Source organism: Heterocephalus glaber, unplaced genomic scaffold (genome assembly GCF_053883595.1).
Source record: "Heterocephalus glaber isolate CG9 unplaced genomic scaffold, H.glaber_assembly_v1.0 deba00001613, whole genome shotgun sequence".
Lineage (NCBI taxonomy): Eukaryota > Metazoa > Chordata > Mammalia > Rodentia > Bathyergidae > Heterocephalus > Heterocephalus glaber.
In genome coordinates this window covers 14,019,893-14,164,071 of record NW_028258384.1, presented here as the reverse complement: position 1 = coordinate 14,164,071, position 144,179 = coordinate 14,019,893, and the positions used below count along the sequence as shown (strand labels likewise).

Sequence of the window (144,179 nt, the reverse complement as noted above, 5' to 3'; positions counted from 1 at the left end):
ATGAAGAAGTCCAATTGTCATGATTTGCAGATGACATGATACTCTATATAGAAGACCCCAAGAACTCCACCAAAAGTCTTCTAGACTTAATAACCAAATTCAGTCAAGTAGCTGGTTACAAGGTCAACACACAAAAATCAATAGCTTTCCTCTACACCAATGACAGACTCACTGAGACAGAAATAGGGGAAATAATTCCTTTCACAATAGCATCCAAACAACTGAAATACCTAGGAATTATCCTAATGAAAGAAATCAAAGAACTCTTCTCTGAAAACTATGGCACTCTGAAAAGAGAGATTGAAGATGATACCAGAAAATGGACAGACATCCCCTGCTCCTGGGTAGGAAGGATTAATATATTGAAAATGGCCATACTTTCAAAACTGCTATATAGATTTAATGCAATTCCAATTGAGATCCCTGCAGCATACTTCATAGACCTCGAGAAAACAATCCAAAAATTCATTTGGAGCAAGAAGAGACCCAGAATAGCAAAAGCAATTCTAGGTAACAGAGACATGGCAGGGGTTATCACAATCCCCAACCTGCAACTATACTATGAAACCACTGTGATCCAAACAGCATGGTACTGGCAAAGAAACAGACCTGAGGACCAGTGGAACAGATTAGAAGATGCAGAAACAACGCCAGACACATTCAGCCATCTCATCTTGGATAAAGGAGCCAAACACCCTCACTGGAGGAAAGATAGCCTCTTTAATAAATGGTGCTGGAAAAATTGGGCTTCAACTTGCCAAAGATTAAAACTAGACCTGTATCTCTCACCATGCACTAAACTAAAATCAAAATGGATTAAAGATCTAAATATTAAAATAGAAACTGTGAACCAGTTGGAACAGAGGTTAGGTAGAACCCTTGAAGACATCAGTGTAAGAAAAGATTTTAATGAACAAAACCTCAGTTGCCCGTGAACTAGCAGAAACAATCAACAAATGGGATCTCTTCTTATTAAAAGGCTTCTCATTTGATTTTTTAATGAAGCTTATCATAAAGCCTGAAATATAGATTCATATTTTTGCCAATTAGGACTTTTGGTAAGTGCTCCATTATCTTAGATTTTCATTTGAATTTCTCTTGATGGAATAATAGTTTCATGTATTATTCATACTCATGTTGAAATATCCTTTCTAGTCATTTTCCCTATTCCTTCTTTCAGTTGGTGCCAACCTTCAAGTATCTTGCCATAGCTTAATTGTTTTTCTTTCATGAATCTTTCACCAATCATCGAAGCTAAAGTTACTACTCCTCATAATTTTCTATAATGACATCCTATTTATTCTGTGTTACTTACTGTAGCCTGTAGCTGTTTTTTCAAAATTATTTATTTACTATCTTTCTTTAGTAGAATTTAAGCAGATAAGATCAGGGTATATGTCTGAGTTACTTACTGGTGACTCCTTAATGTTTGTTCCATTATTTGGTACATGTAGACAACTAACATTTATTGAATGAAAGAAATCTTGTGACTCATTTCGGGTCTTTGAATTTACCTAAACCATCTCCTTAAGCTTGTTTTGAGAAGACTGACTATACTGGAATTAAAAAGAAGTACTTTGTAGATAGAAGTGAACAGCTACAAACAAATTGCATGAATTTCAAAGACATGAGATTTACCAATAGTCTAAAAAAATTTATTTAGGGGGATGACCTTGTATTAAAAGCTATACTAATATCCTACCAAAATTTATGGAAGTGGCTTTAAAGCTTTAAATGACATTATCTTCTAATTGGTTAGTGCTTGATGATACACTTCTCCTATTTAAAACCCTTAGGTCATATCTTTGTACATCACAGATGTCCAATATTACTGATCATTTGTCACCCCCTGCAATGAACTTTCACATAAGTTATCTCAAAATGGTGTCATGGACAGAAGAAGGGCTTTGGATACACTTGACCTGGATCCCTGTGAGTTACTAATGTTATCTGCACATTGCAGATGAAGAAACTGGACAAAACTGGAAAGTAAGTTGTACAAGGTTACATCACTTGTAAATGGTCAGTCAAGATATTAATCAAGAAGTATGACTGTGGAGTCTATGGCATAAAATAACATGCTGCACTTCCTCCAACTAGTTGCTGTTATGATGACCTCTGATAGGCCATGAAGTAAGTAGCTCTTGTCTAATGCCACATACCATCTCAGAAAACAAAATCATGGCATGACCTATTTTTGTCAAGTATATGATCCCTGGTCAAGTATTTACTTCACAATATCAATATATTCCTATGGTAGTAGAAATACAAGTATGTTAAAAAGTTTGCTTAAAAGTTTAGAATAAAAAAATTACATTAAACTGTCAAACCACTAGATTGTGATAGGAGAAACTTTGACCCTTGAAGCTGAATAACTTGGCAGATTTAATTGCTCATTAGATTGCCTGAGAACAAGAATACCAAAACCAAGCTTTTACACCAGCACTCATCATGGTCAGTTTGTCATAAAGGGGCATGAAACATCATCAAGGTGGTAATGGAATAGGATAGAGAACTGAGAATGAAACATGAAATAATGTCTGGGTACAAACCTTCAGTTTGGAAAAGAGCTCTACATTATCAAACTTATATGAAATCTCTCACCCTGTATTCAGGAACACAGTTACATTTCTTCTTGGGTCCTAACAAGAAAAGAAGAGTAACTGAATATGTATCTTTATCTTGCCCCAAGCACATTTACACATAATTGCTCACACAGACTTTATGAATGTTGAGGGAGATGTATATTCCTCCTGGAAGTCTGTTCTAGATGAAAATCCCCACATAAACAGAACTTTCTAAAAGTTTCAATAGTTCTCATACATGTGATTTGAATAGTTTCAAAGTTTATTCCTACTTTCCTTCACACATCCTACAAAAATCTTAGCTTCTGATAAACAACACAAAAATTAATGTGATACATATCAAAATGAAAGATATTCAAAATAATAAAAGCCAAAAATAAAGTTTCCATAAACTATATTACTTGATACCTCAAAGTTAGGAATGTCTGAGTCTTTAACTTCTCTTTTCAATTATTGATTAATTTGTGTGTTAGGAAAGCATTATGTCTAAAAATATTATTTACCTTCACCTATATACCTCAACTATCAGTCCTAATCATGGTACCATTATTCAACTATTTTTATAATTAATGACTGTTGTTTTTCTTGATTCTAAGATATACTGTTAATTCTTATACCAAAAATATTAAATCCTAGCCTGATAGTAAAAGATGATTTTCCTAATTTCTATCTGTATCACTCTGCCTAGGATGTGGGTGTGTGTCTGTATGTGTACCTTTGTGGGTGTGTTTATGTATTTAGAAGTTCTTAACTATTAGTTTACATTTTAAATACTCAGTTTTCAGCATTTAGTTATTTATAAAAGTATTTATAAAAACTCTCCCACATTCGGGAAAGTTATTGTACTGAAATGGAATGTGACTTAGATGCAAATGGAATCTTTGAAATAGTTGGAGTTGGAGTATCCAGTTGTTACTCTAGTCAAGTATTGTTATACTGTCAGGAAATTTAAAAAAACGTACTTTCAGACTTCATTTTATCTGAAAAATGAAAAATGAATATATTAAGAAACACAAAATGTACTATGCAAAAGAATGCATTGACAATATCTGGAAATCCCAGTGTACCTAGAAAATGCTTCATTTCAATTTTCTTTAAGAATATATGTCAATAAATTTTTCAGATATACCATTCTGATTAGGTGAATGCCCACAGCCTAAATCTATATCTGTAACACAAAATACATATATCTCATAGAATTTTAGATCATATTATGGGACACATTTCTCCTGTGAAAATATATTTTGAACACTACTAAATATGATTTTACTTTATTAAATTTAAAGTTGTACAATTTGATAGCTCTATATATTCTATGAATTACAAATGACCAACCCCTTTTATTCCTTCCTTTATTTAACTTGCTACATTTGATAATGAGTTTATTGTTTTATTGCATATCACTATACCAAAAAAGAAAGTCAAAAAGTATTAAATCCTATGTTGTTACAAGCCAGAAACCATTTGTGCATACACTAAATAGGGAGTTACCACAGGCAAAATGTTTTATTGGTGCATTTATTAATTACAATTTTTGAGAATGATTTAAAGTTCAGATAATATCTGGAAGACATTCATGACATTACTTTTTAGAATTTCAGTGTTTCTATCTGTAAAATGAGGCCAGGTGTCAGAAATGGTGTAAGGTCCAAATGCATTGAAACTAAGTGGTAATTCTAAGATACCAATATAAGAGCCTAAACCCTTCAACTTATAATACTAGGAAATATTACCACAAAATGAATATGAAGATAGAAGGGGGTCTTAAAATGGCAAAAAATAGGACAAAGATGGATGAACTCCTTGTCCATTATCAATTTAAATTAAGAATAAACAGTATCATACTTTCTGTAGGTGTTTATTTAGTAGATAATTTGTTTACAGTTCTATGCCTTTTCATTGGAGGTAGAGTAACACACTACTTGCTGTATTATTTTATACCTTTGATGTTTGTTAAGCTCAGAAATTATAAACTGATCAAAATTTTGAGAAAATAATGACTACAATAATGGCATATGATTTTACATTAATTTATATACTACAATTATAAAGTTTTCTGAATCACATGGGCTAGTGGCATCACGGCAAAGACCCCAATCTTGGTACCAAAATCTGTCTTAGTTACTTTTTCATTGATGGAAAAAATATCAGTGTTTTTAGATGTTTCAGTCCATAGTTTGCTGGCTCCAAGGAAGAGCAGCATGGAAGAGTTATACTGCAGAGGCAAAATAGTTCACAACAGAGTAGGAAGGAAGCAGCAAGCCTTCTTTCCCATTTTATCCCATTCAGGCTACATGCCTATTGGTTGGTGCCACTCACACCCAGGGTGAGTCTTTGGTTTTCAGTAAATCTACTCAGCCACACCCAGAATTATGCTAAACCAATCAGTGGAGTAATCCTGTTATAGTACTGTTAATTTAGTACCACACACCCATGATCCAAATACTTTCAAAAGACCCACCTATGAGCACATGAGGCTTGGGGGGGGGGATCTGAATATAAACCATAACAAATATTTGCAGTGGGAAACTTTTTTTGTGTTTGCAATGATTTTATCTCAAACTGAAATTTGTCTTTTGCCTTGAATCATGTCTTTTGCCATAGATATTTATGAAGTTAACTTTATTTTTGACTCTTGTGTTCCTTGTCCTGCATAAGAAAGACTAAGAATTTCACGAAATCACCTTATAGTTCCTTTGAATATTTTATTTTAATGTCTTTAAGTTACTTGTAATGTATGAATGGTATGAACTTATGGTTTATTTTTATTTTCTGTTAATATATAGCCAGTAGCCCCCAAAACTTATCTGAATACTCCATAATCTGCTATATTTTCTTTTAAAGGATATGTAACTCTCACTTTTCTTTTTCACATATTCACTGAAAATTCTGGTATGTTATTGCCCACCCAGTCCCACCCAGCATGTGGTTGAATATTAAATTTTTAATGTAGTGGAAACATAATGTTATATCTGTAACAAGTGTAATGGATAATGAGTAGCAAAAACTACCTTTAGGTCCAGAGATTACATTACCTCTTTTTTAGCCACAAAACAAGTTCTTTCTCATCTCCATTTTCTTAAAATGCCAAGCTTACAATTAAATGGATCAATGGGAGGTTCATTTTGATGACACCCTAATGCCAAAAGAATATAGGAAATCTTCCTTAAAATCATAAGAACCATACAATATGTCTCTTAATTTACTAAATCTCCTGAAATTTCTATATATTTATGGTATAAAATCTCAAAAATACATGGTTTCTAAGTAAGGAAGACTTGTTTACCAGGATTAATTAAAATAGAAGGGAAATATTTCACCTTTGATGGTAAAATATTTCAACTTTGATGGTAAATTTCTCACATTGTATAGTCTAAAGCAGTGATAACAAGTTTCTTCACACTATGCCATCTGAAAGTCAGCTACATTTGTTTGTAATTTTACTCTGTTTTATGTCCCTTTGTCAGCCATAAAAAATAGCAATTTTTAGTGCTTGTGTTTCTTATGGTATATTGCCTTAGGAAAAGTGAAAATCTTTAAATCAGTTTATGTCTTAAATATATTTTATATGTATCACTAAAGAGAAAAACAAACCACAACATTTATTAGGGAGAAATTTTTCCAATAGAAGCTCACATATTGATTAGAGAATTTTCTTAAGAATTTTCTTCTTTTGCCTGATTTTGTGTTAATGTTTGGATAAAGAAATTAAATGTAAATTCTATCTTCTAATGAATCAAATTGCTTCACTCTATATAAGGAGAGTCTTACAATAGTATAATTTTCTATAATTACAGGAAAAATTTATGAAGATCTAAGTGGTATTCAGTCACCTGCTGAAATGACCTGGACAGGGAAAAAAAAATGAACAAACAAACAAATAAAAACTTCTGTATAGGTCAAGGATTTTTAAAAATTAATTTTATTAAGACATTTTAGGTATAAAATATAATGACATTCATCATCGGAAATTTGTACCTTTACATAATATATCTCAGTTCTTATTTTTTTTCCCCATTCCCCTGCCCTCCTTTCAAGCCCTCCACCCCTCCCTATTTACGTAGACTTTGTTTCCATTTTTTCATTTTCTCATATTAATTCCATTCCTTTCTTTCCTTTCCCTTACCTCTCCCACTTCCCCTTCCCCTCTGCCCCATTTCTTGCACTTCACATTTTCTGTTATAACCTTTTAGTCCTTATTTCCACTTTCAGTTTTTCACACCAGAGAAAATATTTTGTATTTACACATGTGTGTCCTATTTATACCACTTAAGAGTATTGCCTCAATGTGCATCTGTTTAGCTATAAATGTCTCTAATTTCTCATTCTTTATGGCTGAGTACTACTTGATTTTATTTTTTTAAAAAACACATTTTCTTTCATCATTCTCCAGTTGATGGGCATTTGGGCTGCTTCCAAGTTTTGGCTATTACAAACTGCTTCTATGAACATGGGTGCACATATATCACTGTGGTATGATTCTTTTAATTCTTTGGGGAAGATACCCAGCAGGGAAATAGCTGGGTCAAATGGGATTTCCAGTCCTAGTTCTTTGAGGTATCTCCATACTGATTTCCACAGTGGTTGCACCAGTCTACACTCCCACCAGCAGTGGAGCAGGGTTCCTCTTTCCCCACAGCCCCACCAGTATATGTTATTGGTTGATTTCATGATGGCAGCCATTCTTTCTGGGGTGAGGTGGAATCTTAGTGTTGTTTTCATCTGTACCTCTTGAATGACCAGTGATATTGAACATTTTTTCATATGTTTATTTGCTATTTCTACTTCTTTGTCTGAGAAATGTCTGTTCACTTCAGATGTCCATTTTTGGATTGGGTCTTTACATTTAGGAGGTCTTTTTTTAAGTTCTTTATATATTCTAGATAGCAGACCTTCGTTTGAGGAAAAGCTGGCAAATTTTTTTTCCCACATTGTGGGTTGTCTCTTCACTCTGTTCATGATTTCTCTTGTTGTGCAGAAGCTTTTTAGTAAGAAGAGATCCCACTTGTTGATACTTTGTGGTTGTTCACTTTCAACTGAGGGTTTGTTCGTAAAATCTTTTACTAAGCTAATGTTTTCAAGAGTTCTACCTAACCTCTCTTCTGGCTGGTTTAGTGTTTCTGTTTTAATATTTATATCTTTAATCCATTTCAATTTTAGTTTAGTGAATGGTGTAAGATATAGGTCTAGTTTTAATCTGTGGTAGGTTGAAATCCAGTTTTTCAGCACCATTTATTAAATAGGCTATCTTTCCTCTAGTGAGGATGTTTGACTCCTTTGTTGAAAATGAGGTGGCTGAGTGTGTCTGGAGTTTTTTCTGCATCTTCTAATCTGTGCCACTGGTCCTCAGTTCTCTTTCTTTGGCAATATCTTGCTGTTTTTATCACAGTAGCTTTGGAGATCAATCTTTTGCATAAGAAAAGGGGACCAAGAGGTAGAGGGAAGTTGAAAATTGAAGAGGGGGAGAGAATGAAAAATATAAAGAAAGGTAATATGCTATGTACATTACCAACTCCCTATAATAATTGTAATCTTTATACACTGTAAATGTATACTAAAAATTAAAATAAAAATTTTTAAATGTAATAATATTTAGTCTCTGTGGCTCCAAATACTTTCACCTCATTTACCTTCTCCTTTATATGTTTTTGTTCATATTAAGAAAAATTTCTTGTCTTACTGTGTGATTCATTTTCTGGACTGACTGGATCTTAATGCAATATAATATGAGCTTTTTAAAAAATCAATTATTTAATTGTGAATACTGTTTATCGACAAGAATAACATATAAATTTTAGAATCTTTGTAATTCTTGATTGATCATTCACACAAAAAAAATAATGTTATGTTTACACTTGTGTGTCTGATATATTTCACTTAAAATTATTGTCTCACTGTGCATCCATTTACCTAATAATCTCAAGTTTATCCTTCTTTATGGGAGAGTAGTACTACACTGTATATAAAAACCACATTTTCTTTACCCATTTTTCTGTTGATGGGCATATGGGGCTGTTTCAAATATTTAGCTATTATAAATTGTGCTGCTATAAACATGGGTATGCTTGTATCAATGTGGTACAATACTTTTAGGTATTTCAGGAAGATCCCTAGAAGGGAAATAGCTAGGTCAAATGGAACCATTGGTTTGATTTTTGAGGTCTCTCCATAGTGATTTCCACAGTGGTTGTACCACTTACACTCCCAGCAATAAGGGAGAAGTGTTTCCTTTCCACCTCGTAACCTCTTGAGCATTCGTTATTGATTGATTTGTTGATGGTAGGTATATTTTCTGGAGTGAGATGTTGTTTTAATTTGCATTTGTCAAATGACAAATGATGTTGAACTTTTTTTTTCATATATTCATTTCCTATTGTACTTCTTGATCTGAGAATAGTCTTTTCATTTCAGATGCCCATTTTTTGGTTGGGTTTTAAAGTTGGGTGACTAATTTTTTTGAGTTCTTTATGTATTCTAGGCACTAGTTTTTGTCAGAGGAGCAGCTGGTAAAAGTTTTTCCATTATGTAGGTTTTCTCTTCAGTCTATTGATGGTTTCCTTTGCTGTTCAAGAGCTTTTGAATTTGCTGTGATGCTGTTTTTTGATTCTTTGCGGTATTTTCTGTTCAATCAGGGTTTCACACATAAATCCTTTGCCTACACCTATATCTTCAAGAGTTTTACTTGGTCTATCTGTCAGCAGATCAAGTATTTATGAGTTGATATTTAGATCTTTGATCTGTTTCCATTTTATTTTATTGCATGGTGAGTGATATTTGTCTAGGTTCAATCTTTGGCCTGTCAAAAGCCAATTTTCCCAGAACTATTTATTAAAAAGGCCATATTTCTTCCAGTAAAATTGTTTGGCCCCTTTTTCAAAGATAATGTAGCAGAGTGTGCTTGGAATTGTTTTTGCATCTGCCACTCTGTTCCATTGTTCCTCAAACCTCTTTGTGTGTGTTTGTGTGTGTGTGTGTGTGTGCCATTACCATGCTGTTTTTAATCACTGTAGCTTTGTAGTATAACTTCAAATCAAGGATTGTGATGCTCCCTACCTTCTCTTCATTACCACAGATTTGCTTTTGCTATTCTAGGTCTCTTCTGGAATGTATTAATTTTAGGATTGTTTTCTCTAGGTTTTTGAGGATTGCTATTGTTATTTTTATTGGAACTGCATTAAATATATATAATATTTGGGCAGTATGGTCATTTTCATTATATTGATTGTGCCTATCCAAGAACAAGGGACATCTTTCCAATTTCTGATATCCTCTTCAATCTGTTTGTTTTTAAATTACTGTAGTTTTCAATGTAGAGTTCTTTCACTTCCTTCAATAGATTTATTCACATTTACATATTAACTTTCCTTGATGTCATTTTTAAAGGTATTGTTTCCCTAATTTCTCTCTCAGTGAGTTTGTTATTAGAGGACAGAACTTGTTATTAGAGGATAGAACTAAAGTAGGAATAACTTGTTGAAATAGGAATGGAAATAGAGAGGGAGAAGAGGGAAGAGAAGGAAGGGAAAGGGATTTTAAACAAAGAGAGAATTAAAGGAACAAGTTGAAACAGAACTTTTGTAAATCAGAAGAGGAAAAGGGTTTAAAGAAGGAGAGGGAAATAGGAAAAATAATTAAGATATATTATGTACATGTACAAATTCCCTATGATAAATACAATCATTAAGTATGACAAACATGTATTATTAAAAAATGTTGGGACATAAACACATAGGCCAAAGAGTAGTCTTGTGAGGAAAAAGGAAGTACTCATGTGTAAGATAATGAGAGATTGCTCAGAAGAAAATAAATCTGTTCAACACCTTGGTCTTGGATTTTAAGCTCCAAAATTTTGAGAAAATAAATTTATGTTGTTTAAGCCACCCATCCAGTCTGTGGTATTTTATTATGATGTGTCAGCATACTAAAAAGATGAGTTAAGTGTGGATAAATAAATAAATGAAGCATAGGAGATTTTAAGGCAGTGTTTTTTTTGTTACACTAGCTAATAGATACATGACATTGTGCATGTATCCAAACCCATAGACCTGTAGAAGAGTGAACTCTAATGTAAATTATGGACTTTTTATTAATAATACATTTTCAAATTTGGCTAATAGAAATAATGAAAGACCACAAATACCTGCTAGAAGTCTCAAAATCCAAAACACCAAAAACTTCAAATATGATGAAGATGCAGAGAGGAGGAGGATATATAATACTCTTACAAGCCACGCATGTATTGACCCACCTCTTCCCACCAGGCTTTACCTCCCAATATCACCCTCAGCTATGAATCCATCAGTGGGCTAATCCAATGATGATTATCACAAATCCATGATTCAATATCTTCTCAAATGCCCTGGCTATGAATGCATGAGACTTTGGAGGGATGTTTAGATACATGCCATAACAATACTGAATACATATCATTATGCATTGGTCAAAATATATAGAATATGCAACACCAAGAGTAAACCTGAACATAAAGAATGAATTTTACTTGACATTGATATGTCAAGGTAGGTCCATCAATTATAATAAATGTACCACTCCTGTGCAAGACGTTGATATTTTTGAAAGCTGTGTGTGTTAAGGTAGAAGGTATATGAAAATTGTATGTTCAGTTTTGCTCTGAACCCAAAACTTCTCTGAAAAATAAAGCATGCTAAAAATCAGAATGATAAATTACAATAAATGGAGCTAGGTTGCAGCTCTGTGGGTAAGAACTTGCTTTGTACATATGAGGCCCTGAATTTCATCCCTGACACTACAAATTTGCAACATGTGTGCCACATTAATGAAAGAAACTAGTAGTGGGAAACTGTAGAGGAGAACAGCATATATGGAAAATCTTAGTACATGCTGCTCAATTATTTTTTCCCTTCAACTTTGTTTATTGAAGTACTGAACGTGAAAAACTACAAAGAATCTAAACACAAAAGAAAACATGTACAGCCTCTTAAATACTCAACAGAATATATTTTTTATTCCAACAGATGTGAATTAAGTCATACTATACAACTTCAAATAAATACCAGCCTTACATTTTATTAAGTGCTCTGCTAAACACTGCAGAGTGAAGCACAGTTTGCATGCCCTCTCATCAATGCCTCAGTTTGCTACAGTAGTATAGGAAAGAAGCACATAGCTGCAGTTTTCCCCTGAGGGAAACCTTATTTTTTTAAGTATATACATGTATTTTATTTTTTATTTTTCTTTAAATGCAGAAGGTTAACTCTGCCAATCTAAATGAACCTAAGGATATGAGAAAGTGCTAAGCCAATTGATTTCTGAATAGCATTGAGTGGGTCAGCTTGAAAACTCATTTATTCACTTTAGCACGTGCCTCACAGTATGTGTACTGTACTATACTGAAAATTTTTAACTACAGTTTTAAATAATAAAAATAAAAGCAACCACAAGGATAATGTACAACTATATTATCCATAGCACATTGCCTGTTCTAAGAGGAAGCATGTGGCCATCTCAGTTTATACAAAAATCAGAACATAACTATATAGTTCTCAGTGCATCCTGGTGAAGGCAATTTTTACCTTCAGCTTTTTTGAAAATGTATTACAAGCTAGATGCTAATCAGAAAATATTTTGTACTTTAAAAATTTCTTTCATACATGGTAAAGACATTTTATTATTTCCCCAAATGGTTTATCTGCTCAAATTTTTTGAAAACCTAAAATTGCTATAGAATTTTAGTCTATTAGTTATAGGTGTGTATATATGATCATTCACTTATGAAGCTATTTCGCTCAAGGTCAGACTACATATATGATGCTCATTGCCTAAGACTATAATGAAGATAAAAAATTTCCATTGCTTTATGATGTTCTAAACATGCATCAATAATATACTGTAACATGTTATTCATTGACAATGATAATTGACTACACTTTTGATTTATGTATTTACTGTACTATACATTTATCATGATTTTAAAGTACAATCTTATAAATAAAACATACTGTAAAAGTATGCCATTTATGCTGGAACAGCTTCACACATCTTATGATTATCACATTTCTTGATTATGTTGTTTACTTTGTGCTTGATTTAATCTTATGTTGTTTTGCTTACTTTGGCCCTAAGTGTACAAAATCCATTGTTATCAGTGCCAGTAAAAGGTCCTGTTGATTGATTAACCCAGGGACAAAACTTAAAATGTCTAAGGAATATGAGGTGGAAAACTGATTGTTATTGCTCACTAGTCAGTTATGTTCCATTCTACCATAGTCATGATCTCAAAGAACAAAAACATGATAACACAAACTGTTAAAGTCCTTATTTCACTGAAGACAACAAAACTAATAAAATTAGTAAAAGGCCTACATCCGATATGGAAAAACTTCTAATGATCTATAAAAACAAGATATAAAAGTGTATCTCTCTCAGCATCATGCTGATCACAACCAAAGCAAGAAGTTTGTTATGCTGAAAGAAAAGATTGCACCTGGCTTTTAGGTCTAATAATTTAATGAGAATCTACTGATTATTAGTTACACTTTTAATTATGTGTTTATCAAGAAAAATGTATTATTTCCTGTCAGCCTTAGAAAACAGAACTGACAATTCTCAAATATGGGTGCTAGTGATAGCTCAGTAGGACAATGAGCACTACAGTATATGTAATTGCTGTGCTATGGGAGTTTAAATTAAACAAACTTCTCACATGACTTTAAAGATTCTTCTCCCTTTATTTATTAAGATCTGAGCTCAGAATCACAAGAAGTGACCATAAATAGATTTTACCCCTTTGGGGCCTAGCAACTCTCACTTAAATTTTGTACTATATTCTGAATGTTTGTGCCACTCAAAAACTCTTGATTTAAGTGTATTCACCAACATATGGTGTTAGAATGTGGCACCTTAGGGAGGTGATTATGTCATGAGGGAAGAAATTTTATGAATTCATTTAGTGTATTCATAAAAAGAACTAGCGAAAGAGCCTTTACCCATTCTGCTCTGTGTAAACACAGCAAGGAAGTGCTTTTAATACATTGGAAATCAGATGCTCACAAAGTAACAAAACTGCTGATAATTTGGACTTTCCTTTCTTTAGAACTGATAGAAAAAATCTGTATTATTTATAAGCCACGAGGTATTTTATTTTATTTATGGTATTTTGCTGTAGCAACCTAAATACCAAAGTAATTGACTTAGATAGCCAAAATGACTGAAGGGAATTTCTTCTACATTCTAGCTTTAGAAATGGGGTTGATCTGTTACTTTCCCATACTAAAATTAACCTCTGAAAATAAAATAACTTAATTTGATTTAAAAATAAAAATGAAAAAATACTATCACCACTATATTTATTTATTTATTTATTTATTTATTTATATATATATATATATATATGTTTGCAATTTGTGCAGTTTATAATCACCTTGAGGAGAGGTTACATGTACATATTGCACCTTGTTTTTTTAATCCTCTACCAACCTTCCTCTAGTTCCCCTTTCATCTTTTGTATAATTGTTGAAATTATTTGTCTTAGCTCTTATTATGACATATAATGTTTCCACTTATTGGAGTTATTAGGATCCTGAACATTGCACTTTATTCCCCTTCACTTCTCCCTCACCCCTCTCCTTGCTCCTTTGGACAACTCCATTGGACAAGATCTGTTCCTTTGTTCCTTTCTAGCCATCCTTTATTATTTTCTTTGTTTATACTTCGACTCACTCAAATGAAAGATACCATACAGTATATAAGCTTGTTAGTCTGATTTCACTTATCGTTATATTTTCCATGTGCATCAATTTTCCTAAAAACACCTCAAATTTGTCATTCTTTGTAGTATTCATATATATATATATATATATATATATATATAATATATTATTTATCCAATCATCTGTTGATGGATATACAGGCTATATATGAATTATGCTGATGAATTATGATGTATGAATTATGCTGCTATAAACATTAGTATGCATGTATCACTATAGTATGTTGACTTAAGCTTTTTGGGGAAGATACACAACAGAGAGATAGCTGGGTTGTGTTTAATTTCTAGTGTCATTTCATTGAGAAATCTTCATACTGATTTCCATAATTGTATTAGTTTGCATTCCCATCAACAGTGGAGGAGGGTTCCTTTTTTGCCACAGCCACACTAGCATTTGTCATTGTTTGATTTCCTTGTGATTGCCATTCTTTCCAGAGTAAGATGAAATCTTAGTATTGTTTTAATTGCATATCTCTAAAGGCCAGTGATGTTGAACATTTTCTGTTTTTAAGAGTATGAAAAATCTATTGAGAGAAAAAAAGCATCTGTTTGAGAGAGACAGAAGGGGAACTGGAAAGTGAGTTGCCCACCCACCCCACTTTTCAAAGATGTTTTATACAGCAAAGCCATGTGGTGAGGGGGTACAAAGTGGGACAAAACTATAAGACCCAATGAAAATTTACAATGTGGGCATGAGGTGGGACAAAACCATGACCAAGCAATAAGATTACAAGTACAGTCACCAAGGTAATATTAATTAAATGGTGGTCAAATGCTAAGTCACTTAGCAAGCATGCAAGGATTTTCAGTAAGGGTGGGGGTCAGGGATATTTCCTGAAGAGGCTGGGTTAAGACCTTGACCCCCAACCCAGGTGATTGATACCTGTTTAGAATATCAATCATTGCTATTCATCCTACATAGTTGGGCTACTTTCTCTCCTTTTATGATGCTGGGCTTCAGTGAATGTCTTCACTCTCCTCCATGTTGGTTCCTTGTGGGCTGGCCTTGTCTAACTGCCTACAAGTTATCTAATTAACTTACAAATATGCAATATTTCCATCTCTGAAGAAGTACCCCTAACTGCTGTGAGGGGGCAGAGGGCAAAGACCATTCTGGCTACTTCCAGCTGAAGAGGGTTGTAGTTGTGAATAGCAGTCAAGAGTTACTCTACAGAAGGTCTATATAAAGGCCTTCAATAGGCACCAGGTATTTTCATCTTGGTAGCTATATAGCTTTGAGTCTGGAGGAGACAAAGCCAAAGAAACAGTTAAGAATACATGGGCCAAATTATAAGGTCAACAGGATTGCTATGAATATAGCCAACAAGTGTTTCCACTGGGAGGAACTAGTAATAGCCTCCCACCAAGAGGATAAGAAGGTCCAGAGGACTTCAGAATCCAACATAGAAATCACATTATATAGTTTAGCAGTTATAAACCTTTTACAAGTTCAATCTGATGGATCTTGGTGAAAGAAGTCTAACACATTTGTCACTGATTCCAGTTGTATGACTGCTTGGATTTTGGCAGCTTCTAGGCAAGACTAAACAAAACTTTTAAGAAATTATAGCATGATAAATCTAAGCATGAGCACACTAGAATGGAAGGGCAGGTTGGAAAGAAAGTCACTTAAATACTGGACTAGTGAGTGATTATAACCCGTTACCTCTTAGACTCTTTTATTGATGGAGGTTATGTATAAGTCTGATACTTTGTCATAAATCTCTCTAGTTTTAGCTGTAAGAAGACACAATTTGAAGAACAAATCTCCCTAAGAAATTTAAAACTTCAGCTGAGTTCATAGATTCTACTATAGTTTTTCCTAATGACCCCTAACCATGGTCAGCTACTAGTAGAGCTGGAAACTGCCAGAAGGGGTCAGTGACTGGAGCTCCTTTTTATATCTAGATTTATTATTATGGCATTTTACGACTCTTTTGGTTATTCTTTTGTGCTGGGTGTTTAAGACCAAGTTAAAGTGAGACCTGTGTCAATCAGTATGAACCTCTTGCTACCTATCAAGGTCAGTTAAGTCTCCTCAGGCATTACTTTGGAACCATGCATAGAGCCTCTCAGCTCCTCTGTCAGTGTCAGCAGTCAGGATGGGTCACGGCCTTGCCTGACCTCTTGGTGACCCTCCTTTGGCACATGGCACATTTGTCCTATGGTGTCCACCAATCTCCCTGCTTAGGAGGTTGAGTGACTTACAAAAGATGTAGGATCCTGTAGGAAAGGTTCTTTTGTGTCCTGGATCTTTTTTGACCTTGAGGAGCCAGGCCAAAATATTGGCTGTCCTCATAGCCCAGTTACCTTTCTAGTTTTGGTCTCCAAACTTTAGTTGTTGAACACCCAGAAGAGAAGATCAATGACATAATATTTCAGTAGGAGCAGTGAGCTTAACTATTATAATAGTTAAGACATCAAGCACTTTTGAAGTATAAAGCACAGTTAGAGGGCTATTATTTTTTACCAACCATGGTTTTAGTAGTTGAATCAATGCAGAATGTTAGCAGACAACAGTTCTATATTATTGAGAAACTTAAGATCAAGAGCTACACATAGTATTTTAGCATGACAATCATGATGACATTTTCTTTGTAACACATGTCCATTTTAGTATGGAACACTCTTTTAGTCAAACACCTCCATCTGATCATGACATTAAATGACATAAAGAAAACTCTTATTTGTTATCCTTTAGTAGGATGCCATCTAAAGAGAACAGACATATTGGCCTATAAATGTACCTTAGGAGTTCATAATGTCTAACCTCTAATTTTAGTGTGTGACATTGTTTCAACTGTTTGGCAACTGAACATCCCTATGTGTGGTGACACATAACATACATCACATAAGTTTTTAAGAAAACTATTATTTGACTGTTTTTCTCATGCTGGCTGGACATGTACCTCTTACCAGAAGTAGCTGGAGTGCAAGAGAAAGGCAGTTACCTGAGTCCAAAAAGATCATTACCATAAACAATATCTTAGAAGACTTATACACTCAGAAGACATGAAAATATATAACATGAAATAAAATAACAATGAATATCAGTTACATGAAACCCCTTGTTCCTACATTTTGTTTTGTACCAAGAACATTTTAAATAAAACCTTGTTTTCCCACAGAAAACCTAGACTATGACCAATGTATACATATCACAATAATGTTTAGCAATGTATTTTCCACAAGGCTATGGAAATTATTGGGGTCTCCTTTGTGAACAAAAGCTGGAATAAATTTTTCCAGGCAGCTGCTCCTTTATTTACCAAGGAGAGTCATGTCCATTAGTTTTCCTAAACCCAAGAGTCTTTATTTAATTATCTTAACAAATTTTTAGATGACCTATGAGGGCCAGATCACAACAATTAACAGATTAATTTGACCAATGAAAGATTCCCAAGTTATACATAAACAACAATATGTACTGTATTTGTTGACATTATTTGTATCATCTGACAACCTGGGAGGAGCATGTCTTTAGTGACATTTATCTATAGTTACAGGCAAACATCTTTAAAAAATCTAAAATGGAAAAAGAAAAAAGTTCAAACAAAACAGCTGTACATGTTGTAACAAATTGAACAGACAGACAGACACATAAGACAACCTGTTTATAAACCAGAGTGCACTCAGATATATTGGGCCAAGTTGAATTATATTAACCCTTTTATAATTTTTAGGTTTATAACTATAAAAAAGACTAGTCAAAACTTTGTAGGTCAAATAACAGAAATCCCTTGTAATAAGAATCAAAGGGAATAAAAATCTTTTACACCTGTGAAAGCAAAGACTATTTTAATATGGGCCCTAAGCTGACAGTTTTTCCCATTTTGAGAAAAAAAAACAAAGGAAAAGAAGGGATCCCTGGCTATCCCTCTTGTTCTGTGCCCAATCTAAGGTATCCTTGGACTACCTTGTCCAGTGGCAGCTGACTAGAAGTGCACGGAAATGGCCAGAGCCAGGTTAGCTTTTTTTTTTGTACCAGGGATCAAACTTGAGACCTTGCACTTGTGAAACAAGTGCAGGAACCACTGAGCTAAATCCCCAGCCCTAGGTTAGCTATTTTTATCATTTTCTAACTTTGTCTTAGGTGTGAAAGACAGATAAACCTGGACTAAAACTTTTATATTTATTTCTTGAGTTTCAGAATTAAACCCAGACCAGTTTTCTATATGGCCCAGAGCTAAATGAAGGTCAGCTTTACTCTGGAAGGATTTAAGGGAGGGGAAACTCACCATTCTGGAAGCTTTGTCTTGAAATCCAGCAACCACAGAAGAGGGAAGTGCCTTGAACCAAAGGATCTGCAATCCTTAGCCAAACATGTCTCCAGAGACAAAACTAAGATTGACTCCAACTGAATTGACAAGCAGAAAAATCAAATCAGTAATCAAAGAACCAGAATGGCTGTTTTTTGCCCCTTGAAAGAGAATAAAAGTGTTCTAACTATATTGTTTAGGGTTTTTCTTTTTAAATAAATTATTTTATTTTGAATCTATAATATTTAATTTATGACTTAAATACCCTACAGGCTATAGAGCAGGTCCCTGATCTTGTAGGAACACTCCCAAAGCCATGTCTCACCTTTTATTAACATACAAACTGAAATGGTGTCCTGTAGCAGGCACTTAGAAGTTATTATTTCAGCTTCTGGAATGCAGTCTGGGAATAAGTTTCCCGGGTGTCTGTCTCTTGGGTTTTTCTATAAGCTAATAGAGGGGTCACACAATCTCACTATATCCTGTTATCTGAAGGCCACAAACGCCTGTAATTTCTAGGAACGTCCTTAGCTGTTTTAGAGACTTGGGCTGTGGAAAGGTAAGAATTGGTTTAATTCTTTCTTCCTCCAGTCTTTGGGTTCCCTTAGATACAATAAGGCCTAAATATTTTACCTCAAGGCTGAAAAGTTGTGCCCTAGATCTAGAAACATTATAACCCCTGTCTGTTAGAAAATTCAGCAGAGCAGATGTCTTTGCTAGAAAGTTCTTCTGAGGGGGCACATAAGTGCATACCATCTACATATTACCAGACTGACTTGGAATATTTTCTTCTATCAAATTAAGATCCAGGTATGTTCTCAGCTTTTTTTCTGGTAAAATAGTTGACAATTTAAAACAATTGAAGGACTTAGTTCTCGTGTTTCTTAGACCTTCAAGAATACATGCCTGGGCTGGGAATTTAGCTCAGTGGTTCTGGCACCTGCCACGCAAGTGCAAGGTCCTGAGTTCAATCCCTGGTACAAAAGAAAAAAAAAAAGAATACATGCCTGAAAATGTTTTCTGTTTAATCTCGTATCTGATTGGCAGGGCAGTAGGGGTCTTGTATAGGAACAGCATGTGTTCCAGTAGGAACCAGTTGTTCTCCTAGCTGCCTGTCTTTTGCGCTTCTAAAATTAAGATAATATTTGTCTCTATATTTACTAGCAGCTTGTAATACTATTTGTCTCTCATTAGTATCAATGTTTGATTTAAGAGCAACATTACATCTTTCTAATCTAGTCCATAGGTCTGAGTAAGTCCTCTAAAAACCTCAATGTTCACATCAGGGTCATCTGAAAACTTTCTTAGGTCTCATTTGATTTGTCTTAGATAACTGAGAGAAAAAGACACATGAACACAGGCAGTCCCATATTTGTCATTTACTTCCTGCAAGCTATGCTTTCTTTGAGGGACCTGAACTTAGCTAAGGATGGATATAGCCTCATAGAGATTAATTATGGCTGGTGTAGAAAATTCCACCCTCAGCTCCTGGTGGTCAAGGCTTAAAGTTATCTTGGAAACTTTGTTTTCAGGTTCTAAATGGCGAGGAGTAGCCTCAGGGTTAGAGGAACTGAATGTCTTAAGGGCAAAGTGTCTCTCATTTCTCTATGGCCCATATTTGCATTTGAACACAAGCAAGAAATACTTCTTAATGTAAAGAAAATCTCAACATAAGATGATTTTGACCATTTTTTCTCTTACAGTATAGTTTTAATTGTGAGATAGCATCATAGTACTTTCCTCTGTGTACTTGGCTTTAGGAGGTAGGCACACCATGCTCAGGTGTAGAGAAATAATACATTCCAAAGGAGTATAAGGTTCAGATATGGAGTTTCTAATCTGAAATAAGAGAAACAAATATGGCATCCCATAAGTCTCTGCTTGATTCCTGTGCCCCCTAGGGTGTCCCCAGGTCATGCCCCAAGGTTTATACCACTCCAGGGTAGGTAGCTACCTTCTGGAGAGAGAACCAGAAAATAAAACCGGTCTGCACTATCTACCCTTTACCAGCGCATTACCTTATCTTCCTCAGGTAAGGCATATCCTTATTCCAGTAGGTACTCTTAAAGCGCAAGTTACAATTGACTTAAGCCCTAACAATCATGTTTAGAGAAGGAAGTATTGCTAGCAAACCAAGAGATTTAAACCACTGCTTTCTAGTTCCTTGAAAGAGAGAGGAAAATAGATCAACAGTCAAATTAGGGCACTTTTCCTGAAAAAGAGATCACCTCCAGAGATGGTAAATCAAAGATTCTTCCCTGGGACCTAGGGCAGAGAAAGCTCTGAGAAATTTCTGTTGTCCATCCAGTCATTTAGGCAACTTTTATTAGCAGCAATACAAGTCTACTTCTTTAAAGCCAATTGTAAATTTACTGAGTATTTGAAACTCAGGTCCTTCTAGCAGGTACAATCTACATAGCAAAGGCACATTTATCAACTTCCTACACATGCATGAATGAAAATAAAAGGCTGGCTAAAGTAGTCTCATATTCTAGTTAGTGAGTAAAAACACAAATGCAAGTTACCAATTGCTGTTTTCCCTAGTATAAGACAAAACAGTTGTTTCAAGTTGCTTTAGTCTGACTTTCTAGAAGGAGGAGCATTCTAACTACAAGGCATTCTCAAATGAACTCCCAGCAAGTTGCAGAAAAGTTTAAGGGGAGTTTTTAACTCACTAGCAGAGAGAAAAAGTCCAAATAAAGCTCAAGCTGGTTAAACATCCAAAATCACCATATAGCACTCTATAAGTACAAAATCTATCAGCAAATGGATTTTTTTCTACACACATAAATGATGAAGACCATACCTGAGGGAGAAAAGGTTCATTCAGGTAGCTTTTAATCTATCAAAGATTCTTTTTTTTTTTTACATTTGTCTAGAGGTGTGTCTTATTAGTAGTAGAGAAAGCAGTCCAAACCTGTAGCTCAACTCTTAATGGAGGCTTAAGAAAGGGCTCTGACAGCATCATTTCAGATTACTCTGAGACAGAAGATATCTGATGATCACTGACAGAGCTCCCCTTTCACCTCACTGAGGAGTCCAGATAGGGAAAAGATGTGGAGATTTTCTGCTGATTACCCAGACTAGCTGTTGGGAGCTAGATTCTTCTGAGAGACCTTTGGGTATCCATCAGAGAGTAGCCCTGGCCATGACCACTCAGTTTTCACCTCAGTTCCCACTAGTTCCATGAAATAAGATATCTGTCTCCAAAATGAACCCAATTGCCTGTCTGGTCAACATTCCACCCACCATTGGCATCAATAGGAGTGGGGATTCACCAGAGGGCAACTGGAGAAACCTGTCCTCTGCTTTGAGAGTGGGAACTGCCATAAAGGCAATTACTAGCTGGCAGAGTAACCACTATTTGGCATTCTATAAGGGACAGATAAAAGCCTGAACTGTCTTTATCTGAGATGATTTCATACCAGGCCAATTTTACATTTTTAAGCAACTAAGTCCAAATGCAACACATACAAAACAAGAATAAAAAGTAATTTTAACAAAAGACAATGCATAAGAAAAACAAGAAATGCAAACATTTAAAACACACAACTTAAAATTAAGACACTTTTGAAACAAAAGCCAAAACAAAGGCCAGAATTTATGAAACAAAAACCAGAATCTGTGAAACAAAAGTTACAATCTATAAAGCAAAAAGATCAAAGTTAGAACCTATGGAATGAAAGCAAACTCTTACCTCTGACCAGTAATCTTGGTGGAAAACCTCCAAAATGATATAGGGGGAAGAGATGCAACTCCAAAACCTGCTAATATCCAAAATGTGAGTTTGTGCTCTCTAGAATCAAAGAATGAACTCTAGAAACAAAGGAGGTGAAGAGCAAGAAAAATTTACAGAGAGAAAGAAAGCCTCTGTTCAAGAGAGAGAGAAGGGGAAGTGAGTTGCCCCTGAATATTTTCTTCATATATTTGGTAACCATTAGTATTTCTTCCTCTGTGAAGTGCCTGTTCATTTCTCTTGCCCATTTCTTGATTAGGTCTTTAATTTTAGTTGTCTTAATTTTTTTGAGTCCTTTGTACATTGTAGGTGTAACTCTAAAGAGTAGCTGGCAAAGTACTTCCTACTCTGTAGGTTGTCTCTTCACACTACTGATTGATTCTTCCACTGTACAGAAGGTTCTTAATCTGATATATCCCATTTTGTTGATTCTTGCTGCTGTATTTTGTGTGACTGAAATTCTGTTTATAAAATTCTTTCTGACATCTATGTCTTCAAATATTTTACCTATTTTATATTCCAGAAAGTTTACTGTTTCTGTTTTAATGTTTTGATCTTTGATCTATTTTGACTTTAATTTAGTATGTGGTGAGAGATAAGGGTCCAGTTTCATTCTTCTACAAACAGATAACCAGTTTTCCCAACACTGCTTGTTGAATAGGCTTCTTTCCTCCAATGTATATTTCTAGACTCTTTGTCAAATATTAAATAGTGGAGTATGTCTGGAGAGGTTCATGTATCCTCTATTCTGTTTCACTGATCTACATGTCTGTTTTTGTTCTGGTACTAGCGATAGCCATGACCATGGGCCTCAATCCTCTGCAAGGAAATATGACATAAGCTAAGAAGAACAAAGACACAGAAACAAGACTTAAAGAGAAAGTTAGGTCTTGGCTGGTCCAAGCTGCCCTGGAAAACAAAGACAAAAGGCACAGAAGATATCCAGCATTTACTTATTACAAATATGGGAAGAAGGAGAGCTGGGTATGCTTTCAGACATCTGGTGACAGAGTGTGAGGCATCTGGCAATAGTAGATATCACACATGGGACTGTAAAAGTGGAAGCACTGCTTGTCTTGCTGGAGAGAACAAATAGATACCAGGACTGGGTCATAACTAACTAGCAACTTATAAGGTCAGTAAGGGAAGCCATAATTCAAGGGAAACAAATTTAATTGTAGTCAAGCTGACTTTGGCTGGAAGTTAATTCAGCAGGGCCTTGCCACTTCACAGACCAGATTTTAGGTCTTCATAGCAGCCATTGGTGGAAGAGCTGTGCTCGCCCAACTCTGCTATCTGACATGCCAATATGAGGCACATAAGGCTTTGGTCAGACTCCTAATATAATACAGCCAAATTATGGGGAAGCAAGAAGCTTATGCAAACTTATAGCCTGGTAGTACTGGGTAGGGATGTTTGCTACATAGTACCATGCCATTTTATCACTGTTGTGTTGTAGTATAACTTGAAATCTGGTATTGCTATGCCACCTGCTTTGTTCTCATGCCCCAAATTTCTTTTGTTTTCTGGGTCTCATCTGGTTCCATATGACTTTTAGATTTTTTTCTCTAAATCTCTCAAGTACCCTGCTGGTATTTTGATTGGGACTTAAGTACATTATAAAAAAGATCATACACAACAATCAAGTAGGTTTCATGTCAGAGATGCAAGGATGGTTCAACATATACAAGTCCATAAATGTAATGCATCATTTAATAGGAGCAAGGTCAAAACCATTTGATCATATCAATAGATGTGGAAAAATCTTTCAACAAAATCCAACATCCCTTCTTGATAAAAACTCTGAAGAAATCAGTTATAGAATAACCATACCTGAATATGATAAAGCCTATTTATGACAAAGCAATAGCCAGCATCATACTAAATGGGGAGAAACTAAAACATTCCCCCTAAATCAGGAACAAGACAAAGATGTTTACTGTAGTACTTGAAACATAGTATTTGAAACATTAGCCAGAGCAATTAGGCAAGAGGAAGAAATAAAAGGGATACATACAGGAAAGGAAGAACTCAAATTATCATTATTTTCAGATGACATGATTCTCTACATAGAAGACCTCCCCCAAAACAACACCAAAAATCTCCTGAGAATTAATAACCAACTTCATTAAAGTAGCAGGCTACAAGATCAACACACAAAAACCATTAACATTTGTGTATACCAATGATGAATGGGAGAGAAGGAAATTATGGAACCAATACCATTCATAGTAACTTTAAGAGAAATTAAATACCTGGGAATGAACCTAACTAAGGAAGTGAAAGATATCTACAAAGAAAATTATAGTACTCTGAAGAAGGAGATTGAAGAGGACATCCAAAAATGAAAACATGTCTCTTATTCCTGGATAGGCAGAACCAATATTATCAAAAATGTTCATACTTCCAAAGCTGTTATGCAGATTAAATGCAATATTAATCAAAATATATATAAATATATGAGACATGCTTATTCTCTATTTTATCACAACTGGATTAATATAATTCTTGATTGGCTATACCATTAGCTCTATATTCATTAACCTAATATATTCCTATGCATCTGGTGAATGCTTAATACTTGATGAATATTTGAATAAATAAAATATTTGAGACACTGAGTGAAACATTAATATGTTTAATATCAACTTCACTTTCAACTTACTAAAAGTATAATTTGTTCTTGAATATCAATATATTACATAGAATGAAAATACTACTTTCACCTACTAGGTCATTTTATTCTCCTTGGGGATCTTTACTCATTTAAGATTTTGAAAAGTTTAATCTTCTATGAAGTAATTTTTTCCTCAAAGCTGTTATCACCATCACTGCACATGATATTACATTCATCTTAATGTTTCTCTGGATGGTGGACATGTTTCTCGGTACATATACAAAAACAAATCAAAGATATGTCAATAATAATAGATGTTTTCTTTAAATAAAAAAGCATTTGTCATAGATTGTGCTACATAGATGAGTTACATCACTACATGAAAACTACTGTTTTTCACTGATATACATAGTTACATGCTTAATTCCCTTTCTGTTTACATTAGTTGTGGACATTATTTTTAGACACAAATGGAAAACAGATTTGGAGATATATCCAATGATTATTGGGGAAGTGTAAATTGAATATTTAAATATTTTGTTTCCTTCCTCTAAAACTAAGTTATCAAACAATGTCTGTATTCAATGTTTTTCTTATATATAACAAATCACAATAACTTCCATTTATTTTAGATCCTCTCATAAACATTTTGTGTTTTATTTTCTTCTAATTACATTCATGTTGGCAAATACCTATGTATCTATCACATATTATTTATATTTACTCCCTCTTCCCTCACCTGCCCTTCTTTTTCCCTCTTTCCAAATAATAATTTATCATCCCACAGAGAATATAATTTTGTTTCTACCAATTCTTTTGTATTTTGTTCTTTAAATCATTTATATTTTCTGTCTCTCATACCAGAGAAATCATGTAATATTTGACATTCTGTCTGCTTTATTTCACTTAATATTATAGTCTCAAGATCCACCCATTCTCATCCAAATCACTCAAGTCTATCCTTCTTTATGGCTGAGTAGTACTCCAGTATGGGTATATATATTTTCTTCATTCATTTATTCACAGGCATGCAAGCTCCTTTCATAATATAGGCATTGTTATTTGTGTAGCTATAAACATAGATATTCAGTATCACTGTTAAGTCACCATTTAAAATCTTTTGTGAAGATAACCAGGAGAGGTCTACCTATATCAAATGAAATTTCTAGTTTAGTTTTTAGGAGGCATCTCTATAATTTTCCCAAAGTACTTCTACCAATTTTATTTTCTCACAAATAGTGTTGAAAGTTTCTTTTGCCACACAACATCATCAGCACTTGTTCTTTTTCCCCCCTCAATTATAGCCAGTCCTGAAGGGTATTGCCACCTAGCTGGCACTGTAACTCCATCTTCAAAGGACACTTCACTTTATGTTGATCCAGCTGCTTCTGGATGGTGAGAAACATAGTAAGGCCAGTGAATTCCATAAGCATGAGCCCATTACCTCAGTTCTTTGGCTGCAAAATATGTTCCTTGGTCAGAAGCAATGCTGTGTGGAATATCACAGGGGTGGATAAGGTATTCTGTGGTTCATCATCCAGACACAGCACATGCAAAACTATGCCTAACCAATCAGCTGGGTGTTTCTTATTCAAACTGACACTACAGTTAACTATCACCTACATGCAACATATCCTTGGTGGGTTCACAAATCTGTTTTTTAATGTATTAGTGAAAGGTACCCATCCCAGTGGGGAGGATTAAGGTTAACACAACTAATCCACTCTAGCATTCTTTTTTCAGTGAGCCTTTGAATCCTCTCATCAACAGTAAACCAAGGAACTTTAAGTCATTCAAAGTCAGCCATGTTTTGACCTATACTTTTACCAACTAGCTGAATAAACTTTTATCACATTTGGTTTTTTAAAAAAAATTCTTGTGTTTTGTTTTGTTTTTTGAGACAGGGTCTCATTCTGTAGTTAAAGCTGGCTTTTAACTTATTAATTAGTCCAAGCTGGTCTCAAATCATGGTGACCCTCTTGCCTTTGCCTCCCGAGTGCTGGGATTACAGATGTGTGCCACCACGCCTGGCTATCACATTTTTTTAAACTCTAGAAACTACAATATTAAATTGAGAATTACTATTTAATGTGCCCATACTTAAAAATTTAATGATCCAGGTGTATGTTTTTGCCAATACTCCACACTTTTAAAATATATTCAAATACTTGTTCATCAGACATCTGGTTATAAGGTTAGAAAAACTCAAGAAGTTATTTGGGTTTATAGCATACTTACACATGGGTCACACTGTGTACTTCACCTTTAAGGTGATTTGATTTGAGCCTGGTTATTGGCTTTGAGGTCAAGTGGGAAGTGAGGATGTGTACTGAGGAGTGTCAGCATGCATGATTGATAACTGCTTTAGGCAACACAGGTTTTATTTCCTCAGGTATAGGAGGAGCCAACAACAATGCAAATGTAGGGGTAGGGATGGGTGTTTGGGGAAATTGCTTCCTCTGGCAAAATAAATTCATTAAGATTTAGTAACTCAACATCCTCAGTCTCATCAGGATCTTTCCAAACATCTTCATCCCAATTTATGGAATTCAATTATTTTCTGAGTAGTGCCCTCACTTTTACTTCAGACACTCTTTGAGGTTGAGGGTTAAACTTATTCTATGTTTCAGCCAATTGAATTATGAGGGATTGCATTTGGATCTGCAATCTCAACTCTGCACCTAAAGGAGAGAAGATTCCTCCTTTGGGACATACATAGAAACTTTTAGATTCTTTTTGTACATCTGGAACTTGGAATTTGAATATTTGAACTCCTTATTCTTCTTTATTTGTTTGCCTTCACACTTAGATGACTTTAGATTGTTTATGCATATTTGTAGCTTATGATTTTCTTTTACTAGTTTCTCCAGAGATGCTAAGATAAATCAGCCAGTATCCTTATATTTCCTACTCTGACAAATGTATTCCAAAGTGTTATAGAGTCATTAGTTCCTTGCATCTCACAAGTGGTGAATTAAGATAATCAAATGGATCTATTACATTGAATTTTGAACAATTCACACAACCCACTGTCAGTACATCATGCATTATCAGACAGAGAGACTATGGCAGCTTTGGGTCTCATCAATTGAGAGTCAACTGCAAGGATGACTTAAGCTACTAGTGAAATTAATAGCTTACATTTCCATTTCTTTCGAGCCACTCCTGGTACAAATATCTATATCAATTAGGGTTCACTAAACAAATATATAAATATGCATAACATATATGTTATCATATACACATATGATAACAAGAGTTTACAAGATAGACTAGCAATGGCTGTCTGCAGAGTCAGGCATGGAAGAATGCAAAAGGACTGTTTTCATGCTGGAGAACTGAAGGATCTAGTAAAAATTTAAAGGTCTGGAGTTAACTTCAGAGTTCCATGCAAGTCAACATCAGGAAGGTGAAGGGTCTGTGCTGGTAGTCTGAAAAATCTGCACCAGAAGACACATGTGTACAGGTGATGGCAAAGATTAGAAGCCTATTGGTTGGTCCAAGCATCTTCCAAGATGAGTCTTCTTTCTTCATTAAGTCAATCATCCAGACACACTCAGAATTTGCTAAAACAATCTGCTTCTCATTACTTATTCAAGTTGACACCACAATTAACTATCAAAAGACTTTGAGGAGTATTGGTGTTATATCCTCCCTGAATGTCTTGTAGAACTCACCAGTGAATCTCTCAGGTTCTTGGTTTATCTTAGTTGGTAGGCTTATTATTACTGTGTCAATTTTATTACCTGTTATTGGACTATTCATTATTTTTATACCTTTTTAGTTCAGTTTTTGTAATTCATACATGTCTAGGAATTTATCCATTTCTTCAATTTATTGTAATATGATTTTTCATACTAGTTACTATTTACCTTCTGGATTCTGTGTTCCTTGTGATTTCAATTTTTTCATTTCTAATTGCATTTGTGTGTGTCCTTACTTTCCTTCACTTGGTAATTTTTGATAAGGGTTTGTCTATTTTGTTTATTCATTCAAAGAACCAGATAGTCTATTATGAATTCTTTGGATTATTTTTTAGTTTCACTTTCATTGATTTTCAGGCTGATTTTATGATTTCCCTCCTTGTACTAGGTTCGGGTTTGGACTATTGCTCTAGTTCCCCGAGGTGCATCATTAGGTTATTTATTTGAGTTTTCTGTTTTTCTAATGTAAGCATTCACAGCAACAAATTTCCCTTGTAGGACTGCTTTCATTTAAACCCATATGTTCTGGTGTTCTATTGGCATTATCATTTGATTTTAAGAAATATTTACTTTCTTCTGTGACACATTTAGTTTTCAGGAGGGTGTTATTTAATGTCCACTTGTCAATATTTTTTTTTCTTTTCTTGGTACGTGATTTCTAGTTTCAGTACTCTATGATCTGATAGAACATATGAATGATCTTGATTCTTTTGCATTTATTTAAGAAGGGTTCATGGACTAGAATGTGGTCTATTTTGGAAAAAGTTCTATATACTGCTGAGAAGAAAGTGTATTCTGTTGTAGGAGAGTGGAACACTGTAATTATATAGTCAGTCCCGTTGTTCAAAGCTGTGGATCAGGTCTAATATTTCTTTGCTAATTTTTTTGCTTAGTTAATCTCTTTCTTTTTGAGAGTAGACTATTGAGGTCACTCATTATAACTGTGTTTTTTATTTATCTTTTATATCCAGAGGAGTTTGTTTTATGATAAGTACTCTGAATTTTTGGTGTATGCATATTTACAATTGTTATCTCTTCCTGTTCCATTGTTCACTTAGCTAATATGTAGTGATTTTCTTTGTCTTTTCTAATCAGTTTTATTTTGAAGTTTAAACTCTCTAATAATGAAATTGGTACCCTTGTTTGCTTTCAGAGTTCAGGTGAATGAAATGTTTTTCCAATTTTTGATATTTAATTTATGAGTTTACTTTTGAATTAGATGAGTTTCTTGAAAGCAACAGAATGTTAGATTCCATTTGATTCAGTATACCAATCCGAGTCTTTTAATGGGAGAGCTGAGATCATTTACATTGAGAATTATTACTGAAATATTTTGACTTATTTCTGTCATTGCCTTCTTTTCTCTGTTAATGATCCCTTTGTTTTTCCATTTTTGTTTAACTACTTGCCTTGCTTGACGTATACATTTCACCTGAAGTTTTGGCTTTGTTAGCAATGTTGTCTATGTCTGGGATATTCTTGTGTATTTTTTGAACTGCTGGTTTTGTGTTCATTTATCTGTTTAAATGTTCTTTGTTTTGGAATGTTCCTAATTCTGCACCAATTTTAAAATACAATTTTTCAGGATATATTGGTCTGGATTGCAGGTCATTTGCTTTTAGGTCTTGAAACACTTTCCTCCAAGTTTTCCTGGCTTTAAAAATTTGTCTTGAGAAGTCTCATGTAATCCTAATGTGTTTTCCATTATATGTGTTTTTTTGCTTTCCTCTAATACCTTTTAAGATTCTATCTTTTTGTTCAACCTTTGAGATTTTGACTTGGATGTGTCATAGACAGCTACTTTTTTTCTATTTAGCTACAGTATTTTGTATTTTGCAAGTCTTGCTTGATTGTATTTTGAGTTCTTTATGCATACATGAAAAATTTTCTGTTATAATTTCTGTAAACAGATTTTTTTGTTTGGTTTTTTTTTGGTAACAGGGATCGAACTCGGGACCTTGCGGTTGCAAGGCAGGCACTGGAACCACGGAGCTAAATCCTCAGCCCAAGATTTTTTAATCTATTAGCTCTGTCTTCTAATTTCTAACTAACTCAAATTAGCCTTAGTTTATTATTTTTGACAGCATTTATTAAATGTCAGATGATTTTTCTTGTTCTCTTGTCATTTTTAAGGCTACCCAGAAAATGTCATGAATTTCCATTTTTTTCTCGATTTCTGAATCCCTGTCTTCTAATTGGTCATTTCATAAAATTCTACAAAATTATTTATTTCCAGAATTAATCTTTGGTTTTTTTTTTATGGAATGCGTATCTTTTATAAATTTGTCCTTTGTGTTTTGAAACATTTTGATCATCTCTTCCATTTTTTAATTTATTTCTTGTGAACTGCATTGATCAGTTTGTGCGTTAGTTCCACTAGTTTTTATAGTATGTCCTCTTTAAAATTGCCAAGTTTCTTTATTTTTTTAAACCATTTCATACATCTTGACAATAGTGATTGCTTTCCTCTACTTTGGAGCTCTTTGGATCTCTTTTAGGAGGGTTGGGAGTTTTTGGAAGCATTTTGTTGCCTTGGTTTTTTTCTTGATTTTTTCTTGATTCTCAGGATTAAAGTCAAATAGACTTAAGAGAGTTTGTTTTTGATGTGAAGATCTTATCAGTTATGTTTTATTTTCCAGTGTATTTTAAATTTATTTGTCCAGAAATATTTCTCCCTTTTAACCAATTAATTTTTATTGATTTGAACCCTGTCACACAAATGTCTGCCTATTAGAAAGTGCTTCTTTTAATGAGTTTCTTATTTTTCTGTGTCTCTTTGCATTTGTTATTCTCTTAACTATCCTGCATGACAGTTTCCCATTGTTATATGATTCCAGACCTAAAATCTCAGTATGAACATCTCAACACAATTTATCTTTAGTTTAGTAGTCATAATTGTGGGTATATCTGAAGAAATTGAGCTTCCTTCTCCTGGCGCCCAATCTTCCTTTGTTTAACTCTTTTAACTCTATAAGGGAGCAACAGGTAGGAAGAAGTCTGCATCTGCACATTTCCCTGTGAGATTGCCCTGCTCTTTCTCTCTTAGGATTATATCTCTATCATTCCTTAGTCCTTAAAAATAATATCAGCCCCAGTACCCAAATTTCCACCCCATGAAAGCAAGAAAAAGTGAAACTTCTAGTTTTCTTTTTCAGTTGAAGACTAGTCTGGTTTTGTTTTCGGGTTAACGCTAGCTTTAAAGAATGAGTTGACTCTATTGCTTATCTTACATTTGCATGGAAGTGTTTGATGAGTACTGTTGGTTCCTCCTTGAAATTCTAATAAAGCTTAGTGTATATTCATTGGGTCATGAGTTTTTCTTACTTTGTAAGGTTTTTATTTCTGATTCTATTTTATTGAATGTTATTGGTCTATCCAGAGATTTTATATCTTCTTGGTTCAGTATTAGTAATTCAAAAGTTTTCAGAAATTTTTTAATTTCTTCTTTAAATTTCTTCTGCAGTTCAATTTATTGAAATATTATTTTTCAAAATTTTTTTTATAATCCTCTTGATTTCAAAAATGTGTACTCGATTTCCTCTTTTCTTTCCATTTGTAGTTGCAATATATGAGTTCTTCTTTCCTTATTTTTGTAAGTCCAGCTACATGATATGAGCTCCAAGCACCCTTGAGTTTGTGGGCTAAATAGTGACACTTTATGGAGTATAGACAGAGAGTATTACATGGGCGTAAGGTTAGAGAGGAGCAGCATAACCAGAGGGGTTTGGATGGCTAGCTTAGTCAGAGCAGTGTAGAAAGAGCTGCCATAAGCAGTTGCAGGGATTATCACAGAAGAAGGTACAAATATCAAGAAGACCCCTTCAGAAATCAGAGGAAGACAGAGTGTGTGACCAGCCACACTTCGTCCTCTGGCTAGACACAATTGAAATTATACAATCATAATACAGGAAAAAAACCTCTGTCAAGACATGCTAACATGAAATCAAGCAGAGAACTCTCCATGGAGGTAATGAAGCAGTCTTACCAATATCTCCAGAAATACTCTAAATTCAAAGATTCTTCATTTGAGGACACAAGGACAAAAGTACACTAGTTGAGTTCTAACTGCAGTGTAAATAAGACTGAGAAGACTTTACTTTTGATTCTTTGTTTGTATGTGGTTTTTTTTTTCTTTCATTTCTTTTTTCCTTTCTTCTGGATATATATATTCTTGGTTCAGTATTAGTAATTCAAATATATATTTATATATATTTATATTTATATATATAAGAATTTACATATAAAGACTTAAGAAGAAGAATTAATTCATTCTTTAATTTAAATAATATCTTTCATTAGCATGTCTGGTTAATCCTTATTAAAATTTTGTATAGAGGATTCAAACAGCAGCTTTCTACCACTAGATTTATTAGTTCTGACATTCTTACAGCTCTCCTTGATTTCCAGTTATATTTCCTCGCCTCTTTGTACCTATTCCCACAACACAAATAAATTCTCTAACATGTGGTCCACCTGTCCTGGACTACATATATAAAAATAATATCAAAAAACTCCCATCTCACATGTTCTTTCATGTGCTGTTATGTCTTTTCTCTTTTCTCTTTTTCCCCGAGACAAGGCTTTATTGGGAAGGAGCTGCTGGGCTACCTCAAACAATGGTGAGAGAGAACGAGACTAACTGGGGATGAGATTTATATAGGGCGGTGAAGCAGGGAGAGTATCATGAAGAGTTGAGAAACGGGACACCGGGTGATTGGAAGGGGAGGATCACATGGGTAGCAGGGTGGAGCAAAAAGTTAGGTTTTGCCTCCCCAGAGGGAGTAGGTTTCACTTTTCTGAAGTGGCTCATTTCTGTATTTGGGAACCATTTTAGAAACGGGAGCCAGTTTAGAATGTAGGACCATTAGGGCCATTTTGTCTGGTAGAGAACTCTATCATTCCAGACTCTTGTTATTATGGAATAGGGGCGAAGGTCTCTTTTTCTGTAGCTGCTTCCTGCTGTCAAAGGGGCATTGTTGGGTGGGGGCTTTAGTCAGCCAAGGTGTGGTGTCATTAGGTGGAGCCAGAATCAGTAGTGAGGGGATCTTAGCCAGCCATGACAAATTCACTGACTGTCTGGTTGGTAAAGGCCAGCGTGCATTCCTGTAAGAAATTTTGAAAACAGCAAATCAGGCAGCATCGAAAAGCAGGATTATGCAGAGGATGGTGAGAGGTCCTGGGAAAGGAAGAAACCATTAGTCAAAGTATCCTGGCAGAGACTGTAGTCAGTCTAGGTCTCATGTATGTTTTTCTACGCACTCCCTGAGCTCCTTTACTTTGTCTCCAACAATGCCAGACTGGTTTACAAAGTAACAACACTCTTCTCCCAATAGGAGGCATGTCCCCTCTCTTTCTGCTGTTATTATATCCAGAGCTCATCTATTTTGAAGTGCCACAACTGCCAGCAAATTGATTTGGAACTGTAGGGTCACCAGAGAGTCAGCTACTTTTTCCATATCTTCATTTAGCTCTTAGGATAGGGAGTAATAGAAGTGTGTTGATGTTGAGATTCCTGGCACCCCAGTGCCAATTTCCACCAGAACTCCAGCTCCCATTAGGAAAGGGAGTACAGGAAGGCCACACTTGTTAAGACGGTGGGGAGAAACCTGTTGTAACATTTGGGTTTCAGTATAGATGGTGAGGGGAGGGCTAAGGAATCCCATGTAACATAGGGAGGAAGGGGTTCTTTTTACACAGCAGAAAGCTTGGGAATCACAGATGAAGAATATCCCCTTAGACAGGTTATAGAAGATTCAGGAATGTTGACAATGTGAGCACAAGGGGTGGATATGATTTGTTTAAGCTTGGATGAATTTGTACATATCTAATAGTCATGTTTGGAGGACTCCAGTTGGGATGTGAAAGGACCTAGAATTGTGGTGACATTTGTGAGGAATCAGGTTTTAATGGGGGATGGGGAGGGGTACAGGTATCAGGACATATGGCTGAAATCGGGCAATAGGCACATCCAACATTCATTTTGGTTTCCTGGCAGATTTAACAAGGTGGTGTTAAAGGGATGTTGGAGTTTCTGATGTGTTTGAACTGCCTTTTGAGGGACAATAAATCAATTCCTTTGTATGGAGGATGGGTTTTTAAAGCATTTTTTTAAGTCTAGCTACATAGATATGTATATTTAGTTATACTTTTCTACTGGGTGTTTAAAACCAAGTTTCATTGAGACCTACATTAAATAAAATTAACCTCTTGCTAAATATCAAGGTCAATTAGGTCTCTTCAGGCATTATTTTGGAACCATGCATAGAGCCTCTCAGCTCATCTGTCAGTGTCAGCCATCAGGATGGGTCAAGGCCTTGCTTAACCATGTCACTTTCAGTGAAAACATGGGAGATTTTTCCCTTTTTGTGACCCTCCTTTGGCACATGGTACATTTGTCCTCTGGTGTCCAGCAATCTCCCTGCTCAGCAAGTTGGGTGACTTACCAAAGATGTAGGATCCCATAGAAAAGGTTCCCTCATGCCCTGGATTCTCTGTTGACCTTGAGGGGCTAGGGGCAAAATATTGACTGTCCTCATGACCCAGTTACCTTTCTAGTTTTGGTCTTCAAACTTTAGTTGAACATTCAGAAGAGAAGATCAGTGACATTAGTAGTGCAACAGGAGCAGTGAGTTTAACTATTATAATTTTACCTGGATAGGAAGCATTTTACAATCTAAAATGTAGTTAGAGGATTATTTTATCAATCATGGTTGTTCTAGTAGTTGATTTCATGTGGAATATTAACAGAAAAACTTTGAATCAGGAGCCACACATAAAAAATAATAATACTTTTGCATGACAATCATGAGGACATTATCTTTGTAACAAACTTAGATATGTATCTTAGTATAAGATAGCCATTGTTAAATGCACTCACTACCCTTCAAAAACACATAAAATGGGTCCGGGAATTTAGCTCAGTGGTTCCCCCACCTGCCTCACAAGCGGAAGGACCTGAGTTCGATCCCTGGTACCAAAAAAAAAACAAAACATAAAAAACAGGAAACTCTTAAGTTATTACCTTTTGATAGGATGCCATCTAAGGAAAATGCATGGGCCTATAAATGTACCTGTTATCTGTATCTGTTAGCTGGAGCAGAAGAGAAGGGCAAGTACCTGCATCAAAAGGTCATTATTATAAACAATATATTAGAAAGCCTGTACAGTCAGAAAGCTTGAATACATTTTGTACACCTGAAAAGTAGCAATAATAATTATGACAACTGTATGAAACCCTATGTCCTGTAATGTAGCTTGGTATAAAAAGGATCTTTTAATAACACCTTGTTTTTCCCACCGAAAATTGTGTGTTTTGAAGATAACCAATATAAACATATTACAATAACACATTTAAGAAAAGTTAATTAGGGATGTGTCTTCCCACAAGGCTATGAAAATTGGGGCTACTAATAGTAAACAAAGACTAGAAATAACTGTTTTCTGAGCAGCTGCTTTTTTATACATCAAAGGGAGTCCCATCATCCAGCCATCTCCCCAAACCTAAAAGTTTTTACTTAATTATCTTGACAATTTGCTTTTTATATAACCTGTAAAAACCATATTATAACAATTAATAATTTATTTGCAACCAATAACAAATATATATATATATATATACTTTTTGAGTTAGAGAATTTAGACAGCAATATGCATTACATTCAACATTAATCTTTGATGTCATTTTGATCAACTAGCAACCTGGGAGAAAAGGAAAGCATGCCTTTAACAACGTTTATCAAAAATACAATTGGACAAGCACAACCAAACAATTAGACAGACACAGCCAAACATATGACAATTTATGTAACTAGAATGCACTCAAATATATTTGACCAATTGAATTATAACATCTCTTTTAATTAAGATTAGTCAAAACTTTTGTAGGTCAATTAACAGAGATCTCTTGTAATTAGAATCAGAAGGAATGGAAGTGCTTTATAACAGTAGCATAATCTTGTGTTATAGTTATGGTTCTGCCTCCTGCCTCGCAAGCACAAGGACCCAAGTTCGATCTCCGGTACCAAAAAAAAAAAAATTTTTTTTTTAGAAGTCTATAAGCAGAAAGTAGAAAGAAGGTCAAGTTAATCTTATAATTACAATTCAAGAATTGCAATGTAAAAGAAATGGAAAACAAACACCAGTTAAACATCAATTTAAATTGGAGATGAAAGGTAGGTTTGTCAGTTAGCCAAAATTTATAATCTGATTTTTTTTTTTTTTTCTTGCCTGGCAGGACATCACAGCTAATTTTAATATGGAGCAAGCAGTCTTTAGCAGGCACTGGGCTGGAACCTAGCATTTGGTCCATGAGCTCCAATCTTAAGCATTACGTTTTCTTTGAATTGTTTTAAAAACTTGTATTTTATTTTCCAATATTTATTTTTTAAAAAATAGGGCCAATGAAATTTTTTGGTAATGTAGCCTGCCAAACAAGTTTTTGATATGTAAATATGCAGGGCCAGGAGAGGATTTTACTTTCTTTTGTAGAGTCCTGCTTCCCTCTCTCCTCAGGGGAAGCTGAGGTGGTGAGTGCAGGCAGAGTAATGGGTGTAGGCATATTAAAAATCTCACCTACCTTTGGAGCCTTTTTTGTAACATGGCAATAGAGGGTAAGAGGAAACACAGAGGTAAAGGGTCACCTCTGCATCTGAGGATGCAGGGGTGTTAACTCACTGTCCTGTTTGGGAGGGGCTGGAGGAGCTCTGAGAGAGTGGGTGTGTGGTGGAGAAGTAGGGGGCCCTGGGTGGCTTTGGGTGTGGTCAGTGAGGTTGCTGTGGTGAGGGAGAGTACAAAGAGGGAGCATGGTGGTGAGAAAAAGGCGGAGTGAGAGGGGAGTGATCTGCAGGGTCTAAGGCAGACATGTCAGGCTCTGTGCAGGGATCAGGGGTCCTGGGTGACATGGCATGGGCAAGGAGAATCTGAGAGGTGGGGTAAGATTGACAGAGGGAGGGATGGGTAGGAAGGTAGGAGAAAGCCTGCACGTAGGGGACTTCAGGCCATTTGCCATTGTGTTGACAAAAGTTGTAAAATGTTCAGGTTGAATATTCCACTTTCTGTCCAGTGGTAGTCGTTGTTTAATTTATATTGGGGCCTGATTTCAGTAAAAAAAATAAGGCATTGGGGCTTTATGTGGACTGTGAGCCTGAAAGTTTTGAGATTAACTAGCAAACATTCCAGCAGTGTTGACTGGGGAGGTTTGGATTGTATAACTCCCATGTGGAGGGAGGGCCAGATGTGGAGGGTAAGTATCAGATAGCTCCAGAGGAGAAGGGCAAAAGGGAGGAGCACCCTCATTTGCAGATCTCCAGAGAGAGAATGAGAGGAGCCAGCTGACGGAGTGTCCCCCAGGGGCGGCTGTCCTGGCCACAGGCCAAGGAGTCCGCCTGACCTAGTGCTAGGATTTTCTGAGAGAGAGAGAGAGAGAGAGAGAGAGAGAGAGAGAGAGAGGCTGATCTGAGTACTCACCCAGAGATTAGGGACTGGTGTGGATGCGAGGTGTCAGCAATGGCAAAGGTGAAGGCCCCTGGTTGGGTGCTCATCTGGCAGGTCCATGAAAGAAGGTTGGGAGGCCAAACAACCCTGACCAGCGGGGGATTGTCACAAAATCCCGACCATTGCCTTCCCGAGTTTCAGCACCAGAATGAAAGAAAAGCCAAAACAGCAGCACCAGAGGCAAGGCTTTATTGGGAAGGAGGTGCCAGGCTACCTTGAACAATGGTGAGAGAGAGCTGTCTTTTTCCTCCTTTCTCTCTTTCTGAAATATTCTCCTTTCTTTATTCTGTTTCCTTCCCTCATCCTTAACATCCCTGTGTACTTGTGGTTTTTTTCCATTAAGTTTATTGGTACATTTTAGGTATACAATAAAGTTACATTAATCATTGGGATCTTCTACCTTTACATGATGTATCTGTATACTTGTTATTAGCTCTTTATCACAGTCTTTCTAGGATATTTTTTAAGTATTACATTTTTCAAACAACTTTTAAATTCCAAGATTAATATGTGGTTGGCTCTGTAGATACTCAGTAGTGGATCTCTCCTTGTAATGCCATGACCAAGCCTGATCCTAGCATGTTAAATAATTTGAGGGTGTATGAACACCAAAATAAAACCAAAGCCAATGTCACATCACAGAAAAATGTACTCTAACTACAAAATCTCTCACACTAGTAACATAATTTTTCTACCCTAACTTATTCTCTACTGTCAGCACAAAATAATAAAAACATGAGAGAAAAAGACAAGATGTCTGCAAATATTTAATTCTCCCAAAATGAAGTGGAGGAAGTAGAAAACAAAATTGTTAAAAAGTTTGGAGTTATCAAAAAACAGAGCAATAAATTCATAAGGTGTTCAGGAATTTAAAGATGATATAAACAGGAGAAAGATTTAATTAATAAGTACTCAATGAGTTTAGAGAAGACACAAAAGCTGATTGAATTAAACAACATGAAACAAAATGTGAATGACCATTTTAGTAAAGATTTAGAGGTTATAAAACTATATCAATGATAAAACCAACATATTAAAAGTTCAATTGAAAGTATGAGTAGCAGAAATAACCAATGTGAGGAGAATATCAAAATTGAAAGACAAGGTTGATATAGTAGATCATGTACACAATGATACTGCAAACAAAAGACATGTAAACTGTTTCCAACAGTTGCTAGATGACTAAATCAAGGTAAGAATTATAATATATAAGGAAACTTTAGAGTAAGACAGAAGAGGTATAAATATATATTCACCAAAATTGTAGCAGGTGTAGGGAAAGTACTCAAATTTCACATAAATGTGGCTTATAGAATCCAAAAATGCACAATCAGAAAATAAGTCCTCCATGACACATCATAGTCAGAACTACAAAAATTCAGCACAAAAGTAATACTAAAGGCTGTCAGACAAATATATGAACTAACCAGTAAGGGCATGCCTATCAGAATAGCAGCAGATTTTACAAATGAAACTTTAAAAGCCAATATAGCTTGGAATGAAATTTTTCATTCCCTAGAGAAAACAGTTTTCAAATAAGATTAATATTTTTTTGCAAAAATGCCTTTCAAAACTGATGGAGAAGTAAGACTTTCCATGGCAAAGACCATCTAAAACAATTCACGACCACCATATCATCATTGCAGAAAGTACTCAAAGGAATTCTTCACAGAGACAATGGTCCCAAAATCACCAAAAGTACAAAGAAAGAATACAGTCTAACTGGGTGAGTCACTAAACAAAAGAAAAGAAAAAGGAATCAGCAATAGAAAATTAATGCTGTGAGAGGACTCAGTAAATAGCTTTCAGTAACATCTCTCGATGTAAGTGATTTTTTTGTGTGTGTGGTACTGGGGATTAAACTCAGGACCTGGAACTTGTGAGGCAGGCACAGCACCACTGAGCTAAATCCCCAGCCCTCAATGTAAGTGATCTTAATACCTCAATCAAAAACACTGATTGGAGGTCAGTTCGGGCCACGTTGTTTATGGAGGATCTTGACATCAGACTACGGAGGTAGAGCTTTTGCCATTTTATTATAGAGAACTACTGAGAATTTCTAAATTAATATCTGTTGCTTTTATAATTTTTCAAAAGCAACATGTGACCAATGTGGAAAAATTGGAATCCAAGAAATACATAGAACTAAAAGACTATAACTCTAGGGCAAACCTACTTTCTGGTTCCCCTTTTGTGTCTCTTAGGCAGAAGCTTTCTCCCAATAAATTTTTCCTACTCTTAACCTCTATTGTTCCTAGAATTCATTCTTTGATTTTAGAAAACAGGAACTCTCATTTCAGATATCTAGTAGGTTCAGGAGTTACATCTCTTCGCCCTATATCATTTTGGAGGTCTTCCACCAAGATTACTGGACAGAAATGTGTGCTACCACAATGGATTATCTATCTCTTCTTGAAGAGGCTTGGCAGCTTATATCTGTTTTAAAGGCCTTCTGTTCCCAGGCTCAGGGCAAGCACCTGCAGGCTGCTTCTCTGGGCAAGGTCTCTTGAGCCAGCCACTCAAGGGCACCAAGCCAAGGAGCACAGCTGCCCACAAACAGAGGAGATGAACCTTCCAGGCTGCCAAACCATCACCCCAAGCGCTAAGGAGGTGAGCCCTGCTGGTGCCAGCAGTACACATCCCTCCCCCTACCCCCATTGAAATGAGAGGACATATAAACAAGTCTCAAAACCAGACTTCCAGATCACCTAAAGCAACTCCAAAGGGAAATGAGATGGAACAATCTGATACTCAACTACCTGGACTCGCTGAACTGGTAACAAAAAGGATTTGGAAAAAATGAAGTCAGAAATAATTTCTCAGATAACAGCAGAGATTGTGCCCATAGTGCAAGACATGATTAATAAATCTAGAGAGGCCACAGATAAAAAAAATAGAGGAGCTGAGGAACATGATGGAATCTCAACATAGGAAACAAATAGAATCCATAAAAGAGAAGTAAACATATTTCCAGGAGATTAAAAACTCCATTGAAAGTTTACTCAACAGAATGAGCCATTGGGAGGATTGAATTTCAGATATAGAAGATAAGATTGCAAATAGTGACCAGGAAAAGGAAAAATTATTTAAAATAGTAAGGAACCATGAGAAATCAATCCAGCAGGTGCTAGGCGATGCAAAGAAGAGTAACATAAGATTGATCAGAGTCAATGAAGAAACTGAAGAGAGAGCAGACAATAAAAAAAAAAACAAAAAAAAAACTTCTCACAGAAGTGATGGCAGAAAACGTCCCAAGCAGGGGAAAAGAACTTGACATACAGACAAGTGAGGCATAGAGGACTTCAAATAGCCTTGATCAAAAAATATCTACACATAGGTATATAATAGTTAAGAAGTCAGAAACCTTACAGAAGAACAAAATTCTACAAACAGTTAGGGAAAAGCAACAAATCACATACAAAGGAAAGCCCAACAGAATAACAGCAGACTTCTCAACTCAAACCCTCAAGGCAAGAAAAGTTTGGAGTGACATATTTCAACCCCTAAAGGAAAACAGCCTCCAACCCAGATTGATGTACTGTACAAAACTATCTTTCAAAATTGATGGAGAAATCAGATACTTTCATAACAAAGAGCACCTTAGCAATTGTATGAACACCAAACCAGAACTCCAAATAATTTAAAACTATATCCGAGGAAAAGACAATGAGGATCACAATCCCAAGAAGCCCAGCAGAATGAATCCATCAGGCACAACCAGAAATTAAATGCAAAGGGGGAGAATCCAACAAAAAGAAAAAGTCATGACAATGATAAGTCAATACATATCACTTATAACCACCATTGTTAGTGGTCTCAATTAACCAATCAAAAGAAATAGACAAGATCCAACAATATGCTACATACAATAAACACACTTAATTCAAAAAGAAACTCATAGACTGAAAGTTAAAGGGTGGAAAACAATACTCCATGAGACAGAAACCTGAAAAAAAGCAGGAGTAGCTATCCATCTTGTAGATCAAGTGGATTTCAAACCAACACTGATTAAGAGAGACAAAGAAGGACACTACGTCATTGTAAAGGGAACAATCCAAGAGGAAGAGATGACAATCATAAACATATATGCACCAAACACTAGTTCTCCCAACTATACAAAACAAATACTAACAGATATGAAAAATCAAATAAGCACTAATACAATAATAGTGGGGGATCTCAATACCTCACTGTTACAAATAGATCAACTAGACAAAAGATAAGTAATGAAATACAAAAACTCAATCAAACTCTTGAAGAAATGAACTTAACAGATGTTCACAGTGTGTTCCACCCCACAAATTCAGAACACACATTCTTTTCAGCTGCACACAGGTCATTCTCCAAAATAGACCACATACTCTCTCATAGAACATGTTTAATTAAGTGCAAAGCAATTGAAGTTATGCCCTGTAATTTATCAGAACATAGTGCGATGAAATTGGAGATCAATAGCAAAAGAAACCACAAGAATTTAAGTAACACATGGAGACTGCACAACACACCTCTGAATAGCAAATGGGCCACAGAGGAAATGAAAGAACAAATCAGACAGTTCCTTCAATTAAATGACAATGGCAATACAACATATTGGAATCTATGAGACACAATGAAAGCAGTCTTCCGAGGGAAATACACAGCAGTGATTAATCATATTAGGAAAACAGAGTGAGCCAAATTAAACAACCTGATGCTGAACCTCAAGCTTCTAGAAAGAGAAGAGCAGGATAAACCCAAAGCTCATAGAAGGGAGGAAATTATAAAGATCAGAGCAGAAATCAATGCAATGGAGACTAAGAGAATGATAAAAATAGCAATGAAGCCAAGAGTTTGTTCTTCAAAGAATAAAAAAAAAATTGACAAAGTGTTAGCTAACCTTATCATAAAAAGGAAAGAAAAGGCCCAAATCCATGCAATTAGGAATGAAAAGGATGAAATTACAATGGATCCAGCAAAAATCCAGAGGATCATCAATACCTACTTTGAGAACCTATATGCTAATAAGATGGAAAACAGAAAAAATGGACAGATTCCTAGATAAGTATCAATTACCAAAGTTGAATGAAGAAGACCTGAAAATTCTAAACAACCAAATATCAATCAAAGAAATTGAAAACATGATTAAAAACTTACCAACTAAGAAAAGCCTGGGTCCTGATGGCTTCACTGCTGAATCCTACAAGACATTTAGAGAGGAACTACTGCCACTACTGTTTAAACTCTTCAATGAAACTGAAAGGGAAGCTCCAGAATTCATTCCTGGAAGCAAGCATCACCTTAATCCCCAAAGCAGAGAAAGATCCAACTGAAAAAAAAGAACTATAGGACAATGTAACTAATGTACATATATGCAGAAATCATTAATAATATACTGGCAAATAGAATGCAGAAGATCATCTAAAAGATCATACACCCTGACCAAGTGGGACTCATCCCAGTGATGCGCGGATGGTTCAGCATAAGCCAGTGAATCAATGTAATACACTATATCAATAGAGCCAGGGACAAAAGGAATATGATCATCTCAATAGATGCAGAAGAAGTATTCAACAAAATCCATCATGCATTTGATGAAAATCCTTCAAAAATTGGAATAGACAGTATCTACCTCAATCTGATAAAAGTCATCTATGAAATACCAACATCCAATATCATACTAAATGGTCAAAAACTGAAATCCTTCACACTAAAATCAGAAACAAGACAAGGATGTCCACTCTCACCCCTCCTGTTCCATACAGTCTTGGAAACATTAGCCACAGCAATTAGAGAAGAGAAAGAAATAAAAGGAATAAAGATAGGAATTGAAGGATCAAAATGTCTTTATTTGCAGAAGACATGATACTCTATATGAAGACTCCGAGAATCCACCAACAGTCTTTTAGACTTAATAACCAAATTCAGTAAAGTAGCAGGATGCAAGATCAACACACAAAAATCAATAGATGTCCAGTACACAAGCAAGAGACTACTGAGAGAGAAATAGGGCAAATAATTCCTTTCACAATAGCATCCAAAAAATTGAAATACCTAGAAATCAACCTAACAAAAGAAATCAAAGACCTCTTCTCTGAAAACTATAGTGCTCTGAAAAGAGAGATTGAAGGGGGTATCAGAAAATGGAAAGACATCCTTTGCTCCTGGGTAGGAAGAATCAACATAGTGAAAATGGCCATACTTCCAAAAACTGCTACATAGATTCAAAGCAATCTCAATTGAAATTCCAGCAGTATACTTCACGGACCTTGAGTAAACAATCCTAAAATTTATTTGGAAACAGAAGAGACCTAGAATGGCAAAAGAAATTCTAGGCAACAGAGACAGGGCAGGGTGTATCAAAACCCCCAACTTGAAACTATACTACAAAGCTACTGTGATAAAAACAGCATGGTACTGGCAAAGAAACAGACCTGAGGACCAGTGGAATAGATTATAAGATGCAGAAACACCTCCAGACACAGTCAGCCACCTCATCTTCAACAAAGGAGCCAAACATCCTAACTGGAGGCAAGATAGCCTTTTTAATGAATGATGCTGGAAAAAATTAGGTTTCAGTTTGCCAAAGATTAAAACTAGAACTATATCACTCATCATGCAGTAAACTGAAATCAAAATGGATTAAAGTTCTAAATATTGAAACAGAAATGCTGAACTGGCTAGAGCAGAGGTTAGGTAGAACTCTTGAAGACATTGGTGTAGGAAAAGATTTATGAATAAAACTTCAGTTGCCTATAAACTAGCACAAACAATCAACAAGTGGGCTCTCTTCTTATTAAAAAGCCTCTGCACAGCAAGAGAAACCAGCAACAATAAAAAGAGACATGGCAAAATGTGGGAAAAAAATTCACCTGGTGTTCCTCAGACAAATGTCTGTTATTCAGAATCTGTAAAGAACTTAAACAAATCAGATCTCTCAAATTTAAAGACCCAGTCCAAAAATGGGCAACTGAAATGAACAGACATTTCTCAGACAAAGAAGTAGAAATAGCAAAGAAACCTATTAAAAAATGTTCAACATCACTGGTCATCTGACAGATGCAGAGGAAAACAATGCTGAGATTCTACCTCACCCCAGAAAGAATGGCTGCTATCATGAAATTAACCAATAACAAATGCTGGTGGTGCTGTGGGGGAAGAGGAACCTTGCCCCACTGCTGGTGGGAATGCAGACTGGTGCAACCACTGTGGAAATCAGTATGGAGATATCTCGAAGAACTAAGACTGGAAGTCCCATTTGACCCAGCTATTCCCCTGCTGGGTATCTTCCCCAAAGAATTAAAAGAATCATACCACAGTGATATATGTGCACCCATGTTCATAGCAGCATGATTTGTAATAGCTAAAACATGGAAGCAGCCTATTTGCTCTTCAACTGGAAACTAGATAAACAAAATGTATTTTTTTTTATAAAAGGGAGTACTACTCAGCTATAAAAAATGAGAAATTATAGCTAAATGGATGCACATTGAGGCAATATTTTTAAGTGAAATAAATAGGACACACGTGTAAATATGAAATAGTTTCTCTAATGTGAGAAACTGAAAGTTTAAGGGCTAAAAGTTATAATAGATAATGTGAAATAGGAAGAAAAAGGGCAAAGGGGAAGGGGAAGTGGGCAGGGTAGGGGAAAGAAAAGAAGGGAGTGCAATTAATATGAGCTAATGAGAAAATGGAAACTAAGTCTTTGTAAATAGGGCGGGATGGAAGTTTTGAAGGGAGGGCACGGGACTGGGCAAAAAATATGTACCAAGAGAGATTATGTAAAGGTGAAAATTTCCAAAGATGAATGTCATTATATTGTGTACCTTAAATGTACCAACAAAATTAGTTAAAAAAACACGGCTTGGAATATTGGATCATTCAACAAAATCCAAGTGCATGTTCCCTCCAGAAGACACACCTCTTCCACAAAGATACATACAGACTGAAAGTGAAGGCATGGAAAATAATACTATTTACATCACTAGTCTAAAAGCAAGAAGCAGTAGCTCTTCTATTTTTCAGACATAATGATGGCTAAGTCAAAACTGATTAGAAGAGATAAAGAAGGTGATTGTATACTCATAAAGGAAACAATCCAACAGTGATAGGAATTGTTAACAGATATACATCAAATGTGAGCACAACCAATTTCATAAAACAAATACTACTGGGCAAAAAGTTCAATTAAAAAATCAAAATAGTCATTATTGTGGACTTTAGTACTGCATTGCACACATTGACAGATCAACCAGTCAAAAAAATCAACAAAGAAATATTAGTAAAACCTCACCATCAAACAAATGGCTTTAACAGATATCTTCAGGGCATTTCAACCAACAACAACAGAATACAGCTTTGGCAGGTGAACTCTAACATAAAACATGTCTTGGGCCATGAAGAATGCTTAAATAAATATAAAAATAATTGAAGTGACCTGCCTATTATTGGATCATAGCAGAAGGTACCTAGAAATCAATGACAAAATAAACCACAGAAACTACACAAGCACATGAAGATTTAATAATGCACTCTAGAATAGTCAATGGGTCAAAGATGAAATTAAGGAAGAAAGTAAACTTTACTAGAACGAAATGACAAAATGGTAGCATAACATACTATATTTTGTGAGACACAAAGAAACTATAAAAGGGAATTTTATACCTGTGACTGGCCACATCTGAAAATGAGAGTGATCCCAAATAAGTAATCTAATGATGTTCAGTATTCTAGAAAACAAGAGGTATTGAAATCCAAAACTTGTACTTAGAAGGAAGTTAAAAGATCAGAATGAAAATTAATAAAATTGTGAATAAAAAAATCAATAGAGCAAAGCAAGGAATCAAAGACTTAGTTCTTTGAAAGGATAATCCAAATTGACAAACCCCTAACCAAAAGTTTATACACATGTTATCATCTCATTGCCAAACAAAATTTACATATAACTCTTATTATTCTGAGAAATTGATGTTGAATGTTAAGATTTTTCAAGTCACACAGCTAGTTGGTGACATAGAGAAGAATTTCAATGATTAGCTGCAAAGCTCACACTTTTTACAATATTGTATAATGCCTCATTTGTGTTTCAAGTTATCATCTTAAAATGTAATGAATAATTGTTTTATAAATAATTATTTTGGAATGACAATGAGGGTAGCTTTTTAATATAGAACTTTGATAATATTTTTGGGCAATTCAAACACATTCATATTCTCAAAGTGAAAATTACTCTTACAAGAATCATTATTACACAATAGATTTATTAGTATACCATTGATAATTTTATATAATTGATATTTCTCATAATTTCTCACTTTTTTGCTAGAGGTGTTCTAATTTAATTTAATTGTTTTCAATTTTTACTTTTATTGTCTGTGCCTTTGTGGTCATACGAAAAAAATTCATTACTTCGACCAGTGATGGAAAACCTTTTAGAGGCTTCCATAATAACAAACAAGTGGCTGTGGCACCCATAACATAAGTTCGTCACCACTGACCTAGAGTAATGCCATGGGAATTTTCTCCTATGTTTTCTTCTAGTATTTTCACCATTTCATGAATTATAGTTAAATCTTTAATCTATTTTGAGGGTTTGTGTGTGTGTGTGTGTGTGTGTATTTGTGTGTATTGTATGGTCTGCATGTGAATATCCAGGTTTCTAAGCACCATTTATTAAAGAGAATTTCCTTTCCCCATTGTGTTTTCTGGGTACTTTTATCAAAGACTAATCGACAATGAATTATAAAATCCATGTGCATTTAATTCTGGGCCCTCCATTCTTGTTTTCTCATTGTTGGAGATTCATATAGAATACTCAAAATGGAAAATAAAAACTTTTGGCAGAATTACAAGCATATCTCTAAGAGATGTAAAAATACATCAGTCTCTCCTTATCTGTAGTTTTCATATCAGCAGTTTTACTCAACTGTGCTCTTACAATGTTTTTAAGTTGTACAGTACTCTTAGTAGAATGATGTATTTCACTCCGTCTTACTTTGACCTACTTGAGATGTGAATCATCACTTTTTCCATAGTATCCATGCTGTATATGCTACATATTAGTCACTTAGTAGTTATATGGGTTATCAATTTGAGAGAGAAACCACATTGACATAGCTTTTAATGAAATATGTTATTATAATTATAGCATTTTATTGTTAGTTATTTTAAATAGCTTTAATGTGCTTAATTTATACATCAAAATTTATCATATGTATTTATAACAATAAAAGTATAGTATATGCAGTGTTTTATTCTATATATGATTTCAGAAATCTACCAGGGGATGAGTTGGAACATATCTTTTACAGATAAGGAGAGACTACTTTCAATAAAATCGGAGTTTAAAACTACAGAATACAGTTGACTTTGGTAGGAGATTGCTGCTGCTCTCTCTGCCATCAAGTTTGACCTCATTAACACCAAAATATTGTCACTCTAAAACATGCATTTGGATTCTGAAACTGCCTCTAGGTACAGCATATCACAGATCAAAAAGCATAAACAAGTAAAGATTCTTATTATTGCTTAAGACATTAAAATAAATATTTTTCACAAATATTTCTTGCACTTAAGCCAACATAAAGAGTATCTAATCATCAAATTGTTAATACAGGTAATTACTTTTCTCTAAATAATTTTCTCTGTAATTATTTCTTTTGTGAACACAATTTCACTAAGGGTTTTATTTCAATAAGCATTTTAGAAAACAGGGATACACAACCTTCAGTACAAAATGAAAGTGCTTGAAATAAAGAGTGCCTGACTTACATGGAAAATGTTCCTGGTCAGCTTCCTATTCAACTTCTTTATGCAAATGAGGTATAAAATCATGCTCTGTCCTGATTGGTTGATATTTAAATTTGACTGCAGTTCACTGAATCACCTGGTCAGATACAGGTGGCAAAAAGGAAAGGTATTTGTATCAACAAATACAATAGAAACATACCTGTGCTTTCAAATTCAGTTTTTTCTTCTTTTAGGAAAACAGAGTATGAGAGTGTTTATTTATTTATGTATTTATTTATTTATTTATTGGTACCAGGGATTGAACTCAGGTCCTTGCACTTGTGAGGCAAGCAGCAGAACCACTGAGCTAAATCCCTGACCCCTGAGAGTGTATATTTAAAATCAATTAGCCACTGGGGCCCTTCTTGGAGATTCACCTTTACTTAAAGTTCATAATTTAAATAATAATTAACTCAAAGGACTGTGAAAATCTAAACACAATGTATCAAAGACCTACATGTAAAAACAGAAACACTGAATTTGTTGAAAGCTAAAACTCTTGAGGATATAGGCATAGGGAAAAATTTCCTGAACAGAATACCAATTGCATAAGATATAATGCCAAGAATTAACTTAATTAATCATTACATAATAATCTTTTTTGTTTCATTTTACAACTTTTGATGTAAAGCCCATAGTTTGTTTTCCATTTGCAAAAAAATATATTTTTCTAGCTCTCCATTTTAGGTTTATGTGAATTTACTGGTAATGTATATCCACTGTAGGTAGCATATAGTTGGCCTTCTTCATCTTTTCAGTTACTCTACGTTTTCATGGGAGATTTTAATCTATTTATATTCAAGGTACTTACTAATATATAAGGACTTACCACTGCCATTTTGTTCATTGTTATTTATTGTTTTGTAGATCTTTTGTTTTATTATTCTTTTCTTGCTGCTCTTCCTTGTATTTAAGGGATATTTCTACTGATATTCTTTGATTCCTTACTTTTTATCTTCTGTTTATATCCTATAGGTTATTGCTTTGTGGTTACTACGACACTTACAAAAATGTCTTATATCAGGCAATTTTAAGCTGATAAAAACTTAATTTTGATCATACAGAAAATTTTTCATTTCTACTGTATGCAGTCCTACCATTACACTTTAAATGTTTAATGTCACAATTTACAACCTTTTTTATAGTGTATATATTAACAAATTGTCATACTTATCATTTTATTAGATTTGTCTTTTAAATATCATAATAAAGATATGATATTTGCACCCCAATTGTGTTAGTCAAATTTTTTGTTTCTGGGACAAAATATCTGACATACAACTTAAAGGAGAAATGGCTTGCTTTTGCTCATGATTTGAAAAGCTTTAGCCTATGATCAACTTGATTTAAGGCAGAAAATATCATGGAAGAAGAAATCTTCTGGATTTATTATAGCCAGAAGGCAGATAGTGTTGAAATAAGCCAGAAAGGAAGAGGAAAGTAACCAGATATAGTCCCAAAGATACACCCAGACATAGCCAAATATGGTATTTTCTAATTTCCTAGGACTCTTTTGAGTCAATCAAGTTGAAAATCTAAATTAACAAATATACCACTATTACAGCATTAGAATCTCTGTGAATTTAAACTTTAGGAATGACTAATAAATTTTTCTGCCATGTCGTCTCTGACACTGGATTTCGGTTCAGTGAGTTTCACCTTCCATTTCCCTACCCATATCTGGCTTTCTGTACTGCTCCCATTTCAATGCACCTACTTTCCTCCTATGCAGGTTTTTAAGCCTTCCTCCCTTGCTCTTCCACTTAGCTGGCTATGCTGGATCTGATTAACATTTTCTTATATATCATAATATGCAAGTATTATATGATCAAGCAATTGCACTTCAGGGTTTTTATATCAGAGAAATGAAAACTTATGCTCCCCAAAATTTCCATATATGAGTGTTTCTAAAAGTTGTATTTTAATGCCCTTTGACTGAAATAACAACCTTTATTTCCCTCAGTAGTTGATTGAATTAAAATCTGTATTATCCATGCCCAGAATACTACTGAGCAATATAAAGTTATAAACTTAGACAAATCTCCAAAAATTATACTGAGTAAAAAAAGTCAATTCCAAATTTTATATATGATGTGATTCAATATTTTTCAATAACGCAATTATGGAAATAAGATGTAGCATAGTGGTTACTATGTATCAGATCCAGGAAAGTGAGTGTTGCTGTAAAAAGAGAATAGAAGGAGTTTTGTGGTGATAGAAGTATTTTGAATCTTACCTGTCTCAATGTCAGTATGTGATTATGTTACCATTCTATAATTTTAGAAAATGTTAACATTTGTGAAACTGGGGAAAAGATGCATGTGATAATTCTGCATTTTTTTTACTCCTACATGTCATTCTATGATTATATCAAGTGAAGAGGTTTAATAAGAAGCCTCTCATGAAGTGATCATGAGTCTTAATTTGAATGATTATTCTCTTAATATTCCACATATTCTGCCTGGGCATCCATTTGAGAAGCCAATTGAAGAAGTGCTATAACTTCACAAATATTTTTTAAATATCTTATTTATATAACAGATAGAGTAACTGTTTTAACAATGGCTGAGAAAAGACACTATGTTGTGATTTTACATGGTCAACTAGGTTCTTATAAGAACTCAAATAAATTAAACTATAAATTCTTTGAAGACACAAGTTGTGTCATTTTTTCATGACTGTATACATACCTGCAACATAGTGTCTGTCTACTATATAGTAGATCCTCAATAACTGTTATGAAATAAATGAATGAGTTAACATAAGCATGCCTCAGCTGTCTATATTTAGTTTAAATGTAAAATTAAACAAGCTAAGAAGATCACAATTTAAAAATTATCTTTTCTAAAATTATGAAGCTAACTCACCATTTCAGCATATGCATTCACTATCTCAAGGCTTCTTTCTCAGATGTGTTGGTTCAGTGAAACAATAGTGAGAAATTCTGTCATCAGATAATGTTACACCAGAGTAGAAAATCTCATGATACTCTTTTGTTTCCATTGTCAATATTTCTCTGTACTTCCATTGTTTTTTGTAACTAGATTTGTTATTTCAAGGAACAGGCAACCAAAGGCTAGTTTCCAAACTTGTATCCTGTGGTAATAAATCTTGGTCTAAAATATAATTTATAGATTTGAAATTATTTTTCCCTTGGCTTTTTAAATGTTATCTAATTTTTAATTTTTCCAATGACTTCACCAGGAAGACATTAGAAACTGCTGATTATTTCATTTTTTTTAAATTGCCTTATTTCCTTTACTAACTCTAGGATTACAGTGGATCATAAATGTAGTGCCAGAAAGCATTCAGGTTTTGTGTGAATTCTATAAGAGTAAAAGTCTAGCTTTAACTCAGACTGGGTTTGCAAATAATTAATTTGAAAAAACAGTTATGTATATATCTCATTGGTTAACCAGGTGGAAAATACCTGGAATCTCTCTATTTCCACCCTTAAATTTCATAATTGAGAATTGTTCTATGGTGTTTTTCTAGCATTTTGTATAAAATTTCATGATATTATATATACAGATTTCAACAATTATACTAAAAGTCAATAATATCTAACAATAAAACTTTACAAGGAAAATAATTTCAGAAAGGTAAAAACAAGATTCTTAATTCGTGCTACTCTTCATAGGGCTCAACGTAAATAAGAATCTCATTTCTAAAATTGATTTTTAATTTACTAAATGGTACCTTTCTCTTACTCCTTTGCCCTATTTTATACTAAATACTAAATACTAAAACAACACCAATGTGGTATTTGCAGAGCAATGCATTTTACAGCTAATCTGTAAACACTGCCTTCATAGCTTGAGAGAAGAGAGAAAGTAGACATTGGAGAACTGAGAATTGAGGTAGTACATATGTCCTCTTCATCCTTTGATGTAAGGTACTGTCATCTTTTTTTCCTTAGATTCTTTTATTGGTAAATTTTAAGTGTACAACACATTTACATTTATCATTGGGTACTTGTACTTTTACATGATATATCTTGGTTGTTATTTTTTCCCCATTTCCTGTCCTCCCTTCACCTCCTCCACCCTTCCCTATTTACAAAGACTTTGTTTCCATTTTTTCCTATTGTCATAACTTTTCCTTTCCATTCTTTCCTTTCCCCTACCCCTCCCACCTCCCCTACCACTTTGGACCTTTGCTTCCTATTTCCCACTATCAATTATTCATTTCAATCATTATTTACACTTTCAGTTTCTCACACCAGAGAAACTATTCGGTATTTACATGTGTCCTATTTATTTCACTTAAAAGTATGGCCTCAATATGCATCCATTTAGGTACTGTCTTCTGATATAGTTTGTTTTTTGTTTCTGGCTTTCACATAAACTAGGCAAGAAGAATGAGGTACACAGTTGCACAGATTTAGTACTTTATAATGAGGAGCTTTGTTATAAAAGCAATCTTTCTCTCTGCTTTCTGGTTGTCCTAAAGTGAGCAGGTTTTCTTTGTCATGTGCTCTCTGAGATGATGTTCCACCCCAACACAGACTCACAGTGAAGAGCCCAAGTCACAATGGACTAAAACTTCTGAATCTGAGTCAAAACCAGTCTTTCTTTAATTTGAATTGTTTGTGTCAGTTATTTTGTCAATAAAAGCTCAATAATGCACCAAATAACTCAACTATTCTATTCCTACAGTTATGCCCTGGAGAACTGAAAACTTATGTCCATGTAAAATTGCACATGAGTGTTCATGGCAATATTACTCATAGCAGTTGTAATGGTAATGTTGAAGCAATATAAATATTCATCAATTTATGAATAAGTATAATTGAATATAAACTTCAAATGGAGTATTGACCAGTGAAAAGAAAACAAATGCTGCTATACAGTGCAACATGCATGAAGTATGAAAAAATGTGAAATAAAAGTAGACATAGAGCAAAGCTTACAAATTTTTGGATTTCATTAATTTGAAGTGTTTATAATGGATAAATTCATAAGAACAGGAAGTAAATTAGTGATTATATAAGACTGAGGAAAGTTGGAGACTAAGGAGTGAGTCCTAAAGGTATTTTTTTGAGGATGATGAAAATATTCTAGGTTAGATAGTAATAATGGTTGTCTAGATCTATGAATATGCTAACATCTGATGCATTGTGTATATTCAAAGGATATAACTTTATAACATGTAATTATATCATACTATATCTGTTACTTAAAAATATATTTTTATGACACTTCATGATAACTTTCCAAAATCAATGATAAAAGCTTGCAAGAACATACTGAAAAACTATGGATACTATGAAAAAATTATTGCTACACTGGTAAGAATTAATTATAATTAATTACAAAAGATCTTTATGAGGCAAAAAATAATGTCTATATTGAGTCTTAGTTTTCAGTGATTAAGAAAATATTATATTTAAAATCAACCCAAGTTTGGTTAACTTCCCAATTAAAATAGTTCAGAAGCACCAGGTCAAGGATGACATTGAAATCAACAAGGTTTACTAAGATATTTGAAGCTCCATTCTTAGGACCTCTGATTTCAGTACATGTGTAATAAATTCCAGTAATATATATTAAAAAGTCCCTCCAGGTGATTCTAATCCATAATTGAGATAGATAACTATTATTTTATTTTATTTTATTATTTTACTTTATTGGTACAAGTTTGCAGCATATAATGTTACATTCTGGGAAGTTCATACAACATAACACATCCTAATTCACTTTTTAGAGTAAGTGTTATGAAGTTTTTATTATAGTCTGGTATGCTCTGAAATTGGTGAATTGTAATTATTATCATTAAATATTCCTTGGTTTAGAGCAAATCATAAATCCCAAGTAGCTGTTATACTACAAATACTAACCCCAAGGCAAAAATAAAGCAAAACTTAAAAATAACTATGGTAGCTCCAAGTTATTGTTAGGACACAATATTCAAAGAGGCTGGTGACTGTATTTTAAAACATTTATTTATTTGTTTATTATTTATTTATTTTATTTTTTGAGATAGGGTCTCACTGTGTGTATATTTCAGCAGACCTTATGCAGCTCCAGGCTCTCACATGACGATCCTCCTTCCTAAGCCTTCTGAGTGCTACAATTAAAGGCATACTCAGCCATATCTAGATTTTTTTCCTTAAATTCTTTTATTGGTACATTTTAAGTACAAAATACATTTACATTTATCATTGGGAACTTGTACCTTTACATGATGTATCTTGGTTCTTATTTTTTCCCCATTCCCTGCCCTCCCTTCCCTATTTATAAAGACTTTGTTTCCTTTTTTCCATTTCTCATAATTTTTCCTTTCCCTTCTTTCCTTTTCCCTACCCCTCCCATTTCCCCACCCCTTTGGACCTTTTTTTCCCCCTATTTAGCATTATCAATTATTCGTTTTAATCATCGGTACATTTTAGGTATACAATATAATGACATTCATCATTGGAAATTTGCACCTTTACATAATCTATCTTGGTTCTTATTTTTCCCCATTCCCCTGCCCTCCTTTCAGCCCCTCCATTCTTCCCTATTTACAAAGACTTTGTTTCCATTTTTTCATTTTCTCATAGCAATTCCATTCCCTTCTTTCCTTTCCCCTATCCCTCTCCATATCCAGATTTTTAAAACACTTTAATAAAAAGGAATAGATAAGGGGTTGGGAAATTCCAGAACTGAGAATCATATTTCTCATATTATGCTTCTTCTAATCATTTGTGTTTCACTTATTTTAAATAAACTTGTTTTCTCTCATAATTTATGAACTTTTCCTAATTTTAAAATACTAAGTACTCCTAGATGAACTAAGTTAACGTCACCGTCCAAGTCAATTTCCTCATCACTGAGACAAAGCCTCTGACAACTACAACTTAAAGGAGAACAGGTTTATTTATGCGCATGTTTTCAGTTCATAGTCAACTGGTTCCAAGGCACAAAGGGTATGGTGCCTGGGTTTGGTAGAAGAAATCTACTCACATCATGGTGGCCAGAAAACTTTATGAATAAAGTAAATGTAGTATGAGGAATGTAATCATTATGTACTTCAAACGTGTCCTATTAAAAAATTAACACTTAAAAGAAAAGAAAAAAATTGTGAACTTACTTGATCTTATCAATAAAGAGAAGCATCTGCTGAAAGTAAAACAAAACAAAAATGGTCAATTTGGAGACTTGAGGAGTAGAATATAGTTGAACAGCTACTTGAAAAATGTAATGGGGAGTCAAAACTGACAAGTGAAAGGATTGCCAGCCAAACTGGATAGTTCATTTGAGATTAGGAAATATGAAATTGCAGTGGATCCAATTACCATAGTTTCATGAATAAATAATGATTACATAATGATTACATTACTCATGGGGAGTGTGCATAACACTTCTCAATACTTTTTTTATCCCCTTACCTTTCCTCCCCTCATCTCTGTCCTCTTCACTTTTGCAGAAGATCTATCTCTCTATTTCTTATCTATTTTTATTTTGCTATTTATTTATACTATGGGTTTTACATATAAAAGAAACCGTGCAATATTTAGTGTGTCTGATTTATTTCACCTAAAATTATGATCTAGGGAGCATCTATTTTCCTCCAAATGACTCAAGTTTAGCCTTCTTTATGGGCAAAGTAGTACTATACTATGTATAAATTCTACATTTACTTTATCTATTGATATTAATGGACATATAGGTTAATTCTAAGATTTAGCTACAGTATTATGAATGGCACTGCGATAAAAATGGACCTGCAGTTATTACTGTAATATGTCATCTTTAACTCTTTCAGGAAGATGCTTAGGGAATAGTCGGGTCAAATGAAATTTCTATTTTTAGGTTTTGAAGGAAACTTCATACTGATTTCCATATTCATTGTACTAGTTGACATTCCCGCAAAATGTCAAAATGGATCAAATGTTAAAACAGAAACAATTTGCGGGAAGATAAAATAGGTAAAACTCTTGAAGACATAGGTATAGGCAAGGATTTTCTGAACAGAATCCAAATTGCACAAGAAATAACATCAAGAATCAACAAATGGGATCACATGAAATTAAACAACTTCTATACAGAAAATGAAAGAACAAATAGAGTGAAGGGGCAACAAACAGAATGGGGAAAATTTTTCCAGTGATTCCTCAAATAGAATATACAAAGAACTAAAAAAATAGACCTCCTAGAATAAAAGGCCCAATCCAAACATGGGTAATTAAAATGAATAGTTATTTCTCAGAAGAAGCAAAAATGACCAATAAATACGTGAAAAAAATGTACATCTCTGGCCATTAGAGAAATGCAAAATAAAACAAAACAGGCATTCCATCTTACTCCAGAAAGAATGCTCATCATCATGTATCTAGATGTATCTAGATGTCCACTCAAAACCTCATGTGGCATAGGTGGGTTTTTTCAAAGGAGGCTGGATCTAGGGAGTGGTACTGGAATTATCTATGTGATGCTGGGATTAAGGATATGATGCTGGGATTAAGTGTGCCCCATGCTGGGTGTGAGTGGTACCCAACGGGGGGGGGGGTAGCCTGGATGGAATATAAGGGACAGAAATAGGGCTACTGCTGTTGCTTGCTGCTGCTGCTTCTGTTGATGCTGCTTGTCTTCTGCTGCTTCCTTCCTGCTCTGCAATGCCCTTCTGGCATGTCACTCTACCATGGAGCCAGAAGATAATAGACTGAAACCTCTATAAACTGTGAACCAAAATAAACCTTTCCTCCTTTAACTTTGGATGTTGGATATTTTGTCCCAGCAATGAAAAAAGTAACTAAGACTCATAAATCAAACAATAATAAATGCTGGAAAAGCCGTGGGGAAAAAGAACAAGTTCATTTTTTATTGCTATAATAATAATAATTTTCATTTTCAATATCTTTTTCTGTATTAAAGTAATAATATTCCCAGCTAAAACTCCTTCTTGTTCACTTTATGTTATTTTCTCTCTCTCTCTCTCTCTCTCTCTCTCTCTCTCTCTCTCTCTCTCTCTCTCTCTCTCTCTCCCCCCTACTCTCTATGAACCAAAGCACATTTATCTTCCATCACATTTTAAATATCTCTGAACTCATGACTTGGATCCTAGCTATGTACTTACTTCATCTCACCTGTTGCAAAGTTGTCTTGCCTGGATATATCCAACAATCTTCAGTGGTGATTCCATTCTGCTTCTCATTATTGCCCTCTCACATTCTAATTTCTTTAAGTATTTTTAAACCTACAAATAAGACCACTAGTAATAATCTCACATAAAATCCTTTGAGATTTCCTCAATCCTTTTCTCCAGGAAGCTGATGTTGCATGGAATTCCTTTGGTATTTTTTTTCTTCATTTGGTATAGGCTGACATCAAATCTATGTTCTCTCTTTGTATTCCCAATATTTATACCTAACCTTTCTAAATTTACTCACTGTACATTTTTCCCTTTGTCATTATATACACTCTTGTGGTGTTAATTTTTCCATTTATCCATAATTTCTAATTCCAAATCTCTAGTTTAAAATCAAACTTGTGAATAAATTCACATTTTGGACTACTTGCCTAGCATCCACATCTCTGTATGTAATACACATATGGAGGTGCTTTCAATGATTGGCAGTTAATGTTAGAGCCATGTAGAATGGCTTAAATGTTTAACTTACAGAATTAAATATATTATTTTATTTGAATGTTAAAAATAATAGAATTAGTACCACAAACTGGTGATTGATTTCATAATTTGAGGCTCTTCTAAGATAGCCTACCACTTTCTTCATCCTGCCATAAGCAAGGTGTTTGTGATTAAATTTAATAAATAATATGTATGGTCCACAGATACAATAAGTACTTTCATGGTAGTATGTAAATGGCTAATATTTTCTGAGTAAAACAGGTGTAATTGTGATGGTGGAATGATTGTGTTAACTTGAGAAGTTTGGTTAAGAGAAGCTTAGTTAATTTGCTCAGCAATTCCATGCCCTAAGACATGCGAGGTCAATCCCAGGGTGGCTCATTGTCTGATGTTATAAAGATGAAATGAGGAAGGATGCTGCTGCTTCTGTTCCTCTGGAGAAGCTCCCATATTCTCCCTGGACATCATCTCCTGCCTTGTAGCACAGACACTTTGGCTTCTGGTGCAGATCCTTCAGCCTTCCTTCCAGCATAGACACTTCAGTTTTCCATCACAGATGCATTGGTCTCCTGATACAGACTTACATGGAACACTGCAGTGAGTTGCAGACCTTCAACTAAATCCTTTGGTCTCTAGCATGCAGACAGACTGTCTGGACTCTTTCTCATCTATAAGCCAATCTTGCAAATTCTTGTATATTTACATATCTCATGTTATATCTGTTTCTCTAATAAATATTGACTGATACAGTAATTGAATGCTCAAGTTCTTTGAAGCAAACAGTTCCAACTTTTAATACAATATTAAATACAAGATATTTGCCAGATCATAAAAAATTACAGTTTCAGAACCTGTTTCCTCTTTATAAAGTAGGATTCATAAAACTTGTCCTGTAGAATTACTGTGAGAATTAGAAATAATGTATGCTGTGTTGAATTGACAGTATAGATATTCTTATTAATGTCATACATACATTGTTAAGAAAAGAAACACTTTAATTATATGGAAATATAGATACTGATCTTTTAGCAAGAGAAATCTGTTTTCGACCAAGTAAGAATTGGTCATATGAATAAAATTTGAAGTAGATAGTAATGGCCACGGAAAAAGTAGTATATCTTGAGATTTTTGGGTTCCCTAACATAGTAAATCTTTAATAAACTCAAGGAATATAAACATCATGTATCATAAACAGTAGCTAAGAACAATAATATCAACAAGAAGGAAAATGGAAAAGAGTAGGAGAGGAGAGAGGGGAGGAGAGAGGGAGTGGGAGACAAAGGGAAGGGGATTAAAAGAGAAACAAGCTGTATTATGTATATATATTCACTCCCTAAGATGACTGTAAACAGTGATGCAAACATGTCCTAATAAAAAATAAAAATAAAAAATTTTCTCATCAAAGTAAAAAGAAAATCTCCACTTTCTATTTCAGCATGTTCATTATCTTAAGTCAATGAATAACGTAGCACTATTTAACAGAAAGATAATTCAATAATTTAAGATTAATAGATGATGATTTTAATCTTGACTTTTTCTCCTAATCAATAAGTTAAAAAATGTTTAACATATTGTGAAACAGCATTACTAAAGCACGTATTTTTTAGAGTTTGCATGTGATTTAGACCTATCAAAATTTTTTGATTCCTCATTTAATCATAATATCTGGCAGAATATTTTCTGTACTTTATGATAATAGCTCAGAAATGTTTGATAAATTTTAATTTAAAATAGAGTACAATGCCCACCAGCCTAGAGTTTAGCCGTGCGCGGGGGCAGAGCAAGTGCGGGCTGAATGCACCCTGCTCAGTCAGGCTCACTCCACCCACTTGCGATCAGGAGACCCAACTGTTGAGGACCCCCGGGCATGTCCACCAGCCTCCAGCTTAGCCGTGTGCCTGGGGAGAGCAAGTGCGGGCTGAGGGCACTCTGCTCAGTCCTGCTTGCTCCACCCACTTGCGACTAGGAGACCGACCAGTGAGGACCCCCCCGGGCACGCCCACCAGCCTCCAGCTTAGCCACACGGGCACCTGCAACAACAGGCGCCCCCTCCACACACCCCGGGCCTCTTGGCTGTACAGCTACTTGGATCCACACCACAGAGGCACAAGGGGCCATAAAGGCCATTGTTCTGAGCTGCAGAAGTGAACAACAGAGAGAGGGCCTCTCTCAGGGTCCCTGATGAAAACTGAAGTCCACTGGAAAAGTGAGGAGAACCTTGGCAATAAAGGCACACCAGACCACCATGCTTGGTAAGTTGGAGGGATCGTCACCCCCCATTGGAACCTGGACTATCTTCACAGGAAAGACAGCTGGAACCTTCAGTAGAACCTGGCAGAGTTCAACCCTGCAGGAGGTCAGGGAGCTCAACTTGGGATTTACAGCCAGAAATCTTCCTGAATCTCATGAGTCTGTGACTACTAGCTTACTGAGACTCATTGACTTGTAACTGCACACTGCTGCCCACATTGTCTATTGTGACAGCAGAGACATACCCTGAAGGAGGCCCTTCATTTTTATCTTTTATTTATTTTCAAAATTACCATTATTTTTTTGCTCTTATTTTTAATTTTTTTCTTCTTTTTCTAGTCTTCTAAAATTTTTTATTTTCTCTTTTTTCTTTCTTTTCTCTTTTCTTTCTCTCCCTCACTCCCTTACTGTCCCACATTGTTCTTCATCTCCCTTTGTGTTCCTGTTCTGGCCCTCATTTGTATTTCTTCTTTATCTATCTTTTCTTCTCTTTCCTTCTCTTGCCATGCCCTCTGGCCTCACTTCTAACCTTCCTCTAGCCTTCTACATACTATTCCTCCCTCCCCAACACCTTCTAACTCCCCATCCTGAAGGGTAAATTTGCTATATTGAAGAGTTTATTCACTATAAACATATGTTGGTTTGGTCCTTGATTTTGATTTAATTCACACAGTTAAAGGTGATAGATTAATAACTGCCACAAACTGTCATTTTCTAAGAGGTACTTGATGCTATTGGGTTGCTGATTGTATCACTTGGGCTAAGGTGTTGTGATTGATCTAATCAGTGGTGCTTCCTGATATAATACAAATGAGACAGCCTCAGAACCATTGGAGACTCAAAACCTAAAGATTAGCTATATCTGGAAGACACCTCTGAGAAGCAACCATTCTATAAGTGTTCTAAATACATCAACAAAGATACTTACAATAAAAAACTTCAAAGTATCAACGCAGGAACTAAACCAAGGACAGTACCAAAAACAAAAGTGAGAAGATTTTCAAATAAGGCACAAACTCAGACTTCTTCCTGAAAAAAGGGAAATTCAGGGGGGAAAGAGGTGGAAAAGTCTGATAATCAGACTTTTCACCCTGAACTGATAGCACAGGAAGTAACAATACAGAAAGAGGCTCTAGAAGAATTCAACACAGAAATAATTTCCCAGATAAATACAGAGATGGTGAGCAGAGTGAAAGACATGATTAGAGGCTCTTGAACAGAAACAGATAAAAAAACAGATGAGCTCAGAAACATACTAGAAGCCATGAATCCCCAGCATAAGAAAGAAATGGAAACCATGATCACCCAACATAAGAAAGAAATGGAATTCATGAAACTTATTCAAACAGATATTCAGGAGATTAAAAATTCCATTGAAAGCATACAGAACAGATTAAAGGAATCTGAAGATAGAATATCAAATATGGAAGACAGGATTGTGGTTAAGGACATTGAAAACAGAGATCTCTTCAAAATAGTAAGGGACCCTGAGAAATCAATCCAGCAGCTGTGAGATGATGCAAACAATAATAACATAAGACTGATAGGAGTCCACGAAAAAGCAGGAGAATGTACAATTGACATAAAAAAAACTGCTCAGAGAAGTAATAGTAGAAAACACACCTAACTCAAAAAGAAATTCATAGACTGAAAGTAAAAGGATGGAAAACAGTTCTCCATGCCACAGGAACACAGAAAAAAGCAGGGGTAGTAACCTTATTTGCAGACAAAGAAGATTTCAAACCAAAACTAATTAAGAGAGACTAAGATGGTCACTACATACTTATGAAGGGAACAATCCAAGAGGAAGAGATGACAATCCTAAATATATATGCACCAAATATGAATGCCCCCAACTATACAAAAAAATACTAATGGACATGAAAAATCAAATAAGCACTAACACAATTATTGTGGGGGACCTCAATACCCCACTATCACAAATAGACAGATCATCTAGACAAAAAATTAACAACGAAATTCTAGAACTGAACCAAGCCACTGAACAAATAGACTTAATAGATGTTTACAGAGTGAACCACCCCACAAAAGCAGAATACACATTCTTTTCAGCTGCACACAGGTCATTCTCCAAAATAGACCACATGCTAGCTCATACGACATGTGTAAGTAAATGGAAAATAAATGAAGTTATCCCCTGTATATTATCAGACCATAGTACAATAAAATTGGAGATCAATAGCATAAGAAACTGCAAAAGTCACACAAACATATGGAAATTGAATAACACCCTCCTGAACAACCAATGGATCACAGAGGAATTAAAGAAGAAATTAGACAGTTTCTACAAGTAAATGTCAATGCCAGTACAACATACAGGAAGCTATAGGACACAATGAAAGCAGTTCTATGTGGGAAATTCATAGCAGTGAATGCTCATATTAGAAAAACAGAGAGAATGCAGATAAATAACATAATGCAGAAACACAAGCTCCTAGAAAAAGAAGAGCATAACAAACCCAAACCTCATACAAGAGAGGAAATTATAAAGATCAGGGCAGAAATCAATGCAATAGAGACTAAGAGAATGATAGAAAAAATTGATGAACCAAAGAGTTGGTTTTTCAAAAGAATAAATAAAATCGATAAATCTTCAGCCAAACTTATCAAAAAAAGGAAAGAACAGGCTCAAATCCATGCAATTAAGAACAAAAAACGTGAAGTCACAACAGACCCAGCATAAATCCAGAGGATCATCAATGCCTACTTAGAGAACCTGTACTCTAATAAAATGGAAAACCCTGAAGAAATGGACAGATTCCTAGACACATATGAATTGCCAACATTAAATGAAGAAGATATAGAAATAATAAACACCCCAATTATAATTAGTGAAATTGAAAATGTAATACAAAATTTACCAACAAAGAAAAGCCCAGGTCCTGATGGCTTCACTGCTGAATTCTACAAGACATTTAAAGAAGAACTATCACCATTACTCTTTAAATTCATGAAGGAAATTGAAAGGGGAGTAAGGCTTCCAAATTCATTCATGGAAGCAAGTGTTACTTTGATTCCAGAACCAGAGAAAGATCCAACCCAAAAAGAGAACTACATGCCAATCTCCATAATGAACATAGATGCAAAAATCCTCAACAAGATACTGGCCAACAGAATACAGAGAGTCATCAAGAAGATTATACACCCTGACCATGTCGAATTTATCCCAGGGATGCAAGGATGGTTCAACATTCGTAAATCAATAAATGTAATACACTATATAAACAGAGCCAAGGAAAAAAACCATTTGATCATCTCTATAGATGCAGAAAAGGCATTTGACAAAATCCAACACTCATTCATGATAAAAACCCCTCAGAAAATTGGAATTGAAGGTCTTTATCTCAACCTGATTAGGGCTATCTGTGAAAAACCAACAGCCAACATCATACTAAATGGTCAAAAACTGAAAACTTCCACTCTAAAGTCAGGAACAAGACAATGATGCCCATTCTCACCACTCCTGTTCAATATAGTTCTGGAAATATTAGTCACAACAATTAGAAAAGAGAAAGAAATAAAAGGAATAAAGATAGGAAAAGAAGAAGTTAAACTGTCATTATTTGCTGATGATACGGTACTTTACATAGAAGACCCCCCCCCAAAAAAAAAAACTCAGTCAAAAGTTTTCTAGACCTAATTGATGGATTCAGTAGAGTTTCTGGATATAAAGTCAACACTCAAAAAACAATAGCCTTACAAACAAATGGCAGACTCACTGAGAGAAATTAGGGAAACAATTCCTTTTAAAATAGCATTCAAAAAATAAAATATCTAGGAATCAGTCTCACAAGGGAAGCAAAAGAACTTTACACTGATGAAAACAACACTCCAAAAAAGGAGATCGAGGAGGGTATTAGAAAATGGAAAGTCATCCCTTGTTCCTGGATAGGAAGAACCAATATAGTGAAAATGGCCATACTTCCAAACTACTGTAGAGATTTAATGCAATGCCAATTGAAATTCAAACAATATACTTCATAGAACTAGAGAAAACAATCCAAAAATTCATTTGGAATCAGAAGAGACCTAGAATACCAAAACCATTTCTTGACAACAGAGGCATGGCTGGGGGTATAACAATCCCCAACTTGAAGCTATAGTACAAAGCTACTGTGAGAAAAACACCATGATACTGGCAAAGAAACAGACCCAAAGATCAGTGGAATAGAGTAAAAGATGCAGAAACAACTCCAGACATACTCAGCCACCTCATCTTTGAAGAAGGAGCCAACCACCCTCATTGGAGGAAAGATAGCCTATTTAATAAATGCTGTTAGAAAAACTGGATTTCAACCTGCAAAAGATTAAAACTAGACCCATACCTATCACCACACACTAAACTAAGATCCAAGTGGATTAAAGATCTAAATATTAAGGCCGAAACACTTACCTTGCTGGAAGATAAGTTAGGTAGAGCTCTTGAAGACATTGGCATAGGAAAAGACTTTATAAACAAAACCTCAGTAACATAGGAACTAGAACAAAGAATCAACTACTGGGATCTCATCCTATTAAAAAAGTTCTATACTTCAAGAGAAACCACCTACAGAGCTGAGAGACAACGTACAATGTGGGAAAAATGTTTTAGCAACTGTACCACAGGGAAAGGTCTACTATCTAGAATATAAAAAGAATTGAAAAACAATCAAACCTCCCAAATTAAAAGACCCAATTCAAAAATGGTCATCTGAAATACACAGATATTTCTCAGACAAAGAAGTAAAAGCAGCAAATAAGTATATGAAAAAATGCTCAACATCACTGGCCATTCCAGAAATGCAGATGAAAACAACACTGAGATTCCACCTCACGACAGCAAGAATGGCTGCTATCAAGAAATCAACCAATAACAAATGCTAGCTAAGATGTGGGGAGAAAGGAACCCTTTTCCATTGTTGGTGTGAGTGCAGACTGATGCAACCACCGTGGAAAACCCTATGGAGATACCTCAAAGAACTAGGGGTAGAGGTCCCATTTGACCCAGCTATTCCTCTGCTGGGTATCTTCCCCAAAGAATTAAAAGAATCATACCACAACCTATTTGTGCACCCATGTTTATAGTGGCACAGTTTGTAGTAGTGAAAGCTTGGAAACAGCCTAATTGGCCAACAAATGGAAACTAGATAAAGAAGATGTGGCTTTTTTTAATAAAATGGAGTACTACTCAGCCATAAAGAACAAGAAACTAGAGACATTTACAGCTAAGTGGATACATATTGAGGCAATACTCATTTTTTTTTGTTAAATTCTTTTATTGGTACATTTTAGGTATACAACACAATTACATTTCTCATGGGAATTGTACCTTTACATAATGCATCTTGGTTCTTATTTTTTCCCCATTCCTAGCCCTCCCTTCACACCCTCCACTCTTCCCTAATTACAAAGACTTTATTTCCATTTTTTTCCATGTCTCATCATATTTCCTTTCCCTTTTTTCCTTTCCCCTGCCCCTCCCACTACCCCTACCCCTTTGGAACTTTTCTTCTTATTTTGCATTATCGATTATTCATTCTAATCACTGGTACATTTTAGGTATACAATATAATGACATTCATCATTGGAAATTTGCACCTTTACATAATCTCTCTTGGTTCTTATTTTTCACCCTTGCCTGGCCCACCTTCAACCCCTCCAGCCCTCCCTATTTACAAAGATTTAGTTCCTAATTTTCCAATTTCTCATATTAATCCCATTCCCTTCTATCTTTTCCCCTAGCCCTCCCACTTCCTCCTTCTTTGACCCTTTTCTTCCTTTTTCACATTACCTATTATACATTTTAGTGCTTAATTATACTTTCAGTTTCTCACACCAGAGAAACTATTTGGTATTTATACATGTGTGTCCTATTTATTTCACTTAAGAGTATCACCTCAATGTGGATCCACTTAGCTATGAACGTCTCTAATTTCTCATTTTTTATGGCTGGGTAGTACTCCATTTTATTTAAGAAAAACATATTTTCTTTATCTAGTCTCCAGTTGATGGGCATTTGGGCTGTTTCCAAGGTTTAGCTATTACAAACTGTGCTGCTATGAACATGGACGCACATATATCACTGTGGTATGATTCTTTTAATTCTTTGGTGAAGATCCCCAGCATTGGAATAGCAGGATCAAATGGGACTTCCAGTCCTAGTTCTTTGAGGGACTTAGATACTGATTTCCTCAGTGGTCGCACCAGTCTACATTAGCACCAGCAGTGGATCAGGGGTCCTCTTTCCCCACAGCCCCTCCAGCATTTGTTATTGGTTGATTTCATGATAGCAGCCATTCTTTCAGGAGTGAGGTGGAATCTCAGCATTGTTTTCATTTGCATCTCTCAAATAACCAGTGAAGTTGAACATTTTTTCATGTATTTATTTACTATTTCTACTTCTTTGTCTGAGAAATGTCTGTTCATTTCAGATGCCCATTTTTGGATTGGGTCTTTAAATATGGGAGGTCTGATCTTTTTAAGCTCCTTATAGATTCCAGATAGTAGACCTTTGTCTGAGGAAGAGCAGGTGAAGATTTTTTCCCACATTGTGGGTTGTCTCTTCACACTGCTGGTGGTTTCTCCTGCTGTGCAGAAGCTTTTTAATAAGAAGAGATCCCACTTGTTGATTGTTTGTGCTAGTTCATGGGCAACTGAGATTTTGTTCATAAAATTTTTTCCTACATTGATGTCTTCAAGAGTTCTACCTAACCTTTGTTCCAACTGGTTCAGAGTTTCTATTTTAATATTTAGATCTTTAATCCATTTTGATTTTAGTTTAGTGCATGGCAAGAGATATAGGTCTAGTTTTAATCTTCAGCAAGTTGAAGCCCAATTTTTCTAGAACCACTTATTAAAGAGGCTATATGTTCTCCAGTGAGGGGGTTTGGCTCATTTATCAAAGATGAGATGGCTGAGTTTGTCTGGCGTTGTTTCTGCATCTTCTAATCTGTTCCACTGGTCCTCAAGTCTGTTTCTTTCCCAGTGTTGTGCTGTTTTTATCACAGTAGCTTTGTAGTATAGTTGCAGGTTGGGGATTGTGATACCCCCTGCCATGTCTCTGTTGCCTAGAATTGCTTTTGCTATTCTGGGTCTCTTCTTGTACCAAATGAATTTTTGGAATGTTTTCTCAAGATCCATGAGGTATGCTGCTGAGATCTCAATTGGACAGCAGGCAGCAAAATATCCTTCTTTTTTTTTTTTTTTTTTTGGTAACAGGGATCGAACTCGGGTCCTTGTGCTTGCACAGCAGGCAGCGAAACCACTGAGCTAAATCCCCGGCCCAAGGGATCTCAATTGAAATTGCATTAAATCTATATAGCAGTTTTAGAAGTATGGCCATTTTCACTATATTAATCCTTCCTACCCAGGAGCAGGGGATGTCTGTCCATTTTCTGATATCATCTTCAATCTCTCTTTCCAGAGTGCCATAGTTTTCAGAGAAGAGGTCTTTGATTTCTTTCTTTAGGATGATTCTGAGGTATTTCAGTTTTCTTGTTGCTATTGTGAAAGGAATTATTTGCCCTATTTTTCTCTCAGTGAGTCTGTCATTTGTGTAGAGGAAAGCTATTGATTTTTGTGTGTTGACCTTGTAACCAGCTACTGGACTGAATTTGGTTATTAAGTCTACAAGACTTTTGGTGGAGTTCTTGGGGTCTTCTATACAGAGTATCATGTCATCTGCAAATAATGACAATTTGACTTCTTCATTTGCTATCTTTATTCCTTTTATTTCTTTCTCTTGTCTAATTGCAGTGGATAATGTTTCCAGAACTATAATGAACAAGAGTGGTGATAGTGGATATCCTTGTCTTGTTCCTGATTTGAGTGTGAAGGATTTCCATTTTTGACCATTTAGTATGATATTGACTGTTGGTGTTTCATAGATGGCTTTTATCAGTTTGAGGTAGAGACCATCTATTCCAATATTTTGTAGGGTTTTATTGTAAATACATGTTGGATTTTGTCAAATGCTTTCTCTACATCTATGGAGATAATCATATGTCTTTTGTCCTTGGCTCTATTGATATAGTGTATTACATTGATTGATTTTTGTATATTGAACCATCCCTGCATCCCTGGGATGAATCCCACTTGATCAGGGTGTATGATCTTCTTGATGATCTTCTGCATTCTGTTTGCCAGTATCTTATTAAGGATTTTTGCATTTACGTTCATTAGTGAGATTGGCCTATAGTTCTCCTTTTTGGTTGGGTCTTTCTCTGCTTTGGGGATCACGGTGATGCTTGCTTCCAGGAATGAATTTGGGAATATTGTTTCCTTTCAATTTCATTGAAAAGTTTTAACAGTAGTGGCAGCAGTTCCTCTCCAAATGTCTTGTAGAATTCTGCAGTGAAGACATCAGGGCCCAGGCTTTTCTTAGTTGATAAGTTTTTAAATACATTTTCAATTTCATTGGTTGATATTGAGTTGTTCAGAATTTTTAGGTCTTCTTCATTCAACTTTGGTAATTCCTATGTATCTAGGAATCTGTCCATTTCTTCTGTGTTGTCCATCTTATTGGTGTATAGGTTCTGGAAGTAGGTATTGATGATCCTCTGGATTTCTGCTGGGTCTGTTTTAATTTCATCCTTTTCATTACTAATTGCATAGAGTTAGGCCTTTTCTTTCCTTTATCTGATAAGTTTAGCTAAGGGTTTGCCAATTTTGTTGATTCTTTCAAAGAACCAACACTTGGCTTCATTGATTTTTTGTATCATTCTCTTAGTCTCCATTGCATTGATTTCTCCTCTGATCTTTATAATTTCCTCCCTTGTATGAGCTCTGGGGTTGTCCTGCTCTTCTTTTTCTAGAAGCTTGAGGTTCAGCATCAGGTTGTTTAATTGGGCTCGTTCTGTTTTCCTAATATGCGTATTCACTGCTATGAATTTCCCTCGTAAGACTGCTTTCATCGTGTCCCAAAGATTCTGATATGTTGTATTGTCATTGTCATTTAATGGAAGAAACTGCCTGATTTCTTCTTTAATTTCCTCTGTGACCCATTGGTTATTCAGAAGTGTGTTGTTCAATTTCCACATGTTTATGAAATTTTTTGAGGTTTTTTTTGCTATGGATTTCCAATTTCATCACACTATGATCTGATAATATACAGGGGATAACTTCAATTCCTTTGCACTTAATTACACACGTTCTATGTGAGAGTATGTGGTCTATTTTGGAGAATGACCCACGTGCAGCTGAGGAGAATGTGTATTCTGATTTTGTGGGGTAGAAGACTCTGTAAACATCTGTTAAAATCATTTGTTCAAGAGTTCGATTGAGTTCTAGTATTTCATTACTTATTTTTTGTCTAGCTGACCTATCTATTTGAGACAGTGGGGTTTTGAGGTGCCCCACCTCAATTGTATTAGTGCATTTATGACTTTTCATTTCTGTTAGTATTTGTTTTATATAGTTGGGTGCACTAGTGTTTGGTGCATAAATATTTATGATTGTCATCTCTTCCTCTTGGATTGTTCCCTTTACAAGGATGTAGTGTCCTTCTTCATCTCTCTTAATCCGTGTTGGTTTGAAATCTACTTGATCTGCAAAGAGGATAGCTACTCCTGCTTTTTGGGGGGTTCCTGTTACATGCAGTATTGTTTTCCACCCTTTAACTTTCAGTCTATGAGTTTCCTTTTGAATGAAGTATGTTTCTTGTATGCAGAATATTATTGGATTTTGCTTCTTGACCCATTCTGCCAGTCTATTTCTTTTGATTGGTGAATTGAGACCATTAACGTTGATGGTTATAACTGAAAATTATTGAATTGTCATTGCCATGACTTTTCCTTTTTGTTGGCTTCTCCCCTTTACATTTAATTTCTTGTCATGCCAGATGGGTACATTCTGCTGTGCTTCCTGGGGTTGTGATCCTCAATGTCTGTTCCTAGGCTATTGTGTAAAATTCTTTGGAGTGCTGGTTTGGTATTCACGAAGTTCCTAAGGTGCTCTTTGTCATGAAAGTATCTTATTTCTCCATCCATTTTGAAAGATAGTTTTGCAGGGTACATCAATCTGGGTTGGAGGCTGTTTTCTTTTAGGGCTTGGAATATGTCACTCCAAGCTCTTCTTGCCTTGATGGTTTGTGTTGAGAAGTCTGCTATGATTCTGATGGGCTTTCCTTTGTATGTGATTTGTTTCTTGTCTCTAACTTCTTGTAGAATTTTGTTATTCTGTTGAGTTTCTGGAATCTTAACAATTATATGCCTATGTGTAGATATTTTTGTCAAGGCTATTTGGTGTGCTATATGCCTCACTTACCTGTATGTTAAGTTCTTTTCCCCTGCTTGGGAAGTTTTCTGCCATTATTTCTGTGAAGAGTGTTTTAATGTCATCTGCCCTCTCTCCTCTTTCTTCATTGACTCCAATCCGTCTTATGTTATTCTTATTTGCATCGTCTAGCAGCTGCTGGACTGATTTCTGATGTTCATTTATAATTTTGAAGCAATTTTTCTTTTCCTGGTCATTAATTGCAATCTTATCTTCTGTATCTGAAATTCTGTCCTCACATTGACTCATTCTGCTGTGTAGACTTTCAATGGAGTTTTTCATCTCCTGGAAATCTATTTCCATCTGTTTTATGGATTCCATTTGTTTCCTGTGTTGGGATTCCATCATGTTCCTCAGCTCCTCTCTAGATTTATTAATCATGTCTTGCACTAGGAGCACAGTTTCTCCTCTTACCTGAGAAATTATTTCTGATTTCATTTTTTCCAGATCCCCTTTTGTTGCCAGTTCAGTGGGTCCAGGTGGTTGAGTATCAGAGTGTTCCATCTCATTCCCCTTTTGGGGTTGCTGTAGGTGATCTGGAAGTCTGGTTTTGAGACCTATTTAGGTGTTTTCTCATTTCGACTGGGGTGGAGGCTGTTAAGGCCTGCACGTATTACCTCCTCTGAGCTGGGAGAGGTGGGACAGGGACTGGGAGCAGTGGTAGGGATGGTGGCCACAAACCCCTTCCCTCTGGGCTGGGAGGAGCAGGAGGGATGGTGGCTGAGAAGCCCCTTCCTCTGGACCAGGAGCAGTGGAAGGGTGGCTCAGAAGCCCCTACCTCTGGTCCAGGGGCTGCAGGACTCAGTACTGTGGTCTGGTGGTCTGGTGTCCTCTGCGTCTTTGTAGTGTGGAACCAGGTGGCTGTACAGAGGAGCAGGGGTGGGGGTGTCCAGTGGATTATTCCTGGGGCACAGGTTGATTCTGCATGTTCTGCATGACTCACGACCTGGGTAGGGTGTGCACATAGCTGCCTGTCTGCAGCAGGCTGATTCGGCGTGTTCCGCATGACTCTAAAAGTTAAACCAAGTATGAGCTACTTTGTTAATAAATAAAGTATTTTATTCAAAAAAGTTACAGTATTATTAGAAAAAGAGTTGCGAGATGGATTAGCAAATGAAAATATGTTATTCTAAAAGCATGATACACAATATATGTACCATTTTTATTCTCTAATTACCTTTGTTATGAAAAATTATTTTTTCATGGAATGGTTTTTATATTTTCTTTATTAATATCTACTTGTATTACATTAAAACAAAAATTTAAAAGTAATTTTTAAAAAAGGTATCAAATACTGACACTCATTGTTTAATGACCTAATTCTATTCTTGCCACTCTGTTGTTAAATGAATTGGTGCTAAATATCAAAGTGTATATAGTATGTATATCACAATATTGAGAACAAATAAATGGTCAAAGGAAACTCTAACTTTTTGAGTTTGCTTTTATTGCATAATTCTTGCAGTAGTGTAATGTACAACCAAATATAAAATTACAGTACTGGACTGTGGAGTATAGTTAGCAAAAATTACATTATTTTACAAACAAGGTGTACTGTGTGCATTGAAGCTCTATAGACAAGATGAATAGAATGGTATTAAAAAAGATGGGCTTTAAGTCAGAGTCGCAGCTCATAATTCCCAACAGTGTGCCTCTTTCATAAATCACTAAATACATGGGTTAATCAGCAAAGAATATCTGTAACAAATAGTTGCAAGTCTGTTTAAAAAGGAATACTTTTATGCTGTTAGTGGGAATGCCATATAGTACAACCACTATGAAAATTAGTATGGAGATTCCTCAAAAAACTAAAATAGAAATTCCATTGTACCCAACTATTCCTCTTCTAGTTACAATTCCAAAAGAGTTAAAGACATCATATTACAGTGATACATGCATAACCATGTTTATAGCAACACAACTCATAATAGCTAAGCATTAGATGGGGCCTATATGTTCATCCACAGATGAATGGATAAAGAAAATGTTGTTTATTTACAATGGAGTACTACTCTGTTGTGAAGAAGGATAAACAAGTTATTTGTAAGCAGATGGATGCACCTTGATAACATATTATTAAGGGAAGCTTAGATATTGTACTGTTTCTTTTATATGAGAAATCCTAAGTATACATAAATTAAGGAGCAAAATAAAAAATTTATAATAAGAACTAGGGAGATAGTTTTGTTTGTTTCTTGTTTTGTTTTCAAATAGAGTAGGGAAAAAGCAATGTAGAAAGGGGTAAGAATGGGATATACAAAGAAAAAAGTAAAAGTTAAATGTTGTTGGTCCCCAAAGTGAATTCCATAATATAAAACAGTGGGGAGAAATTTATTTTTGAAAAGATTTTCCCATAATTCTTAAAAACTGAATTTAAATCCTGAAAGGTTCCACTGAGTATCCACTGTGATGGATGGAGGTAGAATTTTTCCTGGGGAAATTCATCCCGAAATTTTAGAAACTCTGGAATTAAAACAGGGTCTTATAAACCTTACATTTCATATCTAAGTTATATTACAGGAAAGGAAATTAAAAATTTTTAAATATGTATGGTCTCAAAAGCTCACATATATACCCCGTTTCCTAGTAAGCTACAGATAAATGGGTTTCATGATAACAAAGGAGCAAATCTACAAGATAATATATCTGGATCTATATCCTGGCTAAAGGATATTCTGCAAGATAAATAGAAACAGGGAATACTGGGGAAAAAAGATAATTGGGCACTTTGATACAGAAGGCAACAAGTCCAGATCAGAACTGCTAGAAGTATTCAGGTGATATTACTTTAAAATTAATTGATAAGTGAACATATTGAGAGGAGATTTGGAAAACTGGAGGAGAGGTAGAGATCACATTAGTAGTCTGTACATTGAATTGCAACCAATTGATCAAAGCAATACAAAAGGCATTTATTAGCTTTAGGGTACAAAAACAAGTTGCACAGTAGGTAAAATTAGTCATATTCTGTTCTATGAATTAGCTATAAATAGTGTTTAGATAGTCATAATAATGTAAATACCAGATAGAGATCAAAGTAAAATATCAATAAAATATATTGGGAATATGAGAGAAAGGAAAATATAGGGGGTGGTGGTGGTGATGTTTGTGGTACAGGAATGATGTATAATGGTACAAGAATAGTTAAATCCTCAGCTTCTGTACTCAGAAGTTTATACATAATGCATACAAATTTAAAATTTTGGAATAGAAATATAAATGTTTTGTTATGAGATAGATATGAAAGTAAATACTAAAATAATTGGAGAGTGGAAAGTTTTTGTTTTTGGAGTAGGGAAATTAGGAGAAATGTTGCTGGAGATTGCTATTTTTCTTAACCAACTACATGAAACTACATGCTTACTTGATTAAAGAAAAATGTTAATGAAATATCTTAAATTTGAAATGCTTTATTCTTCACTAACCTTTAAAATTTATTTTTTAAAAAATTCTAAAACTAGCTTATTGTAGTATATTTCATCAATGTGTATAAATTGTACAAAATTTGGAGTTTTAATGTGGTGATTTCATACATGTATATAACATACTTTCATTATATCCACCCCCCATTACCTTCCCTGATGCCTGAATCTTTATGAAAGAGCTCTTAATTAATCATTTCACAGCATGATGAGTGTGCCACTACAATCAAGTTTCCAGGCTCTATTCCATGAGATAATAATTGACCTCAAAGAAGATGTACCTTAAAATGTTCATCATGCCCAGTGTTGAATGGGTAGGAAGAGGGATGTAAATACTATGTCAGTAAAAATTAGTAGTTTCTATCTGCTCATGTTAAAAAAACAATTGTGTTACTTTCAGTGGTTCATATAAATCCCAATGTTTCCCTTTTACTGGTACACATGTGTTAATATTAGGCAATTGCAGTTAGACAAATACCAGATACCTCGGATTAAGTCTAGAGTAAGAAATACATGTGGGGTAGTAAATTCTACTTACACTGAAAGTGTAGAAAGACTTAGATAGAGCTATAATCATACCTGTAGGTTTTTAGTTTACCTATGTGGAAATCAAGCATTGATTTTGATAGATTTATTTCATATGTGTCAATGTAATGCAGAGATGTTAGTTTTAAGAAAAATATTATTTTCAGGTTGTCTAATTATATATTTAAAATATCTATGGCACATTTTAGTTTTAAGTATTTTGGTAACATAAAAGTCAAGGTGTTTCCATTAGAAAAGAAAAAATCTAGAATGGATATTCCACATAAAAGTTTAGAATATTTTTCATAAATATAAAATGGTAAAATATGATTATTGCTATTTTAAATTTCAATGTATGCCAATTAAAATATATTTTTTGCAACAAGCAATGAATATTTTATTGTATACATATTCTCCAACACCCCTTCACAAAAGTAGAACCTACAAACAGAAACAAAGAATAAAATTTTCTGGCCTCTGGAATACACAGGTCGTCACATTTTATAGAAACAGAGCAAATATAAACTAAATGTGCTAAAAATAAAAAAAATAAAAATTTACTAACATTATCCTTTGATTCCTTGATCAAAAAAGGCTATAGTGAAAACTGTTTTATTAGTACTGTACTACAAATTTGCTGCACAATTAAACTTCAGCTTACTCAAAGAATTATTGTATAGTAAACTGCAGAAAATAGAACAGATATTCAATAATCTGCTCACAATTAACAATTAAGCAGTAGACACTTGAATAAATATAGCATGTATTACTTATTTTTTAAATCTCAGATTTATCATGAACAGATGATTTATCACTGGGGAAAGGGAAGAATGTGGGCTGACTTGGTTGTTAGAGAAGTTGCATAACTAACTTAACAACAAGGGTAAAGGTTTGCCTGTGGCCCACTGGCCTGAAGAGGAACAAATGAAATGAACCAAATGCCAAGTGGGGCTTATGAAACTACCCTAAGAGACCAGGTATTTTAAAGACGTTTACCAACACTGAAGTGTGGACTACACTCACACAGTGGCAGCAAAGCGATGTCCTCTGATTTCTTCACTTCCTCCTTACTTAAATTCCTGGTCTGGCAACAGGGAGCCCTTGAGCCCTTGGAAAACCTGTTGCTCTCAGCGGACCTGTGTTTGTGCTTAGGACAGCTTTAAGAAACTTCTAGACATTAACTTTTTGTTTACTTTCTTTCCCTGTAAAACTCTCATTAGCCAGATGATTCTTTCCTTACCTACATCCTCTCTGTTCATGAAGAAGTTTCAGTGAAATCAGTCCTCAGGGAACCACTACAAATCATTTCCATATTGATTCCCATAGGTAAGTTCCTTTACATTATTTTCTTTTGAAAAAAAAATTTCAGACAAGGTCGCACTATGTAGTTTAGGCTGGCCTTAAACTCACTATTTAGCCCAGCTTAGCCTTGAATTCACTGTGATCCTTCTGCCTCACCCTCCCAAGTGCTGGGAATATAGGTGTGCACCCCCACACCTAGCCTGAAAAATGTTTTTAAATTGCCACTGTCCCTCCATAAGACAGTGGCTGTGGAGCTACGTGGGAAGGGTTTCATCTGGTGGAGGTCACTGTTTGTAAGGAGTAAACATCACCAGACTGCAGCCCACAGGCATCATGTCCCATATATTTTCTTTTCTTTTTCTTTTTATAAAATATTTTATTGGTACATTTTAGGTATACAGTACATTTACATTTATCATTGGGAACTTGTACCTTTACATCATGTATCTTGGTTCTTATTTTTTCCCCATTCCCTGTCCTCCCTTCACCCACTCCACCCTTCCCTATTAACAAAGACTTTTGTTTCCATTTTTTCCTTTTCTCATAGTTTTTCCTTTCCCTTCTTTCCTTTCCCCTTCCCCTCCTACCTGCCCTACCCATTTGGGCCTTTACTTCCTAGTTCAAATTATCAGTTATTCATTTTAATCATTTTAATCCTTATTTACACTTTCAGTTTTTCACACCAGAGAAACTATTCGGCACTATTCACTTAAGAGTATGGCCTCAATACCCCTCCATTTAGCTCTAAATGTCTCTAGTTTGTCATTCTTTATGGCTGAGTAGCACTAGATTTTATTTTAAAAATCACATCTTTATCTAGTTTCCAGTTGGTGGGCACTTGGGCTGTTTCCAAGCTTTAGCTATTACAAACTGTGCTGCTATATACATGGGTGCACATATATCATTGGGGTATGATTCTTTTAATTATTTTGAGAAGATACCCAGCAGGGGAATAGCTAGGTCAAATGGGACTTCTAGTCCTAGTTCTTTGAGGTATCTCCATACTGATTTCCACAGTGGTTGCACAAGTCTGCACTCCTACCAACAATGGAGAAGGGTTACTTTCTCTCCACAACCACACCAACACTTTTTATTGGTTGATTTCTTGATTTCTTGGGGTGAGGTGGAATGTCAGTGTTGTTTTCATCTGGATCTCTCAAATGACCAGTGACACTGAACATTTTTTCATATGTTTATTTGCTGCTTTTACTTCTTTGAGAAATGTCTGCTCATTTCAGATTGCCCATTTTTGAATTGGGTCTTTAAATTTGGGGGGGTCTGATTTTTTTAAGTGCTTTATGTATTCTAGATAGTAGCCCTTTGTCTGAAGTACAGCTGCTAAAAAGTTTTTCCCACATTGTAGGCTGTCTCTTAGCTCTGTTGGTGGTTTCTCTTGCAGTGCAGAAGATTTTAATGAGATGAGATCCCAGTTGTTGATTCTTTGTCCCAGTTCCCATGCTTCTGAGGTTTTGTTCATAAAGTCTTTTCCTATGCCCATATCTTTTCAAAACATTAGTCCCACACATCACCATCAGTCCCCTCACTATGTCCATGGACATATGGGAAATATTATGTTTTCCTTTGTGAAAGGTTGCTGGGAAAATCCTACCTTTTTCTTTGATAGAATTGTAACATAGTGACACACTTAGACCTTGAAACTTGGACCCCATGACTCGGTAACTGGAGCACTTGGTGCTGAACTTTCCACACACAGCCTGCCTGCACTTCTGGAAGAGATGCTGTCTCACACTTGTGTCTCCCTGTCCCACATCTGCTTTGTATTTCAAAAGAAAGGCTGCTCACATTTCTGACAGGAATCACTCAGTTTCCAAGTCTACTGAAGGCCATTATCCACACAGCAATTCATCCAAGGCACAAGAGATGAGCTATCTTGTGAGGTAAAAGTAATATGGCAATTACACTCTATTATGGTGGCCAGAAGCAAGAGAGTCCAATGTTTCCTGATTCTTATGTCACACATGATACTTTTTTAAAAATACCTCTGTGGAGAATAACCATTGTATAGAGCCTCACCAGAGGCAGGCAAGGACACTACCTATACGTCTTTTGCAGGTTGTAATAACTCAACATGTGCTCTGTTCAAGTTCCAGCAAGGTGATCTGTTCAAAATAATCACCAACAAAACCGTACTGAGTATCAAAGTCATATTGTAAAGGGGAAGTCCAGTAAAAGAAGAAGTGCCACCTGAGCATGTTCCTGCTCCAGGTGCACATCAAGCTCATGCACTTGTTGTGGCCAATGCTGTTCACACATTTTGTGGCTAGAGTGATGATGGCAGACACCCTGCTCTGATGAGCTGGATAGATCTTGATAAAGTTCATTATACTAAAATCTTTGGAAATGTGAAATTCCACTATGGCTCCATTATCCTGGCCCATAAATGTCTGTCTGCTGTCATGATGGTAGGCCATAGTAGAGCAAAGAGAGGCCATCATGGTGTGGTAAATGCTAGGCCATTAGTGTCCACTGTTTCTTTTCATCCATACTCAGAGGGTCCTTTCCTTGCTTGCCGTGATCATACCTTCTGCCTTGGGGATGAGCAGCACTGCCATGACAGCATCCTAACAGCCCTCAGTCTCGCTCAGCAGCACCTATTGGCAGCTCTGCAGCATGGAGTGGATCTCCACAGCCATGTTCCTTGCCATCACCTTCTGAGTGTCAGCTTACAGCCCCTTAAAAAGGTCTCATAAATAACCAGTCTTTGGGCCTACTATTTTTCGAAAACCATTAAAACGTTCTGACATTTACACACCCTTAATCATGTAATCAGGGAAGGAAAAGGAAGTCTAGGGTTTCTAAATAAAACTTCATATTTAACATGATTTTTTGTGCTGAGATAATCAGATCAGTGAAGTATTAAATTTATTGACTAATTTTTTAAAATCATATATTTTTTATTGTTTTTATTTATCATTTTCACTATAATTTTCATCTTTTAGTCTGTCAAAAACCCTATAAAAGTTATTGCTCCTTGAAAGTCTATTTGTTCTGATTTAATTAGGCTTGACAATATGATTTTGTAGGCTATAATCTTAACATTATCTTAATTTGAACTAGAAATGTTGATATCCCAAATGATTTAATTCAAATATATGAAGGTATGAATAAGATATATCAGATTTAAATGCAAATATTAAAATCTTTTCCTCATAATTACTACTATATGACATCTCTTGTTTGTTTGCTAGCTTCTAAGGTTTTACATAGTATGAATTTCCTCTACTAATGTTCTCATCCTGTCAGTAATTTAATGACTGTGTGATAACTTACTTAAATTCTCTTTTGCACGACTTCCTTTATGTATTTTGTAAGAAGAGTAATAATGCATTAAGAAGTTTGGTGAGGATAAAAATCTTTACAACAACTTCCAATATGTACTAACTATTTATTGAATGCTAGATGTTGGCATTATATTCATTATTAGAATTTTTGTACTATTTATTCACTTAGTGGCCAAAAAAAGTAATTAAATAGAAAGGGCACTGTGTTACTGTTCTCTTGTTGTTGAGACAAAATACTGAACATCCAAAGTTGGAGGGGAAGAGGTTTTTTTGGCTTACAGTTCATAGAGGTTTCAGTCCATAATCAACTGGCTGAACAGCTGGGATGGCAAACAAGCATAGCAGAGGAGAAACAATATGGCATGCACAAGGTAGCAAAGGCAACAAGAGAATTTAGCAGCATCTTTCTGCCCCTTTTATCTTATTCAGACTACCGGGATTAGGGCAGTGCCAAACTAATCACTCCTGTGTAGTGGTTTAGTAATCACACACCCTTAACCCCAGCATCACATATTCCAGATTCAACTAGCTCTGAAAAAGAGTCTCACCTCATCTGCATGTGGCTTTGTGGGGACATCTAAACACAAATCATGCCTGGCACAACAAATGTTTTGAAGCAAAATTTTTCCTCAGTCTTCTCGAAAGGAGGAACATAGTCTCAGTAGTAATGTTCATGGTGTTCCCTGTAGTTTCTCAACTGCCATGGTCCTATTTATTGTTTCATTTGAATAAATCATGACATATGCATACCATGGTTACCATAGTATGATTTTCAAACAAGGATGAACTTATATATCAATATAAATAGGTTTCTAAAAGATTATTTGAACAAAAGATATTGCAGTTAGAGGCACCATAATATCTATCCATATAAATTATTAAGCGTTAAAGGAAACAACACAATTTATGAGTTTATATGTGCATATAAATTTATCTTTAAAAAATTCAAAGACATACTATAACCAGAAATCTTGCATTGAAGGAACAAAATAAAGTCTGATTGCAATAGTTAAATTAAATTATCAACTTGAATTGCTTGGGAGTCACTTTAGGTGATTAGTAAAGCACCCTTGGATATGGGTGTGTCTGGGTAGGTCATAGAAGCCTGACCTTGAGGACTATATCTGATACATAGCCCCCTTCTCTGTGGTTCTTCCCCTACACTCTGCTTCCTAGCCACCATGAAGTGAGTAGTTTTGCTCAATCATGTCATTCTGTCATGAGGTTTCTGCCTGGCTGCCAGCCAACCATTGATTAGACCCTCAGACACTGTGAGCCAAATTAAACCTTGCCACATTTAAATTGTGTGTGTTGGGTATTTTGACCCAGCAAAGTGAAACTAGATCCATACACTGATTAATCTAAAGATAAAAGAAATTCATTACTAAGTAACTGGACAGCTCAAAAATTGCTGAGGAAACTGGAGAATTAAGCTTGTAAACAGCAGATAACAAAGGAAAAGGAAAATATGCAGTAGGAAATGGACAAGGCCATGTTACAAGAGCAAATTTGATATGATGAAACCACTGACACTGTTGTCACAGAGTACCTTATCACCTGCACAATTTCTCAACTGACCTTGTTATTCAAGTCACTTGTTAAATTCCCTAATACTGAATAGGAACACCTTATTTGTTAAGCCTATTTCAAAATTATGCACTCTGGCCACTCTTGGTGATAGAAATTATAGGAAAGCTTTTACCTCACCCTTCAAATCTATAGTTAACTATAGTTCTTAAATTTCCACTAAGACTTAAGGAATGAAAAATATTTCATAATTAAAAAGTGTTCAAGGAGATGATGAAAAAATAAAAACATGCGTCCAAAATATATACCAGACACCTTATAGTACTTGCATCTGAAAGGAGTTGATATATGTGGATAAATAAAAAGGAATACTTAGCTTTATTTGTAACATTTTGACTTAAAGAAGGCAATATATTTTTAATATGTATATAGATTTTTAAAGAGTATCAATGAAGAAACAGAAGCCTGGAAACATGTGTATCAAATGTTGGACATGGCAAATTTTGGTAAAAAAATAAGGTTGACTGCCATTTTATGTTTTACATAAACAACTTTATTGATATATAATTTACATTCCTTAAAATTCTCCAATTTATATGGTATATAGAAGTGGTTTCTACTATATTCAGAGTCTCCATCACTATGATCTAATTTCAAAAATTTTCTTCACTGCAAAAGAAACCTCATACTACTAATAATTAAACTTCCTCTAGCTTATTATAACTACTACTTTATGTTACTAAGAATTTATTTATTTATTTATGAACATTCTTATAGATGAAATAATATAAGAATAGACTTCAGTGTATGGCTCTTTTCATTTAGCATAATGTTTTCAAGTTTCATCTGTGATGTAATATGAATCAATACTTTATTATATTTTTATGGCTCAATAATATTTCAGTGTGTATGTTTAACACATTTCTTTATCCATTCATCCATTTATGGACATTTCATTTTCTACCTTTTGGCTATTATGAATAATGCCACCACCATCATTAGTGTATAAGTTTTCCTTTCAAAATATGTTCTCATTTATCTTTGTTATACACCTAAGAGTAAACTTGCTAGAACAGAAGATATTTGTGCTTAACATTTTGAAGACATCCCAAGTGGTTTTCCAAAGAAACCATGCTATTTTAAAATTCCACAAGCAATTCAAGAGGACTTTTTCCACTTATATTTGTCTTTTTTATTATGATAATCATATTAGGTATAAGGTTACATATCATAGTGGATTTTAGTTGCATTTCTCTGAACACTAGAAGAATATGAAGATAGAAACAGTTAGAAATGTACCAATGAGTTCATCAACTGTCCTTTGTATGAAATAGGAATTTTACTTTTTTCATGTGTGTGCCTAAGTGTCTCAAGTAAAGGATATTAGTTTTCCCCATCTTTCCAGGTGCTTGTTAATTTCTAGCTGACAGTAGGTAATATAAAATTGAATGAGTAGCTACAGGTTTGCTTTAAGGTTTTATCTACTCTTAATATTTGAATTTCTCTAACAATTTTGTTATTTTGGATTATTTGGAATTATTTGCTTAGGGTAAAGATCCTTACTCAATTGAGAAATATCTCTTGGTTTTACAATTTAAGAAGTTTACTAGTTACCTGCCAAAGTCTTTTGGTTGTTTATAGAAATATGTTGGTTGAAAATTGTTTTCCTAATTTTTCCCTTTGTAGGCACAGGTCCCTTAATATAAACAGACAATTATAGGGTAAACTGAATACTTTAATTCAATGTATATAGTAGCCTATACCTACCAGTATGTATAGCATCTTGCATGCTATCAGATCAAAATGAGAAAAAAATGATGGTTAAGTGTTTAGAATAATGAATTAAATATGTATGTTACATGAATAATAAACATGTGTAGGCCATTAGGGAAAATACACTGATTAACATACCATAGCACTTACCCTAAAAAAAAGAAAACAAAACAAACAAACTCCTAGAAAACAGAGTCTGGAGATATAAATAATGATGTAACCCAAACATTTAAATAATATAAAATCCACAAGGGATATATAAACAGACAAATCAAGGTGATTTCTCATTGGCAGGATCAGGAAAAATTTTACAAAAGTTAAGTAAACTATTTAAAATGAAAACAGATAACATTTCAAGTACAAGTAGAAAAATTAATAAAGTCAGAAAGATTCAATATATTATGATTTATATAGTAATGAGTCATCCATTTTGTGTAAAAGAAGGTGGGCAATGGACATAGTGGATGATAATAAGAAAAACTAAAATGTGACAAAAATACATTTTTACAAGTAATTTACTAAGAAAGCTACTAAAAGTTACTAAACTTCAGAAAATTACTGAGGTTAACTGAAGATTCTAATTGAATATTGAAGGAAGTTTGGCTCTGATTCAGTGTGTGACAGCAATACATCACTTCTCCTCATAGTTGGAATTTTTCCTATTCAGGAAATGTGTTTTATTATCCCCATGTCATCCTTAATATTTTTGTTGTTTTCACACATTGTTTTTCCTTTAGTGCAGCTTATAAAAACTGTGAGAAATCCACTGGAATTGTTGATAAGCTAAAAAAGGTAAAATGTTTTGGTTCTTGAAAATTTTAGTAAATTTCTTATCATTTTCTTATATAATTGCTGCATTCGTTAGTATTTAACAGACTGTGGTTCTCTTATCCTCCAATTTATGACTGTTATGACTGTTCCTATAACAAGGTAATGGAAAACCACAGGTCTAGTCTTCAAATGTCTAATAGGGAACTAAAAGCAGAATAAACTTCACTTATTTGCCTTCCTTTTACATCTCTCTCCCTTATTTCCTTAAAATTTTTAGTCAAGGACCAGGGATTTAGCTCAGTGATTCCACCGCCTGTTTTGCAAGCACAAGGACCTGAGTTTGATTCCCCTGTACCCCCCTCAAAAAAAATTGGGTCAGATTTATGCTCAAATCATTTACAGTGTTTGCCTAAAAAATTGTAACACAAGGCTTGCAATTTATTAGCCAATCTCATCCCCTTTCAAGGCTGAGGACATCAAGACAATAGTAGCTAAATTATTTTCAAGATTGGCAAGAATGTCTCTTGGCCAGTTTTTACAATGTCCTACTCCATAACCCCTGGAATGATGTTTGGAAGTCTCCAGTCATTGTTATAAACCTGAAGTCACCATTGATTCCAGGAAAAGTAGAGCCTTGATGACAACTCCGTGACGAAGACTCCCTTCCCTCAAAAAAAAACAGGAGAAATCATCTCATGGGAACTGTATTGCCCCTTAAAGCCAAAACAACTTCTCCGCAGAAATTTCAAAGCATCAGTCCTGAGATCATGATAAACCAAACCACAGCTGGACCAGAATTAGAAACCCTGTCAGCGATGCAAACTCTTAATGCTTGCCTTTGTTTCCCTTTTCTATAAATTGCACATTGGCTATCAGCCCCTTAAAAAGAGATTATAGATCTCTTTATCTCTTCCATCAGCATGATCACACAGATTAATGCTCCTTTCTGAAACTTCATCACTGCTTCTCTTCTTCCTTTATTTTCTGTAGTACTGGAGATTAAAGTTAGAGCCTTGTGCACACTAGCCAGGTACTTTTACCAATGAGCTACATTGCTTGCTCCACCGTTCATCTTCTTGATTAACATTTTGGGACTGGTGGCCAAGCCTGGTTTGTTGAGAACACTGGGGTAAATAGTTTCACTCTGGTAACATTCCTTCTCCCTCTCCCCATGCTCTGCTAATTTCCCACTTCAAGGGAAAAAATTAAAATTGTTCTACCTCTTGTTGTGAATCCTGAGACCTGTGTATTATAAATATTTTTAATTTTCTGTGCATTATGTGTAAATATTTTTAAAAACCTTTCTGACTTGGATACACTGCTCTTCCTAGGAGTAGTCAATTGTTACAAATAATGAAGGACCCCACTGGGAGCATGCCTTTGATAAGCAAACTAAGTAACTCAAAGCTACACCTCCTCTAACTCTAGAAAAAAATATTGTTCCCACTTAATATTCCAGGGCAAGGCACAAAGCAACTCTATACTCCAAGGACCACTCTATACCTTACAGCTCACCAAAATTATTACAACTAGTCAATCCTAAGCCTAACACTCTCCTTTGTCTTGCCTTTCCCTAGGAAAGTCTATTGAAATCTTATACTAATTCTTTTTCCTTGCTCCTGACTTCTGTCTCTTTACCCCAGTGTCTATTCCACATGACTCTTTGTGGCATTCTCTGACTGCTGTCTATAGAACCTGTGAGTATAACCTTTTATTTTCCTGAGCCTATCTTCTGTCTCTTCTTGTGGTTTCACCTGACTGACCATCTCATAAAAGAATACAAACTCATATTGAACAACACTTTTTTTTTTTTTGGTACTGGGGATTGAACTCGGGTCCCTGCACTTTTGAAACAGGCTGCATAACCACTGAGCTAAATCCCAGGCCCTGGAACAACACTTTCTTTCCTCTCTATGGTTATGTTGTGAGATATATTACTTGTCCCCTCAAAAACTCTTTTTTTTTTTTTTATTTCTTTTGGTTGTTGATACTGAAGATCGAACTCAGGACCTTGTTCTTGTGAGGCAGGTGCAGCACCACTGAGCTAAATCTTGGCCATCCTCAAAAACTTGTGCTTTGACTTAACTAGTTAGCACTTTCTCAGTATCAAATATTTATTAATTGTACTGTATAATCAAGTATCACTTTCAAGTGTTTGCCTCTTACCACCATTTAAAAATGTACCAGTGTCTCTAATTTAAAAATACTTTCCTTGACTATGTTTGTGTTCAATTATCACCCTAATTTTTTTTTTTTACTTTATAGCCAAGTTTCCTGGAAGTGTTGTCTATGCTAATTCCATTTCCAAGTCTCATGCTATAATATGAAGTAAATGTTTTTTTTATCCTCAGTTTACATATGAACAATGAGAGTATTAGAAAAATTAAGAAATGAGCAAGTTTGACATCTGTGAAGGTGTGCTATGTTTCAAAGTCAGGCATTTGGCTCCCAAGCCTGCCTTCTTAAAATCACTGTATACTTTTTCCTATGCATCACAAGGTTTAGATTAGATTTTATGACTTGACACATCAGGTGATGTTCATACAACTTTCAGGCTATCTTGTGTATGTTAAACTATTTATTTAAGATTCTTACAGTCTAGTTGTATTGTCAATATATTGCTGATAAAGTTATAAGTATATGATAGGATACCAAGGGGTGTCTATGAGATGGGTATAAATGGAAATGGAGTACATAAAAATGATATAAATAATATTATTTTTGCAGAAGTAAATCATACAATTTTATTCTTAATCTGTTAGTGTTCCTAGGTGAAAAAAATAATTGTAATGATAAAAATATTAATTGTTAGAGAATAGTGTCAGTTCCATGAGGGAAAAAAACCTACACAATTTTCCCATGTTTTCTCATCGAATTCTTTTTAACCCACATTTGGAAAATTGTAAAAGTATTTATATGTTTATTTAATCTAAAGTAGATTTTTTGTGAACTTTGCAATCTGCACCAATATTAACCCCCAAATATGTAAAAATAAAATTCACGTAAAAATATATTAGGTACTATAAATATCTAAAGCACTACATCAGGATATTTTTAAGTGACATAAAAATGAACATTTTGTAATATTTTCCTTCCATTCCAGAGTTGATAATAAACCACTGAAGTGACCATAAATCCTCTGTTAGTGAATAAGAATGCTATGGAATTTCATAGAAAAATAAAGTCACAAGTACTTGACGTATTGTAGTAGTCATGACTGATCCCACACAGAATGATGTAAACTAGTCACAATAATTGAATTCTATAACCTTTGCCAATATTGTAATAAGTTTAGGAATAGAAATATGACCCAAATCTGGTCAATATGATAAAGACTGCTGAGATCTTTTACAGAAAAATTAGAATGATTAAAAAAACACATATTTTTCTTTGGATCTCACCATGTCAGAAAATAACACCTGGAGGTGTTTAAATTCTGTTTTTGGATGCCTGAGGGTAAAATCAATGTATGGATGAAGCACACAGAAATGGAGCCAGAGCCTTAAGGTCATTCTTCTTTGATAGTCCCAGTTCATTTATCTAGTAGATATTATGTTGTCTAAGTCATTGTGAATTGTTTCTTTTTCATGGTCCAAAAGTATTTTGAATGATACAGAGTAAAATTAAGTAAACTGTGAGATAATCAAATATAACAGAATTAAGGTATCCCCCTCAAAAAGTTTTATAACTTGAAAAAGTCTGAACTTGTTTGGAGAAAAGTTCAAGAATTGATTGAAATGAAGAAAAGAGAAATAGAAGAGTATAATAAAGAGAAGCTAATCTAGGGTATAAGGGTAGAAAATGTAGAGTTGGAAACTAGAGGAGAACAGAAAGTTCAAACTCGTATCTTGGTGATTCACACACTCAACTTTACATAAATAAAAGTATTGAAAATCAAAAGTGAGGATGCAAATTATATTAGAAAGATTAATTAACATATTTAGAAATAGAAATAATACTATATAAAAGAAAGAATCAGAAGTACTAAGTATAAAATATTACTCTGAACTATTTGGAATTTCTATGTAATACTCATGTCCACCTAGTATTGGCACCTGCAGCATATAAAACATCCAGTGTATGAAGTATGATCATGAAATTTAGAAATTATTTGCATCTTAAAAATTACTTACAATAACAGATACATTTGGCATTGAAATATGTCCCTCATTTTGAATACCTTTATCACATTACCCTTGCCACTTTCTGAAGCATTTCTGTAAGTCCTCTTTCATGAGTTTCTCAGATTGTACTGTTGTGGTTGACTCGATATCCGGAATCTATTCAAACTGTTTACTCATCAAAGTCATTTTCACTTTGGGGAAGAGCTAGAATTTCCATAGTGAAATATCCACTAAATAAAGTGGATGAGGGCACACTATAATATTGTTATGAAACTGCTTTTCTGTTGCATGGCACATGGCAGAAACATTCACAATACATACAGATAGCAGTGTGATGTTTTGTTATAGCTCTACTAAGTGTAATGATTAAATTAGGATAATTAACAAACCTATCATTTCATATGTTCTTTTTCTTAAATTCTTTTATTGGTACACTTTAGGTATACAACACTATTACATTTCTCATTGGGAACTTGTACCTTTACATGATGCATCTTGGTTCGTATTTTTTTCCCCGTTCCTAGCCCTCCCTTCACCCCCTCCACCCTTCCCTATTTACAAAGACTTTATTTCCATTTTTTCCATTTCTCAGCATTTTTCCTTTCCCTTCTTTCCTTTCCCCTGCCCCTCCCACTACCCCTACCCCTTTGGACCTTTTCTTCCTATTTTGCATTATTGATCAGTCATTCTAATCATTGGTACATTTTAGGTATACAATATAATGACATTCATCATTGGAAATTTGCACCTTTACATAAACTCTCATGGTTCTTATTTTTCACCCTTGCCCAGTCCTCCCTTCAACCCCTCCATTCCTCCCTATTAACAAAGATTTTGTTCCTATTTTTCCATTTTCTCATATTAATTCCATACCCGTCTTTCCTTTCCCTTACCCCTCCCACTTCCTTCCCCTTTGCCCCTTTTCTTCCTATTTCATATTACCTATTACACATTTTAGTACTTATTTAAACTTTCAGTTTCTCACACCAGAGAAACTATCTGGTATTTATACATGTGTGTCCTACTTATTTCACTTAAGAGTATTGCCTCAATGTGCATCGATTTAGCTATAAATGTCTCTAATTTCTCATTTTTTATGGCTGAGTAGTACTCCGTTTTATTACAAAACCACATTTTCTTTATCCAGTTTCCAGTTGATGGGCATTTGGGCTATTTCCAACTTTTAGCTATCACAAACTGTGCTGCTATGAACATAGGTGCACATATATCACTGTGGTATGATGCTTTTAATTCTTTGGGGAAGATCTCCAGCAGTGGAATAGCAGGATCAAATGGGACTTCCAGTCCTAGTTCTTTGAGGTATCTACATACTGATTTCCACAGTGGTTGCACCAGTCTACACTCCCACCAGCAGTGGAGCAGGGTTCCTCTTTCCCCACAGCCCTGCCAGCATTTGTTATTGGTTGATTTCATGATAGCAGCCATTCTTTCTGGTGTGACGTGGAATCTCAGGATTGTTTTCATTTGCATCTCTCGAATGACCAGTGATGTTGAACATTTTTTCATGTATTTATTTGCTATTTCTACTTCTATGTCTGAGAAATATCTGTTCATTTCAGATGCCCATTTTCAGATTGGGTCTTTAAATTTGGGAGGTCTGATCTTTTTAAGTCCTTTATAGATTCAAGATAGTAGACCTTTGTCTGAGGAAGAGCAGGTGAAGATTTTTTCCCACATTGTGGATTGTCTCTTCACACTGCTGGTGGTTTCTCTTGCTGTGCAGAAGCTTTTTAATAAGAAGAGATCCCACTTGTTGATTGTTTGTGCTAGTTCACGGGCAACTGAGGTTTTGTTCATAAAATCTTTTCTTACACCGATGTCTTCAAGAGTTCTACCTAACCTCTGTTCCAACTAGTTCAGTGTTTCTATTTTAATATTTAGATCTTTAATCCATTTTGATTTTAGTTTAGTGCGTGGTGAGAGACATAGGTCTAGTTTTAATCTTTGGCAAGTTGAAACCCAATTTTTCCAGCACCATTTATTAAAAGGGCTATCTTTCCTCCAGTGAGGGTGTTTGGCGCCTTTATTGATGAAAAGATGGCTGAGGGTCTCTGCCATTGATTCTGCATCTTCTAATCTGTTCCACTGGTCCTCAGGTCTGTTTCTTTGCCAGTACCATGCTGTTTTTATCACAGTAGCTTTGTAGTGTAGTTGCATGTTGGGGATTGTGATACCCCCTGCCATGTCTCTGTTACTTAGAATTGCTTTTGCTATTCTGGGTCTCTTCTTGTTCCAAATGAATTTTTGGATTTTTTTCTCGAGGTCTATGAAGTATGCTGCTGGGATCTCAATTGGAATTGCATTAAATCTATATAGCAGTTTTGGAAGTGTGGCCATTTTCACTCTATTAATCCTTCCTACCCAGGAGCAGGGGATATCTGTCCATTTTATGGTATCATCTTCAATCTCTCTTTTCAGAGTACTATAGTTTTCAGAGAAGAGGTCTTTGATTTCTTTTGTTAGGATAATTCCTAGGTATTTCAGTTTTTTGGATGCTATTGTGAGAGTAATTATTTCCCCCATTTCTCTCTCAATGAGTCTGTCAGTGGTGTAGAGGAAAGCTATTGATTTTTGTGTGTTGACCTTGTAACCAGCTACTTGACTGAATTTGGTTATTAAGTCTAGAAGACTTTTACTGGAGTACTTGGGGTCTTCTATGTAGAGTATCATGTCATCTGCAAATAATGAAAATTTGACTTCATTTCCTGTCTTTATTTCTTTTATTTCTTTCTCTTGTCTAATTGCCATGGCTATTGTTTCCAAAACTATATTGAAGACGAGTGGTGATAGTGGACATCCTTGTCTTGTTCCTGATTTTAGTGTGAAGGATTTCAGTTTTTGACCATTTAGTATGATATTGGCTGTTGGTTTTTCATAGATGGCTTTTATCAGTTTGAGGTAGAGACCATCTATTCCAATTGTTTGTAGGGTTTTTTATCATAAATGCATGTTGGATTTTGTCAAATGCGTTCTCTGTGTCTATGCGTATAATCATGTTTTTTGTCCTTGGCCCTATTGATATTGTGTATTACATTGATTGATTTGCATATGTTGAACCATCCCTGCATCCCTGGGATGAATCCCACTTGATTAGGGTGTATGATCTTCTGGATGTTCTTCTGCATTCTATTTGCCAGTATCTTATTAAGGATTTTTCCATCTATGTTCATTAGTGAGATTGGCCTACAGTTCTCCTTTTCAGTTGGGTCTTTCTCTGATTTGGGGATCAAGGTAATGCTTGCTTCCAGGAATGAATTTGGGAGTATTGTTTCCCTTTCAATTCCATTGAAGAATTTAAACTGGAATGGCAGTAGTTCCTCTCTAAATGTGTTGTAGAATTCAGCAGTGAAGCCATCAAGACCCAGGCTTTTCTTAGTTGGTAAATTTTTAATTACGTTTTTAATTTCATTGGTTGATATTAGGTTGTTTAGAATTTTTTGGTCTTCTTTGTTCAACTTTGGTAATTCATATGTATCTAGGAATCTGTCCATTTCTTCTGTGTTGTCCATCTTATTGTGTATAGGTTCTGGAAGTAGGTATTGATGATCTTCTGGATTTATGCTGAGTCTTTTTAATTTCACCCTTTTCATTCCTAGCATGGATTTGGGCTTTTTCTTTCCTTTATCTGCTAAGTTTGGCTAAGGGTTTGTCAATTTTGTTGATTCTTTTGAAGAACCAACTCTTGGCTTCATTGATTTTTTGCATGGTTCTCTTAGTCTCCATTGCATTGATTTCTCCTCTGATCTTTATAATTTCCCCCCTTGTATGAGCTTTGGGTTTGTCCTGCTCTTCTTTTTCTAGAAGCTTGAGGTGCAGCATCAGGTTGTTTAATTGGGCTCATTCTGTTTTCTTAATATGCATATTCACTGCTATGAATTTCCCTCATAAGACTGCTTTCATTGTGTCCCATAAATTCTGATATGTTGTATTGTCATTGTCATTTAATTGAAGAAACTTTCTGATATCTTCTTTAATTGGCTCTGTGACCCATTGGTTATTCAGAAGTGTGTTGTTCAATTTCCAATGGTTTATGAAATTTTTCCACATTCTTTTGCTACTGATCTCCAATTTCATCACACTGTGGTCTGATAATATACAGGGGATAACTTCACTTCCTTTGCACTTACTTAAACATGTTCTATGTGTGAGTATGTGGTCTATTTTGGAGAATGACCCATGTGTAGCTGAGAAGAATGTGTATTCTGATTTTGTGGGGTGGAAGACTCTGTAAACATCTGTTAAGTTCATTTGTTCAAGAGTTCGATTGAGTTCTAGTATTTCATTACTTATTTTTAGTCTAGTTGATCTATCTATTTGTGACAGTGGGGTGTTGAGGTCCCCCACTACAATTGTATTAGTGCATATATGACTTCTCATGTCCGTTAGTATTTGTTTTATATAGTTGGGTGCACTAGTGTTTGGTGCGTAGATATTTATGATTGTTATCTCTTCCTCTTGGATTGTTCCCTTTACATGGATGTAATGTCCTTCTTCATCTCTCTTAATCAGTGTTGGTTTGAAATATACTTGATCTGCTACTCCTGCTTTTGGGGGGGGGTTCCTATCGAATGGGGTATTGTTTTCCACTCTTTAAATTTCAGTCGCTGAGTTTCCTTTTGAATGAAGTGAGTTTCTTGTATGCAGCATATTGTTGGATTTTGCTTCTTGACCCATTCTGCCAGTCTGTTTCTTTTGGGTTTTTTGTTTGGTTTGTTTTGGTACTGGGGATTGAACTCGGGTCCTTATACTTTCGAGGCAGGCAGTGGAAGCACTGAGCTAAATTCCCAGCCCCAGTCTGTTTCTTTTGATTGGTGAATTGAGATGATTAACATTAATGGTTATAGCTGAAACATATTGACTTGTCATTGCCATGACTTTTTCTTTTTGTTGGGTTCTCCCCCTTTACATTTAATTTCTTGTCATGCCAGATGGGTTCATTCTGCTTTTGTTCCTGGGGTTGTGATCCTCAATGTCTGTTCCTAGGATATTGTGTAAAATTCTTTGGAGTGCTGATTTGGTATTCACGAAGTTCCTACAGTGCTCTTTGTCATGAAAGTATCTTATTTCTCCATCCATTTTGAAAGATAGTTTTGCAGGGTACATCAATCTGGGTTGGAGGCTGTTTTCCTTTAGGGCTTGAAATACATCACTCCAAGCTCTTCTTGCCTTGAGGGTTTGCATTGAGAAGTCTGCTGTGATTCTGATGGGCTTTCCTTTGTATGTGATTTGTTTCTTTCCTCTAACTGCTTGTAGAACTTTGTTCTTCTGTTGAGTTTCTGGAATCTTAACAATTATATGCCTATGTGTAGAGTTTTTTTGATAAAGGTCAGTTGGAGTCCTATATGCCTCACTTATCTGTGTGTCAAGTTCTTTTCCCCTGCTTAGGAAGTTTTCTGCCATTACTTCTGTGAAGAGATTTTTTTATGTAATCTGCGCTCTCTTCTGTTTCTTCATTGACTCTAATCAGTCTTATGTTATTCTTCTTTGCATTGTCTAGCAGCTGCTGGATTGATTTCTCATGTTCTGTTACAATTTTGAAGAAATTTTTCTTTTCCTGGTCACTAATTGCAATCTTATCTTCTGTATCTGAAATTCTGTCCTCACATTGGCTCATTCTGCTGTGTAGACTTTCAATGGAGTTTTTCATCTCCTGGAAATCTATTTGCATCTGTTTTATGTATTCCATTTGTTTTTTATTTTGGGATTCCATCATGTTCCTCAGCTCCTCTCTAGACTTATTAATCATGTCTTACAGTACAAGCACAATTTCTCCTGTTATTTGAGAAATTATTTCTGATTTCACTTTTTCCAGATCCCCTTTTGTTGCCAGTTCAGTGGGTCCAGATGGTTGAGTATCAAAGTGTTCCATCTCATTTCCCTTTTGGGGTTGCTGTAGGTGATCTGGATGTCTGGTTTTGAGACTTATTCATGTGTTTTCTCATTTCGACTGGGGGGGGCAGTTTTCTCATTTCGACTGGGGGGACAGGGGTATGCTCTTGACATCCATGTGGCTCACCTCCTCTGAGCTGGGAGAGGTGGGCCAAGGGCCGGGAGCGGCAGTAGGGATGGTAGCCCAAAAGCCCCTTCCTCTGGGCCAGGAGCAGTGGGACGGTGGCTCAGAAGCCCCTACCTCTGGGCCAGGAGTGGCAGGACAGATGGCAACCCAAAAGCCCTTTCCTCTGGGCTGGGATTGGCAGGAGGGATGGTGGCCAGGCAGCCCCTTCCTCTGGACCAGGAGCAGTGGGACAGTGACTCAGAAGCCCCTACCTCTGGGCAGGAATTCTTTAAATGTTGAGAACTTGATTAGCTCCAGTACAGTGGTCTGGTGGTCTGGTGTCCTCTGCATCTTTGTAGTGTGGAACCAGGTGGCTGTACAGAGAAGAGGCTTAAAAAGTGGGGGGGGGTCCAGGGGATTGCTGCTGGGGCTCAGGCTGATTCGGTGTTTTCAGCGCCACTGGTGACCTCGAGACCATGTCCGCAGACCTGCCTGTCTGCATCAGGCTGATTTGGGGTTTTCTGCATGATTGGTGACCTTGGGACCAGGTCCACAGACCTCTCATATGTTTATTTTTGCAGTGAAAGCATTTAAAATCTACTTTTAGCAATTTTGAAATATAAAACGTCAAGCAATTTATTGTAGATATTATTCTGTCCAATAGATACCTCTCTTGTCCCTTCCTTACCTTTTCCTCCAATTCATTTCCTATGTTAACTGATTGTATCAATTTAAGTAAGAAATGCCCAACCACCCAGCACCTGGAAGGAGCCTCCCCACCTCCATCCCAGGCTCCTAGGGCAGTGAAGCTCAGCCAGTTCCAGCACCCGGAAGGAAGCTCCCTGCCTCCATCCCAGGCTCCTAGGGCCAAGAAGGTGAGCCGGTCCAGGCACCTGGAAGGAAGCTCCCCCTGCCTCCATCCCAGGCTCCTAGGGCAGTGAAGCTCAGCTGGTCCCAGCACCTGGAAGGAAGCTCCCTGCTGTTTCCATCCCAGGCTCCTAGGGCAGAGAAGCTCAGACAGTCCCAGCACCCAGAAGGAAGCTCCCCCACTGCCATCCCAGCCTCCTAGGCCCAAGAAGGTGAGCCAGTCCCAGCACCCAGAAGGAAGCTCCCCTGCCTCCATCCCAGGCTCCTAGGGCAGTGAAGCTCAGCCAGTCCCAACACCTGGAAGGAAGCTCTCCACTTCAATCCCAGGCTCCTAGGGCAGAGAAGTTCAGCCGGCCCCAGCACCCAGAAGGAAGCTCCCCTGCAGCCATCCCAGGCTCCTAGGGCAGAGAAGGTGTGCCGGTCCCAGCACCCAGAAGGAAGCTCCCCCACTGCCATCCCAAGCTCCTAGAGCAAAGAAGGTGAGCCGCGTGGGTTCCAGAAGCAACATTCCCCCCCATGGAAATGAGACGACACATAAACAAGCCTCAAAAACAGACTTCCAGATCACCTACAGCAACCTCAAAGGGAAACAAGATGGAACACTCTGATACTCAACCACCTGGACTCTCTGAACTGGCAACAAAAGAGGACCTGGGAAAAATGAAATCAGAAATAATTACTCAGGTAACAGCAAAGATTTTGCTCATGGTGCAAGACATGATTAATAAATCTAGAGAGGACACAGATTAAAAAATAGAGGATCTGAGGAACATGATGGAATCCCAACATAGGAAACAAATGGAATCCATAAAACAGATACAAACAGATTTCTAGGAGATTAAAAACTCCATTGAAAGTCTGCACAGCAGAATGAACCAATGTGAGGATAGAATTTCACATATAAAAGATAAGATTGCAATTAGTGACCAGGAAAAGAAAAATTGCTTTAAAATTGTAAGGGACCATGAGAAATCAATCCAGCAGCTGCGAAACGATGCAAAGAAGAATAACATAAGACTGATTGGAGTCAATGAAGAAAGAGGAAAGAGTGCAGATGACATAAAAAAACTCTTCACAGAAGTAATGGCAGAAAACTTCCCAAACAGGGGAAAAGAACTTGACATACAGATAAGTGAGGCATATAGGACTACAGCTAGCCTTAATCAAAAAAAAATCTACACATAGGCATATAATAGTTAGGATTCCAGAAATCCAGCAGAAGAATAAAAATCTACAAGCAGTGAGAGAAAAGAAACAAATCACATACAAAGGAAAGCCCATCAAAATCACAGCAGACTTCTCAATGCAAACCCTCAAGGCAAAAAGAGCTTGGAGTGATGTATTTCAAGCCCTAAAGGAAAACAGCTTCCAACCCAGATTGATGTACCCTGCAAAACTATCTTTCAAAATTGATGGAGAAATAAGATACTTTCATGACAAAGAGCACCTCAGTAACTTCATGAATACCAAACCGGCACTCCAAAAAATTTTAGACAATACCCTGGGAAAAGACAATGAGGATCACAACCCCAGGAAACCCAGCAGAATGAATCCATTGGGCGTGACAAATTAAATGCAAAGGGGGAGAATCCAACAAAAAGAAGAAGTCATGACAAGGCTTTTAAAACTTTTGACTTCATCTCCCTAATGAGTGTCTAATTCAATCTTATTATTGTTCTGATTAGTATTTTTCTGATTCTAGAATTGCACACATTCCTTGTGCTATACTGGCTATTTATCATCTTCTTACATCTACATTTTAATTGGGTTGTCTATTAATGAGCTCTAAGAATTCTTTATATATTCTGTTCATAGGTTATATGCATTGTAAATATGGTCTGTTTAAGGACTCCTTTTCATTTTAATGATGTCATTTAATGTTCTAAATTTTGATGGAATCTCATTTATCGATTTTTTTCTTTTATACATCATGTTTTTTGTATTCTAGGTAGTACTTGCCTATCCTGAATTCATAAATATTTTCCCTTATAATTTCTTCTTAAAGTTTTATACTTTTAGGCTTTCATATTTAAATTCATAGATCCTGTCAAATTATTTTCATGTATTGGGAAAAAAGGGTTGAGGTTAATTTTTTATATACGGATACCAGGTGTTCTAGTGCCGTTTGCTGAAGACACTATCTCTTCCTCGGCTCTTGAATCAAGTTTATATTCTATAAAATGCTAATGTTAAATAATCTTTCAAAACTCAGTGGACCATATATGTGTGGTTCTATTTCTAGATTCTCTGTTTTATTCCAATGCTCTATATGTCTTTCCTTACTCCAACACTGCCTTGATTACTGTAGCTTTAGAAGAAGTCTTAAAATTGGGTGCTAAACGTCTTCCAACACTGTTTTTGTTTTTGTTTTTGTTTTTGTTTTGGCTTTTCTAGGTCCTTTGTACTCCTTCATAACTTTTAAATTTCAATATCCAGTTCGTCATTTATAGCAAGTATACACAGACCTGAATTTTTATATATACCTTGTGTTTTCTAATCCTGCTAAATTCAAGTACAAGTTCTAGGGGCTCCTGGAGATTTCTTCATATTTTCTGTGTAGATGATCATTTCATCTACATATAAAGATTTTGCTTCTGCCATGCCAATCTTATTCTAGTTGTGTCATTTTATTGACAGACTATTTTGGTTTAGATCTATGTTTCAAAGTCTAATGGACAGATGAAGAGTAGGCATATCTGCCCTTGTACCCCACCTTAGGGAGAAAGCATTGTATCTTCTCCATTCATGGAAGGAGTTTTTGCTGGAAGTATGGAGTACATGTCTTTGATCTGTTGAGAAGATTCTGTTCTACTTCTAGTCTCCTGATAGCTTTTACCATGAACAGCTGTGGAATTTAGTCCAATACTCTTTCTCCAACTAGTGACAGGAACATATGGCTTTTTCCTTTCCTCTGTTAAAATGATTACATTTGGGGGTGGATCTTCCAATGCTGAACCAACACTGCCATCCCTATAACAAAACCGCTTTCTACATCCTGCCAGATCTGACTTCGAAGAGTTTGTTTTGTTAAACAAATTTCTATCTATGTTCATACTTTTTTCTTCTATTATCTTTATCCAGTTTTAGGATTAGCACAATGTTGATTTCCTAAAATGAGGGGAGAAGTGTTCCTTCTTTTTTCTGCTTTAAATGTTTGATATAATTTATCAGTTAAAATGTTTATGAGCCTGCTGTTGTCATATAGGTAGGTTTTCAAGCTAGGGATATACTTTCTTTAATAGGTGCTATTCAAATTTTATATTTCCTCCAAAGTTAGTTTCATTAATTGGTCTTCTAAGTTACTTCTTAGAAGTTGTCAAATTTATTTCAAAAAAGATTTTTGTAATATGCTTTCTATATCCTTTTAAATTCTGTAAAATCTGTGGTAATGTCTCCTAGATCTTAACATTGCAATTTAAAAAATGTATAACTGATATTGTGTAACAGGAAGAAAAGGTCTAAAAGAGCAGGGGAATTGAGATGGGTAGGGGAAAGGAAAAAAGGGAAAGGAAAAAATATGAAAAGAGGAAAAAAATCGAAACAAGGTCTTTGCAAATAGGGAAGGGTGGAGGGGGTGAAGGGAGGGCAAGGGAAAGGGAAAAAAATAAGAACCAAGAGACTCATGTAATGGTACAAGATCCCAATGATGAATGTAACTGTATTTTATACCTAAAATGTACCAATGAAGTTAATGGGGGAAAAAGAAGAAAGAAATGCCCAACCAATTGGCTTAGCATAGTTCTGGGTGTGGCTGATGGGATTTACTGAAGACAGAAGACCAACTATGGACGTAACAGGAACCAACCAATAAACTTGTTGTCTTAATGGAATAAACGGGAAATGATGAAGGAAGGTTTGCTTCTATTTGTTCAGAGGAGCTCCAGTCTTCACTTTCACCTTGGATATTGTCTCCTTGTTTCTAGCCCAGGCCCCTCAGCTTTCTACCACAGACCCTTGGGCCTCCTCACATAGATTCGCACGCGGTCATTACAGTGAACTCTAGACCTTCCACCTTTGACTGGATTTTTCCAACCTCCAGTGTGAAGGCAGTCCTTTTGTACCACATCTGACCCTGCAGGTAACCATTGTAAGCCTATCTTGTAAATCCTTATATATTTATATATCTTATGTTAAATCTGTTTCTCTAGTGAACATTGACTGATACACTTCCTCATTTCTCAAAAGTCTGTCTTCCTATATTCTGTAATTTCTCATCTATCTGTCCATCTATCAATCTATCTATTTATTTTTATATTGGTTATGCAATAGAAAAGAAGCAATATTTAACATTGTGCAACTGTCTTATTCTGCTTAATGTAATGAGTTCCATCCATTTTCCTGTAAATGACATGCTTTGATTCTTCCTTAAACTTGATGAACATTCTTTCTCCCTCCTCTCTCTCTGTCTCTGTCATTAATAAATATCACATTTTCTTCATCCATTCATCTGTTGATGGGCATCTAGGCTATTTCCACAACTTAGCTAATGTAAATTGTGCTATTAACATTTATATGTATGTATGTATTTTATGCTCTTTTTAATTCTTTTTGTAATATACCAGGGGTTGATAAAATTATGTCAAATGTTGTATTTAGTTTGTTTCTGAATGACTCTCCATAGTGATTTCCATAATAGTTGTACTAGTTTACTTTGCCACCAACAGTGTAGATGGGTTTCTTTTTTTTTACCACATCCACACCAGTATTTATGTATTTATTTATTGTATTCTTCATAGTAGCCATTCTAACTGGAGTGAAATAGAATCTCAATATAATTTTGATTTGCGTTTCCCTAGTGAATAAAGATGTTGCACATTTTTTCATATACCAACTGGTCATTTTTATTTCTATTGAGAATATTACGTTCAGTTCATTTAGCTGTTTTTTAATTTGTCAGGCTATTTGTTTTTCTTGGTGTTGTTTTTAGTTCTTTATATATGTTAGATAATATTCTTCAATAGAGTAACTAGCAATGACATACACTGTCTCTTCCCTCTGTTGTTTCCTTTGCTACCAGAAGCTTTTTAGTTTTATGTAGTCCCATTTGCTCATTTTTATATTATTTCCTGTGGTATTACTATACTATTGAGGATGTCTTTTCCTGTACTTATGGCTTCAAATATTTCTCCTTTGTTTTCTTCTTGTCCAGTTTGATTCAATCTGCTTTTTCTCTTTTTCATTTTTTAAGCTTATTGAATATTTTACTAATAAAATCATTTATCTGTTTATTCACACACTCTTTGAGTTCATTAAACCTCTTATGGTTTTTCTTATTCATTTCTTATTTGATTTCTTCAAATATTTCCAACACTTGGTTTTGTGTTCTTGCTTGTGGGATCCACTCTGGAGAGTAAAGAGTTTTAGGGGCATCTTATTGGCTTGTTTTCTCATGTTTTTGTTGTTTTTGTACTGAAGGTTGAGAATCACTTAGGGTAGAAAACCTATGTCACTACTCTGAATATCTCCTTATTTTGAATATGCTTCCCTGTGATGAGACCTTGGATTTGATTACCTTTTGATAATTATACACCTCCACAAGGAAAAATTTTTTGGTTTTGTAAAACAACTAATAAATTAGTGCAACCAGTTTTCCAAAATATGGAAAGTTCCAATTTTTTTTTTTACTTTTATGTAATAGGACTTTTCTCAATTATAATACAAGAAAAACTTTGAGTTTCAATTATGGCTTTGAAATTTAAATATATAATTTATTATGAAATTATGTTTGAGACTAAGAAAAGAAAGACATGAATTGTATAAAATGTAAGGCAAAGATAAAAAACATGGTGAATATGGGATATAATATATGTTAAATCTAAATGGAATATTTAAAAATCCAAAATTTTATATTCCAGTGCTAATTATTTCATTAATGTGTACTTGGTAAAACCCAAAGGTTAATTTTCTTCATATATTGAAAAGATACACATGAATATCCTTAGGCTATATATTACATATATTAACATTTTTAATCAAATATAGGTTTTAATCATTTTACTATAACAGTGACAGTTGAATGGCAAAAAAATAGATCTTCTTATTTTGCTTCCAGTGCTACTGTGTTAATTTCTAACTCAAGATTTCCCTCTGCTGGAATACTGTGTAAGTGAAATATAAACTAATTCCTTACACAAGTCATGCTCAGTTTCCTAAAACAAATTATCTAAAATGCTTCTGCTGCTGTGTAATACACTAACTAGGTCATGATAGTGTGGAATTGTACTAATTAAAGTAATAAAATAGACATATCAGGATATGTATAAATTATTTGGAGAACTTTTCTTAAAACGGTGACCTACAACAGACCATTTTCTAAGTAAAAACCCAAATTCCATTTCTGGTGCCCTTACTCTCAGCAAATAATTTATCCTTTAAATACAACCTAGTTGATGGGAGCTGCAAAAGCCTACTAATTTTATTCACACTAATTCTTGCTTCTTTGTTCATTTTTGCCTAATTTCCTATTTTATACTTCTACATCTTTCATTCCAAAGACATTTCACTTAGCAAAAAATTTTCCCCAACTCCTTCTGAATTTTCCATATTAAGGATCCTACATATTGCATAAAATTTTAAGTGTAAATTACAAATAACATAATTTACTTTTGGAACAATTTTAGGTATATAATTAGGTATATAGTTCAGTGGAAATAAAGAAATTCATGTTATTGTGAAACTGTAACTACTATCTCCAGGTATTTTATCTTCCAAATATGAAACTGTATAATGCATTGAATGTTACTCCCAATTTCCCCTATCCCTAACCCTAGTACCTGTTGTTTTAGTTTAGTCATCTGTGAATTAGATTATTATAGATAGTTTATGTAAGTGAAATTATACAATATTTGTCCCCATAACTGGATTGTTTTACATAGTATAAAATCTCCGAGAGTCATTCATATCATAATATTTATCAGAATTTATTTTTCAGTACATGTTTGCGATACATGCAGTTTATAATCATCTTGGGGGAAAGGGTACATATACATAATATAGCTTGTTTTTTAAATTCCATTTCCCTTCTTTCCCACATGTCTCCTTCCTCTAAATGCCCTTTTATCATTTTCATTCTTGTTGATATTAATAGTTTTACCTCGTGTATGACAGGCAATGTTTACTTTCAATGAAGTTATTAGTTTCTTGATTTGGCACAACTTAATTCTAGTATTTTCTCTTGCCCTTACCCTCTCCTCTCATTCACATTCTCTTGCAAGAGATTCACATTTGCCAGAGATTGTGTGTCAGAATTGCATGGCTGAAGAACATTTTTTACATTAATATATCACATATTGATTATTTATTCATTAATTGATATATGTTTGGATTAATTCCACTTTTGGCTTTGGGGAATAATGCTCCAATGAAAATTTATGTATATATTCAAATACTTGCTTTCAAAACTTTTGGACATGTAACTCAAAGTGGAATTTCTGAATTACATGGTATTTCTATGGATTCTTTCTTTTTTTGTATTCACTGTAAGTTCTCCTATACCTGCTACTTCATTTTACATTTCCATGTGTGGTGCACTAGGTTTTCAATTTCTATTTATTCTGGAAAATACTTTTTATTTTAGGGTTGCTTTCAGATGATATTAATCATCAAAATTGATGTGAAGTAATATATCTCATTATGTTTTTATTTCATTTCTTTAATGACTAGTGATGTTGAGAATGTTATCATGTTCATATTGAAAATTTGCATAAATTTAGATAATCATTTTCAAGTCCTTTGCCATATTCTGATTTAGTTGTATTCTCTTTGTTGTTCAGTTGTAAGAATTATTTATGTATTATGTAAATACATTCACTATAGTTCCAATTCAAATATTTATTTCCATATTATGAGTTTTTCCTTTTTATCCAGTTCTATACTTTGTTGTAAAATACTTGAATTTTGATATAATTCAATAGACAAATACTTTTTCTTTGTGTCTGTGCTTTTGATGTAATATTTAAAAATTTTTAAAATTCCCTACCACAAAGATTCTCCACTTTTTCTTATGGATATTATAAATTTTAAAGTTTTGTAAGCTTTAGCTTATATTTTTGTTCATTTTGTTATCAATGCTCAATTTTGGCACAAAAAAATGTGTATTTTATACTGTAAAAAAAACATGCTATTATAAAGTAAATATAAATTGAAGAATGGTTCAATTAGTTTATTAATATGTTCTCTACCTCATATTTTTAATTTTGTTTTGAGAAAATTTGTAAAATATATTCTGTGGTCTTCAGAATTTTAGTTACTACATTGTATAACATATCTCTTGATATTATTCTTTCTATCTAAATAAAACTGTGTGTCCTTTTATCACCATCTCTCCAACTTCGCACACTCCAGCCCCTGGAAACTGTCATTCTAATCTCTACGTCTATGAATTCTGTACTTTGAAAAATTATTTCACATGAGAGAGATCATGCAGTGTTTGCTGTTCAGTGCCTGTTCTTTTCACTTAACAAAATTCCTCCAGGATCATTCATATCAAACATGAAGAAATTTTCATCATATTAAAGCCGAATATTATTTCATCTTTATATATACTACAATGTTTACCCATTCATCCATTGATAGACTTAGATTGATGCCATATCTTGAGTAGTGTGACTCACACTGAAATTAACATTGAAGTTCTGGTATCTCTTTGATATGCTGATTTCTTTTCCTAAGCATATGTACTAAGAAGTGGGATTGCTAGATCACAAGACAGTTCTATTTTTAGTTTTTTGAAGAACATTCTTACTGTTTTACATAGTGACTATACTCATCAACATTCTCACTAAAATTATACAAGTGTTCCTTTTTCCACATCCTTGCTACCACTCGTTATACCTGTCGTTTTGTTAATAAACATTCTACATTATCAGTTGATATTTTATTATACTTTTAAATTGTATTTCACTGATGACTAATGATGTTAACCACAATTTCAATATATATATATATATTAGACATTTGTATATCTTCTTTTAAAATATATATATTCATACACTGGAGAACTACTCTGCATTACAGAACTGAATACAAGAAATCTCGTGAAATTTGCCTACTATTTTCAAGGAATACACAATAGCAAAAACATACGTATAAATATATGCATATAGATGAAATTTTTTAAATTAATTTTATTGGTACATTTTAGGTATTCAATATAATAACATTAATCATTGGAAATTTGTACCTTTACTTAATATACCTTGGTTCTAATTTTTTCCCCATTTCCCTGCCCTCCCTTCACCCCCTCCACCCCTCAAATTATAAGCATGGTGTTGAGTCAGGGGACCATCTTATGAAAGACATTCCCCAGCTGACTGCTCTGAAAAATACAGGTCCTTACAGATTCCTGTTCCCCTGCAATCACAGCAAACATTGCTATACTGTCTCCAAGTTCATGTCCATCTTGTGACCCAGGGTGATGTCACTGGAGCACTACTGAAACAGGTGCATTATATATATATAGTGAGATTCAGGTTGGATTTAAGGAAAGGATTGGAGTTCTCTTTCAATTTAAGACTGATGACTTGTATGTCCAATTAAAGAGGGGTGGGAGACCGAGCAGCTCACATGATTGCATGTGACATCTTGATTTTGGAAAGGCATAGTTATAGGCAATGTATGATGTAAGCTTGTGTAACCCTTCCAACCAAGACAATTATTTGTTCTACCCTCCAAGTAGGCATTTCAAAGAGTATCAGAGACCTAGACTTGAAGCAGAGCTTGATGATAGCCTCATCCTGAAAGTATGTCAAAATAATCTATCCAGAGAAAATTCCAGGTAAAGAAACCTCTCATTCTGTTCTATCTTGTACAGGCAAGTAGGGAAACTGAGATTCACTATAGTTCCAGTTCTAAACCACTCCATCTAGCAGACTTGTGAGCAATACCACAGGAGGAAGGGGTAAATAACCCCTACACCTTGATGTCTCTAAGGCAGTATAGCCCAAGAAAAGAACCAGTTTGAATAGGTCTGCATTTTTGACAACTTCAGCAAAAATAATTTCCTCATTTTCATTAAGTTTTTTTGTATTTGATAATTCATATACATGTATTTTTTTTGTTAATATTATTATGTTTTCCTTTTCCTTCTACTAGTCATTTAAAAAAATTTTCTCTCTCACTGTTTCTCCAGTGTTCCTTTTCTAACTTTCTTCTACTTTCACCCTTTTCACTTTTGGAATATTCTAACTATTCTTTTGCTTTCCTCTTCCCATCTTTCCATGTTTAGTTGTATTTTATCACCTTCAATATTTTTAATTTATGTTATTTCTGGCCTCACTATTCCTCTTGTCCTCTAGGATTGTATAGGCCACAGTTGGTACTTACTTTTGACTTTATTGCTATATCTGGTTCGCTGTTATGTGCCATTGTTACTGTTATCCATTTACCCTTTCTTTACAGTGCTGATAATTAAGCATAACACTTTGAATACATTCAGTAGATATTGTCCCACTGAGCTACACTCCTAGGCCCGTAAACAGAAAATGCACCATGCTGTACTCACAACCCAACCTCACTTGACCTAAATTATGTTGAACATTTTAACTCAAAGAATAGGCCAGATAAATAGTCCAGACAATGTCTAGACTCAAAATAGACATGGCTGGGGAAGCCTAATGGCCTTCTCCTGGGTATATACCCCTAAAGCAATCACAAAGGAAAAGAATACAAAATCTGTCACCCTCACACTTAAGAGGGGCTTCAGCATGGATTTCTCCCATACCTTTTCAGAAGGTATGTTTTTGACAAAACTGGAAGAGTATTCACAGCAGTTATACCTTATATACTCAACTTTGAACAATATTGCCTGATCTACTAAAAGTACCTCACTCTCGTGAGACCTACAGGCTCTGACCGTGTGAGCAGGACAGAATTCTCTTGACAATATAACCAGGGATATTGATTTTTATTAAATGCTGTATATATTTTCAATTAAGTTTCATAATAGTGTTTCTCTGTTATTTCTTAAGTGGTGATTAGTGTATTACTCTGTCACCACCAATGAAATAACATGGACACCATACTAGGAAACTAATTTAGAAATATATTCAATTCACAGAAATCCAATATCACTGGTCACACTCTTAAAAGAATTCTATTTTGAGATTAAAACTAGTGAAGTAAAAACTGACAGCAATGCATAGCCTGTCCAGAATCTGGAATCCAGATACCTGAAAACAGCTTAATGAAGAAAAAAAAGCAAATCTTTGAGAACAAGAAAAGATCAAAGAAAAAAATTATCAAGAGAAAAACTAGAACCTACAGATAAACTAACTATAATTCAGAAAGAGAAACGAAGCAGTCTCAAATGTTAACACTGGTTCCTGGGGAAGGAGACCTGTCTCCACAAACGCAAAGTATATCTGGAGAGGGTCAGAAGCTCCAGGAAGAAACAATGGACAGGCCTAAATTTCTAGCATCAAGAAAATCTCAACAAAATCGAAAACTACAAAGAGCAGCATAAAATTTTACAGCAAAAAATGATTCTTTCTATTACAGGAAGCTAAGTTAGATAGAAATTAATATCCAGTCAGAAAGGGACTGGGATGTCAAGGAAATTAGCATAAAAAACAAAGACAGAAGAATTGTGACTGGAGGCACATTGGAAGAAGGCCAGGCTCAAAACAAAAATCCAATGGTCAGGCCTAAGTGTCTATCTAAGGGACAGATATTAACTTGAGATTATATTGCAATTAGTACCACCTGACCATTAAATTCAGATAGGGAGGGCTGGGGATTTATCTCAGTGATGCTGCCACCTGCCTCTCGCAAGTGCAAAGTCCTGAGTTCAATCCCCAGTAGCAAAAAAAAAAAAAAAAAAAAAAATCCAGATAGACATCAGTCACCCAATTGGGTAGGGGACTAGAGCATCTGAATCCATGCCTTCCCCAAAATGCCTTTGTTCTTTGTATATACCCTTATTATGTGACTCATTTTCCTATTTTATTAAAATCAACTAATCAGCTACACTTGTAATTCTATAGGATGATTGTAGTTTGACCGAAACTGTACCCACATTGTGACTTTTCTGGATAATTAACCCTGACACAGGGCCTCAGTCATCACCCCATTCAGGAGCCCTCCTGAAATACAGGAGCTATTTTATTCTCCTTATTTCTAATAAAACTCTCCTAAATTCTTCCTTTGGTTCATGACTTCCTCAACTTTGTGAGACCATGAACTCAATATAATTTACACCTAACAAGTTGGGAGTTATACTTTTCTTATTTGATTTCCAAATGACAGATTAGAGTTGGAGAAGAAGTCCAGTGCAGTGCCTGTCGTATTTGAGAATATTTAATCAGGAGTCATTTTGGAAAGGGTTTAATTATTTAAGAATGAGCTGCAAAATGACAACAAACAAATACACTTCAGGGTTTCAAGAGTCCACATCCCTCATGAAGGTGAAAGCCATAAAAGAGCCTTGCAGAGAGGGAACTGGCTAGACATAGACTCACTGAGAAGTTTAAGCTTAGGCTGGGAAGGACATGGAGTACTGCTCTCTATGATGATAAGTCAGGCCAGTCATTTGTGGTTTTCAAACGGGGCTGGACTTAAAGTGCTGATATTAAGTCCAATGAATAGCTTGATCCCCTCCACTCTGCTGCCTACATTGAGCACAGAACTCAGTAGTCATTATGCTTTCCTCATTTGCTAATATAAGCAAGGATAGACTTGTCACATTGCTTGGATTGTCACCACAGCCTGGGGTGTACAAAATGGGATTCTCTGGAGCATAGGATGGCACCTCACAAACATATATGCTATAAAATATTATGACAAAGAAAGTGGCTCAGGGTATACAGAAGGACATGGAAACTTGGAGCAGCTAGAGTGAATATAGCCCCGGGGCAGACACAATTGACTAACTATTCCCAGGAGAAAAAAAGGGACAGGACTCAGCATTCACAGACAAAAAGTTGAGTATGAAAAAATAGGACTTTTTTTTTTGGTACCGGGAATTGAACTTGGGTCCTTGCGCTTGCACAGCAGGCTGCGAAACCACTGAGCTAAGTCCCCGGCCCAAAATAGGGCTTTTTAATGAATGACCCAATGTCTCTCTCCCATGTCTGATGGATTCTAATATTGTAGACCCTAGAAAGAACCCACTGATTCAAAACCATGGAGGAAATTTTTGGAATCATTATCCTTTTACTTTGATTATTTTATAGTTTGGGTTTTTTCTTCCTTTCCTTGACTGTTCTTTTCTGATTATTTCACCTAATTCTATTGATTTCCTTTCAGTCCTTAATAGGATTATTTATCTCACTCTTGTCTCCTCTTTGTCTTCCTTTCCTTTATTTCTAATAATTTTATTCATTTAAATTTTCCTTTCCAACTCTCTCAATTTTTATTAGTATTTCTAATAAGCTTTATTAATCTTTAGAGTTTTAGTCAAATATACCCCATTATTGTTGAATTATTTTCTAATGTTAATGGTGGTATAGTTGCTGCAATTATTAGTTATTTACTTTATGTTAATATTTGATTTGCCTTTGTGCCTATAATATTATTACAAATATCTTTTCTATTGTTAAGGATGGTAGTTATGGTATGTCAAATCCAGTTTGTCTTTGACTCTACTATTGTGGCTGATTTTGTTGATATTGCTAGGGTTGCATTGTTGTTGATATTAATTATATACCAATATCTGATTTGTCTCTGGATCATCAATAATACTACAGTTCATTTCCAGAGAACTGTGTATTGGGGTCACTACATTGCACTAGCCCCTCCCAAAATGAATGGAGGTGGTAAGAATTTGAAACAGAAGGATATACCTATATTTAGCTACACCCAGAATGCATCACAGAAGACCAGACAATAATTAAAAAGATCGCCATAGAAGCAATAGAGTGTTTCCACTATAATTGACCCTCAAGATCAACACACACACACACACTAAAAACATGAGAAAACAAGGCAACAGAATGCCTTCCAAAATTTCCAATTCAGCCAAAGATGATCCATGAGGTATCATAGGAAGGAAATTAAATTCAAACAACTGAATTACACCAATTGACAAAATAGGAAACAACAAACCAGATTAATAAGGTGCTAAGCTAGGTCAAAGATTCTATAAATAAAAGTTAATAGAATTAGCAAATAAAAAGATCAGTGATTGTACAGAAGACACTAATAAAAAGCTAGCTTACATTGACAAAATGATACACAACATAAATTGCCAGTATACCAAAGAAGTATAATCCAGGAAATGTACCAAACAGAAATCCAGATTTAAAATTCCATTGAAATTATGGGCATCATAAGTAACCAATGTGAGGCTAGAGTATTAGAACTAGAAAATACAGATGAAGCAGATAACAATATACTCAGAGATATCTTAAAAACAAGAGATCATAGATGATACAAAGAAAAATAAATTAAATTTTATTGGAAAGAGATCTGCTTCCAGGAAAATGGCAGAGTGGAAACAACAACAAATTGGACTCTACAAGTTTCAGAATCCAGACACTTAAAAATAATAACTTGGGAAAGAGGAAGAAGGGAGATGTTTCCTTGGAAACCAGAAAGGATTTGATGTAAAAATTGGAGCCTACAGAGAAATTGAAGAAACAGAACAAAACATGGATAAAGGAAGAGGCAATCTGCACTTTCTCATCCTGGATCTTGGTTCATGGCTTGGGAGAAAGTAAGACTGAATCTATAGAAACTCAGTAAGAGGTGAGGTCACCAGAGACCTTTGGAGAAATGTAGCAGTGGAACTGACCACATTTGGCTTCATTTCAAGACTCCCAGGTTCAGCTTCCACAGTGAGTAGGTAAGGACAGCCATGGGAGTCATCCATTGTCAAGGATCCATGGTCATGTTGCTAAGAGAGCTCCTGAGGTGTTTAAGTTAAATGACCAAGACCCCAGCCCCAATGGGCAGAGGCCAGGCTCAGTCTGAATTCTTGTGGAATTAAAAATCACAGAATTGGTACCCTTGCCTTAATCCTACTGCCTAATTGCTAGTGAATGCATCTAGCATGTATCTGATTTCTGAATGCCTTCCTTATTTATCACCATGAGTAGGGACACTTCTTGAATTGGAAACTGCACTAAAAGTGTAAACCCTGGAAGAAAACCACATGTTCAAAATCAGAATTTTTTTCGTTGATTTTGTTTTTGCTCTTTTAGTTTGTTAGATTTGTGTGTGCATGTGTGTGTGTGTGTGTGTGTGTGTGTGTGTATGTGCACTGTTTTTAGTTTAGTTTAGTTTTTTCTCTTCTTTCTTTTCCTCCCTTCTTCTTCACCAGTATCCTGGGGTTTGGGAAAGCATCCCTTGTCTTTGTGCCTTGCTTCTCAACTCATTTTCTTACTTTTTTTTCTCCATACTCTTCCTCCAAACAACTCTGCTTGATGACTCTTAGAGTACATATAATCAAATTCAGTACCATAGCAGGGAACAAAATCAGTACTGAAAAGTCAGTAGTGTTACTGTACACCGATCACAAAGTCACTGAAAGTGAAATCAGTGAAACAATACCTTCTGAAATAGTGTAAAGAAAAATAAAATACTTGGGGATTAACCTAACCAAGGAAGTGAAAGTTCTCTACAACAAAAATTACAGTATACTGAAATAGGATACCAAAGAGAAGTTCAGAAAATAGGAAGATAGCACCTATTCCTGGATAGGCAGAACAAATATAGGCAAAATGTCCATACTTCCAAAGCTTTTATACAAATTTAATGAATTCCATTCAAAGTAATACTAGAATTCTTCATGGAACTAGAGAAAGCAATCCTAATATTCATATGGAACCAGAAGAGAACTAGAATAGCAGAAGCAGTTCTGGGCAACAAGGGCAAGGTAGAAGGCCTCATGGTCCAAGACTTCAAGATATACTACAAAGCTACAGTGATAAAATCACCAAGAAATTTCCAAAAACAGACTTGTGGATCAACGGAACACAATAAAGCATGCCAAAACAACTCCAGGCACACTCAGCTACTTTATCTTTGATAAAAAGGCCAAATACCCTTGCTGGGGATTACACTTGGTGCTGGGAGAAACTGGCCATCCACATGTTTAAGACTGAACATAGACCCACATTGCTCATCATGAACTAAACTAAAATCAAAGATCTAAGCATTAGAACAGAAACATTTAATCTGATGAAAGACAAAATCAGTAAATCACTTGAAGACAAAGGTTTAGGCAACGATTTTTGGAACAGAACCTAAGTTGCACAAGAAATAATACCAAGAATCAACAAATGGGGCCACAACAAATTGAAATGCTTCTGCAAAGCAAAGGAAACTACTAAAAAAGTGAAGAGGCTACATACAGAATGGGAACAAATATTTTGCAAAAAAATCTCCTCAGGCACATGATTAATATCTAGAACATATAAAAAAACTCAAAAATGTAGGCCTACCCAATTTTAAAGACCCAATCAATAAATCAGCATCTGAAATGAATAAACACTTCTCAGATGAAGAATTAGAAATGACCCATTAATACTTGAAAAAATTTTCAACATCACTGGCCATTCAAGAAATGCAAATGAAAACAATACTGAGACTCCATCTCACTTCAGAAAGAAGGGCTATCATCAAGAAATAAACCAATAGCCAATGCTGGTGAGGTTGTAGGGAAAAAGGAACACTTCTTGATTTTTGGTGGGAGTGTGAACTGATACACCACTATGGAAATCAGTATGGAAATTCCTCCAGAAAAACTAAAACTAAATATTCCATTTGACCCAGATATTTCCCTTTTAGGTACCATTCCAAAGAATTAAAGATATCATACCACCTTAATGTATAGCAGCACAATTTATAATAGCTAAATCTTGGAAACAGCTTATCTATCCATCAACAGATGAATGGATAAAGAAAATGTAATATTCATACATAATGCCATGCTACTCTGCAATAAAGAAGGATAAATTTGAGTCCTTTGTAAGAAAATGGATTCGCCTTGAGACCATAATATTAAGTGAAGTAAATCAGACACATGAACTTAAATATTTCACTGTTTCTCTTATAAGAAAAACTAAAAAGATAAAGTCCATCCTACACCAATGTCGTCAAGAGTTCTACCCAACCTCTGTTCCAGCTGGTTCAGCGTTTCTATTTTAATATTGAAGTCTTAATCCACTTCGATTTTAGTTTAGTGCATGGTGAGAGATATAGGTCTAGTTTTAATCTTTGGCAAGTTGAAACCCAATTTTTCCAACACCATTTATTAAAGAGGCTATTTTGCTCCAGTGAGGGTGTTTGGCTCTATCGAACATGTGATGGTTGAGTGTGTCTGGAGTTGTTTCTGCATCTTCTAATCTGTTCCACTGGTCCTCAGGTCTGTTTCTTTGCCAGTACCATGCTATTTTTATCACAGTAAATTTATAGTATAATTTCAACTTGGGGATTGTGATACCCCCTGCCATGTCCCTGTTACCTAGAATTGAGTTTGCTATCCTGGATATATTCATGTTCCAAATGAATTTTTGAATTGTTTTCTCAAGGTCCATGAAGTATGCTGCTGGGATCTCAATTGGAATTGCATTGAATCTATATAGCAGTTTTGGAAATATGGCCATTTTCACTATATTGATCCTTCCTACCCAGGAACAGGAGATGTCTGCCCATTTTCTGATATCCTATTCAATCTCTCTTTTCAGAGTGCTATAGTTTTCAGAGAAGAAGTCTTTGATTTCTTTTGTTAGGTTGATTCCTAGGTATTTCAGTTTTTTGGATGCTATTGTGAAAGGAATTATTTGCCCTATTTCTCTCTCAGTGAGTCTGTCATTCATGTAGAGGAAACCTATTGATTTTTGTGTGTGGACCTTGTATCCAGCTACTTTACTGAATTTGGTTATTAGCTCTAGAAGACTTTTGGTGGAGTTCTTGGAGTATTCTACATAGAGTATCATGTCATCTACAAATAATGACAATTGGACTTCTTCATTTCCTATTTTATTCCTTTTATTACTTTCTCTTGTCGAATTGCCATGGCTAATGTTTAAAAAACTGTATTTAACAAGAGTGGTGATAGTGGACATCCTTGTCTTTTTCCTGTTTTTAGTGTGATAGATTTCAGTTTTTGACCATTTAGTATGATATTGGCTGTTGGTTTTACATAGATGGTTTTTATCAGTTTGAGGTAGAGATCATTTGTTTCAATTTTTGTAGGGTTTTTATCATAAATGCATGTTGGACTTTGTCAAATGCTTTTTCTGCATCTATGGTGATAATCATATGGTTTTTGTCCTTGGCTTTATTGATATAGTGTATTACATTGACTGGTTTGCATATGTTGAACCATCCCTGCATCCCTGGGATGAATCCCACTTAATCAGCGTGTATGATCTTGATGATCTTCTGCATTCCATTTGCCAGTATCTTTTTAAGGATTTTTGCATCTATGTTCATTAATGAGATTGGCCTATAGTTCTCTTTTTCAGTTGGGTCTTTCTCTCCTTTGCGAATCAAGGTGATGCTTGCTTCCAGGAATGAATTTGGGAGTACTGCTTCCCTTTCAATTTCATTGAAGAGTTTAAACTGAAGTGGCAGTAGTTCCTCTCTAAATGTCTTGTAGAATTCAGCAGTGAAGCCATCACGACCCGGGCTTTTCTTAGTTGGTAAGTTTTTAATTACATTTTTAATTTCATTGGTTGATATTAGGTTGTTTAGAATTTTTAGGTCATCTTTGTTCAACTTTGGTAATTCATATGTATCTAGAAATCTGCCCATTTCTTCTATGTTTTCCATCTTATTGGCGTATAGGTTCTGGAAGTAGGTGTTGATGATCTTCTGGATTTCTGCTGGGTCTGCTGTAATTTCACCATTTTCATTCCTAATTGCATAGATTTTGGCTTTTTCTTTTCTTTTTCTGATAAGGTTGGCTAAGGGTTTGTCAATTTTGTTGATTCTCTCGAAGAACCAACTCTCAGCTTCATTGATTTTTTTTTTGTATCATTCTCTTAGTCTCCATTGCATTAATTCCTCCTCTGATCTTTATAATTTCCTTCCTTGTTTGGGTTTGTCCTGCTCTTCTTTTTCTAGAAGCTTCAGGTTCAGCATCAGGTTGTTTAATTGGGCTCATTCTGTTTTCCTAATATGTGTATTCACTGCTATGAATTTCCCTCATAAGACTGCTTTCATTGTGTCCCATAGATTCTGATATGTTGTATTGTCATTGTCATTTAATTGAAGGAACTGTCTGATTTCTTCTTTAATTTCCTCTGTGACCCATTGGTTATTCAGAAGTGTGTTGTGCAGTTTCCATGTGTTACTGAAGTTATTGTTGTTTCTTTTGCTATTTATCTCCAATTTCATCGCACTATGTTCTGATAAATTACAGGGCATAACTTCAATTCCTTTGCACTTACTTAAACATGTTCTATTCGAGAGTGTATGGTCTATTTCGGAGAATAACCCAAGTGCAGCTGAGAAGAATGTGTATTCTGATTTTGTGGGGTGGAACACTCTGTAAACATCTGTTAGTTTCATTTGTTCAAATGTTTGACTGAGTTCTAATATTTCATTACTTATTTTTTGTCTAGTTGATCTATTTCTGACAGTGGGGTATTGAATTCACCCACTATTATTGTATTAGTGCATATATGACTTTTCATGTCTGTTAGTATTTGTTTTATATAGTTGAGCACATAGTGTTTTTTGCATAGATATTTATGATTGTCATCTCTTCCTGTTGGCTTGTTCCCTTTACAAGGATGTAGTGTCCGTCTTTGTCTCTCTTAATCATTGTCGGTATGAAATCTACTTGATTCAATTCACTATATCAATAGAGACAGGGACAAAAAACATATGATCATCTCAATAGATGCAGAAAAAGCATCTGACAAAATCCAACATGCATTTTTGCTAAAAACCCTACAAAAAATAGGAATAGATGGTCTCTATCTCAATCTGATAAAAGCCATCTATAAAAAACCAACAGCCAATATCATACTAAATGGTCAAAAACTACAATCTTTCACACTAAAATCAGGAACAAGACAAGAATCTCTGCTATCACCACTCTTGTTCAATATAGTTTTGGAAACATTAACCACAGCAATTAGACAAGAGAAAGAAGTAAAAGGAATAAAGATAGGAAAGAAGAAGTCAAATTGTCATTATTTGCACATGACATGATACTCTATATCGAAGACCCCAAGAACTCCACCAAAAGTCTTCTAGACTTAATAACCAAAATTCAGTAAATTAGCTGGACACAAGGTCAACAAATGAAAATCAATAGCTTTCCTCTACATGAACAACAGACTCACTGAGAGAGAAATAGGGCACCCAATTCCTTTCACAATAGCATGCATAAAACCGAAATACCGATGAATCAACCTAACAAAAGAAATCAAAGACCTCTTCTCTGAAAACTATAGCACTGTGAAAATAGAGATTGAAGATGATATCAGAAAATGCAAAGACATCCCTTGCTCCTGGGTAGGAAGGACCAACATAGTGAAAATGGCCATACTTACAAAATTGTTATATAGATTCAATGCAATCCCAATTAAAATCTCAGCAGCCTACTTCATGGACCTTGAGAAAACAATAAAAAAATTCATTTGGTACAAGAATAGGCCCAGAATAACAAAAGCAATCCTATGTAACAGAGACATGGCAGGGGGTATTACAACACCCAACTTGAAACTATACTACAAAGTTACTGTGATAAAAATAGCATGGTACTGGCAAAGAAATAGACCTGAGGACCAGTGGAACATATTAGAAGATGCAGAAACAACTCCAGACACACTCAGCCACCTCATCTTTCACAAAGGAGCCAAACACCCTCACTGGAGGAAAGATAGCCTCTTTAATAAATGGTGCTGGAGAAATTGAGTTTCAACTTGCCAAAGAATAAAACTAGACCTATACCTCTCACCATGCACTAAACTAAAATTTAAATGGATTAAAGATCTAAATATTAAAACAGAAACACTCAACTGGCTGGAACAGAGGTTAGGTAGAACTCCTCAAGACATTGGGGTAGGAAAAACTTCATGAACAAAACCTCAGTTGCCAGTGAACTAGCACAAGCAATCAACAAGTGGGATCTCTTCTTATTAAAAAGCTTTTGCACAGCAAGAGAAACCACCAGCAGTGTGAAGAGACAACCCAAAAAGTGGGAAAAAAATCTTCACCTGCTGTTCCTCAGACAATGATCTACTATCTTGAATCCATAAAGCACTTAAAAAGATCAGACCTCCCAAATTTAAAGACCCAATCCGAAAATGGGCATCTGAAATGAACAGACATTTCTCAGACATAGAAGTAGAAATGGCAAATAAACATATGAAAAAATGTTCAACATCACTGGTCATTCGAGAGATGCAAATGAAAACAATGCTGAGATTCCACTTCACTCCAGAAGGAATGGCTGCTCTCATGAAATCAACCAATACCAAATGCTGGCAGGGCTGTGGGGAAAGAGGAACCCTGTTCTACTGCTGGTGGGAGTGTAAACTGGTACAACCATTGTGGAAATCAGTATGAAGATACCTCAAAGAACTAGGACTGGAATTCCCATTTGATCCAGCTATTCCCTTGCTGGATATATTCCCCAAAGAATTAAAAGAATCATACCACAGTAATATATGTGGATGCATGTTCATCACAGTACAGTTTTTAATAGCTAAAACTTGGAAACATCCCAAATGCCCATCAACTGGAGACTGGATCAAGAAAATGCATTTTTTTAATAAAATGGAGTACTACTAAGCCATCAAAAATGAAAAATTAGAGACATTTATTGCTATATGGATGCACATTGAGGCAATACTCTTAAGTGAAATAAGTAGGACACACGTGTAAATACCAAATAGATTCTCTGGTGTGAAAAACTAAAAGTGTAAATAAGGATCATAATGTCTAACAGGTAATGTGAAATAGGAAGAAAAGCGGAAAAGGGGAAGGGGAAGGGGGATGGGTAGGGGAAGGGAAAGAAGGGAATGGAATTGATATGAGAAAATGAAAAAAAATGTAAACAAAGTCTTTGTAAATAGGGAGGGATGGAGGGGTTGAAGGGAGGGCAGGGGAAGGGGGAAAAATAAGAATCAAGAGAGTATGTAAAGGTGCATATCTCCAATGATGAATTTCATTATATTGTACACCTAAAATGTACCAATAAAAGAATGTACAAAAGCAATAAAAATTAAAAAAGCATTTCTAGGTCTTCATTCAACTTTGGTAATTCATATGTATCTAGGCATTTGTACATTTCTTCTGTGTTTTCTACCTTATTGGAGTATAGATTCTCAAAGTACATATTGATGATTCTCTAGATTTCTGCTGGGTCCATTGTAATTTCACCCATTTTATTACTAATTGCATGGATTCAGGTCTTTTCTCTTCTTTTTTCTTTTTTATTGGATAAGTTTGGCCAAGGGTTTGTAAATTTATTTTATTCTTCCAAAGAACCAACTCTTTGCTTCATTGATTTTTTTGTATTGTTCCCTCTGTCTCCACTGCATTGATTTCTGCTCTGATCTTTATAATTTCCTCCCTTGTATGGGGTTGTCCTGCTCTTCTCCTTCTACAAGTTTGAGGTTCAGCATCAGGCTGTTTATTTGAGCTCACTCTGTTTTCCTAATGTAAGTATTCACTACTTTGAATTTCCCTCACAAGACTGCTTTCATTGTGTCCCATATATTCCAATATGTTGTATTGACATGGTCATTTAATGGTAGGAACTGTCTGAATTTTTCTTTAATTTCCTCTGCAACCCATTGGTTACTCAGAAGTGTGTTGTTCAATCACTGTGTTTATGAAATTCTCACAGTTTCTTTTGCTATTGATCTCCAATTTCATCGCACTATGGTCTGATAATATATAGGGGTAACTTCAGTTCCTTTGCACTTATTTAAACATGTTCTATGAGCAAGTATGTTGTGTATTTTGGAGTGTGGCCTGTGTGCAGCAGAAAAAACTATTTATTCTGATTTTGTGCAGTGGAATACTCTATAAACATCTGTTAAGTTCATTTTTTAAAGAGTTTGATTGAGTTCTAGTATTTTATTGTTTATTTTCTGTCTAGTTCATCTATCTATTTGTGACAGTGGGGTATTGAGGTCCCCCACCACTATTTTATTAGTGCTTATTTTATTTTACATGCCCATTATTATTTGTTTTATATAGTTGTGTGCACTAGTATTCCATGCATATATATTTATGATTGTCATCTCTTCCTCTTGGATTTTTCCCTTTGCACGGATGTAGTGTCCTTCTTTGTCCATCTTAATCAGCGTTGATTTGAAATCCATTTGATCTACAAAGAGGATAGCTACTCCTGCTTTTCGCTGGGTTCCTGTCACATGGAGTATTGTTTTCCACCCTTTAACTTTCAATCTATGGGTTTCTTTTGGAATTAAGTGTGTTTCTTTTATGCGGCATATTGTTGGATCTTGCTTCTTGATCCCATTCTGCCAGTCCATTTCTTATGATTTGTGAAGAGAGACCATTAACATTGATGGTTATAACTGATATGTATTGACTTATCTTTGTCATGATTTTTTCTTTTTTTTTTTTTGGATTCTCCCTCTTTGCATTAATTTGTGTTGTGCTTGATGGGTTCATTCTGCTGGGGTTCCTGGGGTTGTGATTCTTATTGTCTTTTCCAAGGATAATTTTTCAAATTTTTTGAGTGCTGTTTTGGTATTCATGAAGTTCCTCAGGTGTTCTTTGTCATGAAAGTATCTTATTTCTCCATCAATTTTGAAAGATAGTTTTGCAGGGTACATCAATCTGGGTTGGAGGTTGTTTTCCTTTAGGGCTTGAAATACATCATTCCAAGCTCTTCTTGCCTTTTGTGTTTGTGTTGAGAAGTCTGCTGTGATTCTGATGGGCTTTTCTTTGTATGTGATTTGTTTCTTTTCTCTAACTGCTTGTAGAATTTTGTTCTTCTGTAGGGTTTCTGGAATCTTAACTGTTATATACCTAGGTGTAGATGTATTTTGATAGAGGCTAGTTGGAGTCCTATATGCCTCACTTATCTGTGTGTCAAGTTCTTTTCCCCTTCTTGGGAAGTTTGCTACCATTACTTCTGTGAACAGTTTTTGTATGTCCTTTGTACTGTCTCTTGTTTATTCATTGACTTCAATCATTCTTATATTATTCTTATTTGCATCATCTAGCAGCCACTGGATTGATTTCTTATGATCCCTTAGTATTTTTTCTTGTATCGGGTATCGAACTCAGGACCTTGTGCTTGTGAAGCAGGCAATGGCACCCCTAAGCTAAAATCCCTGGCTGATCCCTTACTATTTTTAAGAAATTTTTCTTTTCCTGGTAACTAATTGCAATCTTGACTTCTATATCTGAAATTCTGTCTTCACATTGGCTCTTTCTGCTGTGTAATCTTTTGATGGAGTTTTTATTCTCCTGGAAATCTTTTTGCTTTTGTTTTGTACATTTCATTTTTTTCCTATGCTGGGAATCCATCAGATTCCTTACCTGCTCATTTTTTTTATCTGAGTCTGCTCTTGATTTATTAATCATGTCTTGCACTGTGGACAGAATCTCTGTTGTTATCTGAGAAATTATTTCTTATTTCATTTTTCCAGATCATTTTTCATTGTCAGTTCAGGGATTCCAGGTGGTTGAGTATCAGATTGTTCCATCTCGTTGCCCTTTGGGGTTGCCTTAGGTGAGCTGGAAGTCTGTTTTTGAGACTTGTTAACATGTCTTCTCATTTGAACAGATGCAGCCTGGTGTGCCTTTGTTGAGGCAACTTTTTGCTAGTGGTCTTCAATTGTCAACAAGCCACTGAGTATCCTTTTCTCTGCTTTTCACCACTGCACCAATTCCTGGGTTCAAAGTGGTGGCCTTCTTGATGCCTGCACTGTCCTGTTGTCCAGGCAAGGTTGTGGCTGGGACCTGTGCACACTTGGAATTGTATCTAGGTATTCCTCTGGCTCAGGACTGCCCTCCTATGTAGCTGTTGTCTGGGTGAGCCTTCGGCTGGGGGCTGTGCACCCAGTCACTGGTATCTGGGAAGGCTTATGGCTGGGGTCTGCTCACACTTACTAATGGTATTGGGGTATGCTTCTTGCTGTTACTTGTACACCTGTGCAGTTCTTTACCAACTGGATCTTTGGCTGGGGCCTGTGGGCCCAAGGGTCTGTGATTGGGGTGGGGCGGGGGGTGTCCTGGCTGTACATGCCTGCAGACTCACCTCTCTGGTTCACACTCTCAACCATCTGATTTTGACAATAGTTCTGGTAACACAGGCAGGAGGAAATATATTCTTTAACAAAGGATGCTTAGAAATTTTTTCACATACAAAGTATACCCATGTTTGTCACCTTGTACTAAAACCAAATCAAAATGTTCAAAGACCTGGATATAAAAATAGAAATTGCTCACTGAAAAAACTGCAAGATAAAGGCATAGAAAATATTAGTGAAAATACTGAAGACAGAGTTATAGGTAGTATTTAAAATATGAATTTGAAAGCTCAAGAAAAAATAGCAAAAACAACAAAATTCTCAAATTACTTAAATGGCATTACACAGACATATAAATCATTAACATTATGTTGTATGTATATTTGGACTTTATCTTTTATACACAATGCCTAGTAACTATACCTTCAAATTGTATATATGTATATGTGTGTATTATTATACATTATAATATTTGTCCTTATATTTTGAATTACAATATGCTTATCTACTGATCTAAGTTATATTGGCTCATTTCATTTTTATATTATGTTGCCATCTAATTTCTTTAGGGAATTCCACTTTGAAAATGTTGATCATTTATTTTTTATTATTCATTTAGTATTTATTATTTTTATACAAACCAATTGGAATTCATCTCAGTTATATAAGGCTAATTCAACATTTAAAAATCAAGCAATGCAATCCATCTCATCAACAGAATTCTTAATAAAAATTATATCAGTTGAGGCACAAAAAAGTATTTAACAAAATCCAACACCTATTAACATTTATAAAACCTCTCAACAAACTAGGAATTGAGGGAAATTATATCACATTGGTAAAATATGTCTACAGAAATCCTTCAGCCAAATGATTTCCTCCTAAGGTCAGGAATGAAACAAAGAAGCTTGTTTTCAGTCACTCCTATTCAACACAGTTCTGGAAGTTCTAGCCACTATAGCATTGCAAGGAAATAAAATAAAGTGTGCACATATTGGAAATGAAGAGATAAAATATACTTATTTTCAGATGATGTAGTTTTCTACATAGAAATTTTTTTTTTTTTTTGGTACCGGGAATTGAACTCGGGTCCTTGTGCTTGCTCAGCAGGCAGCAAAACCACTGAGCTAAATCCCCGGCCCCTACATAGAAAATTTTGAAGAGTCTACATAAGATTTTTATAATTTATGAAAAATTCAACAAATGGTAGAATATGAGAACATGTAAGCTCGATATCATTTTCATATAGTAACAGTAAACATGAGAACATTTTTAAAAATTTAATATCACTCAAAAAATTTAAGCATCTAGGTGTCAGTTTAACAACACATGTTCAGAACTTTTCTGCTGAAAACATCATAACACTGATGAAAGAAATCAAAGAGGATTTGTTTCAGACAAGGAAGATGTTGTGCTTGTGGACTGGCAGACTCAACCTAGTAAAGATGGCTGTTTTCTACAAATTGGTTTACAAATTTAAAACAGTTCCTATCAAAATGCCAGAAATAATTGTGGAGTTAGACAAGATCTTTTTACATGCATATAGTACATGATATTCAAGTTCCTTTCAGGGACTTGGTGAATGTACACAACAATTTGCAATCTTCCCCCTTTATCTCTTTTCTCTTCTCTCCTTTCTCTCACACTTCATCTATTGGTTCCCTTCTCATATGCTAAGGATACATTTATTTCCTATTGTCTATCTTTTATTTTGGACTTTATTTCTCATATAAGAATAACCATGTGATATTGAAGCTTGTAATCATTTATTTATTATAAAATCCATTTATGTTGATCATTTTATTTCAATTTTTTTTCAATACACATTGCAGGTTCAATAAACATTTTATACATTTTAAACTATGACAAATAGATTAAGTTAAGAAATTATAGTGGAAAGAGTATTGCCAGATTCCAGGTATCTTAAATTTGGGCAAGATAAAATCATATCTTTTCATAGATTACTTTAGCTTCTGTTGTAAATCTATGTACTGTGAAACTACAACATGTGAAAGGGAGCTGCAAAATGGCTACAGTCTTGAAATCAGTAGGCAAATATAGATATGGAACATCAGAAAAACAATATCACATTTTAAAAACCAAAACTCTGAGAAAATAATGAAAAATATAAACATTCTGCAAATCACTGTTAATACTGCATCAAAAGAAACATCTATGTGTTGTCCCAACTCAAATAAGTACATAGTTTTCCATTGTTAATGATTTTGTTTTACTCCAAGTACTGAAGGATTAATAATTGCTACAGCAATTGACTGTTATACCATCACACAGACAGAAGTAAATTCAAAGCACACATGATTATGAAAGTAGAAGCAGAAAAGGCCTTTGATAAAATCCACCCTTTCATGATAAGAAACCTGAAGAAAAGAGATATAGAAGGACTATACTTGAATTTGATATAAATGAATTGTGGCAAATCAACAACAAACAACATATTTAATAGGGAAAAATTGAAAATATTCCCTCTAAAATCAGGAAGAAGACATCACCACTTCAGTTCAACATTGTACTTGAAACATTAGCCAGAGCAATCATGCAAAATAAAGAAATATAAGGAATATGTATAGGAAATGAAAAACTCAAATTGTCATTATTTGCAAATGATACAGCACTCTATATGGAAGACCAAATTAACTCCACCAAAAAAACTCATAAACTTAATAACCATCTTCAACAATGCAGCAGAATACAAGATCAACAAGATCACCACACAAAAATTATTAGCATTTGTGTACACCAATAATGAACTCAGTGAGGGTGAAATTATGAAAACAATACCATTTATAGTAACTTCAAGAAAAATTAAATACCTTGGAATTAACAAAACCAAGGAAGTGAAAGATGCCTACAAGGAAAACTACAATATTCTGAAAAAGTAAATTGAAGAGGATGTCAGAAAATTGAAAAATGTTCCCTGCTCCTAGATAGGTAAAACCAGTATTTCCATGATGACCATACTCCCCAAACTGTTATAGAAATCCAATATAGGCCTAACAAAAAAAAATCGAGAGCATAGTTTATAGACCTAGAGAAAACAGTCCTAAAACTCATATGGAACCAGAAGATACCCAGAATAACAAAAGTAATCCTGGTCAACAAGAGCAAAACAGGGGGCATCACAATACTTGATTTCAAGCTATACAACAAAGCAACAGTGACAAAAATAGCATAGTACTGGACTAACAAAAGAAAGATACATGGATCAGTGCAAGAGAACATAGTACAGAAACATTCCCTGACACTTTCAGCTATCTGACCTTAGACAAAGGAGCCAAAAGCATATGTTGGAGGAAAGAGCTGGTTCCAGAAGTGGTGCTGGGAAACTAGATAACCATTCACAAAATATGAAAACTAGATTCACAACTTAAATCTTATACTGTCAAAATGGATCAAATATCAAAACATTAAAACAGAAAAAAGAAGGTACTAGAAGATAAAATAGGTAAAACTTGAAGTCATAGGTGTTGGAAAGGATTTGCTGAACAGAATCACAATTGCACAAGAAATAACAGCAAGAATCAACAAATGGGATTGTTTCAAATTAAATACCTACTGCACAGCAAAAGAATAAATTAGAGTGAAGCAGTAACCTGCAGAATGGCAAAAAGATTGCCATCTATTCCTCAGAGGACTAATATCTAGAATTTATAAAGAGCACACACAAAATTTAGACAACCTAAAAGAAAAGATCCAATGAAGAAATGGGCTAGTGAAATGAACAGACACTTCACAGATGAAGATATACAAATGGCCAACAAATATATTTAAAAATGTTCAACATCTCTTGCTATTAGAAAAATGTAAACAAAACATTGCTAATTCATTTTACACCAGAGAGAATGGGAATCACTAAGACATCAAAAAAAAAAAAAAAATCCTGGCAGTGCTATGGTGAAAAGGGAACTCTCTTACATTGGTTGTGGGAATGTAAACTTGTATAACCAATATGCTTATTAGTATGGAGATTTCTCAAAAACCAAAATTAGAATTTTGACATGACCCATATATCCCCTTTCTAAGTATCTTCCCCAAAGAGCTTAAGACATCATACTATAGTGATGCATATATACTGATGTTTATAGTAGCACAATTATTAACTTCCAAATCCTGGAAGCAGCCTGCATACTCATGAACAGATAATTGGATAAAAATCATGTGTTATCTAAACATAATGGAATATTACTCATTTATAAAGAAGGATAAATTTGATACATTTGTACAAAATAGTATGCACCTACTACCAAATACTCTCTTTCTATAAGTGGTTCACTAAATAAATGTTACTGGGTTTTGGGTTGCTTGCCTGTCCCTCTGGAATTGGATTCCAGGTTCTCATTGTCTCAAAAAAAGAATTGAACAAAAGAAGCAAAAGTATTTGAAAAATAAAAATGAAGTGTGATGGAGAAACTGGGCTCTGCAGAGTGAGGTTGGGATATCATGAGGAAAACCATGATAGTGAGATTTTCATGGTGTCTGTGTCTTTTTATGCCATCCACATCTTATGGGAAACCACAAGAATTTCTACATATGGGGTCCTGAGAGAGTTCTGGGATCCAACACCTCTCTTCCCAGCCAGTCTAAGCCACACCTTATCTCCTATCTTGTTTCTTCCTGATAAACAAATTCCCATAATTATTCATGGGGTGCTAAAGGAGTGGATGTCTCTGTCTTGCATAGCTTCTTCAATCTGGAAGGGGATGTAGACCCTACCTACTGAGGATTATGTGTTCTCCAACTGCCTTGGGGTGCTGTGGCCCACTGGCTGGGTTGAAGAAAGGAAAACCTGTCAGAAAACAACAAAAAAGTAGTTAGTGACCACTGAGCTGCCTCTTTCACAGGAGAAAAAAATTCTTCACTATTAGCCCAAATATGAGGAAGAGGTCAGATTTCCATGCTTTGCATAGCAGCAATTGTAATCTTGTTTTGGAGAGAAATCTCAAGTTTTCCAGAGGCTCAAAGGTGTAATTCTCTCCTTTTGGGTTCATCTGGGACTGGCTTTATGCTAAAAAGATGAGTCCATTATCTATCCTTGGCACTTTTACTGAAGTGGGCATAGCAAGGATCACTGAGAAGGGGACCTTCCATTTTGGCTTTAATTAATGGGTGAGTGTCTCCCTCTTTGTTTTATTAAGAGAACTTGGTCTCTAGAAAGTGCAGAAGGTGGTCTCCCTTGGCCAGGAGTTGGTAGCACTGTGTTCCCATACATTTTGACAGCCTGTTGTACTTGAAGCAGATTAATGAGATATTGTAAGAGCCTTGTGGTGTTTGGGTCTACTATCATATTACAGGATAGAAATTGCCCCCCATACAGCATCTCAAATGGGCTGAAGCTTAGTCCAGTTTGGGCATGTTGTAAACCTTTATGAGTGCTATTGGCAGCAATTGGAGCGAGAACTCAGGCACCTCTTTGCAAAGTTTTTCCAGAGCTTAATATATGGTCTGGTTTGTTCTCTGTATTATCCAGATTGAGAACCACTTCTTATGTAGGGCTTTGTAGCTTGTCAATATGTCCCTTGGGAAAGGACAAGAATGATTTCTCAGGAGCTGAGAATAAGACCAGGGATTTGAGCCTGCCATTTTTTCTTCCCTAATCAATCAGCCTTTTAATTTCCCAAGGAGACTTCAGACATGTCTCTTTGGTGCCCTTTACAGTGCATGACTGCAACTGTGTTGGGAAGATGGACTGACTCTAGAAGTTGTAGAATTTCCTGCCTGTGCTTTATAGATGACTTTCATTAGTGAAGCACACCTTCTAAGAGTCTTGAAGGGGCAGATCACTGATATCCTGGCTACTTTCACAGGTCTGGTAGATCACATGTACAAAGAGTGGCTAACTTCTGGGCCTGTAGGTATCAAAGAAGCAGGGCTAATAGTAGTGAAAGTTTTTATAATGCCCTCATGGATGTCTAAGAGCATGGCCTGAGAGTTGCCAAGCCATTCTCTTGTTAACCACATGTAACCTTTTGCTTCCAGAACAGCTCTGACCTGATGGGGAGTCAGGAGTTCTAGCCTCTTTCCCAAAGGTAACTTTGCAGCTTCTTTTGTTAGTACAGCATCAAAGAATCTCTGATTAGGAGTCCCCCAGACCACAACTATAGTTACAAATCCAGAGGAGGGTTCTCTAGAAAAGTAAGTCAAAACAGAATAAAGTGATTGAATTGGCTCACACATGACTATTAAGATCTCCTCGGGTTCCTCAAAGGAGCTGGTGATATCCTTGAACAGGGACATTGCAGGTTTCCCTGGGCTACTTCAGTAATCAGAGCAGGAAATGAGAGTGCTGACTGACCTAGTCCCTCTCTGGGAATGGGGACAGTCAGACCTCCAATGCAATGAGTCAGGCACAGTAGTTGCTCACATACAGAGCAGTGTCCAGGTAGAGGCTTGGTGCAATCTCATGCCAAAAGTCCAATCCTCTTACACTTGAAACAGGAACTCTTTCCATGGTTGTCCCTGTTTTTTTCCTTAGATTACCTGGGTGAGATTAAAGCATCACTCACTGCAGCAGCCATAATCCTAGCTTTTCACTTTTGTTCCTCCTCTGGGTCCTGATTGTTGAACCCAGAAAAGATCTAGAAAAACAAATTGGGCCAGAGCTGTCTTTGAGCCATCTGAAGATTTTGTAGTCTACACCAAATATCTGGGGCTGACTGACAGATGAAATGATGTCACACTAGTGCTTCTCACTTCTGGAAGATTGATCTACACTAGTATATTTACAAAAGACTCAGCACACCTCCTTATCTCCCAGGTAAGAGCAGCTAGCATATCAGACATCATTCTTAGTTCATTGCTAGTATTATAATCCCAGTTTGGTTCTGTTGAAGAGAAAATAGTCTTTCCATGGTGGCTTCTTTCCCTTTTAAAATTACATTGTTCATTTACATAGTTCCTAGCCACTTCTACATCTGTAACTAAAAGAGGGGCCTGATTTAGCAGCCTAGGGACTATAAGAAGGTGGTATAAGAGACCTCCCAGCAGCACCACATAGATCAGAGAGACCCACATTCTCCTGAGAGACAAGTTGGGTTCCCAGTACAGGACGGTCCTCTTAGTTTTTGATAGAGTCACCAAAGCTGACATAGGAGACTTCATTCCACTGTAACTGCAGAATAGTCTCATAGTTTAAAGTATCATCCTGTACCCATCTTTCATCACTTCCCATTTATTATTGACCATATGGAAATAGTACATACAGTGTTCCTTTTATAGATTGTCAGGATCAAATCTTTTCAACTCATCAGGAATGAGGTCTAGTGGTGAAGTTGGTGAGATCCGTGTGGTGGAGAGGTCCAAGAAGTTTCTCATTGGCTTGGCTTGGGGCCTATAGAGAGGAGACAAGTAGGTCTGGACACCTTAAGATTGTATCTCATACGGAAGGAGGAGACCTGAGGCCACAGAAAGCATCCCTTCTGAGACCCTAAAACACACTAGACTGACATCTCTGTCCAAGTGATGCTAGCATCATTCACAGAAGTACAGAAGAAAGCTCCTAGGGGCTTTTTCTATATATAAGGACCCAATAACTGCTTAGGGAGAATGGGCCCAAGCCACTTGTGGCCTTACTTAGTCCGTTGATGACCACGAGAAAGGGGTAGAAATTTTCCCCAAGCAAAGTTCCCTTAGCCATTTGAGTTCCTTGATGGTTCAGCTGGTATTTCAAGTCACTTGATTAATCTACTTAAGCAGAAAGGACAATTGGGAAAATTGTTGCATTTAGTCTGATACTAAAAAAGTTAAGGATGGGGATTCCTCTGCTTTCATATACTTATAGTCTCTTTAATTAAGTTTCAAATGCTATTTATTTGTTCTGCTCAGGTTGTCAGGCATAGGATTTTAAATTACCCAAACTTAAACAAGGAAGAAACCCACGAGGAAGCTAAATAATTTAAGACAGGCAGAAAGCAAGTCAGCTAAAACTAGCTTGAACAAGCACTCTTGACTCTTGCCTCATCCAGTAAAAAGCTTTGGGCATTTCCTTTTAAATCAGACAAATTTTTCTCTTCTGTGTGGGCAAGGGCCAATGTGCCAGTTAAAATGATTATAAAAGGAAGGAGTTTCCTCCATCTTGTTCTCCAAAATCAGAGGATTAGCTCTTAAGGCCATTAGTTGAAAAAAATAGAAAAAGATGATAGCAGCTGATGTAAGCACACCTCTAGCTGCATGGTTCAATGCAGCCTCTAAGTCTATTTATTGGTGCCACCCACACCCAGGATAAAGCACCCTTAATCCTGGCATCACACCCTTAATTCTAGCATTACACCAAAACACAAAGCAAGAAAGAAAATCCATTTAAAAACTAGGGTAAGCAGAGACCAGGCTAATTTACAAAAATAAAAGGGAGAAGGAGCAAACAAACACATGGAAGATAAGGCATACCACATGAAAGAAAGGAACAAAGGGAAAAAAAAGAAAAATGTCTATTGGAGCTAGAAAAAAAGTCATCTCATTTCCTCCCCCACCCCCACAGCCAGAAAAGTAGCAACATTTTTCTGCCTGCCATGAGAAGAGTCCCCTGTATTCCTGGCCTAGGGGAGTGAGAGAAAGAAAGAGCAAAGAAAAGCCTTAAACCTTCATGACATTTTAGGGAAAAATAACAAAAAAAGTGTTCCCATTGGGCCTTACCTAGTTTCCTCCTGGCTGGCTATGTCAAATAACGTTATTGAGTAGTCCTCTTCTAAAAGTAGCTTGTCAAAGAATCATTACTGGAGGGCTGGGGATTTAGCTCAGTGGCACGGTGCCTGCCTCCGCAAGCACAAGGTCCTGAGTTTGATCCTCGATACCAAAAAAAAAAAAAAAAATTACTGGCTTTTTGGTTGCTGCCCTCTCCTTCTGGAGTTGGATTCCAGGTTCTTCTTTTCTCAAACAAAGAATTGAATGAATCAAAAAACAACAGTGACAAAGTTTATTTGAAAAATTTAAAGTGAAGAGTAAAGGAAAAAGTGCCTCAATGGAGCAAGCTTGGGACAAACAAAATAGGAAAAAGCAAGATAAAAGTATTCTCTGAAGGACACAGTGTGGGCTATCATGAGGAAAGCCACAATACTGAACTCTTTGTGGTGTTTGTGTCCTTTTATGCTATTTACATCTCATGAGAAACTATGAGAACTTCAACATCACAGGGTCCTGAGAGGTGGTGCTGGAATCTCACACCTCTCTTCCCATCCAGTTTAAGCCACACACTATCTTCTATCTCACACCTGAAAAATATAATATTGAGTGAAGTAAACCAGACACACTGGCATTGTATGTAGATATTCCCCCACAGTCTCATGTATTTGTAGGTGGAGGTTTTGGAAGTGGCTGGATCTAGGATATAGGAATGTGGATTAAGGATGCATGAATATGGATGAAGGATGTGATAACTGAATTAATTCACTGACTGGTTTAGCATAGTCATGGGTTTGGATGAAGGGAAGACCCATGCCAGGTGTGGGTGGCACTGATATAGGGTCTTTTTTCTGCTGGCTTCCTTGAGAGCCAGTCCACCTCTGACTATGTATTTATTACTATTTAACATAGCTACTTATATTATTCCCCTCTCTGAAGAGCTATCCCTAACTTCAGTTAGGGGAGAATGGATGAAGTTTCAATCTAGCTCTCTTTGAGATCAGAAGGGTCAGTGAACAGAGACCACAGTCAGGGACCTTCTCTAATGGGCTAATCTAAGGAGCCTTTGATAGAAGTCATGTTGATGTTTACCAGTTATGAATTCAGAAATTCAATATAGTGGATCCCAGTGAAGAGTCTGGCATATTTATTGTTGTTTCTAGCTGCATGATCATTTGGAGTTTGGCAGCCCCTAGGTGAGAATAAACAAACTTTACCAAGAGATTAAAGCATTTATAACCAAAGCACAAACACCACAAAGGAAAGGCAGATTGGGAAAAGAGCTACATCTGCACAGTGCTCTTAAGGGACTGGAATAATGATTATAACCAGCTGGATCCTGGACCTGTCTACTGATGGAAGTTATCTGTAAGTCTGACATTTTCATTAAGAGATTTTTCACCTGATCTGAATTATATATCTAAAGATAATGAATTTTATTTGTTAGTGCACAAGTCCCTCCAGGTTTAGCTCTAAGAAAATGGAGAGCATGGTGGTTTTGAAGGACAATTTTAGCCAAGAAATTTAAAGACTCTTGCTGAGCTTTTATAATTGCCACTGTAGATTTTTAGACTCATTAAACCATAACAGTGATCAGCTATAGGTATAGCTGCAAACTCTCAGGAGAGGTCAGTGTTTGGAGCCCCCTTTATACACCTGTCCTTTTATTACTATGTTATTTCTTTTTATATATCTTTTGGTTATACTTTTCTGCTGAGTATTTATTTACCAAAATAAAATTAGAACTATGTTAATCATATTAACCTCTTGCTATATATCAAGGCCAGTTGATGCTTTTCGGGTGTTACTTTTGGAATCATGGACAGAGCTCCGCAGGTCCCCTTTCAGTGTCAGCCACCAGGATGGGTCATGGTCTTTCCTGTACATTTAGCTTCCTGTGGAAGCATGGGAGACAATTTTTTCTCTGGTGACCGTCACCTTTTATACATTGTAAATTGGTTGATTCCTGTCCTCTGTGGTCTGGAGGTTGGATGAGTCACCAAAGTTGTAGAACTTTGTAGTAAAGCTCTTCCCATATCTTGGCTCCTTGTTGACTTTGAAAGGCCAGGGCCAAAATATTGACTGTCCTATTAGTCCATGTGTCTTTCTAGATCTGGTGTGCAAACCTCAGTTGTTGAGCACCTAGGAGATCAGTTACACCCAAATTTTATGATCTTATATAGATATCAAGCACCTTGAAATATGTAGTAGTATCAGGAAACTGTTATTTCTTTACCAATCATAGTTATCTTAGAAATTGGATCCATGAAAAATTTTTTTTTTTTTTTGGTATGGGGGATTGAACTCGGGTCCTTATGCTTGCGCAGCAGGTGGCAAAGCCACTGAGCTAAATCCCCATCCCGAATCCATGAAAAATGTTAACAGATAAAAATAAAGTTTTTACACCAAAATTTGAGATCATGAGAAACATAACTATTAGAATAACTATGATGACATTATTATATTAAAACAATTAAGTTTTGTTATACCTGAAACACATTTAAATTTTCATTTTAGTGTAGTTGTCTTTATCTAGTTACAAGGTATTAAATGACATGTTTTTTCCTAAATTTGTTATCTTTTGTGTTAATTTAGAAGAATGTATTTGTGTACAGATGTATTTTGTAGATATTAACCTCTAACCTTTTAATTTCTAAAGTGACATTGCTTAGACTGCAGTGTTTGGCTATCTTTAAATGTCATAGCACAATTCCATAACTATCACATAAACATAAGCATGAAAATGTATTCAAATTATCTGGCTGCCTGTTTAATGCTGGATTGGCATGCACAAATAGCTGTAACATGAGTAAAAGAAAACCAAATACTTGAGCCTAAAATGTTTACCACCATAAACAACTTTAACCTGGAAGTCACCAGCATGATCAGATGTTTTTAGTTTACATCTTTCAAGGTCTGTACACTTGTGAAAGAAAAATATACCATTTAATATACCATGAGGTTAGCAATAATTGGTACCACAGCTATATAGAAATCTTTACATATATTCAGTGTCTGCAGTTAAGACAAATTTTATACTCCTTTAACAGGTTTTATAAGGTGTAACTATATTGACAAGAATTAAGGACATCTTTACAGCTCTAATAAGTTTTTTGGAAACAGTGTTAGTGACTACAAATAGACTTATTTCCCACTATACAAGTGTATCTCATTTGCAAAATAATATAATGATTGCTTAATGAAAATCAATAGATGTAAATCAACTTTAAATATCAGAACCAAATTTAAAGAGATGTCAAATTTTGATCATTTTATATGTTTAAGGTCTAAACATATATGGTATAAAAGAGAGTATCTACTAGTATACCCTTTGTATCTATTAGTATACTCTTTGTATCCATTAGTATACACTGTATGTATTAAACATGTATAGTCTTAACTCTGTAAACTTAACTTTAAAGCTTAGGCTCACAGCATAGCTTGTTTTTAGATGTATATATACATACATGCCTAAATGTATAAGTTATGTCATAAACTGAAATAATAATTGTTTATTTAACCAATGGTGAACTAATTACTGAGAACATCGTATAAGTCAATATTCAAATACTCTTTAACTCATAAACTAACTTTTTGGTATCCAAAAGCCTAACAATGAGAACACAATAAACGTATTTTAGTAAAATATAGAACATTTGCTTTTAAATCTAGTTTTTTAAGTTTAACCAAAAACATCTCAATATTTTAAGAAAGCCATGTTGTTTTAGGCTTAGAAAGTTAACCTTTAATTATTGCCAAAGTATAACTTTAGCCTCATCATAACATTAAACACTTTTTAAAGTTATGTGTTTATTGTCTTTGACAAAGGAAAACTCTTAAGTTATGGTACACAGACAATAATAGACATTCCATTTAGAAGACTGATTTTTTATATTATCTTGATTATATAACAACGTTGATGGAAACATGTTACCAACTTTAAAGACATCTTTACTTTTTCCAAGAGATTTAAATAAGCCTACTGTTAAGCTATATGAACCACAAGCATTTGAGAAAATACACTGACTGACAACTTAAGTAGAACTTTTGGAGGATATTGTATACTTGAATATTAACACAGAGAAACATACATATTAACCTAAATCATATGTAATCTTTATGTTATCAAAATTTAAGGCTTTTATTTCTACCTAAGTCTTGAGAATTTATGAGAGAGAATGAATGATATGGATATGGTCTTTTCTAAGCTGGAGTGAAACCAGCTAAGTAGTAACTTATTTTTCGAGTAATTTTTTCAATCTAAGGGCCATTGTTGAATTGCTTAATAAGTACAATGGGTTTAAAGATATGTAGAGAAAATTAAAGTAAATGAGCCAGTTTACATACTGTAAGAAAATTTTGCTGGAAAATGACATCTAATTAAAATGTTAAAGTTTTTCAATATGTTAACTCTTAGCTTATGTTCATGAAGGCACAAACCTGGTACTCTGAACTTAAGGGTGAAGAGGTTTAATTTTGTTCAGGGTAACTGGGGCACTTAGTCCATTGTCTGATGACTGCAAGCAAAAGTAACATGGAGGAAGTGTGTTGGGGAGAAAAGATGTTAGTTTAAAATGGCCAGTAAGCAGAGTATGAGAACATCTCCAGAATAAAAGGAGAAAGGGACCAGGTACACGCACCAGTGTCATGCCCCTATAACCCACACGCACACACAGAAATGTACTCCACCAATATCTTGGGAAGATCCCAAAATCCAATCATGTTGACAGTCTACCCTATCTGTCAGTAGCTTTTACTTCTGTCTAACATAATTGTAGTAAAAAACACACACACACTTCCTGAAAAATTATTGAATAACAACTTTTTCTTTTGAAAAATGATGAGATATTGAGTAAAAATTGAGAATAAGAATGGAGGGAGAGTAGAATGTCTACCAAGAGAAATCCTGTTAATACTGAGTTGTACACATGGACTTTTGCTGTTTAGTGCTTGCAGCAAGGTGTGGGCCTATGATGGTGTTCATAATGTTGCACTGTTTGTCTTTTCATGTCTCTGTGCTCAGGGTAGGATCAATTTATTTTGTCTTATGTTCATATTTTGGATTTTAAAAATCACATATTAGGAGTACAATGTAATGTTGTGATTCGTGTATACATTGAGCAATGATACAATCAAGCACTTATATGTACCCACCACAAAGAAATGATAAAAGTTAAGTTTATAGACATGCTAGTTATGTTTGTTTTTAATGTGACATTTTGAGGTATAATAAGCATGCATATATTTAACACACATGAGCACATATGCCATTATTTCTCATTCATAATTTCCTACAATTATAGTATATAGTATGCTTAAGTTTAGAAGGAACTGCCAAGCTATTTTACTACATAATTGTGCCATTATGTATTCCCATCAACAGTGTATGAAGGCTCCAGTTGCTGTACAAAATGATCTGTTTTTAACTCAGGTGTCCACTGGGCAATGAATTTTAAAACCAAAGTGAGCACAATAGAACTAGGATGCATTCACTCAACAGAGAATATACAAAGCACTAAAATGGCTAATTAAAATGACACAATAAATGCACAGAATACATGTAGTTTAAATAAGGAGAACTGCTCTACAGCCAATGAGCAAAATAAACAATCCACAAATTATGGGTAGTATTTTGAAACATATGTGGATTGGAAACTGTTATATCTATGAGAAGCAGTTAAAGGTACATGGTGGGAAGCCAGAGTATATGCTTTGATTGACACTTCTTGTAAAAGAGTTCCTTAACCTGTCTCTGTGTGAATTTCTTATCTGTAAAATGCAGATAAAAATATAAATGTCATAGTATACCAATACTAATTCTACTGACAATAATAATGAGAAGATGAGTAATAGACTTAATAAGATAGAGTTAGTGTGACATATGAATTAATTTATGCAAAACATTTAGAAAATTCTTGGTATTTGAAAAGGCTCAAATATTTTAGCTCTAAAACACTACTGAAATAGCTAAAAAGAAGAAAGTATTTGTTTTTCAGTTTTTAACATTAGAAATCAGATTCCAAAATAACAATGGGCTCAAAAGCCAAGCTTTGTTGAAAGACCATTTGATTATCAAAGTGTATTCAGTATTTTAAGAGCTAAGTTTAGCTCTCTCAGATAATATCATTTCTTCATTAGCTATAGATAGAGTATGTCATTTTCTTCTAAAAGCTTTTCAAGGAGTCTTTCAATCTTACCATAGGAGGGTACTAGCTAGAGTCTTGGTAGTCATGTGAGTGAACACATTAGTAAAATCTCAGTGTTAAAAAATAATTGAGAAACATGTATTGGTTTTTTTGGTGAGAATGATTTATTTTGTCTTCTTATGGTTTTTTTCCTATGTCAAAGTGGGTAGTCACCATGGAGTCATATTTCTAATACTACTTAGCTTCTAGGACTTTGTATATGATTTATACTCTGCCATAGAGATTCATTCACATGAAATATGGAAGGCAGAAAGTAAGCAGAAGTCATTCTTCCTTTGGTAGCAGTTGACTTTTAAAGAGTGGGATTTTTTTCTTTTTTAGGAGAACCAGAATTTACATTTCACTGATAATTGCTTGTTTTTGGTCTGAGAATGTAGCACTAACCTAGGAATAATTTCTTCCACTTCCTAATGACTATATAGCAATAAAAACTTCCTAATCTTCCAGGATAGCTAAAGTGACATAATCTGAAAATTATGGCAGTGCCAATTCACTAACCCTTTTATCAGCAAAACATTATAATAGGATCCTTCTTTTTCTTGAAATGTCTACAGAGATGTCTGTTTTTTGAGATAAATTTTATTTTTAATTTCTACTATACTTGGTTCCCTAGAAGAGTAGAGATACTTCCTGCATAATTTTGTAGGAAAATAAAGAAATAAAGATAAAGAAACATACGAAGCCAGAATTCATGCTATGGGGGTTATTATTGTACAAGGTGAATTAATTACCGAGTAGAAGCTTGTGGCAAATCTCTTTGTCTAGTCATTAATGTATCAAAAACTCAGCAGTGTTTATTTGTCAGAGAAGAGTCAAAATGTGGTGAAATATCATCAAAGAATAATGATCAACCTAAAAGAGATAAGGTCACAAGCATATATAAATGCAGTAAGAAAAACATATCACCAAGCAGACATGGTCAATGATATGATATGATATGATATGATAAGAGACAAGGAAAATTATGAAGACTGGAGGATTCCTTTAGTTAGCTGCAGTGAAAATGATCTCTTCTTTATACTCAAAAGAAGAGGGAAAGAAGCAAAAAAGAAAATCTGGATATTTACTCAGAGATATAATTATTCAAAAAAGATTTGTAATGCCACGTGTAATAAGTAGAACCTTAAATAGACTGAATAATTAAAATGAAAGGAGACTGTTTAAACCAAAAGAAACAAATACTGTGATGATTCCTATATCTACCTGGTTCACTTTACCAAGTGAATTTGGACTTATAAGTAAAGAAACTACATTGTCTCAGCACATCTGAGTATAGCATGCGTAAATTTGCCTGCCACCTTGCTCCATAGCCCATTCCTGATTATTTTACAGTGAACAAAATCTCTTTCAAAATTGCTGATTTAAAGAGAACTTAATGTAAATTTATGTATATGTAAAAATAGTATTTTAAGGCAATATTAAAAACACAGGCAGGAGACATCTTCCAACTGAAATGAATTAATAGGAATTGGACTTATTCCACAATTACAAAACTAACAAAATCAGACAAAATTTAAGAAAAAGTGGTTTTCAAGACAGGAATCATATAAGAAATTTCAGTGATCCCTGTGAGATTGGAAGCACATGAGACCGGACACATGAATGGTTTAGTTTACTTCTAGGATATTTTCCCAGCCATATCACAGAAAAGTGATACAAAGTAGTGGGTTCCTGAAGTTAAGGAGATGCCTCTGAAAATCTGAGGAGACTTAGTACCTAATGTTCAGAGCATAGTACTGAATGGAAGACAATTACACAAAGAAGAAACATCAGAGATCTACAGAAAGTCCTTCTTAATAATTAGTCAAAAATTTTACCATGAGCACATGTGATAAAATTACTTGAGGCAAAAATAATTCTAAACTATTAGAAAGAGCAATGCTTAGCATTAAAAGAGTACCAGGAACAATGCCCATTCCCATGAATCAGACAGGAAAATATCCTGATTCACAGGTAGTTAAAAGTACTGCGGAAAGTCTTCCTTTAGTAGTAAGAAATAATTAGCCCCGAAATAACACTGCTGTAGAACTAATAAGTCTCTGAAGTGAGACTAGGAGATATACAGGCAATACACATATTAGAGCAAGGGCTTAAGTAAACTAACTAGCAAACTGAGGACCAGAACCTGGATAAACTGAGATAAGCCTGGGGAAATTGGAATGCAAGGAACAACAGCCTAATTAGAGAGCAAAAGACAAAGGACTATTAAAATCTAATGACAACAAGAAGCCTGCAAAGCTATTTTCACATGTCCAACTACCCCTTTCACATGTCAAAATGCTACATATAAGCTTCTAAATTCAGTAGCTTCTTTGGTGTCATCCTTTTGGTATTCTTCCCTCTGGACAAACTAGGGCTTTTCTTTTGTTCTTTCTAGTTAACGACATCCAGTTCCATTCCCCACTGCTATTCTGTCAGCTCCAGTATTCTTCTGCTCTCAGGACAAGAGCCCAGGGGGAGAGGATTGTTCATAAAAGTGAGACTTCAAAGTGTCAAACATTTCTAAATAATTGTACCAGAGAATAAGCTTCATGAAGACTTATAAGAATATAAAACAAATTAGCACACAATGAGGCAGGACAAAGATTAAACATGATAAGTGGACACATGGAAAACAGAAAAAGACCCAAATCAAAATTTAAATTTGAAAATTAGAATGTTTAAGATGAATATGTATATTAGAATGAATGTTGATGAAGATAATCAGTGGACTTGAAAATACAGGAAAAAAAACTATTCAAAAATGAATCACAGACTAATAAATAAACAAAGAGCATCAGCGAGCTGTAACAAAATGTCAAGTGGTCTAACAAACTTTAAGTTAATCAGCCAAACACTTATGTTTTGAAAGGATTTATCCAATGGAACAAAGTTTACAAATCTGCTGATGATAAAGAAGAGAGATTAAAAAGAGGATTTTCCAAGTAGGTTCAAAATAATTGAGCTCTTAAAAGCAACATAGAAAGAAAATTTAGTCATAAAGGTAAAACAGAAAAGTTGGAGAAGTTCAAAACATAAGAGAGTCTTGACCTATAATTTCTGAAGGAGTGTTGCATGGGAAGCTTTGGAAGGAATGTGGGCAGCTTGTTGTTAAAACCAGTGCATGTCAAACAAACAGAAATAAAATGGAGAACCTAGTCCTATAAACAGAGGAAATTGAATTTGGCTAACAAACTGAATGGGCTTGATGTGGATTCTTCCAAGAACTTCTCAGTAAGAGCCCAGCCTGGTCAACAACTTGATTTCTACATTGTGAAAACTTGAGTTAAAACAAAAACCAAAATAGTAAAGACAAACTGGACTACAAAATACACAACAATGTGATAACAAATACTTTCAAATTTTGTCATGATGTATTTCTATAGCAATAGAAAAGTTACACAACTACGAAGAAAAATTAGTAAATATACATTTATAGCTAAATAGATCAATACCCCTTTCTCAGTAATTTATAGAATCATAAACGTAGTATCAATATGGATGGAACATAAAAACAAAAACATCCAATCAGATGTAATTAACACTTGTACAACAGTCCATCAACCAGTGGAAACATTTACATTTGAAAAAACTGATAGTTGTTGTCTATGCTCTTTGGTTATAAACTCATTTCCAAAAGGAAATCTGACTTTAGAAGGGATCCTATTGTGAAGTAATTTTGACCTTCATATAATTTTAGTGGTAATATAAAATGCTACAATCATTTAGGAAAGCAGTCAGTTTCTTATAAATTTAAGCATTAATTTACCCTATGATCCAAACATTCTGTTCCTAGCCATTTACTCAAAAGAAATGAAATTATATGACTCTATGAAGACATGGTCATAAATATTCATGAAAACTTGATTCACAGTAAAGAAAAACTAGAACTATCCTACATATCCATCAATAGGAAAGTAAAAAAGCTTATTGTGGTATACTTTCACAATGTAATAGATTTGAACAATAAAAAATTTAAATAGACACATTTAATAGCAAAGATTAAGCTGACAATAATTATGCTGAATTAGAAGCCAGACAAAACGTCTTAAATGTTGTGTAATTCCACTTGTATAAAACTTTACAAATGGCGATATTTTCTACAGTGACAGAAAGCAATTCAGTTGTTGCCTGAGGACAGTGATATAGGGAAGGATAAGAGCGGGGTCTCACAAAGGGACATTAGAGTTTTTTTGGGGGGATGATCTGTTTTCTTGATTTCAAGGATGATTTCATGGTTATAAAAATATAACCATGGTTATATTTTATAACACAGTTATCAAAATATATCAAATTGTTAAATATCAATTTTTGTTAAAAGTCAATTTATCTCAATGAAACTGTTTTTAAAAATCCATGTTATAAAGATGTGATCATCCCAGAACACAATGGTATGAGGCAAGAAATATGTAGGACATTCAAACAAAGAACAGCATCTATAAGAAAATAAATTCAAACCAAATTGCAAAAAAAAGACTTTTTTCTTAGTCATACTGCATGAGTTATCACCAGTTGTTTAGAAAAGGAATTGAAATTTAAATTATAACTCTACAATAGAGTCTTCAGAATTTGGTTTTTTTCCTAGAGGCAGGTATTTTCTAATTTATAATTTGCTTTTATTGAAATGCTTTTATTATTTCTTTTATTTGTACATGTTTGTAGTATCTCTTGATCCTTTTCCCTTTTGCAAAAAATCTATCTCAATATTTCCTATTATCCATCTTTTATTTTGCTCTTTAAATTATTTATACTTTGAGTTCCTCATATAAGAGAAACAGCGTGATATTTAAGTTTGTATGTCTTGTTAGGAAAAAGGAAAAGAAACAGAGGTATGAGCTCAACACAACAGGTTTATTTCAGAACAAACCCAAGAGGGTTCATTGGCAGGAGAGACCAAACCAGCTCGCTCTTGTATAGGCTATGATGTCTTCCTCTTTTATAGAGTCATGAGTATAAAACAGGGGGGCTGTAAAAGGAAAGAGTTAAAATGGGACTTTTGAGGTGGAAAGTTCAATACAAAAGAGTTGTGGCTATCTGCCAGGGACACATTCTGAGAATGTATAAGTAGTTGCATTTTGTTTGTTAAGAGCAAGGCTGAACAGTGAGTGGGAATTGTAGGGTGTAGCTGTGCTTACTGTGCCTTATCAATCCATGACTGGACATCTGCAGTGGGTATAAAAGCACAGAAGAAGGAAGGGATTTAAAATGGTCTCTTCTCAGAGGGTGGCTGTGGTCAGATTCCCTCATATCTAATTGATTCACTTAATGTTATTGTTTTATTGTTTTCATAATACCAATTATAATAACAATTTATATATTATCTTTTTAAATAAATACATGATAGAACAGTTAGTTCTCATTCCTGCATGATTTTCTTTCATCAATAATTGCCAATGATGTCTTTCTAAATTAAATCTCTCTGTCTCTGTCTCTGTCTCTCTCTCTGTGTCTTTTTTTAAAAAATTAATTATATTGGTACATTTTAGGTATACAATATGATGATGTTCATCATTGGAGATTTGCACCTTTACATAATCTCTCTTGATTCTTGTTTTTTCCCCATTCCTCTGCCCTCCCTTCAACACCTCCACCCCTCCATATCTACAAAGACTTTGTTTCCATTTTTTCTTTTTCTCATATTAATTCCATTCCCTTCTTTCTTTTCCCCTATACCCTCCTACTTCCCCTTTCCATTTGCCCCGTTTCTTCCTATTTCACATTATATATTACACCTTTTAGTCCTTATTTACACTTTCAGTTTCTCACACTAGAGAAACTATTCAGTATTTACACATTTGTCCTATTTATTTCACTTAAGAGTATGGCCTCAATATGCATACATTTAGCTAAAAATGTCTCTAGTTTCTTGTTCTTTATGGCTAACATTCCATTTTATAAATAAAACCACATAGCTTTATGTGTAATAGCTCCTATTTGACACTTTAATACTATTGTTAATAAATTATAGAAAATAACAAGCAGGTTTTATAGGATATATTTTTGGGAATATGCCATACATTATGCTTACATGAGACAAATCAAACTTTGGGGACAAATCATTTGTCCAGTTCATAATTCTGTAATGACTTACACAGGAAAACAGTGAACCAAGTAGTGCTCAGTACTATGAACTGAAAATAAAAGTCAACAAAGCTTATACTCAAGCTAACAGTGTTCCTTTAGCCCATAGAATTTAAATTGAGAAAAAATAGCTCTAATATCATTCAAAATAAATTACAAGTTGCATATTTACATTATTAAAGTTTCAATTATTCCTGAAAATATAATTTAATAGTCATAAACAAATACAAATATATAGCTAAAATATTTTGAAAACATTATCTGATACATCATTTTAGAAACACCAATTTAGAAAGGATGTTGGAAAGGAAAAAAATACAAGAGATAATTAAGTAACATGACATATTAAGTCACTTTACTTATAGTACCTTCTCATTTTCATAAATAAATATACAACAAAATAATGCACAAATATTGATATTTCTTATCTATTTATGTAATGTGCACATTTAAAATTTTTGATAAGAGAAACTGACCAAGACCTCATAAATGTGTTTAATATGTACTTCATGATAGTCACAAATTCTTTTGTTAATGCTTTTAAATCTCCATAAGTAGGAAAGTGCAAAATACAATATATGCGTATAATTAAAAACTCTCTAAAAGTCTTCTCCTACACTACAGGTCATCAAACTACAACAGAAGCAATAGCAACAGCACAAAGAAAAAAATACTGCTAGCTCCACATTATCTTTACTCCATACCCTAAAAAACAGATCTATTAACTTGGACTTATTCAGGTACTTCTATCAACCAGTAATTTAAAACAGCCCATTGTACCCAGCAGTATAGATAAAGAAATCTGTATGCTTCTTGAGACTTAGTTCCTATAGAAATTGAGCTAAGCCCTAGAAATTCCTTTCTATCCCCATCTCTAGCCATTAAAATCAAATCAACTCTCTGTTCATTACTCTTGCCATTCCAGCCAACTACCTTGTGCAGTTTGTGAATAATGAAGTTTTTTGAAAATTCTAAAAATGTGTGAATTGTCATTAATCTTGATAACTGACCTATCAATTGGATATTATCCATCTCACCTTCTTGTTGTTGCTCATAAAACACTGAGATTGTTGAAAGATTTATCACATAATCTAATTTAATTACAAGAGCAATCATTTGCAATTACCCTCACAATGTTTGGCAGAGGAGAAAACTAATTTTCAGAGAAATTACTTAATCCATCCATGCCTATGCAGCTAACAATTGTCAGTATAGCTACTTAAATCCACTACTGTCAAAATACAAATTCTTGCAGAAAAGGGAATACCTGGGTACAGCACTGAGTACCAAAATTTTACACTACTAAAACCAACATTTTGGATATCTGTTAATGGAAGAAATCCAGAAATAAAATCAATGGCAAAAGCTACTCTGTATAGCTGTAATCCATAGATAAACTCTAGTGATATGGATCCAGTCTACAAATAATTTATTTTTCTAAAATGACATAATAATTATTGGAAAGTATCAGTGATGTAAGGCAATCCTAGAAGCTTCTGCTGTAGAGGGAGCAAACAATCCATCCCATTGGTCTGCTTTAATTTATTTCTTGGCCTTCCCCTAAGAGAATTCTGGCCTTTGCCCCTAGATTCAGGGAGATAGCCTTGTACACTTAGAATAGTCGAAGACACAGGAATGTCTTTATTATTTATTGTGAAGCTCTGAGACCATACATAATAGCTTATACTAATGAGCTGATTTATGATGGTGAGTCCTTAGATTTCCTTAGGAAATCTGAGGCTGCGGATTAAGTTTTTAACACATAATTAATTCATCAGTCAATCGTGCCTTCTTATTGGACTTCCAATGAAAATTCTAAACAACAAAGTACAGGTGTACTTCTCAGATTGGCATTATCATTCATTACTGATGGGATGGTAACACATTCTGAGAGAACTGTTCTATGTATCTGTCATACAGCCATTTATTTGTACTTTTTCCCTATAGTAAACAAGAAATGTAAATATAATAGATTTCTTTGAATTCTGTTAGTGATTTTAGTGACATCAAAATAGCATCTAGTGTCAAAAATATGGATGACCTTAATGCAGATTTTGTTCTAAATTCATTTTTCATTTTTAATTTATTTTTGAATGGTATATAATTGTACATATTTACAAAGTACACTATGGCTATGATCAACTGGTGGTAATTAGAAATTCATTACCATACACTTTTACCATTTCTTTATGGTAAGTATATTTCTTTTTTTTTTTTTTGGTACATTCTATTAGTACATTTTAGGAATACAATTTATTTACATTTATCATTGGGTGTTTGTACCTGTACATGATATATCATGGTTCTTATTTTTTCCCCATTACCTGTGCACACTTCACTCCCTTTGCCCTTCCCTATTCACATAGATTTCATTTCCATTTTTTTTTCTTTTCTCATAGTTTTTCCTTTCCCTCTTTTCCTTTCCCCTTCCTCTCCCTTCACTCTTTCGTCTTTGGACCTTTGTTCCTATTTCAAATTATCAATTATTCATTTTAATCATTTTAACCCTTGTTTGCACTATCAGTTTCTCACACTAGTGAAACTATTCGGTATTTACACATGTGTGTCCTATTTATTTCACTTAAGATTATGGCCTCGATATGCATCCATTTAGCTATAAATGACTCTAGTTTTTTGTTCTTTATGGCTGAGTAGTACTCCATTTTATAAAAAAACCCCACATTTTCTTTATCCAGTTTCCAGTTGATGGGCACTTGGGCTGCTTTCAAGCTTTAGCTATTACAAACTGTGTCGCTATGAACATGGGTGCACATATATCACTGTGGTATGATTCTTTTAATTCTTTTGGGTAGATACCCAGCAGGGGAATAGCTGGGTCATATGGGACCTCTAGTCCTAGTTCTTTGAGGTATCTCCATACTGACTTCCACAGTGGTTGCACCAGTCTGCACTCCCACCAGCCATGGAGAAGGGTTCCTTTCTCCCCACAACCCCACCAGTATTTATTTGTCGATTTCTTGATAGCAGCCATTCTTTCTTGGATGAGGTGGAATCTCAGTGTTGATTTCATCTGCATCTCTCGAATGAGGAGTGATGTTGAACATTTTTTCATATATTTGTGTGCTGCTTTTACTTCTTTGAGAAATGTCTGTTCATTTCAGATGCCCATTTTTGAATTGGGTCTTTGAATTTTGGGGTTCTGTTTTTTTTCAATTCTTTATATATTCGATATAGTAGTCCTTTGTCTGAGGTACAGCTGCTAAAATTTTTTTCCCATATTGTAGGTTGTCTGTAAGCTCTGTTGGTGGTTTCTTTTGCAGTGCAGAAGCTTTTTAATAAGATGAGATCCCAGTTGCTGATTCTTTCTGCTAGTTCCCGTGCTGCTGAGGTTTTGTTCATGAAGTCTTTTCCTATGCCAATGTCTTCAAGAGTTCTACCTAACTTATCTTCCATCAAGTTTACTGTTTCTGTCTTAATATTTATATCTTTAATCCACTTCGATCTTAGTTTAGTGCATGGTGATATGTATGGGTTTAGTTTTAATCTTTGGCAGGT

General features: G+C 35.1%; 1 pseudogene; it reads right to left on the bottom strand.

Moving 5' to 3' along the window:
* Positions 1–23,212: 23,212 nt before the first annotated feature.
* LOC101706992 (WD repeat and FYVE domain-containing protein 1 pseudogene) lies at positions 23,213–78,907 on the bottom strand (annotated as a pseudogene).
* Positions 78,908–144,179: the final 65,272 nt, after the last annotated feature.